Source organism: Mastigoproctus giganteus, chromosome 12 (assembly GCF_048544385.1).
Source record: "Mastigoproctus giganteus isolate SK-2022 chromosome 12, ASM4854438v1, whole genome shotgun sequence".
Classification (NCBI taxonomy): Eukaryota; Metazoa; Arthropoda; class Arachnida; order Uropygi; family Thelyphonidae; genus Mastigoproctus; species Mastigoproctus giganteus.
Window position 1 is genome coordinate 101342413 of NC_143586.1, and position 144179 is coordinate 101486591.

A 144179-nucleotide genomic window follows, 5' to 3' on the forward strand; every position below is an offset into this window, starting at 1 on the left:
GGCCTGCAAACACCGTTTTAGAGCTGTACCCTTGAAATGTAAGGAATATTGGATCTCGCCACGACGTTCATCATAACCTCAAAAGTCATCAATCATACTGCATGATGGAAGAGATAGGGAAGGGTTGACCGGAACTTAGCTCTAGAGACTAAACATGGGTTCCACCACTTCAAGCCTCCAATAAGCAAAGTGGTGGTATTTCACCGGTCGATGAGAGTCATCTACCACCTAGTACTGCCTGGTAACATAGAGGGGCGGCGTTTCTCCATGTGGTGTGGACGCCACACCCTGACCCCTGCTTATGTTGGTTCACACCTGGTCACCCACTATGTACTTGTGCATGGAGGTTATACCCAGGATTACTAACAGTCCCACCATCGTGAAGGTGCAAGCAGAGGATTTGGCTGTCACAGACCGTCCGGACTTCGACGAAATTGGGTCCACTTGACTTGAGTGTCACCCGAATATCAGTTCCATCAGCGTTTTAGACTCCCAGGTAGCAAGTACAGCTTTGTCTGGCATATCTGAGAGAATGTCTGTGACAACCTCAAGGACCAATTGTGCAGAATGTAGGGGATTAAAAATTTCATGGTATCAACCATATCAATCGACAGTTTACCATCTTTTCAATAATTTTGCAAAGGCAATGACTATAGCATGATGCCATTGTTTAGGGAATGTATCTTCTAAATAAAGATCAAGAAGTGACTGCAAGAGTAGAATTCAAGGCAGAACTAGACTCATGGGATCTTGCCATACAGGGAAAAGAAGGTGATTATCACTTTGTATAAGGCAATGGTCAGGCCACACCTTGAGTACTGCATACAGGTCTGGAGGCCTCATTTTAGGAAGGATGTAGAGCTGCTGGAACGAGTATAGAGACGGGCAACAAGATTGACGAGTGGAACAAAGGGCTGCTCTTACCAAGCCTTTCTTGGTAAGAGCAGCCCTTTGTTCTACACATTTCAGCATCTGGAGACTAGGCCCCTGCGAGGTGATCTCATTGAGGTGTATAAGGACTTGAATGGTTTGAGCAGGCTCATTGCTGATGGGATAATTCCCCCTTCTCAGATTACGAACCTGAGGGGGCATAAACTCAAATTGAGGAAAGACAGTTGTAGAATAGACGAGCGGAAATTTTCCTTTAGCCAGTGAGTGATTGATTGCTGGAACAAACTTCCATCTGTTGTTGTGGAAGTTGAAAGTTTTTAAATAAATTCAAGGAAGAACTAGACAAACTTTTGGAGTGAATGGATGGGTGTGAAGTTGTAAGGGTGTGTGTGTTTTTTGTTTTTTTTTTTTGGCTGATGCTGCATAAGCTTGCTTTCTTGCACCATATGCCTCTTCTAATGCTAATGATTCAGCACTGCATCTAGATGTTGACAGAGCTCTACACAGTTCATGGATAGTAAATGGGAAGTTGTATTGTTTATCTCCTTTGAAGAAGAAGAGTTTAACTTTTATTTTCCTGAATTTGCTTTGAATCTTCTGAAGGTTAGGGTGTAGCTTTCTGTTGCTGATGTTTTGGTGAAAGTTTGCCTCGTGATATTGGCAATCTGAGCATAGTCATACTAGTTGAGATGCCGTACAGGGTTCACAATTGTGTTCTACTGACCCACATTCTGCACAAGTAGGGGTTCCCGGCAAGCTGTCTGAGATTGTCTGTACTTCTGTTTGTTGGAAACACCATAGTGGGTTTGGATATATGGTCTGACATTGCATACCAGATATCCAGCCTTAATGGATGATGGACAATGCAGTGTTAAAGGTCAAGAAAAGATAGTGTGTAGGGTCATAATGCCATCTTTTCTGGTGTAGGATCGTCTTGACTTGAATAATTCCTTGTTCTTTATATATAAGTTCTTCTAGCATCTCTTCAGATACATCCAATAAATCCCAGTCTGAGATCACTCCTTTAGAGGTGTTCAGTGATCTGTGAGGGAGGGGGCTTAGTTATTAGTAGTCCTACAAAGAGATTAATGCACAAAAGTTGCTCTGAGTGTTTCAACTCTATGCATTTGAATAGATGATCAAGAAAGTTGGAATTGAGTAGGTTTCTGGCTCAGTTTGGCAGTTCCTACAGTGGAACTTTCTTTTTAGATGGGTGGAGTGCATCTGGCAGCCCAAATAAATCACAGCTTGAATTACTAATGATTTGGTCCTGGGAGATTGTCTTTTTCTCCCAGGTTACCAGCCCTACCACGTGGAGGCAAGTGCAGTTTCACGTAGTGACCCAAGAGAAGAGATGTTAGTATAAACTAAAAATAAAAGAGGAATTGAAGAAAGGTGGCTTTCTTTTCTAGATTATAGTATTTGAATAGATGTATTTAATTCTAATACTCAAGAGTTAATAGACTTGTGAAACTCAGGAAAAACAAATATTTACAGTTAAGCATACCATATAATCACTATGAAAAGACACTGGTCACTAATATCGCTTGGCACTTGGGGCCATGTTATACAGATAAAGTCTGCAGCTGTTATCCTGTTATATCCATCACGATGTGCTGTGCCCTCACTCTGCCATTAGTCCACCAACCAGGGCTTTTGCTTAACAAATTCACTGAACATTAGCCACTTGCAATTGCTTGGACCATCCCCAGCTAACAGAACTGACCTGTACTTAAATCTTTGGTATCAATTGGTGGTAGCTGAAGTTGTTTTATGGAACACAGCTAAACATATCCTCTCATAGCCTTCCAAACTTTTCCCAATAGGACTTAAATAACTGAAAGGCCCTTTACTATTAGTAAGGCTGAATGACACAAGGAAACACACATTTCCTGGATCGTCCAAAAATAAGCAAACAATTTTTAAATGAAACAATAATAATAATGTCAATGTCGGCTCTTCCTATCATTGCAAAGCAGAATTCGCCAGCGTTGATTGTTCACCCACTAATAGGGAATGTGAGCTGGGGGGGAAACATTTTAGTTATTGCACAACAGGCCGGACATAACCCTTGCCGACAAGAAGGAAAAGGCTACCTATCTGATTGACATAGCGGTTCCCAACACTGGAAACTTCCAGAAAATGCATGAGAAAAAAAATCAGGAAGTACACTAACCTAAGACAGGAGATCAAAGAGATGTGGCATATGCAACAAGTAAGGACCATCCCGATCATGTTAACAACTGGTATTGTGTCAAAGACCCTACATAACAGCCTAGTAGCAATAGGTCTTCTTTTGAGAACACCTACAAGGAACTCCAGAAAGTCACAATCCTGAACGCCTGTAGGAGAGTTCAACCAACAGTAACAACAGATGTAACAACCACCCTTTGTACTTGGTAGCAATAACTCTCATGGGGGTGGAACCCCTGGTCAGGGAGAAATAATATAAGAGCAACAGTATTAATAAGCAGAATATTCATATTATATTCCTATTCCCGCAAAGTAATCATCCAATTTTAGCATTAGCAGAGGGATTTGATGCAAGAAAGCAAGCTTATGTAGCATCAGCCAAAAAAAAAAAATAAATTAATAAATAAATAAAAAATAACCACTTCCACTTCACCCCTCTGTTCGTTCGAAATACCTGTCCAGCTGAGCCTTAAACTTATTTAGGCTATCAACTTCCATGACAAGGGATGGAAGTCTGTTCCACCAACCAACAAACCACCCGCTGGCTAAAGGCAAATTTCGGCACATCTATCCTACATCTTGTCTTTCCTCAATTTGAATTTATGCCCTCTCAGGTGATTATTCTGAGCAAGAGAAAGAATCCCATCAGCATTGAGCATGCTCAAACCAGTCAAGGCTTTATACACCTCTGTCAGATTGTCAGATCACCTTGCCGGTGCCTAGTCTCCAGACACTGTAATTTGCAAAACTTAAGCCTTTCTTCATAAGAGCACCCCTTTGTTCCAATCACTAATCTTGTTGCGCTTCTCTGTACTTGTTCCAGCAGCTCTACATCCTTCTTGAAATGAGGCCTCCAGGCCTGTATACAGTACTCTAGGTGTGGCCTGACCATTGCCTTATACAAGGGAATAATCACCTCCTTATCCCTGCTAGAAAAATTCCTATATATCATTGACAATACACCATGAGCTACTCTTGCAGCCCGTCTGCACCCCTCAGAGAACTTCATATCTGCCTGTACAACCACCCCCAGGTCCCTTTCATTCTCTACCACTGTCAGTGTAGTACCACAGAGTTGACGTTGCTCTGGGGTTGCTGTTTCCCATATGTAGTACATTACATTTGTCAATGTTAAACTTCATTCCATCTGCTCAACCTTTCCAGATCCTGTTGGAGCAGCATAGTGTCAGTAGTGTCCTTGACAACCCTGCCAATCTTCATATCGTCTGCAAACCTGGACATTAAGCTTGATATACCATCATCAATGTCATTTATAAATACAGAAAACAATAATGGACCCAATACTGAACCCCGAGGGACTCCACTAATAACATTAGTCCACGATGAGCAGTGTCCATTGATTACCACTCTCTGTCTTCTCCCCCTCAACCACCCCTTTATCCATAGCAGCAATTTGCCTCCAGTGCCATACTGCTACAATTTGTGCAGCAGTCTTCCATGTGCAACAGTATCAAAAGCCTTTCTAAGATCCAAGTATATAATATCAAAGTTATTCCCTGCATCCAGTTCTTTTGTGACTGCATCATAGTATCCAATCAAATTGGTCAGGCAAGACTTCCCCTTAACAAAACCATGCTGTGTCTGAGCTATAACTGAAGTCTTGTCTAGATGATCCTGCAGTGCTTCTTTAACCAGTGCCTCCATTAATTTTCCGGGAACAGAAGTTAAACTCGCAGGTCTATAATTACTTATGTCAGCCTTTGATCCTCCTTTGTGAATTGGGGTCACATTTGCACTTCTCCAGTCCATGGATACCTCCCCTGAGTCCAAGGAAGCTCTCATAATTATGGCTAAGGGTTTGCTTACTTCCTTTGCTGCCTCCTTTAATATAACTAGATAGATCCCATTCACCCCAGGTGCCTTTCTTGTGTTTATCTTCAACAATTTCTCCTCCACTTTACTCAGTTATTACAAGATTCTCTAGCTTACTGCTAGAGTTGAATACACCTCTGGCATTCCCCTCACTGAATAACTCCTCATGTGTGAATGTCGATGCAAAATATTCATTTAGTTTGTTAGCTACCCGAGCAGGATCATCAACAGTTGACCCATCGATATCAAATGGACCAATCTGATTCATCCCCTTCCTTCTAGAGTTTACATAAGTAAAGAACTCTTTGCTGTTTTTCTTTGCATCCCTTGCCAAGGATTTCTCGTAATCTGCCTTAGCCTGCCTGACCTCCTTTATAACTTGGTTAAAGATCAACTTGTATCTACCATAGGCTTCTGTGTCACGTGTTAATTTGTATGTATCCCATGCATTTTTCTTCTCTGCCATATGTCTCATTAGTTCATCTGACATCCATTAAAGCCTATATTTAATAATATTTCTTAGTTGGTATGTAAAGCCTAGTAGCTTCCAAGATAAGTTCTTTGAATGCTTCCCATTTTGAGTCTGCTGTTGGTAACATCATCAGTTGGTCCCACTGTATAGAATTTAGATACTGTCTCAGTCCATCGTAGTTGCCTTTACGAAAGCAATAACCCTTCCCTTTACCCTAATGGTAGTTACCTCTTTGAGTAAATCTCACTTCAGCACACTGTGATCACTGCCACCTAGTGGTTCATTTATCTGCAGATTCTTAATGCATGAAGAATCGCTACTGACAATCAAATCAAGAGTATTACTCCCTCTAGTTGCCTCCCGAACGTGCTGATGTAGAAAACAATCATCCAATTAATCCACAAAAGCCTTGCTGATGTGTGAGTGACCAGCCCCCAAATTCCAGTCAATATCTGGGAAATTAAAATCCCCCATTATAAGACTCTCTGATTTACTGGCCCACTCTATTTCCCTGTACAGTTTCTTATTATACTCATCAGAGTCATTCGGCCAAAGCACACTCCTACTCTCAATTTTGATCTCCCAATGCTTATGTCACACCAAACTGACTCGACACTGCACTGTCCAGCGATGTCAACTGGCTTCACTTCCTTGGATTTTATGTATTTCTTAACTAATATCATAACCCCTCCTCCATTCCTATCCTGTCTATCCTTTCTGTAGACATTGTACTCTCCAAATTCCAGTTCTGCATTCCTTATATCTGTGTGACACCACGTCTCTGAAATCCCAACAATATCTGCCTTTGATGTTTTGAGCAATACCTCAAATTCATCAAATTTATTTACTAAACTCCTAGCATTGGTGTACACGCAAGTATACATGCACCTGTTCTTTTTCTTAGCTACCCTAACACAATCCATGTGTTTACTTGTACCCCAATGATTCCCAGCAGTCTCTGAAATATCCAGCATCTTATTTTCCAGGCTGCTGCTCATTCCAATAGAAACAGTGCAAGAATCACTTTCACCTCTGCCAGTGGCTACTGTTAATCTATTAGTCCTTGTATTCCCCCAATCTAGCAGTTTTCCGACCCACCTAACACTGTCTCGATAGCATCAGCAAACATTCTTGCACCCTTTCTATTTAAGTGTATCCCATCCCTGTAGAAGCAGTCTCTTCTGTTAAGAAGTACAGACCAGGCTGAAAAAGATTCTACCCCTTGAGCCTTGCACAATCTTTCCAGGGCCGAATTGATCGACAGGGCTCTCATCATATACTCCCTCCTATCGTGTCTGGGCAGAATTGCAGACACTTTCAAATTCAACCCTAATTCACGGCTTTTTTTCAACAGTGACCTGTACTTGTTAAGTAATTCCGCCGGTCTCCTACTCTTAATATCATTAGTGCCAATGTGTACAACTATATCACCTTTTGTGCCCTTAAAAGATGATATCCGCTCTACAATGTCATCAACCTTTGCCCCTGACAGACATACCCTGGTCCTGTTCCACCTATCCTTTTTACAAAGCATGTTTCCCGTTTCCCTGACAATAGAGTCACGAACAACTACTAGTTCCTTTGGGACCAGCGCATTCTGACTTGGGGGCTGCCGCTGTGTTGCGTGATGACCAAGTGCAAGCTCTGGCATTGGTGTGGGCAGCTGAGAGCTTGATGGGCCCCTCACTTTTAATGCTTCGAGGGCATCCACCCTGTCCTTCAAGCTCTCATATAAGCCCATAACAATGCTGAGTTGTCGCCTGATTTCCTTACACTCCTTGCATCGTGCACACACAAAGACATCCCCCATGGCAGTATCATGTCCCGTACCCGACTGCTCCACAAACATCAAGCAAGTAGTGCATTTTAAAAGTCTGTGATTCAGAGGGCAACTGCCCCCCCTCAGTTCTCCCCTGAGCCACAGCACTCCCATTAGCTTGAGCCTTTTGCTTTGCTGCTCTGGTCTGAGTCATGATTTCGATTTAATTTCAGTACAAAATTAAAACTCTAAACTTGTATCCCAACACAGTTATAATGCTATATTTATGTTTCAGTATCGAGTGTTATCTACGGAATCCCTTTATATAACTTCCGTATCAAGTTAAGTATTAATTATTTATTTTTACTAATTAATTATGTTACGTAACCTAAGTCGTTATATGTATAGTTAAAAGTATAAATTAATTGACAATGAAGTTCAACAATATTAATAGATTTTACTGATTAATTGACAATATTATGTACTATACTATACTATATTAAGTTTATGCTATCTAGTTCGAGATATTTTGTATCGCGTAATAATGGCAGCAATTTACGAACGGTAAACACGTGGATTTGATACCCTTACCGATACTAAGGAATACCCACAAAATCTCTCTCTAAGTTACTTTAAACTAAGTATCGTAAATAGGAATATAAAGCTACTCTAGAAAATAAGTTAATATGCCAATTTAAGCTAATAAAACAGAAAATAAATCAGAAAAAACTTCTCTGTTCCAGGAGCGGCAAAAAGCTACGTCCGCACAGGCTACTCTCGTTCTCAAACTCGATCCAATTTTGCTTTAAACTTGATCAGCTTCACTGCCTTTGCCATGATGGGTGGCAACTTATTCCAATATTTGACAACCCATTGTCCTTAGGTGAACTTCACAAGATCCAATCTTCTGTTATTCTTTGAGATTTTATGCGTGTCGTCTGGTTTGCGTTATTACTATTAGCCATATGGTGCAAGGAAGCCTAAGGCTTTTGCTGCACTAGCAAAAAAAAAAAAAAAAAAAAAAAAAAAATTCTGTATTTGAGAACGAGTTCGTTCTCAAACTCGATCCAATTTTGCTTTAAACTTGATCAGATTCACAGCCTTTACCATGATGGGTGGCAACTTATTCCAATATTTGACAACCCATTGTCCTTAGGTGAACTTCACAAGATCCAATCTTCTGTTATTCTTTGAGATTTTATGCGTGTCGTCTGGTTTGCGTTATTACTATTAGCCATATGGTGCAAGGAAGCCTAAGGCTTTTGCTGCACCAGCAAAAAAAAAAAAAAAAATTCTGTATTACCCTGAGAGAGAGAGAGAGAGAGAAGAACGATGATAACCAGCTCAGGACCCTGGGTTTGCCAAGGACCATCCTGAGCCCCTGTTTCATCAACAAGGGAGAACAGACATTCCTCTTTCATTTTAATCGATCCCTTCCTTCTCAATCAATCCGTTATACAGCTTAATTAGATCTCCCCTTACATGTCTAGTTGCCAACCTTCTCAGTCCACATCTTCTAAGCTATTCTTCGTATATGCATCACTTTGCAGCCCAATGTAGGCTAAGTGGTAAGATGGTTGATCAGGAGTTACACAAGATATGCATATAGTATACCTAATGATAGTATGAGCTGTTGGATTTTAACTTGTTATAATCTATCAATACTTTGAACCAAATTTTGTACTTCATATTGTATTTGAAGTGAGTCGTAAAACTGACTTTTCATTTATGAAAAAATAAAATCTATGAAAAAAAAAAAAATCTGGTATTGCAAAACAATCAAAACAGGACAAAAAACATGTAATCCTCAACCAAGACAGAATAAATGGCTTTGGTTATATGGCAGGAAAAAAAAAAAAAAAAAAAAAGTTCCCCATCTTGAAGGGAATTGAACTCAGACTTTTCCACACGGTGTCGAGTTCTACCTATGATAAATGTGTAAATTAAAAAAAAAAGAAGGCTTTGCAGCTGAAGTCTATTGCTAAATATATGATATCTTCTAATACACTTTAAAAAATGGAAATATTATGATTACACACAGTGGTTAAAATGCACAATGATGTGTTACAGAAAAAGAAAACAAAATAACTTTAGCAGAAATTAGGGTGTTTATTAAGATAAATGACCAAATGTAGTCTACAAAACTTCATTCTCTCTTTCTTCTTACCCAACAGTGCATGCACACCCACACTTTTACTTGTACACAATCAGAATCTTGTTTACATTACACAAAAAAAGACTATAAGAAAAATAACTAATCATATTTATACAAATGTAAGTAAAAATATTTATACCTAAAAATGTAAGCACTCAAATATTCTGATCAGAACTTGTAGAGAAAATGATTCTTAAAAAAAAAAAAAAAAAAAAAAAAGTGGTAGTATATTATAAAAATTTTTTGTCTTGCCATACCTAGTTAATTGCAGCAAAATTGAGTACATTCAAAATTTAATAAACCATGCTGCATTTTCGATTTGTCATTTCTATGAACAGAATACGCATGTGCAAACAGTCTATAGAAGGCCCCTCTGCAATGCACAGGAGAAAGCTTCACAATAAGTAGAAGCCATCTCTCCTTCACAAATCAGTTGTAAACTGGAACTATTATTGTTGTTTACATTCTGGAGGAGGTGGTGGTGGTGGTATCTTCTTTCCCCCTTTGCCACTCTGAAAAAAATTGCAAATCATTACAATATACTTTTTAAAATCAATAAAATTATAATTTCATTTAATTTGCACTGAAAAATAATACCTCCTTAGTTTATAAACTCAGTTTCAGGTGGCACAGACAATTCTGACTAGGTTCTTCATGTAGCTAATAATTTCAAGTCAATACATATGCAGTAGTGTTGTTCATTCAAAAGCTGTACTATTTTAAATGGAAGTATCTTTGAATACATGGCTCAAACAACATGAAGTGATTGAGTGTCTGACTGCTGCAAATGTTAAACTGAGTTTATGGAAAAGGGCCCGCAATTATTCAGTCTAGTACGTTAAGAAATTAGCATTAGCATTAGTAGAGGCATATGATGCAAGAAAGCAAGCTTATTCAGCATCAGTCAAAAAAAAAAAAAAAAAAAAACACCACTCCCATTTCACCCCTCCGTTTGCTCGAAATACCTGTCCAGTTGAGCCTTAAATTTGTTTAGGCTATCAACTTCAACAACAAATGATGGAAGTCGGTTCCACCATCCAACCACCCGCTGGCCAAAGGCAAATTTCGGCACATCTATCCGACATCCGTCCTTCCTCAATTTGAATTTATGCCCTCTGAGGTGATTATTCTGAGCAAGATGAAGAATCCCATTGGCATTGAGCATGCTCAAACCATTCAAAGCCTTATACACCTCTAATTGGGCAAGTTCAAAACAAGAAAGGCCTGGCACTGTGGCAGTTCTGCTTCCAGGGCGATTCAAATGTGCAAACTGTGTGATAAAATGCAGGGGCAAGCCTCAAGGCCAACAAAATTTACTTTTGCAATAATAAACTTTCAGAAATAAAAGGATGCACTTTTAAATTTGGTGCTTTACATGAAGGCGTGTAAATTTAAGAATGATCTTAGGAATAGTTCTGGTTGCTTCAACATGACAATGCAGGACTCACTGGCAAAAATATCATAGTTAGAACTTAGAGTTGTTCCACATCCTACATATGGTGCAGATTTAATCTCCAAGCAATTTTCCTCCCAAAAGTTCAAATAACATATAAGGGAATAACTATGATTTTAATGAAGAAGTGAAAGCAGCCATTAAGAGATAGCTAGCCTCTCAGCTGAAATAATTTTCTTGAACATTATCATTACAAAAACTTGTTAAGCAGTGGACAAAATGCATTGAGTTAGGTGAGACATACGTAGAAAGATGATACATCAAATTAAAGGCAACTCTTTTTTTTTTTTTTTTTGCTTATCCCCATTTCTTCAAAAGTTATGCAGTGAGAGGCATTACTTTCCAGCCCACTCATACAGTGATATATTACTCTAATTTTTACATAACAAAATTAGAAAAAAAAAGAAAAGGGTTGAAGGAAGTTTTGTTAGAGAAAAGGCCTTGGACATCAGGATTATTAATAATATGCAGCTTCCACTGACTTGACAGTTTATTAAAACAAAAGACTAATTACATGGATGTTAAAATACCTACAATTAAGAACATAAAATAGCTATGATTAAGATGTACAATAAAATATACCTTAAAAACTGAAAATACATGCAATTAAAAGCAATAAATATAAGATAACATAAAGTAAACTATGTGACACTAAGCTTTCAAGGCGATGAGCCTCTTTTTCAACTTAGAGAAAATCAATGACAGTGAACATAATATACTACAGAGAAAAAACCCATGCATGCATAAATAACTATCTGTGAATCATTTGCGGCATATGATCGGGGTGTGGAGGGAAGGATAATGAGAAATTCATTCATCAGGACTCTGGGAGTATTTTGTTAAATCATATAATTTTGTTGTCATAATCTGCTTTAAATAATTAAAACAACATAAGTGAAATATATTGTGATGTACTGTAAAAAAAAAAAAAAAAGAAACGTACATAAAGAACATTGAATCTATTTGTACCTGTTTCAGTTTGAACACTACTTCAAATATTTAAAGATATGAGATTTGTAATTACAATTAATGAGACCCAAATGGTCTCATTAATTGTAATTAATGAGATTGCATTTATCATGGGAAATTAAAAATTACTGTATAGTTTGAGTAGCTTATGGTTAAAACCATCTGCATTTTTATTAAAATATAAATATGGATATAAAAATTTTGATTTGATATAAATCTTTATGGCAAATGAGAGACTTAGACTAATGTGCCAAGTACATGGATATATGAAGATAGAGAGTATATAATTAAGAAATAAATCAGTCAACTACTGAGTGGCAGGCACTCAGAATGAAAGGTCTGTGGTCATGAATGGTCATCAGTGTAGTATCTCAAATAGAGAGCTTTATGCTAACTGAAAAAGTTTCTAGTACCCTGGCTTGGCCTAAAACTGAGAAACTAACGAAAACGTCTATTTGAGTCTTTCCAGTTGTTGTGAATGACAAGGGTGGGAGAAGCGACTTCTTCCTGGAGAAGCAATTAAATTCTTGTGGGAGAAGCGACTGGCAGGTGAGGGCTGTGCAAGACTCCGTGCAGGTGCCTCCCCACCACTGGCTCTCTGAATACCTCCTTGCCGGGACAACTTCAGCTTTGAAAATTGTTAAAAATTACTTCTCTTCGCAAAATTTATAAATAGAATTATTATAAATATTTATATATTATTAACTAATTATTTAGCAACCTTTTTGTCACCAAAAGGAGAGTTACTTGGTACAAAGAAGTGCATTTTCGAGTGCAATAAAAAACTGTTTTTTTAATTTTAACACAAAGCAAATGATAGATTTCAATCAGAATAATTTTCCCTTGATAAGCATCAAATAACACATAGCTAATGTGATTTTTAAATTTTTAGCTCCATTAGCAATGGAAATAGAGGAGAAGACACAAAAATTACTCAAATTTACCTTTCTGGCATTGGCATTTTTAATTTTAAAAATTATATTTGAAACCTACTTGAGCTCTTTCCAACGGTGTATAATAAGCTATAGATTGTCAACAATATTTTTGTCCCCCCCATTTCCCTGACAAATTTTTGTCAACAACGTTCAATATGCTGTTATGTTGGCCCACATGATGTACAAACCCATGCAAATTAAGTCAACAGGTTGAGTGGTTCCAGAGATACAATGCTGTGACAGATGGATGGACAAACAGACAACTGAGTGACATTATATGGGTCCTTCGTTAAACTACGGACCCTAAAAATGGTGTATTTCGAGCCTGAAACTGGGGTTAGTAATTCGGAGGGGGGAGATATGGGTGGATGCAGCACAACTGTCACTGATGATGGTGGTGGTGCAGTGTATCTGAGTTCAACACTGTTAATGTTTTGTTTATGACAGGAGAAAGAAGCTATTTTTACAGGTGCAGCATGTGTTTATATTTGAATATTCTCCAACTCATTCAAATATACACGTGGCCAAACAGTTTAACAACCGTTCTGTCCACCCCCACTTCTTTTTACAATTATATTCTTTGATATGATTACCACTAATCTAATTTAGTCAGTAAATTTATTTGTATTTTAAGTTTTTTATGTGTTTAGTTATCAAATTAATCTCATTTTTGTAGTTAATTTGCAGTTTTATTGTTTAATTTTGATTAACAGATTTTATGTTGCATATTTGTATTTTGGTTTGGTTTGGCTTGTCAATTTACATTTGTCTTTCAGTTTGAGAGTTATTTCCTAGTTCTTGGGATAACCATATTCAAGGCCTATTCTGTTGTGTCTGACTTGATTGCACACACTGGAGCATATGTGGTTCTTTTGCTATTAGATGCCATGACAGAAATGCAAGTGTCTGGGAATTTCCACAAAGCTGATGCCTCTTGAAGAAGGTCACACTATAATTCTTCTAAACTTTCATCCTTTTTTAGGTTTTTCTTCTTTAACGGATATCTACACTCACTCATTAGGTTAAGTGGGGTGGGGTTTTCCTTGCTTGGTCCAGCAACAGTTTTTACCATACTTTAGGCAGGAGACCATGAATTATGCTTCCACTGGGTGGATGAAAGGTATCTACATATTTATTTTTGAAAGGGTGATCAAAAGATGTTTTCTGATGTGCAGCATGTGTTTATAATTTAACAGTATTTTGTGTGGTTCATTCATATGCACAGGTGGCCAAACAGTTTAAGAGCCTTTCTATCCATAATTATTTTCTAAATTTTATTTTGAATAAAGTAAATGTATTGTCCGTCCGGAAAACAGTAACAAAGGTTTATTGAAAACTAAAATATAATGAACACAGAAACTTTCGAGACTATGGGTCTCTTCCTCAGCTGTAAAACACATAAAAACTTTACAATGGAATGAAGAATTTGTTTGTCGTGCCAGACAAACAAAGAATGTGCACGTAATGCTAGGAACATTCACTGGGCAGAACCAGGTAATTGTTGCTGCGAATGTAGAATGCACGTATGAGGTGTATGCCAACACTTTTCACATTATAAGACAACTGCCTCCATGATTGGGTATATGTGCACACCTCTGTTGCGATTGAGGACACTTTGGCAACCGGATATATGAAGTGACTCCAGCCACAACCATTGATGGTAGCAACATGAGTGGTCAGTGACTTCAGTATCATGCCGCAGATTTTGATCATGCTGCATGGACCAATAGTGTTTTGAGTCCGCAGTCTGGATGGCCCTCTCATATTCTGAGATGCAATCCTAGAGTCTCCTGGCAGTTTCTTCCACATAGCAGCTGCCATAATTGTGGTACGTGATGCTGTATATCGAGCCTGTAAAAAGGAGGGGATGGGGGTTTCAACCTCGAGATGAGATCATAATTTTCTACAGGGTAGCTGCAAGCACTATCCTGTACCCACGTAACATCTTAGAAAGGCATACTGAAATGCCTGGTATTGGGTAATACAAAAACCCTCGTGCACTGGCCAGTTTACTAACCACAGGTCAGCATATGCCCCGAGCCATTTACTGAGTACCGTACATGCACTACTCATCCGTGCTTGGACCCATTCCAGCTCCATGAATGACAGACGTGAAGTTTTAAAAATAAAGGTCGACCTCACGAACTGTGGCTATCTTGCTTACGCCCTAGACAAATGCGATCTGCAGGCAGGTGAGCTTGTTCAGCAGTGCAGGTTTTGAGGACAAGTGGAGAAATACCCTCAGGATCTGGAGCTTTCTTAGCATCAAGATTCATCAAAATCCTTCTGACATCGTTTTGACGAAAGACCACAGGAGGCATTGAATGCAGCATGTTGGGAATGGTGGGAGGTGTTTTACCAAGATCATTAATACATAAGTTGAAAGAAAAATGGGATGCTAGCAGGTTAGCTTCATCCTTGGCTGAAGTAACAACAGAACCATCTGGTTTTGACAAAGGTTGGAGCAGAGATGGGCAAAAGTTGCAGCCGATAGCTTTGGCAAGAGACCAGAATGCTCGGCTACCATTAGGGCAAGAAGCAAGTTTTCTACTCTCAGCCAGTTCAAAATCTATTTTGGACTGATTAATAACTGCTTCACAATTGTTGTGAGCTTTGGTGTAGACAGAAAATGAAACTGAAGGATTCGAAACAAGCCAATTACGATATGCAATATTCTTCTCTTGTACAGCCTTGGCACATATATTGGAAAACCAAGGTTTAGATACAGGACGAGATTTTAAAGTGGAGTGTGGAATAAAGGAGGCGAAAGGAATCATACAGCGAATAATTTGGGCAACTGAGATGAGCAGTAGTTGAATCAACAGATAACTGAGATTCTGTCAGGAAAAAGTATATGGGGTTTGGCAGACTGTAAGTTGAAATGGACATCGTTGAGACCACGTATATTTGTGAAATGAACTAGGAAGTGTTTGGGAGGTTTAGATCTTTTTTGCAGATAAGCTTACTCTATTAGTTTGACAATTCATGGTGTATTCAATAGTAAGAAAAAGTGGGAGGGACATGCTGTGTGAAGTAATGAAATTTTTGGATATGGCATATACATGGTAAGAATATACCCAGATCCTTGACATAACGTGGCCTCGACAATGCCCCCTGCACACACACACACACACACACACTACTCGGATTTCCTCCAGTCACTATCTGGCAAAGTAGAGGTAGGAAGATTATACACTAGCTCAGTGATCTCAAACTGGCGGCCCACGGGCCGCATCCGGCCCCCCAAACAATTTTACACGGCCCGCAAATACATTTCAATTATGTATTTGTTGTAAATACGGTGCTTATATTCACTCTCATTTTGTTAAAAAAAAAATTCCGGCCCATCAGCTGCCTTCAGGTCGTGCATTTGGCCCGCATGCAATTTGAGTTTGAGACCACTGCACTAGCTGATCTAAAAGCCTCCTAAAGAGTTACCAATAGGTTCTATCCTGTGTACTAACTAGAAAGTGTGTACACCGGACCGTGTTTAGTCTCCAGAACTTAGCTCTGGAGACTAAACACGGCTTCGACAATGCCCCCCCCCACACAACACTACTCAGACTCCCTCCAGTCACTATATTGGCAGAGTAGAATTAGGAAGATTACACACTAGCTGATCCAGAAGCTTCCTAAAGAGTTACCAATAGGTTCGGTCTGGTGTACTAACTAGTGGCCGGCCTGCGAACACTGTTTTAGAACTGTACCCTCGAAATGTAAGGAAGATTAGATCTCGCCATTATGTCCATCATTACCTCAAAGTCATCAGTCATACTGCATGATGGAAGAGATGGGGAAGGGTTGACTGGATCTTCGCTCTGGAGACTAAACATGGGTTCCACCACTTTGAGCCTCCAATATGCAAAGTGGTGGTACTGCACCAGTTGATGAGAGTCATCTACAACGTTGCTACCATCAATGGTTGTGGCTCGAGTCACTTCATATATCCGGTTGCCATAGTTTCCTCAATCGCAAGAGAGGCATGTGCATGCACCCAATCACGGAGGCAGTTGTCTTACAATGTGACAAGCATTGGCATACACCTCATTCGTGCACCCTACATTCGCAGCAACAGTTACCTGGTTCTGCCCAGTGAATGTGCCTAGCATTACGTGCACCAACCTCGTGCATACTCTGTTTGGAATGACCATGCCTGGCAGATCATTCTTCATTGCATTGTAACGTTTTTGTGTATTTTTATGTGTTTTACAGCTGAGAAAGAGAGCTATAGTCTCGAAAGTGTCTGTGCTCATTTTATTTTGTTTTATTGTATTTTGCCTGTATTGGATATCAAGAAAATGGAACATCATACTGTTCTATCTGGCACCTCCGTAGCCAGGTGGGAAGGAGCAGCAGTGCATAGCACACGCTTCTTGTTCAGACCGGGGTTCGAGCCCGTCACCACCAAATACGGAGGATGCGGAAAGGTCAGGGAATGACCACTGCATATCCCGGAGCAATATGGCCTTAGTTGCTAATGCTCCTAAAAACCAAATAACTAACTAACTGTTCTATCAAGGAACATTCATCAATGCACAATGTACATTAATCAATGATGATGAATGTTCATTTCATATCAATATTCTATTTTTTAAGAAAATTTGTTGAAAATAGAATCAATATTCTATTTTCAACTTTATCAATCAATATTCTATTTTCAAGAGAGTAATACTCTTGATCTGGTTATCAGCAGTGATCATTCATGTATTAAGAATTTGCAGATAAAGGAACCACTAGGTGGTAGTGATCACAGTGTACTGATGTGGGATTTTCTTAAAGATATAATTACCATCAGGGGTAAAGGAAAGGGTTTTTGCTTCGAACGGGCTCGAACCCCGGTCTAATCAAGAAGCGTGTGCTACGCACTGCTGCTCCTGCCCACCTGGCTACGGAGGCACCAAATCTGATTGGATACTATGATGCAGTAACAAAGGAAATGAATGCAAAAAATAATTTTGATATCATATACCGGGTGGTTATAAAATAAGTTTCCCTATTCAGGAGACCACAGTGTCAAAACGGTTAGAGTTAGCACTGTGAAAATTGGTGGATATGTCATTTAGAGTATGGGGATGCGATTTGTAGAGAAAAAAATTAGTTCAAATTTCTGCCACCAGAATAAAAACGGGGCTGCACATATGTAAAACTTGTCATTTACTTCAAGACATGCTGCTTATGCAAATGACATCCTGTTAGATAAAAACAGAAATGCCACTGTCAATAACCATTATGGCTCTTACAAAAAAAGGAACGTGCTCTTTTAGTAAAACTGTACTATCAGAATAATAGTAACACTAATGCAGCACAACGTGAATATCGGAAACTTAAAGGCTTGCTTAAAGGACCGTTGATGTCAGTTGGGCTTCAAAAACTAATAAAGAAATTTTAAGCGACTGGGGAGTTAAGTGCAATTCCAGGCAGGTGACGACCACGTATCAGAAAGGAGGTAGTGGATGAAGTGGCAGCTGCAATGGTCAGAATGCAAAACACTACCAGTCAGTAGTGTCTGCCAGAGGTGTGTCAAGAGACTTGAACCTTTGTCTACTATACATAAAGTGCTTAGAATAATATTACCCTGGTTCCCATACAAGGTTCACGTAGTGCTAGAACTAAAGTCTTGCAATCAGCAACAACGAATAGACTTTGCTCTACGATTTCTGGCTCGTATACATGAGCTCAAATGACCTTGTGGTCTGACGAGGCACATTTCACTCTTCATTGGGCTGTAAATGCAAAAAACTTCCAAAATTCTCATCCATCTGCTGTTCATGAAAGACCATTACAAAGTCCATATGTTACAGTATGGTGTGGATTCACAGCAGAGTTTATAACTGGACCATTTTTCTTTGAAGAGTCTACACCTCATTGCCCCGTAAGGTGTACGGTAACTAGTGCATGGTACTGTGCTCTTCTAAGAGATCACACTATTCCTGCTCTGCAAGAAAGGCAATGCTTGGAGACAATAGTGTTCAAGATGGCACCCCTCCCCACGATGGTCGACAAGTGAAGGAACTGCTCCATTCAACATTCGGAAATGATCGCATAATTTCTAGAGATTTTCCACAGTTCTGGCCAGCCCAATCACAGATCTCAATCCGTGTGATTTCTGGCTATGGGGATACCTGAAAGACAGAGTTTACCATGGTGGCATGCAGACACTTGTTGATTTGAAAGCAAGCATTAAACAGCATGTAGCCAACATCCCCAATGAGATGCTATGCAAAACTGTGTAGCATGCAGTCCGTTTTCAGAATGTCATCTCAAGTGAAGGAAAGCACATAAAACAATATCTGTAGATTTCTAAGTTTTGATATTAAAATTTAATCCTAAGTTAAGTATTCCATCTCCTGTTTACAGTGCCAATTTCTCCCCTGGTAGCGGAAATTTGAACTATTTTCCCCCCTTCTACAAATCGCTTCCCCATATCCTAAATGACATACCCACCGATTTTCGCAGTGCTATCTCTAACCGTTTTGATACTAGGGTCTCCTGAACAGGGAAACTTATTTTATAACCACCTGGTACTTGGATTTCAGGAAAGTTTTAATACTTTTGCACATAAAAGAATGATGTACAAAGTGGAGCAGTGTGGCATTAAGGAAGTCACTGCTATGGATGAAGGGATTGTTGAGTAGGAGAAGACAGAGTGGCTATTACTGGACAATGCTTTTCATGGACTAATGTTATTAGTGGAGTTCTAGGTGTTTGGCGGTGGGCCCATTATTGTTTTTTATATTTATTAATAATACTGATGAGGTATATCAGGCTCAATGTCTAAGTTTTCACATGATACAAAGATTAGCAAAGTGGTTAATAAGCATAATCATGATATGATTCTGCAATAAGGGCCAGGAAAATTAGACGGATGAAATGAATAATGGCAGGTGAAATTTAACATTGACAAATGCAGGGCAAACAAACAAGAGAAACTGCATATGCGCACCAGTAATTGCAGTTAACATATCAACCTGTGTGGTACTACACTTAGGGTAGTGGAAAATAAAAAAGATCTGTAGGTAACTGTGCAGTCAGATAAAAAGTTCTCTAAAAATGCAGACAGCTAATGAGATGTTGTCTTGTCAATGATATACAAGAAATTTTCTAGCAAGGATAAGGAGGTGATTATCCCATTGTACAAAGCAGTGGTTAGGTCACATCTTGAGTACTGCATACAGGGAGATCTCATTTTAAGAAGGACGTTGGTCTGCTGGAATAGGTGTAGATAAAGGCAATGAGATTGGTTAAGGGAATGAAGCACCAAGAAAGGCTTCAGTTCTGCAAATTGCAGCATCTACATATAAGGATCTGTGAGGTGATCTTATTGAGCAAATTCATTGCTGATGGCATTCTTCCTCTTGCTCAGACTACACACATGAAGGGGCATAAATTCAGGATAGATGTATGGAATTTGCCTTCAGCCAGCAGGTGGTTGACTGTTGGAACAAAGTTCCATCTACTGTTGTGGAAGAGGGTAGTTTGAATAAATCCAAGGAAGAACTAGAAAAATTATTGGAGGGGGGTGTACATGTGACACAGAAAGGGTGGATTTTTTTTTTTTTTTTTTTTGGCCGATGCTTTATAAGCCTGCTTTCTTGCATAATTTGCCACTACTATTGCTAATATCGTCATTTAGCCAATTCATTGAATATCAGTGTTTGCAAAGCATATTTCTTAATTCCTGACAAGGAAAACTTCTAAAACGTTTGTTCGTAATGGGTTTCAAAGTTAAGGAATAAACAACAGAGAGAGAAATTTGAATACTTTCAAGTAGAGGATAATGAAAATTTCTATATCATATTGTTACTTGAAAAGAAAATTGGATTCATCATTATGCCTGAAAAAACAATCAATGGATCAGACATGCACATACACAATTACACACCTTAAGAAAGTCTGAACTTAGCAATCTATGGATAAAGTTCAAAGTTTCTGAGCTGCCAGGCCAGCTCATGGAGTTTTTTCAATGATATACAAGGATTCTGCAAGTAGGGATAAAGAGGTGATTATCCCATCACATAAGGCAATGGTCAGACCACACCTTGAGTACTGCATACAGGTCTGGGGGCCTTCACAGCCATGAAGGGAAAGTTGTAATACTTAACCTCGTAACCAGTTACAACCAAATGTTGCTATAAATATTCTCTCTCTCATTTTAGGAAGTATGTAGAGCTGTTGGAAAAAGTACAGAAAAGGGCAATGAGATTTGTGAGGGGAACAAAGGGTTGCTCTTACCAAGAAAGACTTAAGTCCTGCAAATTGCAGCTTCTGGAGACTAGGCACCTGTGAGGTGGTCTGCTTGAGGTGTTTTAAGGATATGAATGGATGAGCAAGCTCAATGCTGATTGGATTCTTTCTCTTGCTCAGGCTACACATGAGGGAACACAAATTCAAATTGAGGAAGGATGGTTGCAGAATAGATGTGTGGAAGTTTGCTTCAACCAGCAGGTGGTTGATTGCTGGAACAAACTTCTATCTGTTGTTGTGGAAGTTGATAGCTTAAATAAATTCAAGGAAGAACAGACTGAACTATTGGAAGGGATTTTTTCTTTTTTCAGCTGATGCTGTATATGCTTGCTTTCTTAAATCATTTACGTCTACTAGAACTATTGCTACAAAGTTTCATTCAGATTTTTTTTTTTTTTTTTTTTTATTCTGATCTTTTAATGATTGATTTAAAAATAAAATTTTTATTGCAATCTTCTTGAAAATGAACTTACTATCAGAACAAAAAAACATGGATTTCTGTGTTTATTGCAGTATGATAGGTTTTGTGCTCTCTAAAACCATGGACCCCTAAAAATGTTTGATTTTTAAAGTCTAAATATATTTCCCTACAGTTGATATGCCCCTTCAGAATTTTGGCTTTCCGGACACTTAAGAAGGAAAGAATTTAAAAGGATATCAATTTCATGACAATAACCAAATGATAGAAATGCAAACCTGGTCTGACATGCACAAGAACTGTAAAGTTCTGTATAGAATAAAAATTCTTGTACATGGGTGAGAAATGATGTATTGAAAAGAATAAATATTATGTTGCAAATTAATTTGAAAAAAAAAAAAAAAAAAAAAACTTATTTTAATGTATTTTTAGTTTTTGAATATTAACTAAAAAAATTTTTTTCCACAGTTCAATGTATTTTTATAGTAAAATTACTTTGTTTTTCAATCACTTTTATATTAAGATTTGCTATCCTACCTCTGGATTGTTGCTATTTTCATCGTCTCCTGTTGCTTGCCTTTCTTCTCCTCCTTCCTCCTCTTCTTCCTCCTCCTCTTCATCATACTGATAAAAAAATAATTGGATGAATCAAATAAACCTAGGAATTTATTTTTCATCATATTTTATCCTAGAAAGTTATATCTGTGAATAGCATATCATTTTGGAGTATATATTCTGTAAAAGAACTTAACGCAAAAAAAAAAAAAAAAAATATGGAAAAGGGAGAAAGATAAAATAGCATAAAAAAAAAAAAAATTATTATATCTAAAATTTTATATTTCTCAGCATACAGCATTTTCTGGAATTCAAACCATATATACTGTACTTATAAAATATATACAGTAAAATTTCATTAAAATTTCACTATAATAAATATGTCCGTATTCTCAAGAATACCGGACAATCCTAATCATACAGCCAACACGCTTGGCTGTATGATTAAATCAGAATGTCTTTTTCGCACAAACAACCGTTCTCAGCACATGGTCGAAGTGAGAGGGCCTTTAGGCACTTCAGATCACAACTTCGTGATTGTCTCTTCTCTAATGGAGCCTTTATCTCATGGCTATTCCCAACCTTGTGTTTGGCATTACAAGAATGCAAAATGGGATGACCTGCAAGATTTCTTTTCTTTGGTCAGATTACTGTTTCAAAACTTCTGATGTCAACGTTTGCTCAGATCGTGTCAGTGAAATTATTCTTGCAGGAATGGAATCCTTTATTCCACACTCCACTTTAAAATCTCGTCATTTTTATAAACCTTGGTTTTCCAATAAATGTGCTAAGGCTGTTCAAGAGAAAAACGTTGCATATCATAATTGGCTTGTTTCTATTTCTTCAGTTTCATTTTCTGCCTACGCCAAAGCTCGCAACAATTGTAAAGCAGTTATTAATCAGTCCAAACCAGAGTTTGAACAGGCTAAGAGTAGAAAACTTGCTTCTTGCCCTAATGGTAGCTGAGCATTCGGGTCTCTATTGGCCGCAACTTTTGCCCGTCTCTGCTCCCACCTCTGCCCAAACCAGATGGTTCTGTTGTCACTTCAGCCAAGGATAAAGCCGACCTGCTAGCATCACGTTTTTCTTCCAACTCATGTATTAATGCTCTTGGTAAAATACCACCCACCATTCCCAACACGCTACATTCAATGCCTCCTGTGGTCTTCCGTCAAAAGGATGTCAGAAGTATTTTGACGAATCTTGAAGCTAAGCAAGCTCCAGGTCCCGATGGTATTTCTCCATTTGTTCTCAAAACGTATTCTTTGCCGTTTTTTTTTCACTTTCTTATTCCAAAGGTGTTTTTCCTTCTGCTTGGAAATTTGCTCATATCCAGCCAGTTCTTAAAAAGGGTGACAAATCCCTCCCATCCAATTATCGTCCCATTGCAATTAAATAAATAAATAAATTTTCTGTTTATACTCAGGCACGACAACCAAGTCAGTAGAGTTTACAATAAATCGTCAATACAAATATTTATCGTATTTAGTAGTCACGGACTTGAACCCCGGTTCACTCAAGGAACGCATGCTACGCACTCTCGCTCCTGACCACTGGGCTACGTCAGGCCGTTACTTCTACTCTTTCTAAAGTAATGGAGAAATCAATTAACTGCCAACTCGTAAACTACCTAGAAACCTTCCGTCTGATCAACGATCGCCAGTATGGATTCAGTCAGTGTCAATCCACTGGTGATATTCTGGCTTATGTGACCCATTTATGGATAAATTCAATGGAAAGGTTCAGTGAAACACAAGTAGTTGCTCTTGACATCTCAAAGGCTTTCGATCGTGTTTGGCATAAAGGTCTTCTAAACAAGCTTCTATCTTATGGTTTGCCAACTGTTTTTAGTAATTAGTTATCCAGTTTTCTCTCTGATCGCTCACTGAGGGTGATGGTAGATGGCTCACTGTCTTAACTTCTCCACTAATGCCGGTGTCTCCCAAGGTTCAGTTCTTTTCCTCTTGTATATTAATGACCTTCTTCCATTGACTGGAAATCCTATCCATAGTTTTGCCGATGATAGCACATTGCATTCTACTTTCCATTTTGAGAAACCTTGCCCTGCTCAATCAGCTTCAACTTCTCGAAAATCTGCTACCAATTCCTTAAATGCCGATCTTCAGATAATTTTCCAGTGGGGCAAAGACATCTTAGTTGATTTCAAACCTTCTAAAACTCAGTCTTGTCTTATATCTCGCAAAAAGGATTCTTCTGCTCCTATGCTTATCTTTGGTGACACTCCGATTTCTAGGCAAAGTGATATATCTCTTTTGGGGATTACGTTGACTTCTACTCTCTCTTGGCACAAGCACATTACAAATATTGCTTCCTCTGCATCTAAAAAACTTGGTTTTCTCTTTTGCTCCCAGCATTACTTTTCTTACAAACAGCTGCTCACTCTGTATAAATTGCAAATCCGCCCTGCCATGGAATATTGTTCCCACATCTGGGGTGGTGCCCCCAAAACCTCTCTCAGGCTTCTTGATTCCATTCAGAAGAGGGCAGTTAGGTTAATTAATGATTCATCTCTAACAGAGTCTCTCCACTCGCTGTCTCATAGACATACTGTTTCTGCTGCATGCCTCTTCTACAGATACTTCCATGGGCACTGTTTTTCTGAATTGGCTTCTATAATTCCCACTCTCTCTTTCAAAACAGTCCGAACACGTGCCGCCACCAGCTAACATCCATTTACTGTCCAACTTCAAACTCACAGAACCAAATTTTCATCTTCCTTGTTTATTTATTCAACTGCTGTTTTCCTCCTTCCTTCATACATATTTCCTGAAAATTACTGTCTACAGAAGTTCAAGTCCAATGTCAACAAATATCTTCTTTCATCTTCTCAACCTCCAACCCAAGCATGGCACTAAGTACCTCTCGTGTTTGGGCTTTACATTTAAAAAAAAAAAAAAAAAATCTATTATATCCTCTTGTTCTTTCTGCCATATATTCAGCCTTTAACTTTTCAGTCTGTGTTACAAGTTGCATACATCTGGCCCGCTGAAGGCTCCTCCTTAATGAGATGGCTCTGGGTCTCTTACTTGTCAATTCCTTATTCCAACTGCGTGCTAAAATCTTTTCTTCTTCCTTAGAGCCACTGGAAGCTTTTAACAACATTTCACCCAAAATTGTAGCCTTCCTCTGCCTGGCTACCATTCCAAGTTCCCTCTTTCTCTGTAGTCATTTCTTGCTTAATTATTTTAAGAAATCTTTCCTTTTTCAATGTCTACAAATCTTACTATGTTATATGCCACATTACCTTGCCTGTCTTCCCACTATGTGATAGTGATGCAGCGATGATCACTTGTGGTCCAAACATCTTGGACCAGGCCAATTCTTAAGTTTCCTCATAATATGCTGTGTAACCCTTGTTTTTTTTTTTTTATGAAAACCCCAAACACGAAAGGTATCAAAACCTATAGTACTTAGTACCGTGCATGGGTTGAAGGAGAAGTATGGGAGGAGGGGGGATGCCGGAAACTTTGCTCTAGAGACTAAACATGGGTTTCACCACTTCAATCCTCCAATAAGCAAAGTGGTGGTATTTCACCGGTTGACGAAAGTCATCTACCATCTATAAATCACTGTGCTGTTGTAGTTGAAAACATGACCACCTTCATTAAGTACAATAAGTCTGTTTTCAGCTAATACTTCCTCAAATTGCATACCTCTTCCATCTGTATGGGAACTACCACATATCACTGAACTGGCATTTGCGTAAATCGCTAATATTATCACCTCAGACCCTATGACAGATCAGACTCGTAAATAAGGGCTTAACTCCTCACTAAACTGGCATTGTACTTATTACATAAACTCTTCCCACTTACAGACTTAATTTCTGTGCGCGTGCGCGCACACACACACACACACACACACACACACACACACACACACACACACACACACACACACACGGCAAGTGTGTTCTACAGAGATTGGAACCCTGTGTTATAGTCAATTCCTGATTTCTCACAATAATGTCAGCCTTGGTGCCAGGTCCAGCTGATGCCACTTAAACTGAGAGGAAAGCCATTGACCCTGGCTTTGCCAACATATGTTCCATGCAACAAGAGGATGTCCAGACTTCTTCCATAATTCTGACCAGTTACAATGCCACATTGTATGCAAAAATATTTGCTGATGCTATCGAGGCTACCATAGGCTCCTGTGTTGCCTGATAACTTGCAAGGACCGGTATGAAAGTAATGCTTTCTTAATTTGAAAGTAATGCTTTCTTAATTCTTAATTTTTTGCTTTAAAATGTGGTGGCAGAGATCATTTCGCATGTCACTAAGTGGTTACTAGAGGTCTCTAGTTTCACCTTGCTGTGCTGCTGCTGCTGTGATAGGTCTTGTGAGTGCAGCACTTGGATATTTCGAAATTGTGGACGTTACTGATATACGCATCATGCGAGGAGTGGTGATTGAATTTCTTATCAAGGAAGCAATGCCTATCAAAATCCATACAAGTCTCAAAAATGTTTATGGCGACAATACTTAAGACACTTTAAGAGTGTGGAAAGTGACATTGTTGACAATCCCCAAGGCAACAGCCAGTAATGTTAGTGACAACAGAAGAGAACTGGATCAACGCACTGATCAAAGAGGACTGCCGCATCACAACACATGAATTGTGTGATGCAGGGTAACCTGCTGTGATAACCATCATAAAGGAACTAGACTACAACAAGGTTTGCACTGGTGAGTCCTGAAAATACTGATATGAGCACAAACAATCCCGGAAAGTCAGGACTTCTCCAGCACTACAATAGTGAAGGAGAGGTTTTCCGTTCATACATAGTGCCAGGTGACAAAAACCTGGGTCCATCACACCTAGGAGCATCACCATCAAAATTCACCGTGCAAAAAGAAGTACAAAAGACAGCCTTCTGTCCATAAAGTCATGACTACAGTGTTTTGGGACAAAGATAGGGGTCTCGCTTGTGGCCTTCTTGGAGCATGGCACCACAATCAACTCATAACAATACGTGGAAATGTTGAAAAAGTTGAAAGCCTGTGTCCATAGAGTTTGACCATACTAAAACCGTTGTGCACAGTTCTAACTCACCCCCTCTCATAGCGCAGATCCTGAACCTTCTGACTATCACCTAAATTTGAAAGTGTCTGCAATTCTGCCCAGACATGATAGGAGGGAATACATGATCAGAGCCTTGTCAATCAATTCGGCCCTGGAAAGATTGTGCAAGGCTCAAAGGGTAGAATTTTTTTCAGCGTGGTCTGTGCTTGTTAACAGGAGAGACTGCTTCTACAGAGGATACACTTAAATAGAAAGGGCGCAAGAATATTTTCTGATGCTATCGAGGCAGCGTTAGGTGGGTCGGAAAACTGCTAGCTTGGGGGAATTCATAGACTAAAAGGTTAAAAGTAGCCGCAGGCAGAGGTGAAGGTGATTCTTGCACAACTTCTATTAGAATAAGTAGCGACCTGGAGCGAGGGGTGCTGGGGGTTTCAGGGACTGATGGCAGTCATCGTGAAACAGGAGGGTATATGGGATGTGTTAGGGTAACTAAGAATAAGAATATGTGCATGTATACCAATGCTAGAAGTATAGTAAATAAATTTGATGAATTTGAAGTGCTGGTCAAGACATCAAAGGCGAATATTGTTGGGATAGCAATATCCGCCTTTGCTTATATCTGTAGTGTCACACAGATATAAGGAATGCAGAACTGGAATTTGGGGAGTACAATGTGTACAGAAAGGAGAGGAAGGGAGGAGGTGTTATGTTGTTAATTAAGAAAAACATAAAATCAAAAGAAGTGCATCCAGTGGATATAGATGAACAGTGCATCGTTCAGTCAGTTTGGTGTGACATAAGGACTGTGACAGCAAAAATAAGAGTAGGAGTGTGTTATAGGCCTAACGACTCGAATAAGTACAATGAACAATTGTACAGAGAAATGTTGTTGTTGTTTGGTTTTTAGGAGCATTAGCAGCTAAGGCCATATTGCTCCGGGATATGTGGTGGTCATTCCCTGACCTTTCCACATCCTTTGAATTTGGTGGTGACGGGCTCGAACCCTGGTCTAATCAAGAAACGTGTGCTATGCGCTGCTGCTCCTTCCCACCTGGCTACGGAGGCACCCCGTACAGAGAAATAGAGCGGGCTAGTAAATCAGAATGTCTTATAATGGAGAATTTTAACTTCCCAGATATTGACTGGAACTTGTGTGTTGGTCACTTACACACTAGTAAGACTTTTTTGGATGATTGTTTGCTGCAGCAGCATGTTCGAGAGGCATGCTGCTTGATCTGGTTATCTTGATCTTGATCACTCTTGATCTGGTTATCAGCAGTGATCATTCGTGTATTAAGAATTTGCAGATAAAGGAACCACTAGGTGGCAGTGATCACAGTGTACTGATGTGAGTTTTACTTAAAGATATAATTACCATCAGGGGTAAAGGAAAGGGTTTTTGCTTCCGTAAAGGTGAGTACAGTGGTCTCAGACAGTGTTTAAATTCTGTACAGTGGGATCAACTGACGATGTTACCAACAGTAAATTCTAAGTGGGAAGCATTCAAGGAATTAATCGTGGATGTTACTAAACGTTTCATACCTATTAAGAAATATTGTTCAAGGTTTAGGCCTAAATGGTAATCAAATGAACTAATGAGACTGGAAAAGCACCTGGGGTGGATGGGATGTATCCAGTTATATTAAAGGAGGCGGCAAAGCAACTAAGCAAACCCTTAGCCATAATTATGAGAGCATCCTTGGACTCAGGGGAGGTCCCCACGGACTGGAGATGTGCAAATGTATCCCCAATTCACAAAGGGGGATCAAAGGGTGACACGAGTAATTACAGACCAGTTAGTTTAACTTCTGTTCCGGTAAAATAATTGAGTCACTGGTTAAAGATGCATTGCAGGATCATCTAGACAAGACTGCAGCAATAATTCAGACACAGCATGGGTTTGTTAAGGGAAAGCCTTGTCTGACAAATTTGATAGGATATTATGATGTGGTTACAAAGGAACTGGATGCAAAAAATAATTTTGATATCATATATTTGGATTTCAGGAAAGCTTTTGACACTGTTGTGCATGGAAGACTACTGTACAAATTGGAGCAGAATGGTATTAAGGGTAAGTTGCTACAATAGATAAAAGGATCGTTGAGTGGGAGAAGACAGAGGGTGGTAATTAATGGGTGCTGCTCTTCGTGGACTAATGTTATTAGTGGAGTCCCACAGGGTTCGGTGTTGGGTCCTCTGTTGTTTTGTATATTTATCAATGATATTGATAAAGGTATATCAAGCTTAGTGTCGAAGTTTTCAGATGATACAAAGGTTGGCAGGGTTGTTAATGAGAGTGTGCTACTGTAACAGGATCTAGATAATTTGGGCAGATGGGCTAAGAAGTGGCAACTGAAGTTTAACCTTGACTAATGTAAAGTACTGCATATGGGTAAAAGTAACCCCAGAGAAACGTACCAACTGTGTGGTACTACACTTAAGGTGGTAGAAAATGAAAAAGACCTGGGAGTAATTGTGCAGTCAGGGCAGGTCATGGGGTTTTGTTAATGATATATAGGAATTTTGCTAGCAGGGAAAAGGAGGTGATTGTCCCTCTGTATAAGGGAATGGTTGGGCCATGCCTTGAGGTACAGGTTTGGAGGCCTCATTTTAGGTAGGATGTAGATTTGCTTGAGCGTGTACAGAGAAGGGTAACAAGATTGGTGAGGGGAATGAAGGGATCCTCTTACCAAGAGAGGCTTAAGTTCTGCAAATTGCAGTGGCTGGAGACTAGGCACCTGTGAGGTGATCTGATCTGATTGAGGTGTATAAGGCCTTGAATGGGTTGAACACGCTGAATTCTGATGGGATCCTTCCACTTGTTTAGATTACGAACATAAGGAGGCATAAATTCAAATTAAGAAAAGACAGATGTAGAATAGATGTGCGGAAATTTGCCTTTAGCCAGTGGGTGGTGAATTGCTGGAACAAACTTCCATCTGTCGTGGAACTTGATAGGTTATTTTTTTTTTTATTTTTTTTTTTTCTGATGCTGCATAAGCTCATACACTTGCTTTCTTGCATCACATGCCACTACTACTACTACCTCTTCAGCCCACTCAATGATGCACTGCATGGAACCCATTTTAGGGTAAATGACTAGCTCAGGCACAGTGTTCGAGAAGCCCTCCAGAGTAAGAGTTAGGACTTTTACAAGATCGGAATAAAGCATCTTACTCAGAGATGGTGGAAGTGCATAGAAAATGATGGTAACTTGATAAAGGTATATCAAGCTTAGTGTCGAAGTTTTCAGATGATACAAAGGTTGGCAGGGTTGTTAATGAGAGTGTGCTACTGTAACAGGATCTAGGTAATTTGGGCAGATGGGCTAAGAAGTGGCAACTTCATACATGAGACGTTATTCAAGAGAGTAATGCCAGAAGCTTATCAAACTAACACGGAGCTAAGTGATTTTGTAATAACTGGAAGTAAAGTGAGGAAGAAATTGTTGAAGTTAAATATAAGGAAGGCACCTGGGGTGGATTGGATCTATCCAGTTATATTAAAGGAGGCAGCAAAGGAAGTAAGCAAATCATTAGCCACAATTATGAGCGCTTCCTTAGACTCAGGAGAAGTTCCCATGGACTGGAGATGTGCAAGTGTATCCCCAGTTCACAAAGGGAGTTCAAAGGATGATGCAAATAATTATAGATCTGTCAGTTTAACTTGTTCCGTGGAAAAAAATGGAGTCGCTGGTTAAAAAAAAAAGTAATGCAGGATCACCTAGACAAGACTGCAGTAATAATATTAGCATTACTTGAGGAATATGATGCAAGAAAGCAAGGTTATATACAGCATCAGCAAAAAAAAATTTTTTTTTTCTTCCCCTTTTCACTCATCCGGTCACTCCAAATATTTGTCTAGTTCAGCCTTAAATATATTTAAGCTATTAACTTCCACAACAACAGATGGAAGTCTGTTCCAGCAATCAGCTACCCACTGGCTAAAGGCAAACTTCTGCACATTGATTCTACAACTGTCTTTCCTCAATTTGAATCTGTGCTCCGCAGGTTCTTAATCTCAGCAAGCGGAAGAATTCCATCAGCATTGAGCCTGCTCTAACCATTCAAGGCCTTATGCACCTCAATCAGATCACCTCGCAGGTGACTAGTCTCCAGATGCTGCAACTTGCAGGCTTTAAGCCCTTCCTTCATAAGTGCATCCATTTATTCCTCTCAATCTTGTTCTCCTTCTCTGTACTCGTTCTAGCAACTGTACATCCTTCCTAAAATGAGGCCTCAAGACCTGCATGCATTATGCAGGGTGTGGCCTGAACATTGCCTTATACAAAGGGATGATCACTCCTTGTCTCTGCTAGAAAAATTCCTATATATCATTGGCAAAAATGCATGACCTGCTCTGGCAGCCCGTCTGCACTGCTTACAGAACTTCATATCTGACTGCTCAATTACCCCCAGGTCTTTTTCATTCTCCACCTAGTACCACACAGTTGGTAAGTTTCTCTTTGATTATTGCTTCCCATATGCAGTACTTTGTATTTGTCAATGTTAAACTTCAGTTACCGCTTCTCCGCCCATCTGCCTAACTTTTCTAGATCCTGTTGCAGTAGCATACTATCTTCAGTGTCATTATCAACCGTGTCAACCTTTGCATCATCTGCAAACTTGGACATTAAGCCTGATATACCTTCATTGATATCACTGATAAATACACAAAACAACAATGGGTGCAGCACCGAAACCTGGGGAACTCCACTAATAACATTAGTCCATGTAGAGCAGTGTCCATTTATTACCACTCTCTATCATCTCCCACTCAACCATTCCTTTATCCATTGCAGCAACTTGCCCTTAATGCCATACTGCTCCAATTTGTATAGCAGTCTTCCACGTGCAACAGTATCAAAAGCTTTCCTGAAATCAGAGTATATGATATCAAAATTATTTTTTGCATCCAGTTCCTTTGTGACTACATCATAGTATCTAATCAAATTGGTCAGACAAGACTTTCCCTTAACAAACATATGCAGTGTCTGAACTATTACTACAGTCTCGTATAGGTGATCCCATATCATCTCTTTAACCAGTGACTCCGTTATTTTCCCCAGAACAGAAGTTAAACTAACAGGTCAAGGGGTGACACTAATAATTATATTTGTGTCACCCTTTGAATCCCCATTTGTGAATTGGGGATACATTTGCACCTCTCCAGTCTATGGGGACGTTCCCTGAATCTAAGAACGTTCTCATAATTATGGCTAAGGGTTTGCTAACTTCTATTTCTGCCTCCTTCCATACAACTGGATAGATTCCATCCAACCCAGGTCCCTTTTTTATGTTTAACTTCAACCATTTCTTCTTCCACTTTGCACTCTATTATTACAAAATCACTTATCTCCCTGTTAGAGTTTGATAAACTTCTGGCATTCCCCTCCTTGAATAACTCCTCATGTGTGAATGTAGATGCAAAATACTCATTCAGTTTATCAGCTGCTTGAGCAGGATCATCAATAGTCCTACCATCTATGTTAATTGGACCAATCTGATACATCCCCTTAATTCTAGAGTTTACATAAGTAAAGAACTCTTTACTGCTTTTCTTTGCATCTTTTGCCAGGGATTTCTCGTAATCTGCCTTTGCCTGCCTAACCTCCTTTGTGACTTGATTACAGACTAGCTTATATCTGCTGGAGGCTTCTGTGTTGATAGGAGGGAGTATATGATGAGAGCCTTGTCGATCAATTTAGCCGTGGAAAGATTGTGCAAGGCTCAAGGCGTAGATTTGGTAGGGATGGTTCAGGGGGAGAAGACAGAGAGTGGTAATCAATGGACACTGCTCATCGTGGACTAATGTTATTAGTGGAGTTCCTCAGGGTTCAGTGTTGGGTCCGTTGTTGTTTTCTGTATTTATAAATGATATTGATGATGGTATATCAAGCTTAATGTCCAAGTTGGCAGACGATACAAAGGTTGGCAGGGTTGTCAAGGACACTACTGACGCTATGCTGCTGCAACTGTATCTGGAAAGGTTGAGCAGATGGGCTGAGAGGTGGCAAATGAAGTTTAACATTGACAAATGTAAAGTACTACATATGGGAAACAGCAACCCCAGAGCAACGTATCAACTCTGTGGTACTACACTGACAGTGGTAGAGATTGAAAAGGACCTGGGGGTAATTGTGCAGGCAGATATGAAGTTCTCTGAGAAGTGCAGATGGGCTGCAATAGTAGCTCTTAGTGTTTTGTCAATGATATTCAAGAATTTTTCTAGCAGGGATAAGGAGGTGATTATTACCTTGTATAAGGCAAAGGTCAGGCCACACCTTGAGTACTGTATACAGGTCTGGAGGCCTCATTTCAAGAAGGATGTAGAGCTGCTGGAACGAGTACAGAGAAGGGCAACAATATTAGTGTATGGAACAAAAGGTTGCTCTTATGAAGAAAGGCTTAAGTTTTGCAAATTACAGTGTCTGGAGACTAGGCACCGGCAAGGTGATCTGACAATCTGACAGAGGTGTATAAAGCCTTGACTGGTTTGAGCATGCTCAATGCTGATGGGATTCTTCCTCTTGCTCAGAATAATCACCTGATAGGACATAAATTCAAATTGAGGAAAGACAGATGTAGGATAGATGTGCAGAAATTTGCCTTTAGTCAGCGGGTAGTTGATTGGTGGAACAGACTTCCATCCCTTGTTGTGTAGTTGATAGCCTAAATAAATTTAAGGCTCAGCTGGACAGGCAGGTATTTCGAACGAACGGAAGGGTGAAATGGGAGTGGGGTGTTTTTTTTTTTTTTTTTTGGCTGATGCTGCATAAGCTTGCTTTCTTGTATCATATGCCTCTACTGATGTTAATGCTAATAATTTTATGCATTTTTCTTCTCTGCCCCAAGCCTCATTAATTCATCTGACATGCATTTAGGCATGAACCTTGAACAGTATTTCTTAGTTAGTATTAAATCCTAGTAACCTCCAAGATTAAGTCCCGTAAGACTTCCCATTTAGAATTCACCGTTGATAACATCATTAGTTGATACCACTGTATAGATTTTAAAAACTGTCTGAGACCACTGTAGTCACCTAATGACTTCAGTGGTTAAGCTCTATAGTCATTAGGTGACTACTAATGCCCATGGGAATAAGTATAACGTTTCTTTACACTGTGTATTCTAAAATCCTTTATAATAATATTTTACACATATTCCTTACCACTTGGCAGATATACAAATTGAAACTTCCATGAATAAACAGACAGGAGCATTAACTTGACTACTACACTAATTTTACAAAACAAATGAAGGCTTACATCAGTCAAAGCTTCTCCTGTGAAAAAGAGGACGGCTCGAGGAACAATTCTTTCTCTTATAAAATGACCTATTTCAAAATCTGCTGCTAACAGGGCTTGGGTCTCTTCATCCTATAAGTAAACAAGTTAGTTAATGTATGCATTGTATTACATTTCGTGCACTTTAGCAAACAGTAAGAATTCATGATTTTTAATTAAATAAGGCAACAATATTCAAGTGCTTCAGTAATAATATGAATACGTACTTGTATACAGTACATGGATAGCCAATGTGTTAATAAAAATAATAATTGCTGGATTTTTATTGGTCGGTCCAGTTTTAATGAAATTTGGGAAGACTTGAAAAATCTTCCCAAATTTCATTTGGGAAGATTTTTCACTAACCAAAAATAAAATTTAATGAAAATCCATCCACTGAGAGTTAAGTAATTACTGGATTTCTATTGGTGTGATTTTGGTGCAGTTTTGGGATGGCTCAACTAAACTTTTTACAAAAGCCAAATATAAAATTTTATGATATCCATTCACTAGGTGTTATTACATGCAGTTGGATGGACATGGTGTAGGTGTTTTATGCATATATACTAATGCACCTTAAAAGGACTGTTACTTATTTATAGTAAAATTAGAAGTTTATCAAAATATATAAGAAATTTGATACGTTGCGACAACCCATTCCACAGAATATACCCATCATCTGATGAATGTTCCTTTCCATAACTAGCTATCATCTTGTAATTTTCAGCTATCTTGCTTTTGAAAAACAAGATCATGATAGGAAATGTGATATTATCCACATTTCCCTTTATGATGACGCCCTGAATTTAAAGACAAACTAGTGACTGTATCCAATAACTCTGACAGATTTAGACTGAAAACGATACTGCAATGAAGAAAACTTTCACCACTAGTACATCATCATGAGCTCAGGTGCCAAAGTGGTGTTTATTTATTGATCCTCAGTCATTTATCTCTTCTCCTTTCATGCTGCTGAGCTGAGGGCCCTAGTGCAATTGCACCACTCGCAGCACAGAACAAAACACGAATGCACAACACTCACAAGAGCAAAATTTCTCATCTCATCTTTGAGTTTCACTCATACACCTGGGCACTTTCCTAGATTATATAAAATTCAGCATGCTTATGGGTTTTTTGTAACAGCAGGAACTGCAAACATAAGTTTGGCATAATATTTCAGTATTTTTTTATATGATTATCTGATACTATATTGATCATCATGAAACTGACCATCATCAGTTAAAATGTTTTAAATGATGGTAAATATCATCAGTCATGTCACAGAGTTCTGTGAACAGAAACCCTGGTTCAGTTGATACTGTCCATTGTTCTTGAATTATAATCTCTCGACACTCAATCTTGGATGAATGTATTATTATATGAGCCCACCCCACATACTTAGTCTTAAATAAATCAAATTAAAAATAGCTACTAATTAAAATCATCATGCATTCAATTCTCATATTACACCAAGTGCATCGAGAAGAACCATGGACAGTCGGCGGCCACTAACCCCCCAAAAAACCAACCAATATTGCATCATGCTACCATGAGAATTGAAAAACAATTGTTGCAAAAAATCTTAAAACCACAAAACAAATATTCATCAAATAACAAACAATTTAAACTTTAAAAACTGTTTACAACTTCTTTTAAGTGATCAACTTATTCAGATTTTCCGTATTTACAAGAAGTACAAAGCCATGATGGCTTTGTACTTCATACATTTGTTCTCCTACTTATGAATTAACCAAGATTATTGTGAGTATCAGGTCCCAGTAGCCATATTAGCAAGAGCACAAGACTGTACTTCAGAGTGGAGTGGGGGGGGTTTCAAGACCAGCTGTCGGTAGTCGTGGATTTCCTCCACAGTATCTTGAGTTAATCAGTCTCAATGCCTGGTGCTATTATCAAGTCAAATCCATGGATCCTGACTAGAAAAGCATTCAAAATAAATAAATTGCAAGTATCATTAGCCCTTTAGTGGGTAACACTGAAAAGAGTGGATTTTAAGGTGGAATTTGAACAAGCAGGCTCTATCTTTCAAAAACATCTTCAGATTTTTGGTTTCTAAAAGTTGGTAAGTGCTATAATTATCATGCTCTCAGTGGTACACACAATCAAGTTGATGAAGAAATTTATCGCATCACGTTCTAAATCAGTATCAGATTTAAAACTTCTGAGGCCTAAGCAAGAATATTTTAGGAAGCCAATGCTCTAACAGTATCTGTACATACATCACAGAATTTGACATCCCAAATGCTTCCCAAAGTGGCATGTTTCCCTACACAATTACTGAACTGATGGTACACAGTGAAGCAGATGACTTGCAGAATACATATTAAAATCTGTGGAGCAGTGACCACACTAACTAAATTATGTTATTTGTATTATGTACTCATAAAATAGAGTATAATAAAATAGTTCTAGCTGGTATCCCAAAATCCTTAGCATTGACACACTTCTCTTTTACATTCCTTTCTATATTTAATGTGTTGTCAACTCCTTTCACTGACGTTTTTAATGGTAATAAAAAAAGAATAGGTAATGTATATGGTGCATTACATTTCAGGCACACTTGATTTCCCCCCCCACACCTTTTTCTGTGATTAAAAAGAATGAAATGTAAATACAGTCGGTCCTCATATAGCACGATAGTTGTGTTCCTAGAAACCCCCGTGCAATGCAAAATCGTGCAATATAAATAACAAGCCCTATGGGAAAAATAGGATTAGGTGCTAACCACCCAAGATTGAACACACAATTTTAACCAAAACATTACCAAACATAATAAATAATTGTAATAAAATACGTAAGTATTTTATTACGACTATTATGTAATAAAATATTGCTAATGCTTTTGCTTCTATCGTAAACAAACTTGTTCTTTGTTTGATTTTCTATCCAAACAGATGACAGCGGTTCCATCTCTTCCAATTCTTTGTGTCTTGATCTAATGTATTTTATTATACTTTGCGTTGTTCCTGCTATGAAAGTTTTTATTTTCTCTGCATTCTTTATAATTCTCGGCGCTGCCTCATTTAGGCCTGTAGCACGTGCAATATCACATGGTCTTTCATTTCACTCAAAGTGTTTCACAATTTCATATTTTTTCTCTGTCGACAGCAGAGGCGGACTGGCCATAAGCCTTAAGGGAAACCCTGGTGGGCCGGAGGCCAGTGTGATTTTGGCTATTAACACTGATATGAGGCCGCTACAAATTTTCCAGAGTAAGAATTTTTGATCCAGTCTGCCTCTGTCTATCGATATTGCTTTTTTCTCTCTGAATCTGTAGTGTCTTCACCAGGACGCTTCCTTTTCACACCTTTTAAGTATTTTACTCGTTTTTAGGGAATAAAGCACAATTACAAAATGAGGAGGCACGCTTGATACACATAAACAAAGCTGTGTGTGTATGTGTAGCAACTGAATAAACAACACCGTAAAGGCAGAGACACTTCATTAGCTCACATTTCTGGGGATTACTACCATAAAACAATAAAAACAATTTCCAGTTGCATTCCTGCTAGTGGAATCTGTTATAAACGGGTAGTAAACTCGATCTAATTGCATTTGCGATAATACCGATAGCTGGAATTGTGTGGGTTTTTACATTATTATGGTAAAATGTGTTTCCCCTTCACTGATATAAAAAACAAATATATTTTCAGAATCTTCTCTTCATTCCTATCGTGTTGTGTTCAGTTGGGGTGATTCTGCATTCAACTGCTATTTCTTGTAAACACAGGTGAATCGTGCATAAGCGAATTCGGTTTGTGTTTTTCACGATATCGTTCCTCTATTTATAAATCGTGTATGATCGAATTCGTGTAGTGTAAACACGTGTTATAGTTATTTGATACTATTTACGTGATGTGGAATTCTCTAGTGAATTTGAGAGAGCCCATGTGGTGGGGGGAAAGAAGTACAGTCAGTTCTGCTATAACACGAATTTGCTCCAATGCAATTGATATATTATGGAACAATGCGACTATAACGCGATTTTCGCATTGGCTCATGTGCAATTTCATCTGCGAGTAACACCAGGTGAACGTAAAACCTGGCACCAAGCTGAAAGTAGCGACCTGCACATTAATACATGCAAGTTTACTAAGCTTGAAAAATGTCAAATGTGTGAGAGTTATATTTCCCATTTACTGTATTGGTCGGAGACACCGTTGTCATTCGCTGTATTTGCAAGATTTTTTGTTTGGGCAGAAATTTCGTGAGACAGGATAGCATGAGCAGAGGAGTCCATTTCTGGAGGTCACTAACATAAAACAATAAAAACAATTTGCAGTTCCTGGTTTATTGGGCTTTTCCGTTAGTACAATCTATTATAAACGGGTAGTAAACTCAATCTTACTGCATTTGCAATAATAGCAATATTTGAATTCTGTGGGTTTCCATTATGGTGAGATGTGTTTCCCCTTCCTCTCCAATCATATAAAAACATTAATAAATTTTCAGAATCTTCTCTTTTGTGAGTGCCATGTTCGTCGTTATTGATTGCTTATCTTTTTTACTGTTTTAAATTTTACAATAAAAAAAAAAGTCTGTAAACAGAAATATCAATTAGTATGTATACGTTACAGTAATAATTAAGCTATGTACGTAAGCGTACGCCATCCCCGACCAATACAGCTAAATGGGAAATATAGCCCTCACACGCGTTCACATGTGAGCTCAATGTATGAGGTGATAATAGTGTTTCTGCCTTAAAGGCAGAAACACACTACATATTCTCACATTACACACACACCTCATGTATCTCTTACCTCAGTTCATCTGCATGTAGTATCCTATAAGTGCATGTCTTGGACTGTTCTCCCTAATTTGTTAACTTTTCTTTATAAAAAGTATACTCATACAGCATCCTAGACATGGGTAAGCATCCTGGTTCCAAGAAATGAGTGCAAAAGGAAAGCATTAAGTATAGAAGAGAAACTTTAAATAATAAAATGTTTTGAAAGAAATCAGAGAACACGTGACATCTCTAGAGCAACAGGCTTAAGTGAATCTGCATTGTGCACCATCAGAGACAATGCCGCAAAAATAAAAGCTACATGTATAGCTGGAACAACTTCAGTGCTGCAAGGTCAGTTAGAAAAAGACCTAAAGAAATAGAAAGGCTACTAAGCATAAGGATTGAAGACCAAACCAAAAAAAAAAAAAAAAAGAAAAATCGGGAGCAAGCTTTCTCACAGCGGAACTCTCTTTCGAGAGTTCCGCTGTGAGACTTCTTTCTCCTCTAGTTGGCAAGACCACCTACACAGTCTCCAACAGTGTTGAGTTCATAGAAAGGATCCGCACTATATCCATCTCGCAAGATCAAGTCATGACATCGTTCGATGTCATATCACTCTTTACCTCCATCCCAGTGGAACTTGCCATCTCTTGTGCAAAACAACTCTTGGACAATGATGGAACCCTTAGCGACAGAACTAGACTGACACCTGATGACATTTCCGCCGCCCTCAGACTGTGCTTAACAGGGGGTGCAATCATGTTTAATGACTCAATCTACCAGCATATACATGGCACAGCCATGGGTTCCCCTGTCAGCTCAGTCACAGCAAACATCGTGATGGAGGAGTTAGAAGGACGTGCGTTTACACACGCACCAGATCACATCGCCTTTTGGTGTCACTATGTAGACGATGTGTTCGTAGTCATCCCTAGAGACTCAGGTCAGCGACTCCTAACCCACCTCAACTCACTGTCGCCCTTCATAAAATTCACGATTGATCTGGAGTCGAACAACTCTATACCATACCTAGATACACTTGTCCGGCGCGAAGACACATGCTTGAAGACGACAGTTTATCGTAAGCCTATGTGTGCTGGCCAATTTACCAACTTCCGGTCAGCACACGTGCGGGGCCACCTCCTCTCCACTGCCCGAACCTTGCTAACTCGCGCCTGGACACACTCCAGCTCCGCAGATGAAAGACGCAAAGAGATCACCAGGGTCAAAGTAGACCTTACAAGGTGTGGCTACCCCATCGACGTCCTTGACAGGTGTGATCTACAGGCACGCGACAACGTGACGACCAACAGCAACGCCAACAGTGACGAGTCATCCACGAGGGCATTTATCCCATACACCCCAACCTGTCACAACAGATCGGTAGAATCCTAAAATCACATGGGATAAATTGCATCCAACTCCCAGGCAAGAAACTGCGTTCTCTCATTTCCAACGTAAAAACACCCGTCCCCACCCTTCTACAGAGCGGTTTGGTCTATCGCATCTCTTGCCATGACTGCACGAGCTGCTACTTTGGAGAGACTGGACGTCGACTCGAGAAACGTCTCTTAGAACATAAAAGGGCGATCCGTTTGGCAGATGTAGAACACTCAGCTATCGCCGATGTCTGGACAACCCACCACGACATCGACCCACCATTACCTAAGGCGTACCTGGTTGGAATCGTTAAATATAAAATGCTCGGATACCTCTTTGAACAGGAACAGTGGTTTTCAAGTTAACCCCATCACAGAGTCAGTAGTTCTATCGTTAGACAAATGCTGGCAACGTCACCACCATACGTCACAGCCACAAACATCAACAAACAATTAACCACGCGCCTCACGCACCATCCTGGCAGTGCACATCTCTATTCCAACTGCCATTCAAGTATTCAATCTGAGGAAGGCTGCCACCCAGACGAAAACTTATTTATTGTAGTTTTATTAATGCTCTGTGTAACAGAAATAAAATTTTCCCATTATGAATCCAGAGCACGTAGGCCTCTTTTATTATATATATGAAGACCTTAAAAAGATATCACCAAATCCTGCAGAAGTGGCTCCTTTTAATGCTAGTAGTGGCTGGGTCAGTGGTTTCAAACACCGCTATTCTTTTCAGAATATTAAGCTGTCTGACGAAGCCACAAGTGGAAATGAGGAAGCTCCAAAGGCATTTCCACCTGTGGTATAGAAAATAATTGAAGTCGGCGGCTACACATTGGATCAGATTTTCAACCTGGATGAAACTATATTGGAAATGTATGCCTTCAAGGACCTACATCTCTAAGGCAGAAGCACATGCCTCAGGATATAAGTCCTCAAAAGATCACTTAACTGTGATGTTTGCTGCCAATGCCAGCGGAGACTTGAAGTTAAAACCAGTAGTGGTTTATCACTCTGCCAATCCGCGAGCTTTAAAAGGAATTGTGAAATCCGGCCTTGGTGTTCACTATAGGTCTAGCAAGTTGGATGACTGGGCAAATATTCACTGATCTTTTAGTTGAAGCTTACCATGACACTTTCAAGAAATATTGCAAGAAGTAGTACTTAGATTTTTAAATTCTAATACTTCTTGATAACGCACCATGCCATCTTCAGACGGTTGCTGAACTCTCTCCGAATATCAAATTCACCTTTTTATCTACAAACACAACCTCTCTACTACAGCCCCTTGACCACGGTGTGATAGCAGCATTTAAGGCTTACTATTTAAGGCAAACATTCAAGATGTTAATTGCTGCTACTGAAGGTGACAAGGCAAAAACTGTTATAAAATTTTGGAAGAGATGACATCCAAGTTGCCATTGATATGATTGTAGAAGCCTGGAATGATGTTACAAAAGACTGCTTGAATTGTGTGTGGTGGAAACTTATCCCTCATTTAATTTGCGATTTTGAAGGCTTTGAACCTTCAGAGCAACTAAAACAAATCAAAGCAGATTGTGTTGCTCTTGCAAAAGAAGTTAGTTTTGAGGAAGTAGAAAATGAAGATGTAGAAGAGCTTCTAGAGTCTCACAATGACTTGCAACAACTTGCTGCAGCCAGTCAAGTGGAAAGTCAAGATGAGGATTACAACGAAGTCCAGCAGGTTGCCCCACAAGAACTTAAAACAGCAGAGCTATCAGCTGCTTTAAGTGGAATTGAAAGGCACTTGCAGTGCATTGAAGATAATGATTGTAATGCTGAACATAGTAGGATAGTGCTTGGTGGCATTCGGACCCATACAGACAGCTCCTGTATGAAAGGAGGCAGGAAAAGCAACAAAAGCTAGATAACTACTTTAAACCAGCGCAGAAGAAAGAGAAGCAGGACAGCGAATCACACCCTTCCACATCGGGTATAACAACATTTCGTCCTAAGAATGATAACCCTCCTTCTACCGCTTCGCTATAACTCACCAGGTACAGCCTTTCACAGCACACCCACTTCAAACAAACAAACTTCATATCTTGTCAAGGTAAAGTGCTATATTTACTGTAATATTTATCTTATATTATAAGAGGAAACCTCATACTTTTTTAATATATTGTTTTAAATATTTTGTAATATTTATTTATTAGAAATTTAAGATGTTTAAACCTGTGTTAGCAATTTTACTGGGTTTATCTTTTTTTTTTTAGTGTTTTACTTACCAGACTGAACATTTTTTTTTTTTTGAGTGCTCTGCCCCTATCCCTGTTGTTTTTAATGCACAAAATACCATAACGCAGAGATTTTTAGGAACAGACAGTGGTGAGTTATAGTGGGCTCGCGAGAGCCCATTTTTATTTTTTTTGAAAATTTGCGAGCCCATTGTTGAGATCATTTATTTTACAAATGAAATCTTAAATGCACAATTATTGAGTATCCAGAGCCGAAACTACAGTGGGGGTGAACGGGGCCCCATTCCCAGCATTTTAATGGCACAATCGATCGGTTATGTATTTTAAAATTGCTTCATTTTTGATTTAATTACAGTCGGACCTCTGTTTAACCAACTTCTTTATACCGAATTTTTTAAAATTCCCCTTGGTAATTACATTTAAAATACAGTAGTTTCCATAGAACGAAAATTATTTCCATGTAATGAACAGATTAGGAGAGACAACTTTGTATGCATTGTTCTCACCTCTGGCCTTTAGGTAATTAGAAAGCGTGAATTAAGGGTGAAAGGGATTACCGTTCCACAACGTTAGTGGTGTCCGTAGAACTTATGCAGCCACATGCCGAGATGTCGCGCTAGTCAATATGCTTTCCATAGCCAGTCAGAGGATTAAGAAGATACCCGACATGGATAATAGCCTCTGGTCAACCTGTGTTGTGGTTCCCCTTTATTCCGACAAATGGGCGTATGTTTTTCGGAGAAGTGAGTGATCCATGCCTTCCAGTAAATTTCTCCTGTCTAATGTTTACATGTTGATGTAAACATAGACAGGAGCTTTGATGTTTTGAGGTATTGCTCAAAACATCAAAGGCATATATTGTGGGGATTTCAGAAATGTGGTGTCACACAGATATAAGGAATGCAGAACTGGAATTTGGGGAGTACAATGTCTACAGAAGGGATAGACAGGATAGGAAGGGAGGAGGGGTTATGCTATTAGTTAAGAAATACATAAAATCCAAGGAAGTGAAGCCAGTCGACATTGCTGGATAGAGCAGTGTCGAGTCAGTTTGGTGTGATATAAGCATTGGGAGATCAAAATTGAGAGTAGGAGTGTGCTATAGGCCTAATGACTCTGATGAGTATAATAAGAAATTGTACAGGGAAATAGAGCGGGCCAGTAAATCAGAGAGTCTTATAATGGGGGATTTTAATTTCCCAGATATTGACTGGAATTTGGGGGCTGGTCACTCACACACTAGCAAGGCTTTTGTGGATTTATTGGATGATTGTTTTCTATATCAGCATGTTCGGGAGGCAACTAGAGGGAGTAATACTCTTGATTTGATTATCAGTAGTGATTCTTCATGCATTAAAAATCTGCAGGTAAATAAACTACTAGGTGGCAGTGATCACAGTGTGCTGAAGTGGGATTTACTCAAAGAGGTAACTACCATTAGGGGTAAAGGGAAGGGTTATTGCTTTCGTAAAGGCGACTACGATGGACTGAGACAGTATTTAAATTCTATACAGTGGGACCAACTGATGATGTTACCAACAGCAAATTCAAAATGGGAAGCATTCAAAGAACTTATCTTGGAAGTTACTGGGCTTTACATGCCAACTAAGAAATATTGTTCAACGTTTAGGCCTAAGTGGATGTCAGATGAACTAATGAGACATATGGCAGAGAAGAAAAATGCATGGGATACATACAAATTAACACGTGACACAGAAGCCTATGACAGATACAAGTTGATCTGTAACCAAGTTACAAAGGAGGTTAGGCAGGCGAAGGCAGACTACGAGAAATCTTTGGCAAGGGATGCAAAGAAAAACAGCAAAGAGTTCTTTACTTATGTAAACTCTAGAAGGAAGGGGATGAATCAGATTGGTCCACTTGATATCGATTGGTGAACTGTTGATGATCCTGCTCAGGTAGCTAACAAACTAAATGAATATTTTGCATCGACATTCACACACGAGGAGTTATTCAGAGAGGGGAATGCTAGAGGTGTATTCAACTCTGGCAGTAAGCTAGAGAATATTGTAATAACTAAGAGTAAAGTGGAGGAGAAATTGTTGAAGATAAATACAAGAAAGGCACCTGGGGTGGATGGGAGCTATCCAGTTATATTAAAGGAGGCAGCAAAGGAAGTAAGCAAACCCTTAGCTATAATTATGAGAGCTTCCTTGGACTCAGGGGAAGTACCCATGGACTGGAGATGTGCAAATGTGACCCCAATTCACAAAGGAGGATCAAAGGGTGACACAAGTAATTATAGACCTGTGAGTTTAACTTCTGTTCCTGGAAAATTAATGGAGGCACTAGTTAAAGAAGCACTGCAGGATCATTTGGACAAGACTTCAGTTATAGCTCAGACACAGCATGGTTTTGTTAAGGGGAAGTCTTGCCTGACCAATTTGATTGGACACTATGATGCAGTCACAAAAGAACTGGATGCAGGGAATAACTTTGATATTATATACTTGGATCATAGAAAGGCTTTTGATACTGTTGCACATGGAAGACTGCTGCACAAATTGGAGCAGTGTGGCATTGGAGGCAAATTGCTGCTATGGATAAAGGGGTGGTTGAGGGGGGAGAAGGCAGAGAGTGGTAATCAATGGACACTGCTCATCGTGGACTAATGTTATTAGTGGAGTCCCTCAGGGTTCAGTATTGGGTCCATTATTGTTTTCTGTATTTATAAATGATATTGATGATGGTATATCAAGCTTAATGTCCAAGTTTGCAGACGATACGAAGGTTGGCAGGGTTGTCAAGGACACTACTGACACTATGCTGCTGCAACAGGATCTGGAAAGGTTGAGCAGATGGGCTGAGAGGTGGCAAATGAAGTGTAACATTGACAAATGTAAAGTACTACATATGGGAAACAGCAACCCCAGAGCAACGTATCAACTCTGTGGTACTAAACTGACAGTGGTAGAGAATGTAAGGGACCTGGGGGTGGTTGTGCAGGCAGATATGAAGTTCTCTGAGCAGTGCAGACGGGCTGCAAGAGTAGCTCATGGTGTCTTGTCAATGATATACAGGAATTTTTCCAGCAGGGATAAGGAGGTGATTTTCTTCTTGTATAAGGCAATGGTCAGGCCACATCTTGAGTACTGTATACAGTTCTGAAGGCCTCATTTTAAGCAGGATGTAGAGCTGTTGGAATGAGTACAGAGAAGGGCAACAAGATTTGTGAATGGAGCAAAGGGTTGCTCTTATGAAGAAAGGCCTAAGTTTTGCAAATTACAGTGTGTGGAGACTAGGCACCAGCGAGGTGAACTGATAGAGGTGTATAAAGGTTTGAATGGTTTGAGCATGCTCAATGCTGATGGGATTCTTCCTCTTGCTCAGAATAATCACCTGAGAGGGCATAAATTTAAATTGAGGAAAGACAGATGTAGGATAGACGTGAGGAAATTTGCCTTTAGCCAGCGGGTGGTTGGTTGGTGGAACAGACTTCCATCCCTTGTCGTGGAGGTTGATAGCCTGAATAAGTTTAAGGCTCAGCTGGACAGGTATTTCGAACGAACAGAGGGGTGAAGTGGAAGTGGTTATTTTTTATTTATTTATTTTATTTATTTTTTTTTTTGGCTGATGCTGCATAAGCTTGCTTTCTTGCATCAAATGCCTCTACTAATGCTAATGTTCACAGTAGCTGAATACTTGAGTGATTCCGATATTTTGCACAGTATTCAAAGAACTAGCGACAGTAGCAACATAAGAGGAGATTGAGGAAACTAAGATATTATATAAACTTTAAGATGAAATGTTGGCAGATTTTGAAACTTTGTCGAGCCTTTCACTGCGTAGAAAATGTTCTAAAATATAATGGCATACAGGCAATAATTAAAAAAAAACTGTATTACCAATCTCCAAAAAACTAGCGTGAATTAAGGATGATTGAGAAAGAACTTTATGTGGAAACTACAAGGGTTGGTCATGTGTTCGGGCTACAAAGAGCAGCTTGTAGCTTGCGAATGGTAATTGCGGGTTAAGGGAATTATCCTGCATTGTGCAAACAGTTTGGATCAGATGCCACCGTAGCCCAGTCATGAGGCGCGTTAGTGCATTGACTCAGGTTCAAGCACCCTGACTGCTGAATACGGTGCAGTTTCTTGTATTCTCTCTACCTTGTGAACTCCTCTGACTGTATGGTCGCCATGGAGTATAAACAGGATATTTATTTTTATTTGGGATTGTTAAAGCGACTTTTAAATCTGGAATTTCTTAACCATTTAGCACTAATGATCGACATTCTGCAGGAGCTCTCTTAGATTTCAGAAGCTTTACAGATTCACTCCCATGGCAAAAGCAGATAAATTAATTATTCGAACTATCAATGCTATTGCTAATTTGAAAAATTCTGAAGAAAAATATGAAGCTAAAATTGAGAGCATGTTGAAGTGGAAAGAATTTGAAGGAATCAAAATCGAAAGTAAGAACAGTAAAATTACCTCGTGACAAGTTATTAAATGCATTGTTTTTTCCTTAAAGGATAAGTTATTAATGCAACAGGATGATTTTAAATTAAACAAAGAAAATAATCATACCATTGAAAGAAATTTTAAACATATTCTACCGGAAATCGTGGAATTTAAAATAACTTTCATCTCGGTGGCAAGACTGTGAAAACCGAATAAGAAATTTGTTTTTTTGATAAAATATGAAATAAAAATTAATGATTTTAGTGATTTTGTCGAAGACAGTTTATCTTTAAAATCGAGTGCCCCGAGTGAAATTCCCTTTACAATTAAGAAAGCCAGAAATATCTTTGAAACCATTGCGATTAGCAGTGCTGAAACTGCGCAAGCTTTCAGCGTAATGAATAATATTGTTTGAATATTATGAAGGAATGAATAATGTTGAAAATTAAACATGTTGCAGATTATGATGACCATGCATCTAAATGGAAAACAACTGCTTCAATTTGATCTGGATTGTTATGTCAATATTAATAAAGAAGTAAATTTCATATGGCAATTTTTAAAAGAAAAGTTTCTTGAATATTTGTGCAATATTTTTTTGAAAGGTGTGATTTTTGTGTACCTTTTCTAGAACAGTTTGTTTTTTATGTAATATTTGGTTTTATATTCTAGAATGTTTTGTGATAATTCGTTATTTGTAATATGGGAAATATTTTTGTTATTTTTTATTCGCAATATTAAAATTTTATCATGAAAAAAATGTATCCATTATATTTCCATAGTTGTAAAAAAAAAAAAAGAATAAAAAAGTTGCACGTCTGCCGAGCACGAGTGGTAGATGGTTTTATGTGAAACAGCCTTTGCGTCACTATATGATGTCACATGGTTGTGACGTCATACTATTCAAAAATTCCAAAGAGTTAGAACTCGAGATATCGTACTGGTCGTGAAAAATGCGTCATGCACTCTAATCTAATCATACTACTAGTGAGTGTTCCACACAGACTAGTTGTCTGAGCGTGGGAAGCACCTCTGGCAAATGCCATGGGTGACATCACTTCCGTGACCGATCAGATTTACTCGATAACTCGATAGGTACCCCCCCCCACCTCCAAAAGGATGTTTCACATCAAGAAGTCGGCAAAAGTGCAAGCCCATTGTTAAAATATTCACAGCTCACCACTGGGAACACATGTACCGCATTATAGCAGAACTGACTGTATATGGATGGGATAAAAGATAGTCTGATTACTGGGATTTGTTAATTTTGTGATGCCATTATTAAGTTTATTCTGGCATTAATACTGTAGGAATCCAAACACAAAAAATATGAAAAGAAACTTAAAATAAGAGAGTTGTATTTTACTTAACTCTGAGGCTTACCAAATTAGGATCTCTAATCATTTATTAAAAGTATTTTGGTATTAGATACACCAAGGGCATATGTGCACTCCCCATGCTGAGGGGAAAAACTCTGAAACATTTGCAAAAGTCCTGATTTTCATTTGTATGAGGTGTGGCTATTACATAATGAGACTGCCATACACCAAGTGCCACCTGTGAAACAAAGGCACAGCAGTTGACCTTTCCCCAGTAGTCTGCCAAGTAACACTGCAACACACTCATTTGCTTTACAGTGAGACAAGTTTTCATTACCTTGTGTTTTTGCAGTTTGCCAAAAAAATAACAAAAAAAAACGAAAAAATGAATCAATCAAATAATGACTCACCCTCATATTTTAACAAAACTAAAGAAAACACCAACCAAAAGTTAGCAGCAGTTACATCAAGCTTATGGGAAAGATACTATGTCAAGAGCTTGAATGTCATAAAAGATTTTTTTAGAAGGAAGAGAGAATGTGGAAGTTGACTTATCCATGAAATGTATCCAGGTATCCATGAAAACTGAAGAAAATGTGGAGCATGTAAGGGCAAAGATTAGAAGTAACCATCATTTAAGCATTAGAATGGTTCATCGGAACTCAATATGGACAAAGAAACAGACAAATTTTAACTGAAAATTTAGTCATGAGAAGTGTGTGTAAAGACAGTGGCAAAAATTTTGAATGACAATCCAAGAATGAGACGACTCCAAGTATGTAAAAAAAACAAGATGTGCTGAAAAAACTAGAGAATCCAGACTTTCTGGTGTTGTAATTACTTGTGATGAAAGTTGGCTGTTCCAGTACAACCCTGAAACTAAAGGGTAGTCAATACAATGGAAGACAAAATAAATCCCCAGACCAAAAAGATAAGAATGTCAAAATCAAAAAGAAAAACAAAGCTTCTTGTTTTCAATATTAAAGGAATTATTATAAATGAATATGTCCTACCAAATCACCCAAAATAAAACATACTACACTGAGGTTATGGCAAGGCTGTGTGAAAAATATTTGAGGGAAGAGACCTGAATTGTGGAAGGAGAGGTGGATGCTCCAAACAACATGCTCTCTGTTCACCAGACTTAGCTCCTTTGTCACTTTTTTCTCTTCCCTGAACTAAAAAGTGTACTTAATGGAACCCATTTTCAGTCCATTGAAAACATTCAGAAAAAAATGACCAAAGTGTTAAAAGGGCTTACAGAAGATGACTTCCAAAAAAATATTCTATGCTTGGAAGAAAGGTATGAAACAGTGTGTACAAGCCCAAGGCAATTATTTTTAAGAGGATAATATATAAGGTATGAAATATTTCATTATATTTATTTTATTGCAAGTCTCATTATTTAATAGCCACACCTTGTATTATCAAAGATATACACTGAAAAAGCTTTGCATTAGCAACACCTACCTAATACCTCATGAGGCCACCTGTTACCCATAATACAGCCCATACACATCTTAGCATGGACTCCACTAGGTATTGCAGGAAGTCCTGTGGTAATGCTATCCATGCGTTGCACAGTATGTCCAGTAATACCTGCACTGGTTGGATGGACATAGCATCGAATCCTTTTACAGTAGGTCCCAAACATGCTCAACTCGGTTGAGATTGGGTAAGCTGGGTAGCCATGGGAGGATGGAGAATTCATTGCCATGTTCCTGAAACCAGTTAGCAAGCTGCCAGGCCTTGTGGCGTGCTGCATTATCTTGTTGATAGAAGCCAGAGTTGTCTGGATGCACTTTCATCATAAGGGTCTCTACCTCTCTATCCTTGTTGACCATGTACATGGTCAGCAAGGATAGAGAGGTAGGCATTCCCATCAAACTATTAACTAATGGTGTTCAGATGATCCAAACCATACCACTCCCAGCCTGCCAAACACCAATCATGCATCCAGGTGTCATGGCCCAGTTGCTTTCTCCAAATGTGAATGTGCCCATCAACATGACAGAGGTGGAAACACAATTCAACAAACGAAGCAACAGATTTACACATGTCAGTGGTCCAGTGTTGGTGACACAAGTAACTCTACCATGCAAGACAAAGTTTTTTGTGTCTCAGTGAGTATGGGTATCTGTGACAGCTCTCAACTGCCATAGCCCCTACGGACTAATATGTGGTGCACGGTCCATATGAATATCGGTCTTATTGATATTCCTACACTGCATTAGAGGGATAGCTGGGCCACTGTGCTGAGTCACTACTGTGTTACGAGATGAGACACATGATGCTTAACACAAACACAAGAATTGACCACACGTGGCTGTCCCACATGTGACCTTTGGCTGGTTGTTTGACTGCTGTCGAACAAATCATGGTAGATTTGTGACACCACGGAACAGGAGCACTTAACTATGCTGGTTATTGTTGAGATACTGGTACCTGCATATCTTGCCCAAATAATCATTCCACGTTGGAAGTTGGAAAGATCTTCACACCGGCCCAGTATTCCTCACAGACTCTCAAAAACTGGAACTATAATCTTATATCAGCCATTAGAGACTTTGAGCTGTCACTAGTGACCTATAATCCATTCCTACACTTGGGGGGGGGGACGGCTAATGCAATGCCAACTTGTGTATATTACCAAGTAAATAATACAAATCCAACCAAATAAGGAATAGATATATATTCTTTCTTTCTTGGATTATCCATGAATTCAAATTATCCAAATTTGAATTAAATTAAATAAGTCTTAATTGTAGTGTAACTACTGCATTAACTGCAGTACATAAGCTTCGGGAAAATTCAGGAAATATTAATCAAAAGAGAGATCAAAAAGTGACACGAATAATTACAGACCTGTTATTTTAACTTCTGTTCCAGGGAAAATAATGGAGTCCTGGTTAAAGAAGCATTGCAGGATCATCTAGACAAAACTGCAGTATTGTTTGGCATAAAGGTCTTCTAAACAAGCTTCCATCTTATGGTTTGCCAACTGTTTTTAGTAACTGGTTATCCAGTTTTCTCTCTGATTGCTCACTGAGGGTGATGGTAGATGGCTCTCTGTCTTCTAACTTCTCCACTAATGCCAGTGTCCCCCAAGGGTCAGTTCTTTCCCCCACTCTTTTCCTCTTGTATATTAATGACCTTCTTCCATTGACTGGAAATCCTATCCATAGTTTTGCCAATGATAGCACATTGCATTCCACTTTCCATTTTGTCCTGCTCAATCAGCTTCAACTTCTCGAAAATCTGCTACCAGTTCCTTAAATGCCGATCTTCAGGTAATTCTCCAGTGGGGCAAAGACAACTTAGTTGAGTTCAACCCTTCTAAAACTCAGTCTTTTCTTATATCTCGCAAAAAGGATTCTTCTGCTCCTATGCTTATCTTTGGTGACACTCCGATTTCTAGGCAAAATGATATATCTCTTTTGGGGATTACCCTGACTTCTTATCTCTCTCTCTCTTGGCACATGCACATTACAAATATTGCTTCATCTGCATCTAAAAAACTTGGTTTTCTCTTTCGCTCTCGGTGTTACTTTTCTTCCAAACAGCTGCTCACTCTGTATAAATCGCAAATCCACCCTGCCATGAAATATTGTTCCCACATCTGGGGTGGTGCCCCCAAAACCTCTCTCAGGCTTCTTGATTCCATTCAGAAGAGGGCAGTTAGGTTAATTAATGATTCATCTCTAACAGAGTCTCTCCACTCGCTGTCTCATAGACGTACTGTTTCTGCTGCATGCCTCTTCTACAGATACATACTTTTTTTTTTTGGTAGTTGTTGGCGCATAGGCTTCTGTGGCCATAATGCACCTCCCAAGGTTTTTGCAGTACTTTGATCCAAGCCCGAGGCGGGAATCGAACCCGCGACCTTTGGGTTGCTAGGCAGGCACTTTACCCACCCGGCTAGCCCGGTCGGCACAGATACTTCCATGGGCACTGTTCTTCTGAATTGGTTTCTATAATTCCCGCTCTCTCTTTCAAAACAGTCCAAACACGTGCCGCCACCAGCCAACATCCATTTACTGTCCAACTTCAAACTCACAGAACCAACTTTTCATCTTCCTCATTTATTCATTCAACTGCCGTTTTCTGGAACAACCTTCCTTCATACGTATTTCCTGAAAATTAAAGTCTACAGAAGTTCAAGTCCAATGTCAACAAATAAATAAATAAATCTTTATTGTGAAGTAGACGACAAGTGCCAGGGGTTCACATATAGCAGTTAGGGTAAAGATAAGTATGGCGTACAAATACAAAAGGCTACAAAAATACGGCGTACAAATACAAAAGGCTACAAAAATACAGCGAACAAATACAAAAGGCTACAGAATGCCGATCACAAAATCAAAAGAAATACACATAAAGCATAAAAACGCAGAGCTAGACATAAATACAGAAATACATACAAGTTGGCCATATATCAGGGTTCGAGGGTTTGATAAAGTTGTGTCTGTCCTTCTTGTTACTTATTATGCTGTCGATGTCGGCATCCACATGGTTGAGGGTAGCGAGCATCTGCTTGGGAAGAAATCTCTCAGTGAGTACAAGCCTGTTGTGGTGAGCCACGAGTGCTGGTGCCGACCTTAGGCTTGGCTGTGGAATCCTCCAAGAGCAAGCATTCCAAATGTTTGGAGATGATATCTGGCCCGTGATGAGTTTGGCTGTGAAGACCAGCCTCTTTTGCACGATCAGGAACTTCATCCTCGGGATGTCGAGTGCTTGTGCCATCATGGTGGTTGTGGTAGCGGGAGGTAGCCGAAGCTTGTTATTGGCCCATTTCTGTAACCAGTATTCAGCGGTGTACACCCGCTTGAGGTTTGTAGGTGCAGCAGAGGCCCATATTTCTGCACCATAGAGAATGGCGAGGTAGACGGTGGAGGTGATAAACCTTTTAACAGTGACAGGATGTCGGACGTGTAGCAGCTGCTGCTTTGAGATCCACCGTAGACGAGAGAATTTGGTACTGATTTTGTTGATCTGGTTGACAAAGGGCATCTTTTGGTCAAACAGAACACCAAGGTCTGTGTGCGAGGGTACATTTGGTATTCGTACCCCTGCGAGTGAAACGTTGAGTACTGTCGGCATGGATTTAAGGGAGAATATAATCTGAGCAGACTTCAGTGGGTTGATTTTTAGATTGAAGTTTGCCAGGTACAACTCTAGATCCTTAAGTTGGGAATTGATCTTGTTGCTGAGCTGAACGGGATTGTTGGCAGGGTTAATTTGAGTCAGCAGTTTAAGGTCATCGGCATAGCATAGGAGACCATTCGTTGAGGCAATAATGGGCACAAGGATAGCTGTGAACAGGACACCAGATAGGACACCCCCCCCCCCCCTGCTGTACTCCAGCAGTAATGTCGCAGGATAGGGTGTGTTGTTGCCGATGAAGAATAAGTATTCTGTGACAGAGAAGAGATTCCAAAAAGCACAGCATATCACCTCGAATGTGAAATTTCTCCTTAAGTAGGAGAAGCAAGGCCGGGATCGACATGGCATCAAAGGCTGCGCTTATGTCGAGATATGTGCTTGCTAGCTCAGCTCTTTGTTCGAATGCGGAGAGGATGCGTTCTGTGGTAGCTGCAAAGTTAGTGATTGATGATTTTCCTGCAAAATCTTCTTCTTTCGTCTTCTCAACCTCCAACCCAAGCATGGTACTAAGTACTATAGGTTCTAATACCTCTCGTGTTTGGGGTTTACATAAAAACAAAAAAAAAAAGTAATCAGTCAGACACAGCATGGGTTTGTTAAGGGAAAGTCATGTCTGACAAATCTGATTGGATACTATGATGTGGTCACAAAGAAAAGGAACTGCAAAAAACTATTTTGATATCATATACAGTACTTGGTTTCAGGAAAGCTTTTGCTACTGTTGCACATGTATGACTACTGTACAAATTGGAGCAGTATAGTATTGGCATTAGCATCAGTAGAAGCATATGATGCAAGAAAGCAAGCTTATGCAGCATCAGCCAAAAAAAAAAAAAAAAAAAAAAAAAATTCTTCCACTTCACCCCTCTGTTCGTTCGAAATACCTGTCCAGCTGAGCCTTAAATAAATTTATTTAGGCTATCAACTTCCACAAGGGATGGAAGTCTACCCACTGGCTAAAGGCAAATTTCCGCACATCTATCCTACATCTGTCTTTCCTCAATTTGAATTTATGCCCTCTCAGGTGATTATTCTGAGCAAAAGGCAGTATCCCATCAGCATTGAGCATGCTCAAACAATTCAAGGCTTTGTACACCTCTATCAGATCACCTCGCTGGTGCCTAGTCTCCAGACACTGTAATTTGCAAAACTTAAGCCTTTCTCCGTAAGAGCACCCCTTTGTTCCATTCACTAATCTTGTTGCCCTTCTCTGTACTCGTTCCAGCAGCTCTACATCCTTCTTGAAATGAGGCCTCCAGACCAGTATACAGTACCCAAGGTGTGGCCTGACCATTGCCTCATACAAGGGAATAATCACCTCCATATCCCTGCTAGAAAAATTCCTGTATATCACTGATAAGACACCATGAGCTACTCTGGCAGCCCGTCTGCACTGCTCAGAGAACTTCATGTCTGCCTGCACAACCACTCCCAGGTCCTTTTCATTCTCTACCACTGTCAGTGTAGTACCACAGAGTTCATATGTTGATCTGGGGTTGCTGTTTCCCATATGTAGTACTTTACATTTGTCAATGTTAAACTTCATTTGCCACCCCTCAGCCCATCTGCTCAACCTTTCCAGATCCTGTTGCAGCAGCATAGCGTCAGTAACATCCTTAACAACCCTGCCTACCTTTGTATCGTCTGAAAACTTGGACATTAAGCTTGAAATACCATCATCAATAATATTTATAAATACAGAAAACAACAATGGACCGAACACTGAACTCAGAGGGACTCCACTAATAACATTAGTCCCCAATGAGCAGTGTCCATTAATTACAACTCTCTGTCTTCTGCCATCAACCATCCCTTTATCCATAGCAACAATTTGCCACCAATGCCACACTGCTCCATTTTGTGCAGAAGTCTTCCATGTGCAACAGTATCAAAAGCCTTTCTAAGATCCAAATATAGAATATCAAAGTTATTCCCTGCGTCCAATTCTTTAGTGACTACATCATAGTATCCAATCAAATTGGTCAGGCAAGACCTTCCCTTAACAAAACCATGCTGTGTCTGAGCTATAACTGAATTCTTGTCAAGATGATCCTGCAGTGCTTCTTTAACCAGTGCTTCCATTAATTTTCCTGAAACAGAAGTTAAACTCACAGGTCTATAATTACTTGTGTCAGCCTTTGATCCTCCTTTGTGAATTGGGGTTACATTTGCACATCTCCAGTCTGTGGGTACCTCCGCTGAGTCCAAGGAAGCTCTCATAATTATGGCTAACAGATTGCTTACTTCCTTTGCTGCCTCCTTTAATATAACTGGATAGATCCCATCCACCCCAGGTGCCTTTGTTGTATTTATCTTCAAAAATTTCTCCTCCACTTGACTCTCAATTATTACAAGATCATCTAGCTCACTGCCAGTGTTTACTTCATCTACGGCATTGCCCTTCCTGAATAACTCCTCATGTGTGAATGTAGATGCAAAATATTGATTTAGTTTGTTAGCTGCCTGAGCAGGATCATCAACAGTTTAACCATCGATATCAAGTGGACCAATCTGATTCATCCCCTTCCTTCTAGAGTTTACATAAGTAAAGAACTCCTTACTGTTTTTCTTTGCATCCCTTGCCAAAGATTTCTTGTAATCTGCCTTCGCCTGCCTAACCTCCTTTTGTAACTTGGTTACAGATCAACTTATATCTATCATAGGCTTCTGTGTCACATGTTAATTTATGTGTATCCCATGCATTTTTCTTCTTTGCCATATGTCTCATTAGTTCATCTGACATCCATTTAGGCCTGAACCTTGAACAATATTTCTTAGTTGGTATGTAAAGCCTAATAGCTTCCAAAATAAGTTCTTTGAATGCTTCCCATTTTGAATTTACTGTTGGTAACATCATCAGTTGGTCCCACTGTATAGAATTTAAATACTGTCTCAGACCACCGCAGTCGCCTTTACGAAAGCAAAAACCCTTCCCTTTACCCCTGATGGTAGTTACCTCTTTGAGTAAATCACACTTCAGCACACTGTGATCACTGCCACCTAGTGGTTCCTTTATCTGCAGATTCTTAATGCAAGAAGAATCACTACTGATAATCAAATCAAGAGTATTGCTCCCTATAGTTGCCTCCCGAACATGCTGATTTAGAAAACAATCATCCAATAAGTCCACAAAAGCCTTGCTAGTGTGTGAGTGACCAACCCACAAATTCCAGTCATTATCTGGGAAATTAAAATCCCCCATTATAAGACTCTCTGATTTACTGGCCCACTCTTATTTCCCTGTAAAGTTTCTTATTATACTCATCAGAGTCATTAGGCCTATAGCACACTCCTACTCTCAATTTTGATCTCCCAATACTTATGTCCACCAAACTGACTCGACACTGCACTGTCCAGTGATGTCAACTGGCTTCACTTCCTTGGATTTCATGTGTTTCTTAACTAATAGCATAACCACTCCTCCCTTTCTATCCTGTCTATCCTTTCTGTAGACGTTATACTCCCCAAATTCCAGTTCTGCATTACTTATATCTGTGTGACACCACGTCTCTGATATCCCAACAATATCCGCCTTTGATGCTTTGAGCAATACCTCAAATTCATCAAATTTATTTACCAAACTCCTAGCATTGGTGACACGCAAGTATACATGCACCTGTTCTTTTTTCTTAGCTACCCTAACACAACCCATGTGTTTACTTGTACCCCAATGACTCCCAGCAGTCTCTGAAATATCCTGCATCTTATTTTCCAGGCTGCTGCTCATTCCAATAGAAACAGTGCAAGAATCACTTTCCCCTCTGCAGTGGCTACTGTTAATCTATTAGTCCTTGTATCCACCCAATCTAGCAGTTTTCTGACCCACCTAACACTGCCTCGATAGCATCAGCAAACATTCTTGCACCCTTTCTATTTAAGTGTATTCCATCCCTGTAGAAGCAGTCTCTCCTGTTAACAAGCACAGACCAGGCTGAAAAAAATTCTATCCCTTGAGCCTTGCACAATCTTTCCAGGGCCGAATTGATCGACAGGGCTCTCATCATATTCTGCCTGCTATCGTGTCTGGGCAGAATTGCAGACACTCTCAAATTCAAACCTAATTCCCGGCTTTTTTCAACAGTGACCTGTACTTGTTAAGTAATTCTGCCGGTCTCCTACTCTTAATATCATTAGTGCCTACGTGTACAACTATATCACCTTTTGTGCCCTTAAAAGATGATATCCGCTCTACAACGTCATCAACCTTTGCTCCTGGCAGACATACCCTGGTCCTGTTCCACCTATACTTTTTACAAAGCATGTTTCCCATTTCCCTGACAATAGAGTCACCAACAACTACTAGTTCCTTTGGGACCAGCGCATTCTGCCTTGGGAGTTGCCGCTGTGTTGCGCGATGCCCAAGTGCAAGCTCTGGTGTTGGTGTGGGCAGCTGAGAGCTTGATGGGCCCCTCACTTTTAATCCTTCAAGGGCATCCACCCTGTCCTTCAAGCTCTCATATAGGCCCATAACAATGCTGAGTTGTCGCCTGATTTCCTTACACTCTTTGCATTGTGCACATACAAAGACATCCCCCATGGCAGTATCATGTCCCGTACCTGACTGCTCCACAAACATCAAGCAAATAGTGCATTTTAAAAGGCTGTGATTCAGAGGGCAACTGCCCCCCCTCAGTTCTCCCCTGAGCCACAGCACTTCCATTAGCTTGAGCCTTTTGTTTTGCCGTTCTGGTCTGAGTTATGATTTCGATTTAATTTCAATAAAATTTCAATTTCAGTACAAAATTAAAACCCTAAACTTGTATAACACAGTTATAACGCTATATTTATGTTTCAGTATCGAGTGTTATCTACGAAATCCCTTTATATAACTTCCGTATCAAGTTAAGTATTAATTATTTATTTTTGCTAATTATTTATGTTATGTAATCTAAGTCGTTATATGTATATAGTTAAAAGTACAATTTAATTGACAATGAAGTTCAACAAGACCAATAGATTTACTGATTAACTGACAATATTATATTATGTACTATACTATACTAGGCTTATGCTATCTAGTTCGAGATATTTTGTATCGCGTAACAACGGTATGTCTACGGACACTTAAGTATCGATTAACTTCCAAATCTCGCTGTCTCAATTCAGAATAAACTAAGGATCCTGACTAGCTACTTACAGAAAATAATTTGGTATAACAAGTGGTTAATAAATTGGCTAAATATGGTTAAAAAAAAAAACCTCTCGTTCAACAGAGCTGTAACTTGTAACACATGGATTTGATACCCTTACCGATACTAAGTAATACCTACAAAATCTCTATCTAAGTTAAACTTTAACTACGTATCGTAACTTGAATATAAAGCTACTCTAGAAAATAAATTAATATGTCAATTTAAGCTAATAAAACAGAAAATAAATCAGAAAAAACTTCTCTGTTCCAGGAGCGGCAATAAGCTACGGCCACACAGGCTACTCTCGTCCTCTCTACCATTCTCTCTACGTATTAATGGCAAGTTTCTACAATGGATAAAAGATAGTTGAGTGGGAGAAGACAGAGAGTGGTAATCAATGGAAGCTGTTCTTCGTGGAAAAATATTATTAGTGAAGTCCTCCAGGGTTCGGTGTTGGGCCACTGTTGTTTTGTATATTTATCAATGATATTATTGAAGGTATATCAGGCTTAATGTCCTGATATACCTTCAATTAAAACATAGATTTTACAAACTATGTTTTAATTTTTTTCGATAAATCAATCATTGTTTAAACAAATTATCTAACTAATTTCACTGTTGAGAACGTGACCCCCTACTTTTAACCTTATTTCTATGTGAAATAAATTCCAGGTTTACAAGCACACGCTAGGAACAAATTAACTTGTAAAATCGAGAACTACCCGTAACTGATTTGAAATATCAGAAATTATTGGTAGATATCTGCCTTTGATTTGCGTATATGACTGAAAGGATTTTTGTATAAATTTAAGTTTCCTGAGCTAGAGATGCATGTTGCACTAACACATACCATCTTAGCACCTTTAGCCATTTGACATACAGTAAATAAAAACCTTGCTCAGCCTTGCTTCTGTCACAGTGAACTTTCCAAAGTATAAGGAAGGGGAGAATGGCTATTTATAACCTTTAATTTTAATTAAAATTACTAATTAATAATTACTATTTATAACATTTAAAGATAAATTGTATGCAGATTAAATTTCACTTTTACTATCAGAAATTACAACCCACGGTTCACCACGACAGAAACCTATAGTTCTCTCTTTCTTGACTGCTTGTTAGTATTGGTAGGTAGGTGGGGGGACACTAGCGAGCACCACATGACATCAATTCTCTAGGATGGACTCTGTTTGCTAACCTATATTAGCATTACCAACGGCACATAATGCAAGAAAGCAAGCTTATATAGCATCAGCCAAAAAAAAAAAACACCCTTATTTCACCCATCCACTCGATCCAAATGTTTCTCAAGTTCTGCCTTGAATCTATTTAAGCTATCAACTTCTACAATGACATGGAAGTTTGTTCCACCAATTGCCACCCACTGACTAAATGCAAACATTCGCACATCTATCCTACAACCGTCTTTCCTCAATTTGAATTTATGCCCTCTCAGGCGATTATTCTGAGCAAGATCCGCATAAAAGCATGCTCAAACCATTCAAGGCTTTATACACCTCAATCAGATCACCTCGCAGGTGCCTAGTCTCCACACACTGTAATTTGCAAAACTTAGGACTTTCTTCATAAGAGCAACCCTTTGCTCCATTCACTAACCTTGTTGCCCTTCTCTGTACTCATTCCAACAGCTCTACATCCTGCTTAAAATGAGGCCTTCAGACCTGTATACAGTACTCAAGATGTGGCCTGACCATTGCCTTATACAAGAATAAAATCAACTCCTTATCCCTGCTAAAGAAATTCCTGTATATCATTGACAAGACACCATGAGCTACTCTTGCAGACCGTCTGCACTGCTCAGAAAACTTCATATCTGCCTGCACAATTACCCCCAGGTCCTGTTCATTCTCTACCACTGTCAGTGTGGTACCACAGAGTTGATATGTTACTCTGGGATTACTGTTTCCCATATGTAGTACTTTACATTTGTCAATGTTAAACTTCATTTGCCACCTCTCAGTGTACTGTCATTAGTGTTGCAGCAGTGTCCTGTCATTATTGTCATTAACAACCTTGCCAACCTTCGTATCGTCTGCAAACTTGGACATTAAGCCTGATGTACGATCATCAATATCATTTATAAATACAGAAAACAACAATGGACCCAACACTGAACCCTGAGGGACTCCACTAATAACATTAGTCCATGAAGAGCAGTGTCCACTGATTACCATTCTCTGTCTTCTCCCACTCAACCATCCCTTTATCCATAGCAGCAATTTGCCTCCAATACCACACTACTCCAATTTATGCAGCAGTCTTCCATGTGCAACAGTATCGAAGGACTTTCTAAGATCCAAATATATGATATCAAACTTATTCTTTGCATCCAGTTCCTTTGTGAGTACATCATAGTATCCAATCAAATTAGTCAGACAAGACTTCCCCTTAACAAACCCATGCTGTGTCCGAGCTATAACTGAAGTCTTGTCTAGATGGTACTGCAATGCTTCTTTAACCAGTGCCTCCATTAATTTCCCTGGAACAGAATTTACACTAAAGGGTCTGTAATTACCTGTGTCTTCCTTTGATCCTCCTTTGTAGATTGGGGTCACATTTGCACATCTCCAGTCCATGGGTACCTCCCCTGAGTCCAGGGAAGTTCTCATAATTATGGTAAGGGTTTGCTTACTTCTTTGCCGCCTCCTTTAATATAACTGGATAGATTCCATCCATTCCAGGAGCCTTCCTTGCATTTATCCTTAACAATTTCTCCTCCACTTTACTCTCAGTTATTACAAGATTATGTAGCTTACTGCCAGAGTTGAATACACCTCTGGCATTCCGCTCCCTGAATAACTCCTCATGTGTGAATGTCGATGCAAAATATTCATTTAGTTTGTTAGCTACCTGAGCAGGATCATCAACAGTTGAACCATCGATATCAAGTGGACCAATCTGATTCATCCCCTTCCTTCTAGAGTTTACATAAGTAAAGAACTCTTTGCTGTTTTTCTTTGCATCCTTTGCCAAAGATTTCTCGTAATCTGGCTTCGCCTGCCTAACCTCCTTTGTAACTTGGTTACAGACCACTTATATCTATCATAGACTACTGTGTCACATGTTAATTTATATGTATCCCATGCATTTTTCTTCTCTGTGACATGGCTAATTAGTTCATCTGACATCCATTTAGGCCTAAATCTTGAACAATATTTCTTTGTTGGTATGAAAAGCCTAGTAGCTTCCAAGATTAATTCTTTGAATGCTTCCCATTTTGAATTTGCTGTTGGTAACATCAATTGGTTCCACCATATAGAATTTAAATACTGTCTCAGGCCACTGTAGTCACCTTTACGAAAGCAAAACCCTTTCCCTTTACCCTTGATGGTAGTTACCTCTTTGAGTAAATCCCACTTCAGCACACTGTGATCACTGCCACCTAGTGGTTCCTTTACCTGAAGATTCTTGATGTATGAAGAATCACTACTGATAATCAGATGAAGAATATTACTCCCTCTAGTTGCCTCCCGAACATGCCGCTGTAGAAAACAATCATCCAATAAATCCACAAAAGCCTTGCTAGTGTGTGAGTGACCAATCTACAAATTCCAGTCAATATCTGGGAAATTAAAATGCCCCATTATAAGACACTCTAATTTACTGCCCACTCTATTTCCCTGCACAATTGCTCATTATACCCATCAGATTCATTAGGCCTATAACACACACCTACTCTCATTTTTCCGTTCCCAGTGCTTATGTCACACCAAACAGACTCAACATTGCATTGTCCACCCACATCAATTGGATGCACTTAGATTTTATGTGTTTCTTAACTAACAGCATAACCCTTCCTGTCCTGTCTATTCTTTCTGTACACATTGTACTCCCCAAATTCCAGTTCTGCACTGCTTATGTCTGTGTGACACCATATCTCTGATATCCCAACAATATCTGTCTGTGATGTCTTGACTAACACTTCAAGCTAATCGAATTTATTAACTATACTCCTAGCATTGGTGTACATGCAAGTATACATGCACCTGTTTCTACTCTTAGTTACCCTAACACAGCCCATGTATTTACTTGTTCTACTATGACTCCCAGCAGTCCTGGAAATTTCCACTGCCTTGCTTTCCAGGCTGCTGCTCAATTGCATTTCAATAGAAGCAAGAATCACTTTTGCCTCTGCTAGCCGCTACTGTTAATCTATTAGTCCGTGCATCCCCCGAAGCTAGCAGTTTTCTGACCCACCTAACTCTGCCTTGATAGCATCAGCAAATATTCTTGCACCCTTTCTATTTAAGTGTATCCCATCCCTGTAGAAGCAGTCTCTCCTGTTAACAAGCACAGACCTGGCTGACAAAAATTCTACCCCTTGAGCCTTGCACAGTCTCTCCAGGGCAGAATTGATCGACAAGGCTCTCATCATATACTCCCTCCTATCGTGTCTGGACAGAATTGCAGACACTTTCCAATTCAACCATAACTCACGGCTTTTTTTTACAGCATTGTCTTGTACTTGTTAAGTAATTCTACCAGTCTCCTTCTCTTAATATCATTAGTGCCAATGTGTAAAACAATATCACCCTTTGTGCCCTTAAAGGATGATATCTGCCCTACATCATCAACCTTTGCCCCTGGCAGACATACATTGGTCCTGTTCCATCTATCCTTTTTGCTCAATATATTCCCCGTTTCCCTGACAATAGAGTCACCTACAACAACTAGTTCCTTTGGGACCAGCACATTCTGCCTTTGGGGTTGCTGCTGTGTTTTGTGATGTTCAAGTGCAAGCTCTGGCATTGATGTGGGCAGCTGAGAGCTTGATGGGCCCTCAATTTAAATCCTTCGAGGGCATCCACCCTGTCCTTCAAGCTCTCATATAAGCCCATAAAAATGCCAAGTTGGTGCCTGATTTCCTTGCACTCTTTACATCGCGCAGACACAAAGACATTCCCCTTGGCTTGTCCCATTCCTGATTGCTCCACAAACATCGAAAAAGCAGTGCATTTCAATAGACTGTCATTCAGGGGAAAACTGCCTGCCTCAATTCTCCCCTGAGCCACAGCACTTCCGCTAGTTTGAGCCTTTTGCTTTGCTGCTCTGGTCTGAGTCATGATTTCTATTCAAATTCAATAAAATTCCAATACAAAATATAACCCTAAACCTATATCCCAATGCAGTTAAAACACTATATATTTCGGTATCGAATATTATCTCTGAGTTATGTTATATGACTTTCTTATCCCCTGTCAACTTATATGTATTAATTTATGATGTTATGTTTGTAATAACTAGGTCGCTATATTTATTTAGTTAAAAAAGTACAATTTAATTGACAATGAAATTTAATAAGATTAATAAATTTTACTGATTAATTGATACTACTATACTCACTATCTAGTTTTCCATTAAACCTTATGCTATCTAGTTTTCCCTTAGACCTTACGCTATCTAGTTCGGTGCACACGTATCGTATAACAATAGTGGCAAGTTACAAATGATTAATCTACAGAAACGAGGTATTATTTACTTTCCAAATCACGCTATCTAAATTCAAAATAAACCACGGAGCTTGACTAGGTCTATAAGCTACTTATATAAAATAATTTAATCTAACAATTAAGTCAATAAAGCGGCTAAGTATAATTAAAAATTTTTCGTTTGCGGGAGCTGCAAAACCTGTCCACAAGTGGATTTGATGCCCTTACCGATACTAAGTAATAACCTAAAAAATCTCTATCTAAATTCAATTTAAACTAAAGTTTGTTACTAGGAATATAAAGCAACTCTAAAAAATAAATTAATATGCCAATTTAAGTCAATAAACAAAAAGCAAAACTTCTCTATTTGCTGGAGCCGTAAAAACTTCACCTGTTTGCATGTACTCTCGCACCCACTCTTTAGTATATTTAAAGATACAGTAATACCCCGAAGTTACGCGATAGGTGGGTCCGACGAAAATCGCCTAAGTCGAATTCGCGTAAGCCGGGGTACAACTTTGCATATAAATACATATAAATTTTGCTTAATTGGGACCAAGGACTAACAAAAACACTAGTTTAGAAGAAAAATATTAATAAAATTGCAGTTCTTTATACATATTAATACAAAATATGTATTAAAAAAACAAATGACTTACGTAAAAAAGTTATTTCGATGTCGATGGCTTCATAAAATCTAACAAATTCGTCTGACAACACAGCGCCTTCTTTTTTTCACGCAGAATTTCTTCGTAGCAAGCTAATAATTTTTTTATTCCTTGCTTTGTAGCTATAACGCGTTCTTCGTTGGAGTCTATGTTTTCTAAAATTTTTAAGCCCTTTACAATTGAGCCCTTTTCAATTTTCAACCTGTCAAGTTTGCAATTGTCATGTGCTTTTCGCCGTTGCTTCATTTAGGCCTGTAGCACGTGCAATATCACATGGTCTTTCATTTCGCTCAAAGCGTTTCACAATTTCATATTATTTCTCTGTCGACAGAGGCGGACTGGCCATAAGCCTTACCGGGGAAACCCCGGTGGGCCAATGTGATTTTGGCCATAAACCATAGTATGAGGCCACTATAAATTTTCCCGGGTAAGAATTTTTGACCAAGTCCGCCTCTGTTTATCGATAATTGCTTTTCTTTTTCTCTCTGAATTTGCAGTGTCTTCACCAGGACGCTTCCTTTTCACACCTTTTAATTATTTTACTCATTTTTAGGGAATAAAGCACAATTACAAAACGAGGAGGCACGCTTGATACACATAAACAAAGCTGCGCGCATGTAGTTGCGCGCATGTGTTGTTTATCAACTGAATAAACAACACCATAAAGGCAGAGATACACTATTAACACCTCACATTTCTAGGAGTTACTACCATAAAACAATAAAAATCCAGTTGCGTTTCTGCTAGTGAAATCTATTATAAACTGGTAGTAAACTCGATCTAATTGCATTTGCGATTATACCGATAGCTGGAATTGTGTTGGTTTTTACGTTATTATGGTGAAATGTGTTTCCCCTTCACTGATATAAAAGCAGCAAAGTTGAATTTTGTTCATCTTTCGCTCTCATTCTCCGCCGTCGCACCGTATATCGATAACATATGAAAAACGACCTTGAAGATAGTGGGCGGCAGCGTTGCCAAACAAAAAAATCAAGAACCGCGTAACTCCGAGTTCGCGTAAGTCGGGGTATTACTGTATACTAAAACCTATATTTATTTTATAAACATCTTCAATTCTTTATTATTTCAAACATAAAATTATTTAATAACTAACTACATAAACACATAAAATCTGTTTATGTAGTCAGTGGCACTAGGTAATGATAAGTGTAGGTAATAATCACTGATTACCTTTAAGACCCTGACTTTAAAATATTTCTAAGGAATTTTTCATATTTTTGTAGCAAAGTGGTAACTAAAAGGCTGCAATGAGATAATGGCTAAATGACTAACTTAAGCAATGTAATGACATTATCAAAAGATTAATTTGCCAATTGCAGCACTCTCAAACAACTTGTTTAAAAGTATGCAATAGAAGGGTAAGTTATCGTGAAGGAAAATTTTGCTCTGTTGCAAGCATCAAGCCCTCATTAATAAAGCAGTTTAAGAAGCTTAACAGTTCATCATCTTGAAATTCTGGCACTGAGAGCAAACTGCTTTTGATTTCACATTTTTTTCCTTTTTTTTTTTTTTAAATCAAGCAAGATCACCACAATGGATACAGCTTCACATCACTTTGATTACTGCCACTTGTAGAATTCAAAAATGACACATTTTTCCATAACCATAGTTTTTTCACTTTTCACTAACAGGGAATGTATTTCTGAACAACATACTCATGATTAGCACAAGATAAATATGTAAATAAATATTCAGCTCACATGACAATAAATGTTTGCTGACAAATGTTACAACTATTTTCGCATTTCTTTCTATGCAGTGCATGCTGTACGATGTTCAATTGTTTCCAACTGTGTGATATTAGCATTAGTAGAGGCATATGATGCAAGAAACCAAGGTTATACAGCATCAGCCAAAAAAAAACTTCCCATTTCACACATCCATTTGCACCAAAAGTTTGTCCACCTCTTCCTTGAATTTACTTAAGCTATCAACTTCCAAAATGACAGATGGAAGTTTGTTCCAGCAATCAACTACCTGCTGCCTAAAGGCAAATTTTTGCACATCTATTTGACAACTGTCTTTCCTCAATATCAGTTTATGACCCCCCCCCCATCAGGTTTATAATCTGAGCAAGAGAAAGAATCCCATCAGCATTAAGCCTGCTCAAACCATTCAAGGCCTTATACACCTCAATCAGATCACCTCACAAGTGCCTAGTCTCCAAACACTGCAATTTGCAGAACTTAAGCCTTTCTTCATAAGAGCACCCCACTGATCCCCTGACCAATCTTTTTGCAATTCTCTGTACTATTCTAGCAACTCCACATCCTTCCTCAGTTGTAACCTCCAGACAGGCCATAGCAGCCACCTGTCTGCACTGCTCAGAAAACTTCATATCTAACTGCATAATTACCCCCAGGTCTCTTTCATTCTCCACTAAACTGAGTGTAACAACACACAGTTGGTACATTTCTCTAGGGTTACTGCTACCCATATACAGTACCTTACATTTGTCAAAGTTAAACTTCAGTTGCTACTTCAGTTGCCACTGCTCAGAGTTGCTACTCTGAGCAGTGCAGACGAGCTGCAAGAGTAGCTCATGGTGTATTGTCAATGATATATAGGAATTTTTCTAGCAGGGATAAGGAGGTGATTATTCCCTTGTATAAGGCAATGGTCAGGCCACACCTAGAGTACTGTATACAGGCCTGGAGGCCTCATTTCAGGAAGGATGTAGAGCTGCTGGAACGAGTACAGAGAAGGGCAACTAGATTGGTGAATGGGACAAAGGGGTTCTCTTACGAAGAAAGGCTTAAGTTTTGCAAATTACAGTGTCTGGAAACTAGGCACCAGCGGGGTGATCTGATAGAGGTGTACAAAGCCTTGAATGGTTTGAGCATGCTCAATGCTGATGGGATTCTTCCTCTAGCTCAGAAAAATCACCTGAGAGGGCATAAATTCAAATTGAGGAAAGACAGATGTAGGATAGATGTGCGGAAATTTGCCTTTAGCCAGCGGGTGGTTGGTGGGTGGAACAGACTTCCATCCCTTGTCGTGGAAGTGGATAGCCTAAATAAGTTTAAGGCTCAGCTGGACAGGTATTTCGAACGAACAGAGGGGTGAAGTGGAAGTGGTTATTTTTATTTATTTATGTTACTTTTTTTTTTTTTTTTTTTTTTTTTTTTTTTTTTTGGCTGATGCTGCATAAGCTTGCTTTCTTGCATCAAATGCCTCTACTAATGCTAATGCTAATGCTACTTCTCAGCCCATCTGCCCAACTTTTCTAGATCCTGTTGCAGTAGCATACTGTCATTAACAACCCTGCCAACCTTTGTATCATCTGCAAATTTCGACGTTAAGTCTGATATACCTTCATCAACATCATTGATAAATATACAAAACAACAATAGGCCCAATCCCGAACCCTGGGGTTTCCATGAAGAGCAGTGTCCATTGATTACCACTCTCTGTCTTCTCCCACTCAACTATCTTTGTATCCATTGTAGCAACTTGCCCTTAATGCCAAACTGCTCCAATTTGTACAGTAGTCTTCCATGTGGAACAGTATCAAAAGCTTTCCTAAAATCCAAGTATATAATATCAAAATTATTTTCTGCATCCAGTTCCTTTGTGACTACATCATTGTAACCAATCAAATTGGTCACACAAGACTTCCTGTTAAGAAATCCATGCTGTGTCTGAATTATTACTACAGTTTTGTCTAGATGACCTTACAATGCTTCTTTAACCAGTGACTCCATTACTTTCCCAGAAACAGAAGTTAAACTAACAGGTCTGTAATTATTCGTGTCACCCTTTGATTCATCTTTGTGAATTGGAGATACATTTTCACATCTCCAGTCTGTGGGGACCTTTCCTGAGGCCAATGATGCTCTCACAATTATGACTAAGGGTTTGCTTACTTCCTTTGCAGCCTCCTTTAATATAACTGGATATATCCTATCCACCCCAGGTGCCTTTCATATATTTAACTTCGACAATTTCCCATCCCCTTTGCTCTCAGTTATTACAAAATTATATAGCTCCCTGTTAGAGTTTAATAAGCTTCTGTTCTCTACTTCCCTACAGAATTCCTCATGTGTGAATGTATATGCAAAATACTCTGAGTTTGGCAGCTATCTGAGCAGGATCATCTACAGTCAAACCATCGATATCAAGCAGACCAATCTGATTCCTCCCCTTCCTTTTGGAGTTTATATAACTAAAGAAGTCTTTGCTGTTTTTTTTCTTTGGATCATTTGCGAAATATTTCTCGTAATCTGCCTTCGCTTGCCTTCCTTTGTGACTTGATTACAGACTAGCTGATATCTACCATATGCTTCTCTTTTGCCTGATAATTTATATGTATCCCATATATCTTTATTATGGGATACATAATAAAAATATGGGATACATTTTATTATGGGATACGAGTCTCATTAGTTCATCTGACATCCATTTGGGCCTAAACCTTGAGCAGTATTTCTTAGTTGGTATGAATAGCCTTGTAGCTTCCAAGATTAATTCCTTGAATGCTTCCCATTTAGATTTTGCTGATGGTAACACCTTCAGTTGGTCCCACTGTATAGAATTTAAAAATCTCTGAAACCACTGTAGTCACCTTTATAAAAGCAAAAACCCTTCCCTTTACCCCTGATTGCAGTAAATCTTGAAGTAAATCCCATATCACTACACTGTGATCACTGCCACTACTGGTTCCTTCATCTGTAAATTCTTAATGCATGAATAATCACTGCTGATAATCAGATCAAGAGTATTATTCCCTCTGGTTGCCTCTTGAACATGCTGTTGTAGAAAACAATCATCCAATAAATTCACAAAAGCCTTGCTAATGTGTGAGTGACCAACCCACAAGTTCCAGTCAATATCTGGGAAGTTAAAATTTCCCATTACAAGAAATTCTGATTTACACTATTTCTCTGCATTGATAAATATGACAAACTTTTACCCTCATTTTTGCTTTCCCAGTACTTAAGTCACATCAAACTGACTCAATATTGTACTGTCCATCTATGTCAAGTGGATGCACTTCCTCCCTATCCTGTGTATTCTTTCTGTACATGTTGTATTCTCCAAATTTCAATTCTGCATTCCTTATACTGTATCTGTGTGACACTAAGTTTCTGATATACCAACAATATCAGACTTTGATATCTTGACCAACACTTCAAATTCATCAAATTTATTTACTATACTCCTAGCATTGGTGCACATGCAAGTATACATTCACCTGTTCTTGCTCTTAGTTACCCTCAGTTACCTAATGTATTTACTTGTTCCATGATGACTCCCAGCAGTCCTAGGAATCCCCAGCAACTGCTTTCCGGACTGCTGCTCATTCCAATACAAGCAGTGCAAGAACTACTTCTACCTCTGCCTACAGCTACTGTTAATCTATTAGTTTGTGAATCCCCCTAAGCTAGCAGTTTGTTGTGGATTCACATGTTGTAAAAAAATGTGTTTACTTTTTTGCAACATGTTCTTTGATACTGAAAAATCACATTTTTAACTACTAAATACAATACATGGAAAAATCTTATAAGCGTGTCTTATGAAGTTCTATGTCATAATCCTTGGCACCTTAGGAAGGTCATCATCACAATGTACAAGACATTTGTATGACTGTACTTGGAACACTGCATTCAAGTATGGACAATGCACCTAAATAAAGATACAATACTGGTATGCATATAACAAACTAACATATACTACACGCTTTATGTATGAGTACATATCACTGTATCAAAATTTAAAGGGTATTAATACATATGCATTGCATATTTTAACTTGGAATCAAGTGACATAGGGTAGATGACCAGAGGTGTATTGCTAAAAAAAATAGTACCAGAATTCTCGTCGATTAACTACAAATAGTTACCTATGCTGTTTTCATTTGCAAAAATAAATAAGTCAAAGATTAGAATATTTATTCAGTATTTATTTTTTAACTATTAAATAAAAATTTCAAAAGTAAAAAACAATGACAAAAAATTTTAAAAATCAGAAAAGAAAAAAAAAAGAAAAAAACTCCAAAATAATATAACAAATACTGTTCAGAAGAATCATAGAAATTCCCACACAGGATCGATTACATATTCATGTGTGACTGCCCTTTTTGTTTGTTGGTCAACAGCAGAATGCTGAGACTGCAACCAAGTTCGGACATAAAAATTTGGATTCCATAATTCTAATGGTGGACCGTGTAGTTTAATAAACAACAAACTTGCCACGTGTTCGACAAGAATACGGGATCTTTTCTCAGTTAATATTAAATTCATACTGCTGAAGCCACGCTCACGTTCAGAAGAACTGCAAGCTATAATTTTGGAATAAGTTTTTAAATGTTCCAATTGTGTGGGCATGCTACGACCATCATTAGCTAAATAATCCCTGTAGGCATCCAAACGTGTTGTGAAAGATAAATTAAAACGTTTACAGAGAGATTCTATTTCATTTTCTCCAAATCCAAGATCAATTTCAGATGGCCATTCGCTTGGTTCAAGAATTCACAACTCTTTTATAATGTCTGTAGTTGAAATTCATTCAGTAAATTCAACAGAATCTGTACTAACGCTAAGCCTATGCTTCATATTATTAATAATACTGTTTAGAAATTGATTTCTATGAATTAATGTTACTTTGTTGTTGTCTGTTAATGTTACTGAAAATAATTGAATTTTTTCAATAGCATCTGAGGCTTCTAACAACTTTTTTCCTTTTTGAGGATCTTTTAAAAATTCCAAGTAACAAATTGTACGACGAATCAATTTGTCTGCATATACTATTGTTGTATCTCTTTTTTGGAATGACTCTGAAAGAATCGATAGCTCAAACAATACATCGTACATCAGGGCTAAATTTAGAACAAACTGGATGAAATTCATTGATATAATCCGTTGAATATGGATTGTTCAGATTTGTTTCGGTTGTTATCTTTACTGGCATTTTCAAAATGATGGCATAAAAAATGCAAAATTTAGCCAAACTGCTGATACAGTCCTAAAGGAGCTGGCCACCCACCTTACATTAAATATCCATCCAATCCTTTTAATTTCTTCGCCGATGCTGGTAGCGCATGCTTCTAATTTCTCTGTGATTTTTTGGAGATTGACTGTACAAAGTGTACAATTTGTCCATAAATATTTGAAAATGGTTAATTCCATGAACTTCTGATATTGTGTCTCCAACTGATAACTCAAGCCGATGGTTTAAACAATGCCATATGATCAAATTTGGATATTTTTCCAATAATTTATTTCCAACTCCAGATTTTCTGCCTAACATAACACTTGCCCCTTCGCTCATAAAAGAAATTAAATAGTGTTTTAAATAATTGTCGTCAAAGCCGTATTTTTCAAGACAATTTTAAGAGACACTGTTATTGTGAAAGCTGTTTGATCTCGAAATTCGATTAAATCAAGAAACAAGTAATGTGGATCTTTCATTTTATTGGTTTCACATTTTAAATAAATAATCAGAGTAGATTTCTTGCTTAGAGTGGTAGACTCATCAATGAGAATTGATAAGTTTCCACGTATTTCCACAATTTGTTGGCACAATTTTAATTTCATTTCCTTGCAACATGCTCTATTATATTAATAGCACTTAATCTTGAACGCAAACCGTGAGCAATAACAGTGCCATTCAATTCTTGAAGTAGTAACAACTCAAAATGGTCAGAATATGGTCGATCATGTTTCGCAATATAACATGCAGTTCTAAAAACCTTACAGGTGCTAGAAATTTTGAAGTCATTCATTTGATCAATTACCACTTCTAAATGTTGTTTGTTTGCAGCTTGCAAAATTTTTTCAGCCTGTATATGTGAAGTACTTTTTGAATGTTCATAAGTTTTCTTACGCAAAGATTTCAATTGTGCACTTCTATCTTTGCCATAAGACGATACCATTACCACCAAACTACATTCCTTTGAAATGATAACTCCCTGCATTTTAGACGGCCGTAATTTTTTTACAGCAGCACAAGTCAAATATAATTTTCCAGCATCGCACATAAGCCAAGGATATTTCTTCTTCTTAGTCCACATATCAGCATTCCAAACATGGGGCCAATTAAATTTTAGTTCTGTGTCACTGTTTCTCTCATCTTTACACCTTGATGGAAAAGAAGAGATCATGTCATTATCATTTACACATGTTTGTACATTTTCTTGCACAGTTTTCAGTTTTTTATCAAGAAATCTATTTAATGTTGTTTGCTTGCATTTTTCACTCATTTTCTATTTAATGAAAATTTCTTCTTTTAATTTTTAAATACTGAAATTACGTAAATTTAAATTTATATATTTAATCCTGTAAAAATTAATTTTACCTTAGAAGAAACAGTAATAAATAAATTAATTAATCTAAATAGTAGAGATCAGTCACAAACTCACATGTACAAATTATATATACACTAGTGTGCAAACCTTAAGGACCTACACTATTTCTAAAGGTATTCTTTACTGATGAGAGTAGATTCAGTCTCAGCAGCCTCTAATCTGGCGAGAGGCTGGCACATGGTATCCCCCGCAAACATCAGTGAAAGGGATCGATATGGCGGTTGAGATGTTCTTGTCTGGGGGAGGCGTTATCTTGGATGGATGTACACAACTCCAGATACTGGAAAGCAGTACTGTAACTGGTGCACGCTACTGTACTGAGTTAATCCTTCCCTATGTGCATCTGTTCCAAGGTGCCATTGGTCCCAAGTTCGAGTTTATGGATGATAATGCCACACCCCATCACACTGCAGCTGCTGATATGCTTTTGGAAAGTGAGGGCACTGTTCGTATCAATTAGCCTGCCCATTCCGCCAATCTAAATCCCATCGAACACATATAGGACGCTCTGGGGAGATGCCTAGTGACACACCCACCAGAAAATGGCACTGACAGAGAAATAGACAATGTTACTGCAAGAACTTATCAACAACACTGGTCTAAGTATGAACAGGTAGTGCAAAGCCTGCATCGACATTAGGGGTGGCCATATCTCCTACTGAGGACCACCTCTTCCCTTTGTTCCATCTTTGGCAGTGATGCATCTGTATCATGGCAGCCAGTGCTATGTTGCCATTTTGGAATAAAGTGCCTCTATACCATTTTGTTTCCGTTGTTGTGTCGGTGTTGTTTCCTTCATCATTCTGTACCTCATGAGGTTCCTTTGGTATGTTTTTCCCATATCCAAGGCCACTCCTATGAGAAGCTACAGGTGAAAACCTGACTGGTCCTTAAATTTTGCATACCAGTATATAATACATATATGAATGACAAAAAAAAAAAAAAAAAAAAATCCTGTACATCATTCTCCAGAAGACTATATGATCATGCCACTTCGACTTTACAGTAACTGAATCAGACTTCAGATTCATGGTTCATAGAACAGCCAGTTCTAGCATTCAGCTCATGGCGAATCAAAATGCAGCATTTGCACGCATCACAGTATATCTCATTCGTTGGATCTCTTATCTAACACATTGTACTTTAGTAAGAAATGTTCAAGTTTCATTGCGAAATTTATATTTTTGTTTTTAAATAAATTTTTAAAGAAATCTATGAATTTTAAAGATTACTATTAATATATATTTTTAATAGCATGGGTAAAATAGATAAAATTGCTCCCTCCCCTTTGATTATGCCATTGTTTCATAATATTAGGTTTATAAATTTAATGGTTTTCTATTATGACATTTAGAAAACATGTACTGGAATGTTGTTCCCGCCCGAATACACCACTGTAGATGACCCCATGTGACTAACAGCATTCTGTGCCTCATTTACTCCATCCACACAGCTGAAACTCCTAATACCTGTTATTGAAAATGGATTCTTTGAACTGTTTCGCAGAAAATTCTAGAAATCTATTAATTATCACACAGTTATAAAAATTCATGATTGAGTTAAAACTAATTATATGTACGTGTTGATTGGCATGTGTCATGAAGATATATTGATGGTAATTTCGCTTAACTGCCATGTGTCTTCCTCCAATCAGTAACATTCTCTGGCTTTCTGACAAGCACTGCTGTTAATGGCAGGCTCTCCTTGAGTCAAAGCACATAGGTTGAATGGCAAGGATTTAAATTTACATTTACTCTCCAACAGGTCTAAAGTGAGTTTTAGTTTTCAAAAATCAATTAGAAATATATTTTTAATACAGATCATGGATTAATCACAGTTCTATTCAGAAAAGATTTAAATTATAGGTGGCTTCAAAAAAATGAACAATTTTGAATTATTTTTTGCTGATTTTTCAAATTTTCACAGGCACAGAGTAATTTCCCACTTTCCCTTGACTAATACAGGGTTAATATTTTTTGAGGTCTGTGGCTTCTGCCTCTAATATAACACTGGTCAACACGTAAAATTTTACAAAAACAAAAATACCCAATTTTGACTAATTTTACGCTGCTGAACATAAAAATCACATTAAAATTTGTCAATTGGCTCTTGTTTTTGAATTACATTTGGGGTCTCATATCTACATTATCAACTATGGCAAAATGCATGACCACAGTTTCAGTACCACCATGCTTTTATCACACGATAAGCAACTGTCGTCTCGCTCTGCACCACACGTGATAAGTGATTGTCACCTCAAATACATCTTCAACTCTGTTGCAATAATCCTTGAATATGTCTAGGTACTTCTGATACGTCTGAGATGCGCAGACTCAAATACTGAGCAAAATATGCTGCGCAATAATACACACTGCAATTGTATTAATAGTCCAGATGACTTCTGTTACGTATGTGGAGAAGTTATGTAAGCTTCAAGAAAGCATCTCTTAACTCCAGCTTTAAAAAATGGCTACTTGTACTTTGGGTGTAAAGTAGGCAACCAGGATAAGAACTGGGCTCCACACATATGCTGCACTACCTGTTCACCAAAACTCAATGTGTGGGTGAATCAAATGGGATGATTTATGCCTTTCACAGTGCCGATGATATGGAGGGAGCCAACAAATTACATCACATATTATTATTAACCATATGGTGCAAGGAAGCCTGAGGCTTTTGTTGTGCCAGCCAAAAAAAAAAAAAAAAATCCTGAGTTACCCTGAGGGGGGGGAGGGAGAGAGAGAGAAAACAAGAGTCAGAAGTAGAAGGGAATCACCAAGAAAGAGAAAAAGAATGATGATATTCAGCTCAGGACCCTGGGTGTGCCAAGCCCAGATGCGAGCTCCTGATGTTACTTCTGTATGATGCCTCCTATTAGAAAAGAGATGACAACGAAGAAAAGGTGGCCAGTGATATATCCAAATATACCATTTGCAATTAGTCACATTCCTCATGGTAAAGTACTACCTATTCCTAAACCACCTTACCGTTTTGCTGTGCACTCTGCTGAAAATGAAGACACTGATGAACATCAATTTGATATACACAAAGAAGTACACCAGCCATCTATGTCAAGAGATCCATCATTTTATCCGAACCTTCTGAACCACATAAGATACATCAAGTGAGCTTAACGACCTCATCAGGGACCTTGAACTGCCGAAGAATAAAGTAGAACTTTTGGCCTCGAGATTACAACAATGGAATCTTCTAGAATCTAGATCATTCTGTGAAAGTGACAACATTTCATACTTGAAATAAAGATTATGATAAATTCTATCAAACAGAAGGTGAACTCACTGTTTGTAAGGATGTTGATGGTCTAATGGCAGCAATGAGGAATGTTCCCGAAGAATGACAACAATTTACAGATGCTTCTAAGGTTAGCCTTAAGGCTGTATTATTACACAATAGAAATATGCTGCCTTCAATGCCTCTTGCATATTCCATCCACAAAAAAGAAACATACTCAAACATGGAGAACATCCTCTTAGGCATACACTATCAGAAGTATGAGTGGCAGATATGTGGTGATTTAAAGATAATCACCATTTTATAGTACTACAAAAGAGTTACACTAAATAAAGTAATGTTTCTTTCTCTGCAAGTGGGTTAGTCGTGCCAAGGATGCACTATGAGAAGAGGAGTTGGCCTGAACGAAAATCATTAACATTTGGAATGAAGAATCTAGCATTTGAATCTCTGGTAGATCCAAATAAAGTTTTGCTTCCACCACTCCACATCAAACTGGGGCTCATGAAGGCTTTGGAAGTGAATGGTCCTGCATTCACATACTTAGATACACTACAGAGAAGATTAAGGCAGGCGTTTTCATTGGTCCACAAATAAGGCAACTTTTCAAAGATGAACAATTTGAATGTGCTGTTAGTGATAGCGAGAAATAATCATGGAAAACTTTTTGAAATGTTTTGACCGGTTTTCTGGGAAATATCAAAGCCAGCAACTAGGGCAGCTTGTGGAAGACTTCATTACTTCTTATGAAAAACTGGGGTGCAACATATCATGAAAGATGCCTTTCTTGCACTCACACCTGTATTTCTTCCTGCCAAACTGTGGTGCAGTTAGCGATGAACGTGAGAAGTGCTTCCATCAAGACATCAAAGTGATGGAACAAAGATACAAAAGCAAATAGAGTGCTGCCGCGTTAGCCGATTATTGTTGGATGGTGAAAAGGGATGCTCCTGAAGCTGAATACAAGCGAAAGACAAAAAGGTCCCATGTTTAATACAAGTACGTACATAGCTACATCTTACTGCCATATAAATAAAAAATACCTTGTATAAATGTAAAAAACTACTTTTCTTTGAAAACAAGAGCAATCTGCTATTTTAAGCACTGTTTTCATGTCTAGCATCCCAAAATCTATAAAGTAAACACTTTCATGCCCGTAACAAGATATGACCCAAAATTTGTTGTTCCGTGTAATAGTTGCCTGTATCTGAAAAAAGGCTGAGAGCCACTGAGCCAGACACCTTTTAATAACAATACCCAGCTATCAGGATGTTTTGTTATGGTTATTTATTAATACAACATCAAAATCTGTTAACAAAATATTCAAAAAGTAAATAGCCTCAGTACAGAAATATTTCAAACAAAATAGTAATGATGGAATTAGATGCAAGTTCAAATGATGATTCACTGTTGGAAATGATAATTCAATTAATTATTGTGTCATTATAATGACACAATGTAATGACTATTATTATTCAAAGAATGGCTAAAAATATGACTGGATAGTGCATCCATAAGGAATGCAGCTTTAAAGAAAAATATGAAAACTGTTCTTGATCTTAACACACCAAGAAGTTTAGTTTATTCTGTAATTTGAATCCTCAGGTAATTCAAATTAGGCTTATACAACTATAAACTGTAACCGAAAACTTTTCATTTTTTATTTTTTTTATTTTTCTGTCCAAAGTATAGCCCATTTTAGTATTTGATTATTTCTTAAATGTCAAATTAAAAATTCCTCCCCCCTACACATTGAGTATGCATTTTGTTATTTATTTTTCAAATTACATAAATTATTTATCATACGTTACATAATTAGCTAAATATAATTAATGAGCATCTTACTCTTTATGCTATGACATTCTCTCCATTCATATGGGGTCAGTCCATGTCAAGTGGCCTAGGGGTCCCTGCTCGATCATCTTCAATTTTGTTGAAACTCTGTGTGGATGTTTAAACAGGTTTCAAATGAAGCTGTGCAAAAATTCAGTTCAAAATATAGTATGCTTGATGCACCAGCACCTTTTTTGTGGAGGTCACTTGTGTTATGCAGAATAAATCACAAAAATTTTCAAAGTTTTAAGTGTTACTGTTGCACAACAGTGAGAGGTAGTGCTCTGAAACTTGTTATACCTAGTTAACATTTGGTGTCCAGGCTCAAAAACCTTCACATTTTTTACAATGCGGTCTAAAACTGGCATCAAAAATTTGTAGCGACAAATTTAAGCAAGACTTGAAAGTCATAACTCTGAAATAAAAATCTTTGGTACTTTCTTCTTTGGACATTCCACTTACCAACTGCATGAGTTCAGCCTAACTAAATATCAACTCTTATACTTGTTTTCTGGCTGAGATATTTTTCTTCAAAGATTGACTCAAAATTTGAAAGTCAAATTTGACTTTCAAAATTTTTCAAAGGCAAATATCTTATTGTGGGACACCTTCAATTCTCTTGTTTTTTTCACCACTAGAAAGAGCAGAGTTTCAGCTACAAGGATCATGTTTATCTGTTTTGTGTCTCTGCACTTAAGGCCTTAGAATTAAGTCTAAACATCAAGTAGTTTTATGTGCCATATTGTTATTTTGTGAGATCTTTTTTTTGCAGAACACTTCCTTAATCCTGCCTAATGTTTAGAATAATCTAGAAATAGAACATATTCTAGAATTCTGGAATATTCTAGAATTCCGGAACATTCTCGAATATTCTTGAATCCCCCCCCCAAAAAAAAAAAAAAAAAAAAAAAAGAAATTTGACTTTCAAAATTTTTCAAAGGCAAATATCTTATTGTGGGACACCTTAATTCTCTTGTTTTTTCCACCACTAGAAAGAGCAGAGTTTCAGCTACAAGGATCATGGTTTATCTGTTTTGTGTCTTTGCACTTAAGGCCTTAGAATTAAGTCTAAACATCAAGTAGATTTATGTGCCATATTGTTATTTTGTGAGATCTTTTTTTTTGCAGAACACTTCCTTAATCCTGCCTAATGTTTAGAATAATCTAGAAATAGAACATATTCTAGAATTCTGGAATATTCTAAAAGAATACCCAAGAATTATAGAATATTCTAGAATTCCAGAACATTCTCGAATATTCTTGAATCCCCCAAAAAAAAAAAAAAAAAACTCTGATGCACATTCTATCAAAAAAAGTATCATAAAAATCATAAAAAAAAGTAAAAGGCCATATGGTCTTTTAATTTTTTTAATATGGTTCCATATCAGATAAAACATTCATTATAGTTCATTTATGAATGAAAGAAAATGAATTTTTTTATTAGTGTCAGAACTTCTTTATTTTCAAAAGTAAAAAAAAAAGTAAAGTGCAGCCATTATCAACCCACTGCAGGATGGAAGCCTCCTCAACAATTCATGTTGAGGGAAATGGACCGTAATCTACCACGCTGGTCCAGTGCGGGTTGGCAGATCGACCATATTCAGCAGTCAGGGGCTTGAACCCCAGTCTACTCAAAGAGCGTGTGCTACTGCACTCCTGCTCCTGCCCACTCCAGCTACGGAGGCCATCCTCATTTTCAAAATTGAGCGAGTAAATAAGAAACTTCCTTAGGTGATGCATTCTCCCCCACTTACTCTATATACACATTAATATACATTCTAAGCAGAATGTATATTAAAGTACATATGCAGAATGCTGGATTTTTGTACACTTAACTTTATAAACTTGAAAATGGAAGAAACTAATAATTTCATGTTTATATTTTATGTTAAAAATTTTTTTTTTTCTTTTCAGCAGAATTCAAGTTTTGTGTTGTTAATTCTTATAATTTTTCATTAAAAAATAAAAATATATATTTAATAAATATTGCAACCCATTAATAAAAGGTCAAGCATTGGTATACTCCAAACAGAATACAAAAAACCAGAAACTTTTCTCAGAAATACAAAAAGAAACTTTTGGTCCTGTCAGACCCATGTTACCATTACTGTTGCAACTAATGTTGTCACCCCTGACAAATTAAACACATAATAAAGGTGTACACAATTAAACCCATTATTGTATAAAGTTTATACAAAAGTGGGCTGCATCAGCCCTACACAGCAAAATAATAAGGATTGTGGGGCTATATTTCGATGGACAATGATACAATTTGTAAATGGTATACATCCGTGTTCAATTTTTGTTTTGGGGACAATCTGCTAACAGAAGTTTGATGAGAGACTAGTAAATCTTAAAATATCTGTCACAATGGTACTTTGAATTTTAAGTAAATAATAGATTCATGTTTTAGCATTAGTAGAGGCATACAATGCAAGAAAGCAAGCTTATGCAGCATCACAAAAAAAAAAAAAAAAAAAAACCGCCCATTTCACCCCTCCATTCGTTCCAAATGCCTGACAGCTCAGCCTTAAATTTATTTAGGCTATTAGCTTCCACAACAAAAGATGGAAGCCTGTTCCACCAATCAAATACCCACTGGCTAAAGGCAAATTTCAGCACATCTATTCTACAACTATCTTTCCTCAATTTGAAACTGTGCCCCCTCAGGTTCTTAGTCTGAGCAAGAGGAAGAATCCCATCAGCATTCAGCTTGCTCAACCCATTCAAGGCCTTATACACCTCAATCAGATCACTTTGCAGGTGCCTACTCTCCAGGTGCTGCAATTTGCAGAACTTAGGCCTTTCTTGGTAAGAGCACCCCTTTGTTCCTCTCACCAATCTTGTTGCCCTTCTTTGTACTCGTTCTAGCAACTCTACATCCTTCCTAAAATGAGGCCTCCAGACCTGTACACAGTACTCTAGGTGTGGCCTGACCATTGCCTTGTATAACGGGTTAATCACCTCCCTGTCCCTGCTAGCAAAATTCCTATATATCATTGACAAGACTCTATGACTTACCCTGGCAGCCAATCTGCACTGCTCAGCGAACTTCATATTTGACTGCACAATTACCCCCAGGTCTTTTTCACTTCCCTGAGTGTAATACCACACAGTTAGTATCTGTTGTTTCGTTGATCTGTTTTTAGTGATACCATTTACATTAAAATGATGTTAGCAATTTAGGTAAATTTGTGGATAATGGTTTCATCTCTAATGTGATATAAGCCCAAACCTTGAAAGTCAAAAGCTGTCCCTCTCACTGTAAGGACCAAAGTTTCGCAAAAACAGAAAGTGGATATTAAAATGAATATAATTTTCAAAGTATTTTAATGCCTGCACTGAAATATAACTCCATAACCTTTACTACACTTTGAATAATCTGCTAGTTGTTACAGAATAACTAGCAGATTTATAATTTAATTCTTTTATCAGAATTTAATTTTATTCTTTACACCCCCTGCAATGCACTTGGTTACTAAAATCCTGTTTATGATTAAAATAATAACTGTAACAGTAAAAAAAAAAAAAAAAAAAAAAATGAAAGTTTTACTATATTTTTCTTTCATATAATTATGCTCTTTGAAAACCAGAGCAGAAGATGGTGATATTTCATGTTATCTATTGTTATTTCATGGAAAAAGCACATTCCCTTTTATTTACAGTATAATGTGTTCAGTGATTATTATAAACAATATATACAGTCAAGATTAAGCTATTTATCTTCCAACTGTTGCAATTTAGATCTGTGTATATTTTGAACTACAAATTAAATTAAAACAGTAATATACATCAATATCATTAAAAGATAATGTCTGTGAACTTTTGGTCTTTTGCTGACTGATGTGCTTAACACTGGTATAGTATACTTTCATCCATCTTTTATAGTATGCTTTGTTATAATATAGATAACATAAAACATGGGTTATTATTATCTACACTCACCTTACTTTGAAGTTTCATTGCAAAATAAATATGCAAAAAATATGCAAAATATGAATTAAATTTTATGAAATTATTTTTATATTTGCAATATCTTAAAACAATGGACACAGAAAATTCATTATTTGGCAAGGATACATTTGTCTTTTACTAATATTTTGAAAATGCTGACTTAGACAATAAATGAAAGTCCAATCACTGGAGACCACTGCAGACCCTTTAAAATCTTGCCATGCCAATTACAGGCACAACACATGGGTAAAGACTTGCTAGGGCCGACCGGGCTAGCCGAGTGGGTCAAGTACCTGCCTGGCAACCCAAAGGTCGCGGGTTCGATTCCCGCCTCGGGCTTGGATCAAAGTACTAAAAAAAACCTTGGGAGGTGCAATATGGCCACAGAAGCCGATGCGCGAACAATTACCAAATCAAATCAAAAAAAAAAAGGCTTGCTAGTTTGTATGAGGGTTGACTGAAATGTAATGCCTGTGGTTACATAATTTTGAAGGAATGGAGATAAATTAAAAAGTAAATAAACAGAATTGAGGATAAAAAAAGTTATCTTTAATTGAATATATCATTTTACTACATGTGCTCCACCTAACTTGATATATTTTATTCAGTGCTTAACAAATTTTTGCATCCTATTCAAGCAAAATTTAATCAGCTAAAAGGTTAATGATCTCTTCATAGTTAGCATTAGTAAAGGCATATGATGCAAGCAAAGCAAGCTTAAACAGCATCAGCCAAAAAAAATTTCCCCTTTCACACAACCATCTGCTCTAAAAGTTTGTCCACTTCATCCTTGAATTTATTTAAGCTATCAACTTCCAAAGTACCAGATGGAAGTTTGTTTCAGCAATCAACCACCCACTGGCTAAAGTCAAATTTCTGCACATTGATTCTACAACCATATTTCCTAAATTTGAATTTATGTCTCCTCAAGCGATTAATCTGGGTAAGAGGAAGAATCTGATCGGTATCAAAGTTGCTCAAACCATTCAAGGACTTACACACCTCAGTCAGGTCACCTCGCAGGTACCTAGTCTCCAGACACTGCAATTTGCAGAGCTTAAGCCTTTCTTTGTAAGAACAACCCTTTGTTCCATTCACCAATCTCATTGCACTTCTCTATACTCGTTCTAGCAGCTCTACATACTTCCTAATAAGATGCCTCCAGACCTGTATACAGTACTCAACATGTGGCCTGACCATTGCCTCATACAAGGGGATAATCACCTCCTTATCCCTGCTAAAAAAAATTCCTGTATATCATTGACAACACACCATGAGATACTCTTGAAGACTGTCTGCACTGCTCAGAAAATCTCATATCTGACTGCGTAATTACCCCCAAATCTTTTTCATTCTCTACTACACTGAGTGTAGAACCACACAGTTGATATGTCACTGTGGGGTTACTGCTACAGTACTTCACATTTGTCAATGTCAAAATTCAGTTGCCACCTCTCAGCCCATCTGCTCAATTTTTCTAGATCCTGTTGCAGTAGCATACTGTCATTAACAATTCTGCCACCCTTTGTATTGTCTGCAAACCTGGACTTTACACCTGATATACCTTCACCAATATCATTAATAAGTACAGAAAACAACAGTGGGCTCAACACTAAACCCCAGTGGACTCCACTAATAATATTAGTCCACGAAGAACAGTGTCCATTGATTACCACTCGCCATCTTCTCCCACTCAACCATCCCTTTATCCATAGCAGCAATTTGCCCTTAATGTGTCCTCCCCTTAATGCCATACTGCTCCAATTTGTACAGTAATCTTTCATGTGCAGCAGTATCAAAACCTTTCTTAAAATCCAAGTATATGATATCAAAATTATTTTTGCATCCATTCCTTTGTGACTGCATCATAGTATCCAATCAAATTGGTCCTACAAGACTTTCTCTTAACAAATCCTGGCTGTGTCTGAACTATAACTGCAGTCTTGTCTAGATGGTCCTGCATTAATTCTTTAACCAGAGACTTCATTCATTTCCCTGAAACAGAAGTTAAACTAACAGGTCTGTAATTACTTATGTCACCATTTGATTCCCCCTTGTGAACTGAGGACACATCTCCTGTCCATGGAGATGTGTCCTCCCCTGAGTCGAAAGAAGCTCTCATAATTATGGCTAAGGGTTTGATTACTTCCTTTGCCACCTCCTTTAATGTAATTTGAAAGATCCCATTGACCCGAAGTGTTTTTTCTTATGTTTAACTTCAACAATTTCTCCTCCAGTTTGCTCTCAGTTATTACAAAATAATTTAACTCCCTGCCAGAGTTTGATAAACTTCTGGTATTCTCCTCCCTGAATATCTCCTCATGTGTGAGGAGATATTCAGGGAGGAGAATATAGATGCAATGTGTGAATATAGATGCGAAATACTCATTCATTTTGTCTGCTACCTGAGCAGGATTATCAACATCGAACCATTGCTATCAAGTGGACCAATCTGATTCATCTCCTTCCTTCTAGAGTTTACATAAGTAAAGAACTCTTTGCTGCTTTTCTTTGCATCTTTTGCCAAGGATTTCGTAATCCACATTTGCCTGTCTAACCTCCTTTGTGACTTGATTGCAGACCAGCTTATATCGACCATAAGCTTCTGTGTTGCTTGTTAGTTTATATGCATCCCATGCATATTTCTTCTCTGTCACGAGTCTCATTAGTTCATCTGACATCCGTTTAGGCCTAAACTCTGAACAATCTTTCTTAGTTGGAACAAAAAGCCTAGTAGCTTCCAAGATTACATCCTTGAATGCTTCCCATTTAAAATTTGCTGTTGGTAACATCATCAGTTGGTCCCACTGTATAGAATTTAAAAACTGTCTGAGACCACTGGAGTCACCCTTATGAAAGCAAAAACCCTTCCCTTTACCCCGACGGTAGTTACATGTTTGAGTAAATACCACATCAGCACACTGTGATCACTGCCACCTAGTGGTTCCTTTATCTGAGGGTTCTTAATGCACAAATAATAACTGCTAATAATCAGATCAAGAGTATTACTCCCTCTGGTTGCCTCTCAAATGTGCTGCTGTAGAAAACAATCATCCAATAAATCCACAAAAGCCTTGCTAGTGTGCAAATGAACAACTCAGAAGTTCCAGTCAATATCTGGAAAGTTAAAATCCCCCATTATAAGCACTCTGATTTACTGGTCACTATTTTTCTGTACAGGTGTTTATTGTACTCATCAGAGTCATTATGTCTATAACACACTCCTACTCTCAATTTTGCTTTCTGAGTGCTTATGTCACACTAAACTGAGTCAACATTGCACTGTCCACCTATGTCAACTAGATACACTTCCTTAGATTCTGTGTTTCTTAACTAAGAGCATAATCCCGCCTCCCTTCCCATCCTGTCTGTCTTTTCTGTACACATTGTACTCTCCAAATTCCAATTCCTTAAATCTGTGTGACACCATGTCTCTGATATCCCAACAATATCTGCCTTTGATGTTTTGTGAGCACTTGAAATTCATCAAATTTTTTTACTATACTCCTAGCATTGGTGTACATGCAAGGATACATGCACCTATTCTTACCCTTAGTTATCCCATGTATTTACTTGTTCCGTGATGACTCCCACCAGACCTTGGAATCCCCAGCACCTTGTTTTGCATACTGCTGCTCATTCCAATAGAAGCAGTTTTTTTTTTTTGGTAGTTGTTGGCGCATAGGCTTCTGCGGCCATAATGCATCTCCCAAGGTTTTTGCAGTACTTTGATCTGGCGGGAATCGAACCCGTGACCTTTGGGTTGCCAGGCAGACACTTTACCCACCCAGCTAGCCCAGTTGGCAATAATAAATAATAGAAGCAGTGCAAGAATCACTTTCACCTCTGCCAGCAGCTACTGTTAATCTATTAGTCTGTGTATCCCTCCAAGCGAGCAGTTTTCCGACCTACCTAACACTGCCTCGATTGCATCAACAAATATTCTTGTGCCCTTTATATTTAAGTGTATCCCATCCCCTAGTTACTTTAACTTCTCCATGAGAGTCATACCTGTTGTCTACATATGGTCTCAAGTGACTTTTGTCACTTGAGACCATATATAAGCTACTGGGAGATGTGGAACAACATCAAATCCTAGCGAGGAAATCTTTCTCTGTTGCACTGCTACAATGAAATTACACATTGAAATACTATTATATTGCTAGGCATTACTCATTTGAATCATTTTTTTGAGCTTATCCAATGTCTCCATGTACCAGAATGAACCGTTATGGTTTCTTTCCTCAAAAATTCCAGTGTGGATAACACCCATAAATTTAAAAAAAAAATCAAAGTCTCTTCGCTGGCTGATGGTTGGACTTTTGGAAATATGTAAATGTAGAGATATTTTATGGCAAAATTCCTTGGGCTGTCTCTTGTTTTCCAAATCACAGTGCTGAATTCATCTTCAGTCACAACAGGTCTAACAGTCAAAAATTTACTAACTGCACATTTTTTGAATCACAAGTTTAAAAATGCTTCTATTTAAAGTGTAACTTGTATACAAACAATCACAAAAATTACTGCCCGTGTACTAACTAGAAACTATTAGCTACATGGAGAACCTACTTGGAACTTGTTATGTAACCCAATTCTTAGATTAGGTTGCATCAACCCATGGCTTAGTGCCGTGAAGGGTTTGTAAAGGTAGGGTACCTGTGTGTACTTAGGAACCTTACAATAAAGATCATATTTATTTATTTATTTATTATGAACCAAGACATTACTATTTAGCCCTCATAGCATCCGATAAGTAACATCAGTCTTAAATGCAAATTTTTTAATTTTACACGACTGTCAAATATTCAAAGTGCTTACCCAGTCTTCTTCATTTTCAGGTACTGTGGAGAGAAAAAAAAAAAGAAGCAAATCTAAACTATATATGCTATTTTTAATTGCAACTTTTCATAGTAAATAATTATTCAATTCAATCTTTTTATTTTTACAAAAATATAAACTAGTGTTTTTAAGTGACTTAAAAAAAAAAAAAAAAAAACTTCTTCTGATATCGAGAAATATACTACTCTAGTACTTTATATACTATGATAAATAATTTTAATAAATAAGCATCAATTACAAACCCATTACCAGGTTTTATTCACATACGCAATGAGTAAAAACAAGGATTTCGAACTGCTGATATAGTTTCCTTATGTCTCTCTCCTTATTTCTGTTTAAAGCAACCTGGCTAAATTTCTAAATGTAAAAAGCTTCTTTTATTGTTCCTTTTTTTTTTTTTTTTTTTCCCTCAGTCTCCTTCCCAATTATTCTAAAGTTCCTACCATGATATGCCTGAGTGCACTCAAGCATGTGTTCCTCCACTTCAGATTCTGTGGTGTTCTCTTTAGCCACATGTTTGTTCTGCTCATCTATGCATGTTTCAAATCTTCTCCCCCATCTCACCTATGCTAATGTGACCAAATTTACACTTATTTTTGTATATTAGTTTTTCCATTTTAATCCGGTGTGATCGTTGAACAAACTCCCTATCTTATTAATCAGCTTAAAGATCACATGAAGACCAAGAAGATTCTTTTTTGTTTTTAAACCAATGTTTCAATTTGGAAATATAATTTTATTCTTATAAGCTATATATCTTATATTATAATATAATTAATCTTAAAATTAATTAAATAAATTCATAATTTAATTTATTTAATAATAATTATTATTATTTAATTCTGCACACAGAAGTACAGAATGATTTACATTTCCATATTATGTTGAGGCCATTTTGTCCCTGGATAGGAAGGGAAAAATTTGGTAACCCGAACTACAGTTAGGATAAGATGAGGTTCCTCACCACTGTTTGGGATTGGCCATACTTTTTGCATTTATAAACATGACTGGAGAGCAGTGCACAATCATGAATGATTGAGCATTCCAAATCCAGTCAGATTTGGAGAAATAAATATAGAGTTTGTGTAGTCTTCCCAAAGGGGGGGGGGGGGAACCACAAAGCAAGGAGTTTAAGTATCCTGCTTTTTATGTACCTCATAAAATGTGGTGCATCAAATGCATTTATAATGTTGCAAGTCAGGATAAGAGTTTTATCTTTTTAATTGTGTGTTAGGATAGTAAAGTACACTTAGTCTTAACTGAGTCTACAGTAATGTCAGGAGTGTTGTCAATAAAATGCCTGAATTTCAGCTCCTGGTTAGGACAAATAATGCTGACATAATAGGAGAAATGTGGTGCCATCCAGAAATTGGGATGATGAGTTCCACTATAGTATTTAATGAAAGTGGGAGTAATCTACAGACCAGAAGACTGTGAAGAGTATGACAAGTCTTTACATGCAGATGGAATGGGAAAGCAAGTGTGAATGTCTTATTATGGGTGACTTCAATCTGCCTCTAACTGATTAGAATAAGTTGAAGGGAAACTTAAGGTGGGGAACAAAATTTTTAAATAAACTAGATGATTATTATTTGTACCAGAATGTTAGAGAAAATACTAGTGGGTAAGAACATTCCTGACCTAATCATTACTCACAAATCAGATTACATCACTGGGCATAAAATACAGAAACCACTGGCAAGTAGCAATCAAAGCAATTACACAGTCATCATTTGGAAGATGAAGAAAGATGTTGCAGTACATAAAGATACAGGCACGGTTTTAATTTCAGGGGGACTTTGATGATTTAAGGCATTATATGGCATCTATTAATTGGGCGGACTGCAGAGTGAGAGCAAATACACTTGAATTAAGTGTATTTGCTTTTTACACAATACCTTGTGTAAAAAGGATAGATGGAATAGGACCAGGGTATGTCTGCCAGGGGCAAAAGTTGATGATGTTGTGAAACATTTATCATCTTTTAAGGGCACATAGGGTGATATTGTTGTACACGTTGGCACCAATGACATTAAGAGTAGGAGATCTGCAGATTTATTTGACAAGTACAAGTCAATGTTGCAAAAAAGTCATGAGGTAGGGTTGAATTTGAAAGTGTCTGCAATTCTGCCCAGACACGATAGGAGAGAGTATATGACAAGAGCCTTGCCAATCAATTCAGCCCTGGAGGGAATGTTCAAGGCTCATGGGGTAGAATTCTTTTTAGCATGGTCTGTGCTTGTTAACAGGAGAGACTGCTTCTACAGGGATGGGATACACTTAAATAGAAAGGGTGCAAGAATATTTGCTGATGTTATTGAGGCGGTGTTAGGTGGGTCGGAAAACTGCTAGCTTGGGGGGGAATCGCCCAAGCTAGCAGTTTAAAAGTAGCCACAGGCAGAGGTGAAGATGATTCTTGCACTATTTCTATTAGAATAAGCAGCGGCCTGGAGGGAGGGGTGCTGGGGTTTCAGTTTGATGGCAGTCATTGTGAAACAGGTGATTATATGGGATGTGTTAGAGTAACTAAGAATAAGAATAGGTGTATGTATACTTGCATGTATACGAATGCTACAAGTATAGTAAATAAATTGGATGAATTTGAAGTGTTGGTCAAGACATCAAAGGCAGATATTGTTGGGATATCAAAGATGTGGTGTCACACAGATATTAGGAATGCAGAATTGGAATTTGGGGAGTACAATGTGTACAGAAAGGATAGACAGGATAGGAAGAGAGGATGGGTTATGCTGTTAATTAAGAAAAACAAAATCAAAAGAAGTGCATCCAGTTGACATAGATGGACAGTGCACTGTTGAGTCTGTTTGGTGTGACATAAGCACTGCGAAAGCAAAAATAAGAGTAGAAGTGTGTTATAGGCCTAATGACTCGAAAGAGTACAATGAACAATTGTACAGAGAAATAGTGGGCTAGTAAATCAGAATGTCTTCTAATGGGGAATTTTAACTTCTCAGTTATTGACTGGAACTTGTGGATTGGTCACTCGCACACTAGTAAGACTTTTAGGGATTTATTGGATGATTGTTTTCTGCAGAAACATGTTCAAGAGGCAACCAGAGAGAGGGTAATACTCTTGATCTGGTTATCAGCAGTGATCATTTGTGAATTAAGAATTTGAAGATAAAGGAAAGACTAGGTGGCAGTGATCACAGTGTACTGATGTGAGATTTACTTAAAGATATAATTACCATCAGGGGTAAAGGAAAGGGTTTTTGCTTCCGTAAAGGTGACTACAGTGGTCTCAGACCGTATTTAAATTCTGTACAATGGGACCAATCGATGATGTTACTAACAGCAAATTCTAAGTGGGAAGCATTCAAGGAATTAATCGTGGCAGCTACTAAACGTTTCATACCTATTAAGAAATATTGTTAAAGGTTTAGGCCTAAATGGTCGTCAAATGAACTAATGAGACGTGGCAGAGAAGAAAAATGCATGGGATGCATATAAATAACAATCTAACAATCTAAATGAGTATTTTGCATCTACATTCACACATGAGTTATTCAGGAAGGAGAATGATGTAGGTAAAGTAAACATTGGCAGTGAGCTGGATGATTTTGTAATAACTGAGAGGAAAGTGGAGGAGAGATTGTTGAGGATAAACATAAAAAAGGCACCTGGGGTGGATGGGATCTATCCAGTTATATTAAAGGAGGCAGCAAAGGAAGTAAGCAAACCCCTAGCCATAATTATGAGAGCTTCTTTGGACTCAGGGGAGGTACCCATAGACTGGAGATGTGCAAATGTAACCCCAATTCACAAAGGAGGATCAAAGGCTGACACAAGTAATTATAGACCTGTTAGCTTAACTTCTGTTCCAGGTAAATTAATGGAGGCACTGGTTAAAGAAGCACTGCAGGATCATCTAGACAAGAATTCAGTTATAGCTGAGATGCAGCATGGTTTTGTTAAGGGCAGGTCTTGCCTGACCAATTTGATTGGATACTATGATGTAGTCACAAAAGAACTGGATGCAGGGAATAACTTTGATATTATATATTTGGATCTTAGAAAGGCTTTTGATACTGTTACACATGGAAGACTGCTGCACAAATTGGAGCAGTGTGGCATTGGAGGCAAATTGCTGCTATGGATAAGGGGATGGTTGAGTGGCAGAAGACAGAGAGTGGTAATCAATGGACACTGCTCAACGTGGACTAATGTTATTAGTGGAGTTCCTCAGGGTTCAGTGTTGGGTCCGTTGTTGTTTTCGGTGTTGATGAATGATATTGATGATGGGATATCAAGTTTAATGTCCAAGTTTGCAGATGATACAAAGGTTGGCAGGGTTGTTAAGGGAACTACTGACGCTATGCTGCTGCAACAGGATCTGGAAAGGTTGAACAGATGGGCTGAGAGGTGGCAAATGAAGTTCAACATTGACAAATGTAAAGTACTACATATGGGAAACAGTAACCCCAGAGCAATGTATCAACTGTGCGGTACTACACTGACAGTGGTGGAGAATGAAAAGGACCTGGGGGTAATTGTGCAGGCAGATATGAAGTTCTCTGAGCAGTGCAGACGAGCTGCAAGAGTAGCTCATGGTGTCTTGTCAATGATATACAGGAATTTTTCTAGCAGGGACAGGGATGTGATTATTTCCTTGTATAAGGCATTGGTCAGGCCACACCTTGAGTACTGTATACAGGTCTGGAGGCCTCATTTCAAGAAGGATGTAGAGCTGCTGGAACGAGTACAGAGAAGGGCAACAAGATTAGTGAATGGAACAAAGGGTTGCTCTTACGAAGAAAGGCTTAAGTTTTGCAAATTACAGAGTCTGGAGACTAGGCACCGGCGAGGTGATCTGATAGAGGTGTATAAGGCTTTGAATGGTTTGAGCATGCTCAATGCCAATGGGATTCTTCATCTTGCTCAGAATAATCACCTCAGAGGGCATAAATTCAAATTGAGGAAGGACGGATGTCGGATAGATGTGCGTAAATTTGCCCTTGGCCAGCGGGTGGTTGGTTGGTGGAACCGGCTTCCATCATTTGTTGTTGAAGTTGATAGCCTAAACAAATTTAAGGCTCAACTGGATAGGTATTTCGAGCGAACGGAGGGGTGAAATGGGAGTGGTGTGTTTTTTTTTTGGCTGATGCTGAATAAGCTTGCTTTCTTGCATCATATGCCGCTACTAATGCTAATGCTAAATTATCAGGCAACACAGAAGCCTATGGCAAATATCAGCTAGTCTATAATCAAGTCACAAAGGAGGTTAGGCAAGCAAAGGCAGATTACGAGAAATCTTCGGCAAAGGATGCTAAGAAAAACAGCAAGGATTTCTTTACTTATATAAACTCTAAAAGGAAAGGGATGAATCAGATTGGTCCACTTGATATCGATGGTTCGACTGTTGATGATCCTGCTCAGATAGCAAACAAATTGAATGAGTATTTTGCATCTACAAAGGGTACTAGGAAAGTTTTGCAACACAGCTTTGTTTATTTAATTTTTTCAAAGTAATTTCCTCTACATTCAATACACCTGTCCATCCTCCGAAACCAATCTTTAAACCAGTTCTGCCAAGTTTCACTAGGGAGTAAAGCACACTCGTTGTCCCAAGCCCGTAGAAGGTCCTCATCACTGGAAAATCGCCTCCCTTTTAGCTTCATTTTCACATGCGGGAACAGTGCAAAGTCGCAGGGAGCAAGGTCTGGACTGTAGGGAGGGTGCTCGAGAAGTTTCAGTCCTGTCGTGGTCAAATATTCGGTGCAGGCTTTGGCGCGGTGAGCTGCAGCATTATCGTGATGGAGGTACCAGGTGTCCATTCTTGACTTTGGCCGCAGGTTCTTCATAGATCCAATGACTTTAGGCAGGCATTGTTCAGTATACCACTTAGCTGTGACTGTCTTCTGCGTGTCCAAAACGACACGTTCCACAATTCCACTCGATTTGAAAAATACAGCTATCATTTTCTTCTTTACAGATCGGGATTTTCTGACAATTACGGGTGTGTCGTCATCATCAAAGACCCAAACTTTGTTTTGAGCCTTGGTCGGCAGATCGTAATAGTACAGCCAAGTCTCGTCACCTGTCACGATGTTGTTCACATACTGAGATTGTCCCTTATCAAACTTTTTTAACATCTCCCGGCACCAAGTCACACGTCGTGTCATCTGCTCTTCAGTCAGTTGATGCGGCACCCAGAGAGAACAAAGTTTCTTCACGTGCAAATGATCTTGCAGACTCGAACGAATTGCTGGTGCATTTAGGCCCAAAGTATCCTCTATCTGTTGGTAGGTCACTCACCTGTTTTCGTCAAGCATTTTCCTCACAGCAGTAACGTTTTCCTCCGTAACTGACGTTCGTGGCCTTCCCGGCCTCTCAGAATCCTCCAGAGTGAAATTTCCCCTTTGGAATTCTCTATACCACCTGAATATCGTTGTACAATGTGGACAATCATCATCTACTGCAAGAGTCATTTCTTCTAAGCACTGGTCTATGGTTAAACCAAGCACGAAATTATACCGCAAAACTGTCCTTATCTCATTTCGTGACCACGATGCCATCGCAAGCACTTTACACTCTCACTACTAATGAATAACTGAGCCCATCGACTTGGCGCGGCGGCTACTATGCACGTATGAACATGTTTCAACATGCAACAACAAGCAGCTTCCTGGGATTCATTGTTGCGTCATATTGCAAAACTTTCCTAGTACCCTTTGTACATTCACACATGAGGAGTTATTAAGGATTGAAAATGCCAAAAGGTTATCAAATTGTAGCAGGGTGCTTAATGATTTTGTAATAACTGAGAGCAAAGTGGAGGAGAAATTGTTGAAGTTAAACATACGAAAAAACACCTCTGGTCAATGGGATCTATCCAGTTATATTATAGGAGAACGTTGTTGTTTGGTTTTTAGGAGCATTAGCAACTAAGGCCATATTGCTCCGGGATATGCGGTGGTCATTCCCTGACCTTTCCGAATCCTCCGTATTTGGTGGTGACGGGCTCGAACCCCGGTCTAATCAAGAAGCGTGTGCTACGCACTGCTGCTCCTTCCCACCTGGCTACGGAGGCGCCTTATATATATATTATAGGAGGCGGCAAAGGAACTAAGCAAACCCTTAGCCATAATTATGAGAGCATCCTTGGACTCAGGGGAGGTCCCCATGGACTGGATGTGTACAAATAAATCCCCCAATCCACAAAGGGGGATCGAAGGGTGACACGAGTAATTACAGACCAGTTAGTTTAACTTCTGTTCTGGGTAAAATAATGGAGTGACTGGTTAAAGATGCATTGCAGGATCATCTAGACAAGACTGCAGCGATAATTCAGACACAGCATGGGTTTGTTAAGGGAATGTCTTGTCTGACAAATTTGATTGGATATTATGATGTGGTTACAAAGGAACTGGATGGAAAAAAATAATTTTGATATTAATATACTTGGATTTCAGAAAAGCTTTTGAAAATGTTTCCCATGGAAGACTACTGTAAAAATTGGAGCAGAATGGTATTAAGGGTAAGTTGCTACAATGGATACAAAGATAGTTGAGTGGGAGAAGACAGAAGGGGGTGATCAATGGGTGCTGCTCTTCATGGACTAATGTTATTAATGGAGTCCCACAGGGTTCGGTGTTGGATCTACTGTTGTTTTCTATATATTTATTAATGATATTGATGAAGGTATATCAGGCTTGGTGTCGAAGTTTGCAGATGATACAAAGATTGGCAGGGTTGTTAATGATAGTAATTGCAGTGTGCTACTGTAACAGGACTCTAAAGCCAACCGGGCTAGCCGGGTGGGTAATAAAATGCCTGCCTGGCAACCCAAAGGTCGCGGGTTTGAATCCCGCCTCGGGCTTGGATCAAAGTACCGTAAAAACCTTGGGAGGTGCATTATGGCCACAGAAGCCGATGCGCCAACAACTACCAAAAAAAAAAGACCCCAAAGACTTGAAAAAGTGGAGTCATATACTTATCTGGGACAAGTTATTAGCTGTAATAATGATAAATGGCTGAAAGGCAAGAGAAGAATAAATTTTGGATGGATAGCTTCAGGAAATATAATCACATACTGAAGAGCAATATCCCAGTTTGTCTGAAAATTAAAATAATGAACCTATGTATACTCCCCACCATGACTTATGGAAGTGAAACTTGGGCATTCACAAAAAGAATGGAAGAGAGGCTGAGAACTACACAGGGAAGAATGGAATGAATTATATTGGGAATTAGATAAGAAGAGAAATTGGATTAGGCAGCAAACTCAAGTAAAGGACATTCTTATCAAAACTAAAGAACTAAAATGGTCTTGGGCAGGACACAGCTTGAAGACATGATGACAGATGCACTAAGAAAATAACAGAATGGTACCCAAGAGGAGCTAGTAGAAAACCTGGAAGACAACGGTGCAGATGGATAGATGAAATTCATGAGTTTGTGGGTAGTAAATGGATGGCCATTGCACAAAACAGAAGGAACTGGAAAGTTGCTGGAGAGGCCTTCATCCTGCAGTGGATTGAAAATGGCTGATGATGATGACTGCAACAGGATCTAGAAAATTTGGGAAGATGGGCTGAGAAGTGGCAACTGAAGTTTAACATTGACAAATGCAAAGTAATGCATTTGGAGTAACCCCAGAGGAACGTACCAACATATGGTACTACACTTAGGGTGGTAGAAAATGAAAAAGACGTGGGAGTAATTGTGCAGTCAGATATGAAGTTTTCTGAACAATGCAAACAGGCTGCCAGGGCAGGTCATGGGGTTGTGTCAATGATATACAGGAATTTTGCTAGCAGGGAAAAGGAGGTGATTGTCCCTCTGTATAAGGCAATGGTCAGGCCACTCCTTGAGTACTGCATACAGGTCTGGAGGCCTCATTTTAGGAAGGATGTAGATTTGCTTGAGCATGTACAGAGAAGGGCAACAAGATTGGTGAGGGGAACGAAGGGATCCTCTTATCGAGAGGTTTAAGCTCTGCAAATTGCAGCGGGTGGAGACCAGGCACCTACGAGGTGATCTGACTGAGGAGTATAAGGCCTTGAATGGGTTGAGCACGCTGAATTCTGATGGGATTCTTCCACTTGTTCAGATTACGAACCTAAGGTGGCATAAATTCAAATTGAGGAAAGACAGCTGTAGAATAGATGTGCAGAAATTTGCCTTTAGCCAGCGGGTGGTTAATTGTTGGAACAAACTTCCATCTGTCGTGGAAGTTGATAGGTTAAATAAATTTAAGGAGGAACTGGACAAACATTTAGAGGGAGTGGTTGTGTTAATTTTTTTTTTATTATTATTTTTTTTTTGGTTGATGCTACATAAGCTCATACGCTTGTTTTCTTGCATCACATGCCACGATTACTACTACTACTACTACTTTTAAAGCAAAAATCACATAAGCCACAAATGCATACATACCATTAAGAAAATATTGCAGGAGGAAGATGACAAAATGGATGAATGTGGAGCTGGCTGGTGAAAGAAAGCAGAAAAAGATAGCATGGGATATCTAGAGCTATGAATAGTAATGAAGTCAACAACAGCTCAAGCTGATTTGTAATAGTACCACAGATAAGGTTAGAGAGGTCAAGGCTGCATATGAGAAAGCACTGGCTAAGAGAGCAAAATATGGGGACAAGGAATATTTTCATGTATGTGAACAGAAGGAGGAAAACAGTGAATCACATCGGACCCTTGTGCAATGTATGTAGAAGTCTTAGGTAACCCTGTTGGTGTTGCAGATGAATTGAACAGGTACTTTGCATCACCCTTTAATGAAGAAAGAAACTATGCTGAGAGGAGGCTGTGCAAGTGAGGCTGAGTCATATGAAATTAATGATTAAAAATTACTGATGACTGTTTATTAGAAAAAACGGAGTACAGAGGAAAGTAAGGCTTCCTGAGTGGATGGCATATACCCAGTAATTTTGAGGAATGCCACCAGGGAGTGTATTCCAGTGGTCTCCAAAGCTGGGTGCACAAGATAATCTGCAATAAATCAATATTGATCAATTATGAAAACTTAGTTTTTCGAAATGTAATTGAAAATGAAAATTATGTTTTTTTAATACTTCAATATGCGCCTTGTTTGATCACACAGCTTTATTTGATCATGCTGTTGGTTTTGCCCATGTCTGAAATGAAGCAGCCACGTGCTAGCTCCGGGCTCTGAGTATGTCTTCCATCCATGTTTAACTTACTGAATAAATGTAGATCAAAAAAGGATGGATTGTGCTTGCAGCTATCACTGAGCTGTACCACTGCCACGAGCATCGTAGCTGTATTTGTCCGTAGGCTGTCGTTACTTGCAGAACTGTGTTTATATTTTAAAAACCAACCACGGTAAGAATCTTCAAGTGTATTTATCACTAGAGCTGGGAAACATTTAAATAATATTAAATACTTTTTATTCTTAGTGTCTTGTATTTAAAATGAGATAATTTTGAAAAATATTTGGTATCTTTTAGAAAAAAAGTATTTTATACATAAGTATTTTAAATACTTATGTATTTTAAGTACTTTGAAAAGTATTTAAATATATTTGAAAAGTATCTTGTATTTAAAAATACTTTTAATAAGTATCTCTCTCAGTTCTGCTTATAATACGTTAATTCACTAATTAAATTTATTTCTCATTAGACACCACCACAAAATGTACAGCTGGCTTATTAAAATAGGTGCAATGAAACCTCTAATTGATACTTCTGCAAACAACCAACAACATATCGAGACTGATATTTCTCCTAATATGAGCACATCATCAACCACATTGCGAACTAAGAACAATGCAGACTTAATTTTGAATATGAACTTTTCTAAGAAAATTCGAAATTATCAAGAAGACTTTTTAAAATTTGGTTTTACATTTATCATCATCAATGATGAACCACATAACATGAAATCATCATGGTTGACAAGACATTTAAAAACTAAGCATCCAGAGCATGAAGAGAAACCTGTGCGATTTTTTCGACAATATTTAAAGTCATGCAATAATCAAGACCACCATTTTGCAAAACTTTACAAAAATTAATGACAAATGTTTGCAAGGGTCTCTTGAGATTTCCTGCCCTATTGCAAAAGAGAAGCCGCACACCACTGGTGAAACCCTAGTTCTGCCTGCTGCAATAAGATTGATGGAAATCATACACGGTAAAGAGTATGCTGACAAACTTAAGTCAATTCTGTTGTAGGCAAATACCATTGGAAGACGAATAGAAACCACTGCAGAAGATTTAAAGATGCAGACAATAGAACAAATAACTGTGTGGAAAATTTGCTCTGCAATTGGACAAAAGTACAGATGTAGCTAACATGTCTCAGTTTTTGGTATTTGTTAGATTCTATTTTGATAACGAAACACAAGAATTGCTTTTTTGTGAGCCACTCAAATTAAAGTGTACTGGAGAAAATATATTCTCAACAGTGGACGATTTCTTCAAAAAAAAAAAAAAAAAAATTTTGTGAAAAAACTGTTTGAGTATTACTAGTGACGGAGCGGTTGCTTTGACTAGAACAAAAATAGGATTTAAGGGCAAAGTTCTTGAGATAGCACTACACGTGAAATTCATTCATTGTATCATCCATACATAGGCAAGCTATTGCAGCAAAGAAGTTGAAACCCAAAATACATAAAGTGCTGCAGGATGTGATTAACGTGGTTAATTTTATTAAAAAAACTCCTTGGAGTAATAGAGTTTTCAAAATACTTTGTAATGAGATGGGGAGTGACCATGAAATCTTTTACATCACACAGTAAAGTTCTCAAAAGAATTTTTGAACTCAAGATCAGTTAGGAATTTTTCTTTTAGAAAAAGAGAATGGTTGCAAATGGGCAGATTTTTTTTTTTTTTTTTTTGTGACGAGAAGTGGTTGTCAGTAGTGTGTTACCTCGCAGACATTTTCAAAAAAGTGAACACCCTTAATCTATTTCTTATCTCTCCAAGGTAAAGGCGATGTTTTAAGGATGTGCAAGATGGTAACTGCTTTTAGAAAAAAACTCGTGCTCTGGAGAGAGCAGTTTGAAAAAGGATGTTTGGAAATGTTTCCATCGTTAAGTGATTTTTCTGTCGAAAACGATTTGAATATATTACTAATAAAAACAACTATACTTTGGCACTTAAAAAAATTGGAAACAGAATTTTCAAATTTGTTTGGAAATATGTCAAACGAAGAATATCAATGGGTTTTGAGTCCATTTGTTGAAACCATAAAGATTCAACACCTGCTGATCACTGCCCAAGAACAGCTGATTGACATTAGGGAAGGTGGAAATTTACGAATTTCTATCTTCCCTAATTAAATCAAAAAAAACTTAACTTGGAACCAGATCATTGGGTACCTGTATCCAAAAATATGAAACCAAGATATACAGCAATAATGAAAAATATTTAAGCACATTGTTCTCACTAAAAAGTGCTGTTGATTTGATTTATAGCACTTTGTACTTTAATTTCAATTTCATTTTGTTTCGTATTTTTGCATTGAATTAGATTGTGATCTTTTCAAATTATATGTGATTTTATGTAGGTGATTTTAGATATAATGCATACCATGTAAATTATTTATAAATAAAACAAATAGCATTACATTACATTTACTACACTTGTCACATTAATGATTTCATATAATTTTGTACTTGAACTTCAATTTAATTTTGTTTTGTATTTTTTTTATTTGTGATCTTTTAAAATTATATGTGATTTTATAAATGTGATTTTAGATATAATGCCTTCCATGTAACTGATTTATAAATAAATAAAAAATATTAAACTTAATTTTTTATTTTGGGGTGCATGCTAGTATTTTTAAGTAAAATAAGGGTGCGTTACCAAAAACGTTTGGAGACCACTGGTGTACTTAACCACTGAAGTTAATTATAAGTGCATTTTTGGACTCAGGAGAGATTCTTTGGACAGAAATGCCAACATATCAGCAATACATAAAGACAGTTCTAAGAGAGAAGTTGGTAACTACAGACCTGTTAGTATCATTTTAGAGCTGGGGAAAATCTTAGAGCTAATGATTAAGAGTACATCCAGAGGAATTTAGACAGATATGGTGTGCTGAATAACACACAACATGGTTTTGTTCAGGGAAATAAAATAATTCAGATTAATATCTTTTATTTTCTTTGTATTTTAAAGCATATCAAAATAATAAAATGTGTCTAAGTTCTAATTTCTGGCATAAATTTTGTGAAATGTCTGCAACGTTCATGGAACACCAGTTGAAAAACACTGCTCAGCACTGAAGTGACCTTTAATGTATTCAAATGTACTAATAGCATTTTCAAACAATGATGAATGAATAAGGGAAAGGAAAAAGTGTGCTCATTGGGTGATTTGATAGATGATAAGGGAAAATATATAGATACACCTTTTGTTTTCTTTCTTTGGATTCAAACTATGTGGTTAGGGTGATGTTGTTCGGTATTTGATAAGTTAACAGACGTAAGCAATGGAAATACCATGTGATCCACAGCTGCCCCCATTTTGACCCCGACGGTTAACTTTAACTCTCAGGTTTCTGATCAATCATTTGGTGGCAGGAGCAGAGTAGTGCCAACTAGTGAACAAGTAAACAGAACTTTGGAAGTGATAAGGGCTAAAGCTCCCACAATGAATACTAGAAAATTTCACTATTTATCATCATTTATTTGGGGGGGGAACCCATGCCTTTCTCACATGGTGTGTAAAGATGGTGACTGCTGTAACCTGTGCTAGCTGTAAAGGTGATGAGTCTTTCAGCAGCAGTTGCAATTACAAACAGTAACATAACCACTTCTTTCTCACTCTTTCCAATTATACTATTTTCATGCAATATATTATTATTATTAGCTACATGGTGCAAGGAAGCCTGAAGCTTATGCTACACCAGCTAAAAAAAAAAAAATTCCCTGAGTTACCCTGTGTGTGTGTGAGTGTGTGTGTGTGAGAGAGAGAGAGAGAGAGAGAGAGAGAGAGAGAGAGAGAGAGAGAGAGAGAGAGAGAGAGAGAGAGAGAGTCAAAAGTAGAAGGGAATCACCAAGAAAGAGAAGAATAAATAATATCCAGCTCAGGACCCTGGGTGTGCCAAACCCATATGATACCTACTTAATGTATCTGTTCACTCTCAAGGCTAGAACAGCTGACCATCCTTTAGCACCATATGGAAAAGTTTTTTTTTTTTTATGAAAACCCCAAACACGAAAGGTATCGAAACCTATAGTACTTAGTACCGTGCATGGGTTGAAGGAGAAGTATGGGGAGGGGGATGCCGGAAACTTTGCTCTAGAGACTAAACATGGGTTTCGCCACTTCAAGCCTCCAATAAGCAAAGTGGTGGTATTTCACCGATTGATGAAAGTCATCTACCACCTGAATGTGGGTTTGTATTCTATCTAGCCAGGAAGAATATTTTAAGGGCTTTTTCTGCAGTGTGGTCAAATTAGTTGGTCTTATTAATACCTACTTAATACTTTTCAGGAACATTTCTCAGAACATGAGTGCTTGATATTAGGTGAGATAGAATTCTTCCTTTACTTAATTATTTCCACCAATGATGAAATGATTTACAAATAGGATAAAAAATTTAACAGCTCTTGATGTAAGTTCCGCATACTTTTTTTTTTTGGAGGCTACAGCCGCAAGCATAGATTTTTGTTTCCAAAAGTTAATCCCAAAGCATTGTCATAATGCAGCTTGATAAGCTTATCCTGGATGGGTAAGAGAAACAGCTTCTTTTAAAAATATCAATCAAGGTATCCCTTCAGTCATCTTGTTTACAAAAATACATCACATATACGATCTTCTAACATTAACTAAGCCCTTAAGATGATCCAAAACTGACCTTCAGTCTCCACAAGCTTAATGCTGGACCAAAGAAAAATGAGTTGTGTCTTTCTGTTCTTATCCAGAACATTTGCAGAGATATAACATTCTATCATAAGAAATAAATAGTCATTTACCTTTTCCTTCTATTGATGAATGAGTTTATACCAGTATCAAGCCAAAAAATTTCATAAAATAATAAAATAAAGAAATAAAATTAAATTTACCACTCCATTTGTCCATTCTGCACAAATATTTTCTGAATTTATTCACCTATCCACTTCCATAGCACTTGGCAGTTTATTCCAACATTTGCTTGCTCTCTGGCTGAATGAATTTCAGCACATTGCTTTCCACAACAACCATTACTTTTCAATTAAAATTTATCAATTTAAATTGAAAAGTAATTAGTCTGCTTAACCCTTTTAGAGCCTTATACACTACACTATGTGCAAATGGCTAGTTTTCAGAGACTGCAATTTAGAGACCCTCTCTTTCTCCTTTTGTGACCCCCCTCTCCAACTAATCCTGTTACTCTTCTCTGCATCTATTCCAACAGATGTGTCCTCCCTAAAATTGGGGATTTCCAAACCTGTACAATGTACTTCAGATGTGGCCTAAAAATTGCCTTATACAATATGATAATCACCTCTGTTTCTGTAACTAAAGTTCCTGTACATCATTGACAGAATCACATGGTCTGTTTAAGCAGTCTTTTTGAACTGCTCAAAGAATTTCATGTTGGACAGAACAATTAGCATTAGTAGAGGCATATGATGCAGGAAAGCAAGCTTACGGAGCATCAGCCAAAAAAAAAAAAAAAAAATTCCACTTCACCCCTCCGTTCGTTCGAAATACCTGTCCAGCTGAGCCTTAAATTTATTTAGGCTATTTAAATTTATTCCTCCACAACAAGGGATGGAAATCTGTTCCACCAACCAACTACCCGCTGGCTAAAGACAAATTTCCGCACATCTATCCTACATCTGTCTTTCGTCAATTTGAATTTATGCCCTCTCAGGTGATTATTCTGAGCAAGAGGAAGAATCCCATCAGCATTGAGCATGCTCAAACCATTCAAGGCTTTATACACCTCTATCAGATCACCTCGCCGGTGCCTAGTCTCCAGATACTGTAATTTGCAAAACTTAAGCCTTTCTTCGTAAGAGCAACACTTTGTTCCATTCACTAATCTTGTTGCCCTTCTCTGTACTCGTAGGCCTCCAGACCTGTATACAGTACTCAAGGTGTGGCCTGACCATTGCCTTATACAAGGGAATAATCACCGCCTTATCTCCCTGCTAGAAAAATTCCTGTATATCATTGACAAGACACCATGAGCTACTCTTGCAGCCAGATATGAAGTTCTCTTGCTCAGAGAACTTCATATCTGCCTGCACAATTACCCCCAGGTCCTTTTCAATCTCTACCACTGTCAGTGTAGTACCACAGAGTTGATACGTTGCTCTGGGGTTGCTGTTTCCCATATGTAGTACTTTACATTTGTCAATGTTAAACTTCATTTGCCACCTCTCAGCCCATCTGCTCAACCTTTCCAGATCCTGTTGCAACAGCATAGCGTCAGTAGTGTCCTTAACAACCCTGCCAACCTTTGTATCGTCTGCAAACTTGGACATTAAGCTTGATATACCATCATCAATATTATTTATAAATACAGAAAACAATAATGGACCCAACACTGAACCCTGAGGGACTCCACTAATAACATTAGTCCACGATGAGCAGTGTCCATTGATTACCACTCTCTGTCTTCTCCCCCTCAACCACCCCTTTATCCATAGCAGCAATTTGCCTCTAATGCCACACTGCTCCAATTTGTGCAGCAGTCTTCCATGTGCAACAGTATCAAAAGCCTTTCTAAGATCCAAGTATATAATATCAAAGTTATTCCCTGCATACAGCTCTTTTGTGACTGCATCATAGTATCCAATCAAATTGGTCAGGCAAGACTTCCCCTTAACAAAACCATGCTGTGTCCGAGCTATAACTGAAGTCTTGTCTAGATGATCCTGCAGTGCATCTTTAACCAGTGCCTCTATTAATTTTCCTGGAACAGAAGTTAAACTCACAGGTCTATAATTACTTGTGTCAGCTTTTGATCCTCCTTTGTGATTTGGGGTCACATTTCACATCTCCAGTCTATGGGTACCTCCCCAGAGTCTTTTTCTCCTAGGTCTTTTTCCTTATTGACTACCTTCAGTTTGGTACTACTCAAATGCAGTATTTTGAATTTATTTAGATTTGCTGGATCCATCTTTGGACTTCTGAAGGGCTTTAGAGTTTATCCTTTTTGGAGAAGTATGAACACTGGTATCCATCTCTTTCTCTGCAAAAAATTCCAAGACTGAATCTTCTGTTGCCTCACCCCACCCCATTTTTTTCTTTCATGGAATTCAGATGGGGCAGTTTTGGTGGCTTTTCCTTACCACTCACTTTTGGTTGAGGTGATGCAGGAGGAGGTATTGATACAGGCATGGCAGATGATTGACACTTATGTGCCGGTTGTGACATACTCTGTTGTAGGCAGAGTTGATGGTAGTGTGGTTCTTTCTGTTTGTGTACCAATGGTACATTTCTCACACACCCTTTGGTCATATGAGAGCTTGCTATTATTTGCTTGTTGAACGTTTCTTGGCCTCTTGATAGGAAATGTTCAGTTCCATTTTTTGTTTTTGAATTTTTTCTCTTCTCACCAATGATATGGTGATAAATACCCAGTGCTTTCCTCGGCAATTGGTATGGATTGGGTTTGGAACTGAACATGACTAGCTCTTTTGGTATTGGGCAGTGCAGTGGGCAAGGCAGAAGTACAACAGACTCTCTGAGAATGGCCATACTTTTGATGTTTAAAACACCTCAGTAGACTGGGAATATAGATCCTTACTGGCCAGTTTAAGCAGCCTTGATGGAACTTGGATGATGTGGGGTACTGAAGGTTAGGATGAGAGCTCAAGAAGGAACTTCTTGAGCTCTCATCCTGAACGAGGAATAAGGCTTTTGGGTGTTCTGTCAACCCTACCTGCCTTCCGATCCTTCTTCTGAACCCCAGAAGGAGGATTTAAATTTCTGATATAATAAAGAAGAAGTTTCATTGCCCTGAGTAACTTACCCACCATTGAACCCTACAACGGATGCTTTGAACCAGCATGTACTTCTTGTGCAAATGGGACAAAAAGTTTATTAGAGAATCATACCCGCATTTCCAATATATATTTGCTCTGTCCCAGGACTAAAGGGAAGGGGACATATTGGAATACAGTTGACCATAGCAGGAAGAACCACCTGCCGAATGATCACGGCAGGTAGTTTGGGATTTTCTGTACTGTCGAAACAGAAGCGATGTATTAGAACTGGGCCCCCTCACCCACCAGATCCCCAAGTTCCAATGGGTCATGACACGTAGTTGCATGCTCTGGATTCCAGTAATGTAACCCTGAAACCTAAGTATGCGATGCTCATCAGGAGGACCAGCCACATCACTGGGAGGTCCCCTAACCATTCACAGGTGCCCACATCAAGAGCCCTTTGTGACAGCATCACAAGAGTTAATTAGATTGGTCAGGCATGATCCACCTTTAACCAATCTATGCTGTGATTTCTTTATGTCTCCAGTCCTATCAAAGTGATTTTGCATTTCTTTTTTAATTATGAACATACTTTCCTTAGTGCAGAATTGAAATTTACAGTTCTGTAGTTACTCACTTCACCCTTTAAACCATGCTTTGAATATTAAATACAGTTGCACATCTCCAAACTGTAGAGACTTCTAAATATGCACTCTTTATAACGGAAAAAGGTTTAACTACCTCTGTTGCAGCTTATTTTAATTTAATTGGATAGAGCCATAGGTGCTTTGTTCACTTTAAGCTCAGAAGTTTCTTTTTACATCTTCCTTTCTGTTAATTATAAAATCATTTAATTCCCAATTCACAATAGACAAACATCTCTAAAAACTTAGATAGATGTGAAATATTTATTCAGTTTGTCAGCAATCTGTATAAGGTCATGAACATTTATATCTAATGGACCACTGTGATTCATTTCTTTCCTTCTAGTTTTAACATACCCAAATAATTCTTGCTACCTTTCCTGGATTCTTAGCCAAGGAATTTTCATAATCTGACTTAGCTGGCCTAATTCTCCAATTAACTTGATTGTAGGCTTGTTTATACTTACCATAAGGTTCTATAACCCCCCCCCCCCGATAATTCATAATCAACCCACACATTTTTCTTCTCTACTGTGAAGGCTCACCAGTTTATTTGACATCTATTTTGGTGTAAAATTTGAACATCTCTTATTTGGTAAATAAATTCATCAACTACTGAGTGCCAGGCATTCAGGATGAAGGGTCCGTAGTCACGAATGGTCGTTAGTGTAGTATCTGAAATAGAGAGCTTTATGCTAACTGAAAAAAAGTTTCCAGTACCCCGGCTTGGCCTAAAACTGAGGAACTAACAAAAACGTTGTCTATTTGAGTCTTTCCAGTTGTTGTGAATGACAAGGGTGGGAGAAACAACTCCGACTTCTTCCTGGAGAAGGGATTAAAGTCTTGGGGAGAAGTGACTGGCAGGTGAGGGCCATGCAAGACCCCACACTTGTTATTGTTATTTATTTGGTTTTTTAGGAGCATTAGCAACTAAGGCCATATTGCTCCGGGATATGCGGTGGTCATTCCCTGACCTTTCCACATCCTCCTTATTTGGTGGTGACGGGCTCGAACCCAGGTCTAATCAAGAAGCATGTGCTACGCACTGTTGCTCCTTCCCACCTGGCTACAGAGGCGCCTAAGACTGCGCAGGTGCCTTCCCACCACTGGCTCCCTGAGTACCTCCTTGCTGGGACAACTCCAGCTTTGAAAATTGTTAAAAAATACTTCTTGTCACAAAATTTATAAATGACCTTTATAGAATTATTAACTAACTATTTAGCAACCTTTTTGTCACCAAAAGGAGAGTTACTTAGTACAACAAAGCATCCTATCAAAGTGCAATAAAAAAAAATTTTTTTTTTTTAAATTTTAACACAAAAAGTAAATGATAGATTTCAATTGGAATAGTTTTCCCTTAATAAGCATCAAATAACGCATAGCTAATGCGATTTTTAAATTTTTAGCTCCATCAGCTAAAACAGAAATAGAGGGGGGAAGACGCAAAAATTACTCACATTTTTCTGTCTGGTGCTGCCATTTTTAATTTTAAAATTATATTTTAAGCCTATACTTGTTGAGCTCTTTCCAACAGTGTATAATAAGCTATAGGTTGTTGACATTTTTATCCCCCCCTCCCCCCATTTCTCAGACAAATTTTTGTCAACAACGATTAATATGGTGTTATGTTGGCCTACATGATGTACAAACCCAGGCAAAATTTCAAGTTAATAGGTTGAGTGGTTCCAGAGATACAATGCTGTGACAGACGGACGGACAAACAGACAACCGAGTGACATTATAAGGGCCCTTCGTTAGACTACGGACCATAAAACACTTAATGGCATCTATGATTACCTGAATCCTCTGAACAATTTCCATTTGGAATTTATTTTCTGTCAACATTTGATGGTCCCACTGAAAAGAGTTTAAAAAAAATGTCTCAGCTGATTATATTCACCTTTGTAAAAACAAAATCCCTTCCCTTATCCCTTAACAATATTTATTCCTCTGAAGAAATTCCAAACAAATACACTATAACAACTGCCTCTAAAGATTCGCTGAATTGATGATTCTTAATACATGATGAATTACTAACAACCACCAGATCAGAGTACCAATTGTTGTCTTTCATTGAATAAGTCATTCAAACAGAAAATGTTCTGCCACTGAGTGAGCTGCCAACTCATGAGCTCCAAATCAATATATGGAAAGTTAATATTCCCCCATGGCAAGACATTCTGATTTGCTGGCCCAGTCTATTATACTACTCAGCATGTCATTATACTCATTAAGATGCAGCATGTCAATTGCCTTATCTAACAGGATAATCACCTCCTTGTGGTACAGCTTATGGGGTTTTCTTAATGTCATATAAGAATTTTGCCAGTGAAATTTTTCAACTTCACGACAGACTGTACAATTATCCCTAGGAATTTACAAGATTCTTCGCACCAAAGTAATTCACACTGATTTGTAACTGTTATATATTCCCAACCTGATAAATGCAAAAGATTTGGTGTGATTAGTTTTTCCTCAGTTTGGCAATTGGCACAAATTTTAATGTATTCAACTTTCTGCTTGATATATGAGTAGTTTCTAATTCTGTAATAAACTATTTGAGTGCCTACATATGTAGACATGAATAGTATCTTATGTACAGCAGCACCAGAATGTTAATTTGATTATACCACATTGTAATGAATGCAGAACTCTGTAAAAGGCCAGAAGTGTGTGTGTGTTATTTCTGGCCACTTTGTCACAAGGAAAGCAATCACCGGGAAAGCCTGCCCAGTGCCTGTCTACACCACGAGGAGGTGGGCCACAATTAAGTGTGAATCATAGTGAACCTTAGGCACTATTACAAAGGTCACAAAGGAGGTTAGGCAGGCGAAGGCAAATTACGAGAAATCTTTGGCAAAAGATGCTAAGAAAAACAGCAAGGATTTCTTTACTTATATAAACTCTAAAAGGAAGGGGTTGAATCTGATTGGTCCACTTGACATCGATGGTTCGACTGTTGATGATCCTGCTCAGATAGCAAACAAACTGAATGAGTATTTTGCATCTACATTCACACGTGAGGAATTATTAAGGTTTGAAAATGGCAGAAGGTTATCAAATTGTAGCAGGATACTTAATGATTTTGTAATAGCTGAAAGCAAAGTGGAGGAGAAATTGTTGAAGTTAAACATAAGAAAAGCACCTGGGGTGGATGGGATCTATCCAGTTATATTAAAGGAGGCAGCAAAGGAACTAAGCAAACCCTTAGCCATAATTATGAGAGCATCCTTGGACTCAGGGGAGGTCCCCACGGACTGGATGTGTGCAAATGTATCCCCAGTTCACAAAGGGGGATCGATGGGTGACACGAGTAATTACAGACCAGTTAGTTTAACTTCTGTTCCGGGTAAAATAATGATAATGGAGTCACTGGTTAAAGATGCATTGCAGGATCATCTAGACAAGACTGCAGCAATAATTCAGACACAGCATGGGTTTGTTAAGGGAAAGTCTTGTCTGACAAATTTGATAGGATATTATGATGTGGTTACAAGGGAACTGGATGCAAAAAATAATTTTGATATCATATATTTGGATTTCAGGAAAGCTTTTGACACTGTTGCACATGGAAGACTATTATACAAATTGGAGCAGAATGGTATTCAGGGTAAGTTGCTACAATGGATAAAAGGATGGTTGAGTGGGAGAAGACAGAGGGTGGTAATCAATGGGTGCTGCTCTTCGTGGACTAATGTTATTAGTGGAGTCCCGCAGGGTTCGGTGTTGGGTCCTCTGTTGTTTTGTATATTTATCAATGATATTTATGAAGGTATATCAGGCTTAGTGTCGAAGTTTGCAGATGTTCAAAGTTCAAGATGTTCAAGGTTGGCAGGGTTGTTTATGACAGAATGGCAGTGTGCTACTGCAACAGGATCTAGATAATTTGGCCAGATGGGCTAAGAAGTGGAAACCGAAGTTTAACCTTGACAAATGCAAAGTACTGCATATGGGTAGAAGTAACCCTAGAGAAATGTATCAACCAACTATGTGGTACTACACTTAAGGTGGTAGAAAATGAAAAAGACCAGGGAGTAATTGTGCAGTCAGATATGAAGTTTTCTGAGCAATGCAGACAGGCTGCCAGGACAGGTCATGAGTTTTTGTCAATGATATATATGAATTTTGCTAGCAGGGAAAAGGGGGTGATTGTCCCTCTGTATAAGGCCACGCCATGAGTACTGCGTACAGGTCTGGAGGCCTCATTTTAGGAAGGATGTAGATTTGCTTGAGCGTGTACAGAGAAGGGCAACAAGATTGGTGAGGGGAATGAAGGGATCCTCTTACCAAGAGAGGCTTAAGTTCTGCAAATTGCAGTGGCTGGAGACTAGGCACCTGCGCGGTGATCTGATTGAGGTGTATAAGGCCTTGAACGTGTTGAGCACGCTGAATTCTGATGGAATCCTTCCACTTGTTCAGATTACGAACCTAAGGGGGCATAAATTCAAATTAAGAAAAGACAGATGTAGAATAGATGTGCGGAAATTTGCCTTTAGCCAGCGGGCGGTTAATTACTGGAACAAACTTCCATCTGGCGTTGTGGAAGTTGATAGGTTAAATAAATTTAAGGAGGAACTGGACAGGCGGGAATGGTGTGATTTTTTTTTTTTTTTTTGGCTGATGCTGCATAAGCTCATACACTTGCTTTCTTGCATCACATGCCACTACTACTACTGATGATTCATTGAGGATAAAATTGGGCAATAAATAAATATCCCAATAACGCTGATAGTTAATATTTTATTGGAAATAAACAAAAAAATATCAAATTTGGAATTGTGTAGTAAGGAATATAAATATAGTTAACTAATGAACAGACATCAAATAAAACTTCATTGACTTTAGATTTTTTTACCGTGACTACACTTACCAACACTATGGCAACTAAACATAATAGCATGTAACCAGGAAAAAGGGATTGTCTTGTGATTTGGTTAATGAAATGATTGTTAGTAAAAAATTTGGGATTTAACCCTCATTTTTGCTATGAATGAATATGATTTTTTCACCCCTGAATGTGAGATGTGTACACCCAAAATTCAACTGTCACCCCACAGTTTGAGAAATGCTGCCAAACCCTCAATTGCCCAAATTAAGGGTACCAGCCAAATAAAAAATATATTAATAAAAAAGATAAAAATTATATTAATAATAAAATAAAAAATTAAAAAATAATAATAAATAAATAAATAAAACTGGAAAAACAGTATAAGCTAAGGCAATATATATGCACAACCTGGAAATATATTAACTTTACATTTCTGTGATATCTTTCACAATAGATTCATACGACATTATATGAATAAGTATATTCATGTACATTATAAAGTCAGTGAGTCAAAGTCAAAAACAAAATGTTTAAGAGTATGTAGGTTTCGACTAAAAATAGTTCAAAGGTCAGAAGTCCAAAAACTTACAGGTGTCGACTTACAGAAGTTTTTTATACAAGTTTAGTATGGTATTTATTATTCAAGGGAAGTCAAGAAGTAAGAGAAACAGATGACGTTTACATTATAATAAGCTTAATAACTAGAAAGTGTGCTTTAAGCTTCAAAAAGCTATGAAAGTACATGAATAGTCATAAAATAAAAAAAAAACATCACAAAAGAGGCACTAATATAGATTTAAAAATTGCTGATTAAAATTAAAACAAGAAATATACCACCCAAAAGTTTAATTATCAGGATTTCTAGTTAAATTGCAATCAGCATCTAATCTTTTCCTATATTCAAATACTGCTTTAGCATAATTTTGAAGCACCTGAAAGTTGATGGCATTTTCTAAAATTTGGTTTCCTAAGCAATTTGGATAATTCCTGTTATATGAAAAAGCTGAGTTCTAAAATTTTCAAGAAATATACAACAATATAATATGTGTCGCCAGTCTCCCAGTTGCTAATTCAGTAATTGAAAGGATAGGCACAAATCAGAGGGTAAAAATTTAAAATAAGCTAACTTAAAGGACCAGTTTCCTGTTAAAATATAATTTGCGTATAAACTGGGCATGAGCCATTTCACAGTGTTCTTACTTAAAAATATAACTGAAGGTACAAATTTCTTCGTAACTGCAACTTTCGCAGAGGTGTGCTACCTTTCCTGTCACATATCTTTCCGGATCCAAAAGCATCTTAGTTTTCTCTTTTAGGAGATATATTAATAATTATTCTATCAAAATTAATTAGCATTAGCATTAATAGAGGCATACAGAGCAAGAAAGCAAGCTTATATAGCATCAACCAAAAAAAAAAAAAAAAAAAAACCTTCCCGTTTCACCCATCCATTCACTCAAAAAGTTTGTCTTTTTTTTTTTTTTTTTTTTATGAAAACCCCAAACACGAAAGGTATCAAAACCTATAGTACTTAGTACCGTGCATGGGTTGAAGGAGAAGTATGGGGGGAGGGGGATGCCGGAAACTTTGCTCTAGAGACTAAACATGGGTTTCACCACTTCAAGCCTCCAATAAGCAAAGTGGTGGTATTTCACCGGTTGATGAAAGTCATCTACCACCTGCTCTAGTTCAGTCTTGAATTTATTAAAGCTGTCAACTTCCAAGACGGATGGAAGTGTGTTCCAGCAATCAAACACCCTCTGGCAAAAGACAAAAAATTCGACAACTGTCTTTCCTCAATTTCAATTCATGCCCCCTCAGGTTTGTAATCTGAGCAAAAGAAAGAATCCCACCAGCATCAAACCTGCTCAACCCATTCAAGACTTACACTAATACATACACCAATCAGATTATCTCTCAGGTGCCTAATCTCCAGACCCTGCAATTTGCAGAACTTTAGCCGTTCTTTGTAACAGCACCCCTTTGTTCCCCTCACCAGTCTTATTACCCTTCTCTGGCAACTCGACATCCTTCCTAAAATGAGACCTACAGACCTGTATGCAGTACTCAAGGCGTGGCCTGACCATTTTCTTATACAAGTGGATAATCATCTCCTTATTCCTGCTAGCAAAATTCCAATGACCAGACTGGATGAACTATTCTTGCAGCCTGTCTGCACTGTCAAAAAATCTCATAACTGACTGCATAATTACCCCCAAGTCTTTTTCATTCACCACTACTCGAGTGTAGTACCGCACAGTTGGTATGCAATTCAGGAGTTACTGCTACCCATATACAGTAATAGTGGCATGTGATGCAAGAAAGCAAGTGTATGAGCTTATGTAGCATCAGCCAAAAAAAAAACAAAACTCAACCAATCCCTCTAAATGTTTGTCCAGATCCTCCTTGAATTTATTTAACCTATCAACTTCCACGACAGATGGAAATTTGTTCCAGCAATTAACCACCTGCTGGCTATAGGCAAATTTCGGCACATCTATTCTACAACTGTCTTTCTTCAATTTGAATTTATGCCCCCTTAGGTTCATATTCTGAGCAAGTGGAAGATTCCCATCAGAATTCAGCATTCTCAACCCGTTCAAGGCCTTATACACCTCAAACAGATCACCTTGCAGGTGCCTAGTCTCCAGCCACTGCAATTTGCAGAACTTAAGCCTCTCTTGGTAAGAGGATCCCTTCCTGCTCCCACCAACCTTGTGCCCTTCTCTGAATACGCTCAAGCAAATCTACATCCATCCTAAAATGAGGCCTCCAGACCTGTACATAGTACTCAAGGCATGGCCTGAGCATTGCCTTATACAAAGAGGCAATAACCTCCTTTTCCCTGCTAGCAAAATTCCTGTATATCATTGACAAAACCCCATGACCTGCTCTTGCAGCCTGTCTGCATTGCTCAGAAAACTTCATATCTGACTGTACAATTACTCCCAGGTCTTTTTCATTTTCTACCACCCCTAAGCGTAGTACCACACAGTTGGTACGTTCCTCTGGGGTTACCCATATTCAATGCTTTGCATTTGTCAATGTTAAACTTCAGTTACCAATTCTCAGACCATCTTCCCAAATTTTATAGATTCTGTTGCAGTAGCACACTGTCATTAACAACCCTGCCAACCTTTGTATCATCTGCAAAGTTCGACACTAAGCCACATATACCCTCACCAATATCATTGATAAATATACAAAATAACATTGGACCCAACACCGAATGCTGTGGGACTCCATTAATAACATTAGTCCACGAAGAGCAGCATCCATTGATCACCACCCTCTGTCTTCTCCCACTCAACCATCCTTTTATCCATTGTTGCAACTTACCCTTAATACCATTCTGCTCCAATTTGTACAATAGTCTTCCATGCGCAACAGTGTCAAAAGCTTTCCTGAAATCCAAGTATATGATATCAAAATTACTTTTTTGCATCCAGTTCCTTTGTAACCGGATCATAGTATCCAATCAAATTTGTCAGACAAGACTTTCCCTTAACAAACCCATGCTGTGTCTGAATTATTGCTGCAGCCTTGTTTAGATGATCCTGCAATGAATCTTTAGCCAATGACTCCATTATTTTACCCGGAACAGAAGTTAAACTAACTCATCTGTAATTACTCGTGTCACCCTTCGATCCCCCTTTGTGAATTGGGGATACATTTGCACATCTCCAGTCCTTTTCCCCTGAGTCCAAGGATGTTCTCATAATTATGGCTAAGAGTTTGCTCAATTCCTTTTGCCACCTCCTTTACTATAACTGGATAGATCCCATCCACCTCAGGTGCCTTTCTTATGTTTAACTTCAACAATTTCTCCTCTATTTTGCTCTCAGTTATTACAAAATCTATAAACACCCTTCTACAATTTGATAACCTTTTGTCACTTTCAAACCTTAATAACTCCTCATGTGTGAATGTAGATGCAAAATACTCATTCATTTTGTTTGCTATCTGAGCAGCATCATCAACAGTGGAACCATCGATATCAAGTGGACCAATCAGATTCATCCCCTTCCTTTTAGAGTTTATATAAGTAAAGAAATCCTTGCTGTTTTCCTTAGCATCTTTTGCCAAAGATTTCTCGTAATCTGCCTTCGCCTGCCTAACCTCTTTTGTGACCTGATTACAGCCTATCTTATATCTAGCATAGGCATCTGTCTCCTGATAATTTATATGCAGCCCATGCATTTTTCTTTTCTGCCAAGAGTCTCACTTGTTTAACTGACATCCACTTAGGCTTAAACCTTGAACTTAGTTGGCATAAAAAGTCTAGTAATATCCCTGAATGCTTCCCATTTAGAATTTGCTGTGATAACATCATCAGTTGGTCTCACTATACAGAATTTAAAAACTGTCTGAGACCACTGTACTCACCTTTATGAAAGCAAAAAAACCCTTCCCTTTTCCCCTGATGGTAGTTACATCTCTGAGTAAATCACACATCAGTACACTGTGATCATTGCCACCTAGTGGTTCCTATATCTGTAAATTCTTAATGAATGAAAAATCACTGCTAATAACCAGATCAACAGTATTACTCCCTCTGGTTGCCTCTCAAACATGCTGCAGAAGAAAATAATCATCCAACAAATCCACAAAAGTTTTGCTAGTATCTGAGTGACCAATCCGCAAGTTCCTGTCTATATCTGAGAAGTTAAAATCCCTCATTATAAGACATTCTGATTTACTGGCCCACTCTATTTCTCTGTATAGTTGTTCATTATACTTATCAGAGCCATTATGCTGATAACGTACTCCTATACTCTATTTTGCTTTCCTAGTGCTTATGTCACACCATACTGACTCAACACTTCACTGTCCCACCATGCCATCTGGATGCACTTCCTTAGATTTTATGTATTTTTTAACTAACAGCATGACTCTTCCTTCCTTTTTAACCTGTCTATCCTTTCTGTACACTTTGTACTCCCTAAATTCCAATTCCATGTTCCTTATATCTGTAACACCACTTCTCTGATATCCCAACAATATCTGCCTTTAATTGTCTTGACCAGCACCACAAATTCATCAAATATATTTACTATAGTCCTAAAATTGGTGTACATGCAAGTATACATGCACCTATTCTTACTTTACCCTAAGAGTACACAGCCCATGTATTTACTTGTTCCATGATGACTCCCAGCAGTCCTTAGTCCCAAGCACCTTACTGTCCAGGCTGCTGCTCATTCCAATAGAAGCAGTGGAAGAATCACTTCCACCTCTGCCTATGGCTACTGTTAATCTATTCGTTTGTGAACCCACCCCACTAAACTGGCTGTTTCCCCCCTAACATGCCTCGATAGCATCAGCAAATATTTTTGAACCCTTTCTCTTGAAGTGTAATACCATTCCTGTAGAAACAATCTCTCTCCTGTTAACAAGCAAATTCTACCCATGTGCCTTGCACAATCTCTCCAGAGCCAAATTGATTGACAAGGCTCTCATCATATACTCTCTCCTATCATGTCTGGACAGAATTGCAGACACTTTCAAATTTAGCCCTAACTTGTGACTTTTTTCAACATTGACAAGTACTTGTTAAGTTAGTCCGGAGATATATTCTTAATGTCGTTAGTGCCAACGTATTCAATAATATCACCCTTAAAAGATGATATCTGCTCTACATCATCAACTTCTGCCCCTGGCAGACATACCATGATCCTATTCCACCTATCCTTTTTGCACAATATATTTCCCATCTCCCTGGCAATTGAGTCACCGACAATAACTAGCTCCTGTGGGACCAGCACATTTTGCTGTGAATATTGCCACTGTGTTGCCTGATGACCAAGAGTGAGCTCTGGCATTGAGTTGGGCAGCTGAGAGCTCTCTTCAAACCTCTCATAGACACCCATCAGAACACTGAATTGGCATCTAATTTCTTGACACTCTCTGCACCTGTACATGTTAAGTAAGCCTGGAAATCTCCTACTCTTAATGTCGTTAGTGCCAACATGTATAACAATATCACCCTTTGTGCGCTTAAAGATGATATCTGCTCTATGTCATCAACTTTTGCCCCTAGCAGACGTATCCTGGTCCTTTGTGTGTGTGTGTGCACCACACACACACAAAGACATCCTCCTTGGCTAGATCATGTCCTGTTCCAGATAGATTTGCAAGCATTTCACAAGTTGCACATTTTTTTAGGCTGTGATGCATTGGAGAATCACTCTCTTTAGTTCTCTCCCGAGCCACACTACTTTGTGCACATTGCTTTGCTGCTCTAGTTTGGGACATAATTTCCATTTAAATATGATTTAATTAATTAACAATGAAAATTAATAAGGTTAATAAATTTAATTGATTAATTGACTATACTATACTAGACTACTAAGCTAATGCAGTGATACATATTATGCTATCTAATTTTATCAAGTTCGAGATATATGCTATCAAGTTACATTATACCATAACAATCACAATGTTAAATTAGTTATATCCTTAAGCTAAGTACAAAAAATATGTCCAAAAGGAGATTAAAACCTTCAAACTACTTATTTATTACAATTAAAACCTTTTCTTCTGCACTAATGGTTACGTGCATAAACACCGATACAATAGTGGTATGAGTAGTGAGTTGCAACTTACAAAATAACTAGCTAAATTTAAAAAATAACCTAAAAAATGCTATTATGCCTATTTAATTTATTTGTAAAACATAAATTAATATTTTAATTAATCAAAAATTCAATAAAATTTCTAAGAAAACTTATCAGTTTGCAGGAGCTTAAGAAGTGTACATCTCCACACCTATAGTCTCATTCAACCAATTGTTATACCTTTTCTGATGTAATAAGACAAGTCAGAGTAAACAAATTGCAGATCTAGGTGTAAGAAGCCAGGTAATGCCTGGAGGGCAGGGTTTGAGACAATTCAAGGTCTTCAATAGAACTAAAAGGAAACTGCGTTGAATGCAGTTTAATTTAGGCTGAACTGTAAAGACCCCCCTGCAGCATAAGTTACTATAGGAATTATAACTAGTTCATAGAGAATGCACAGTGTTTGATGTTTTAGACCCCAGTCCATATGAGTGGAAATTTTCTTTCCAAATCATTTAGAAATAGTATTTCTTAACTTTTTCTACTAGTTGAGATGAGGTGAGAAAGTTAGTCTGCTCTCAATAAGAATGCCAACGTATTTCAAAGAGGTAACAAAGGGAACTGAGATTCCATTAATTTTAACTAGTGGCAGACAAGTTTGAGACAAAGTTTCTTTAAAGACTATTAAGTCTTAGATGCAGAGGTGGTAAGTTTATTTTCAACTGACCAGTTATAAAGTTCTTTTAAGATATTATTAGCTGTATGTTCTAATTGGAAGTTAGCATAAAAAAGAAAACTAAGTCATCTGCATAAGCCTAGAGCAAAATAGTTTGAAAAATCCTTGGAGTAACCATTAATTTAAGACAAGACTCCAGATTAAAGGTCCAAGTATAGTTTCCACAAGTTTTCCATGGATGTCCCTTGAGGATATCCATAGAAAACTTGTTATTTTGACAATACAAAAATTAGATGTGACAGTTATAAAACAATCTTAAAAGTAGTGGTGCACGAGCTTAAAGAGATTGTAAGGAAAATTTAGGGACCTTAAGACCTCGAGGGCACTTTCCCATCAGAGGGAATCAAAAGCACCTTCAAAGTCAACAAATACAGCTAATACGTATTAAGTAGAAGTATTTTGTATAAGATTAAAAATATAAATGAGAGCATCTTCAGCACTGTGACCCTGTCAAAATCCAAATTGATTTGATGCATAGACACTGTTTTCTAAAAGCAAGTTATTCTAAAAGACATAAGCCTTTCAAGTACTTTACCAAGATATGCCAATAAAGCTATCGTTCTGTATGAACCTGGGTGGTTGACAGGTTTGATGATAATTTTCAATAGAGAACTTTTCCAAATGGAGGGAAAGATAGAGGAATGAAAACATTTATTGAAAATGTTTAATCAATATATTTGGACATTTAGTGTGCAACTTACTTATGAAAGCTCCCTTGACAAAGTCAGAACCAGGACATTTATTCTAACGGATTCTTGCAATAGTGTTGTTAACTTCCTCAGGAGTAAGAGGGTCATTAAGGGTAGAGTAACAATCCAAGTTTAATTGCCTAATAACCTGATGAATAGGCAAATCAGATTCAGGGTCACCCAGTAAGAATAAGACATTAATTATGGATTCTACAGTAGACTGCCAAGATAGTGATTCAGAGTTATTAGAAACTACAGAATTATAAATAATCTGACAATGTAATTGGTCACGCGCTATTTTAGCATTAGCATTAGTAGAGGCATATGATGCAAGAAAGCAAGCTTATTCAGCATCAGCCAAAAAAAAATACAAAACACACCACTCCCATTTCACCCCTCCGTTCGCTCGAAATACCTGTCCAGCTGAGCCTTAAATTTTTTTAGGCTATCAACTTCAACAACAAGTGATGGAAGTCGGTTCCACCAACCAACCACCCGCTGGCCAAAGGCAAATTTCCGCACATCTATCCGACATCCGTCCTTCCTCAATTTGAATTTATGCCCTCTGAGGTGATTATTCTGAGCAAGATGAAGAATCCCATTGGCATTGAGCATGCTCAAACCATTCAAAGCCTTATAAACCTCTATCAGATCACCTCGCCGGTGCCTAGTCTCCAGACTCTGTAATTTGCAAAACTTAAGCCTTTCTTCGTAAGAGCAACCCTTTGTTCCATTCACTAATCTTGTTGCCCTTCTCTGTACCCGTTCCAGCAGCTCTACATCCTTCTTGAAGTGAGGCCTCCAGACCTGTATACAGTACTCAAGATGTGGCCTAACCATTGCCTTATACAAGGGAATAATCACCTCCTTATCCCTGCTAGAAAAATTCCTGTATATCATTGACAAGACACCATGAGCTACTCTTGCAGCTCGTCTGCACTGCTCAGAAAACTTCATATCTGCCTGCACAATTACCCCCAGGTCCTTTTCATTCTCCACCACTGTCAGTGTAGTACCACAGAGTGGAAACAAAAAACCCCTCAAGGGGTTTTGTTTCCAGCATCAAAGACAAATTTTCTCCATGTTTCAATTTTACATTTTAAAATTAATTTATCACACTGCTTTTTGTTTTGAAGATAAATATTACATAATTGTGCAATGCCAGGTAATGGCCATATTCTACATCTTCATTAATAGAACTTTCTAGCTTTAAAAACAACAGGGATAAATTTAAAATATATCTAATAAAAATAAAATAAATTTAAATTAAAATAGCAGATTGAACAAATAGTGCACACTCCAGAGATGTTAAATTCTTGGAAAAGTGATCAAAATAAGAAAATTGATTTATTTATAGTTTCTAAAAATCTATTCCATTTAATTTCCTGCAAAGAATAACAAGTTAATGTACAGAGTGAATTATAAGACAAATTGTTTGAACTATAATTTTTTAATAAAATGGCTCAACAATCAGAGAATTCCCAGTCAACATAAACCACTTCAAAATTAATAAGCAATGTTGTAAAATAAACTGATCAACTAGATGTCCTCTATTATCAGTAAATGAGCTAAAAAATCAAGAGGATTTTGCGTTTAGGTCACTGCCAATAATAATTTTGGAAGAGTCAAGAAACCGGATAGCATAGTCAAGAAAAGATAAGATTGGATCTATATCTTCAGCGGGAGCACAGTAAACAGAAAAGACAGACATTACCAGAGAAATCAGTGATAAGTATGTATGTAATAAACTGGGAACATAATCCATTTTACCACTAATATCTAATGTACCATTTTAGACTTCATTCTGCAATTGTCCATTCTACAACTGCACAGCGAGGATTTTTTTGTCCATTAATTTGGAGAATCTGAATTTCATTTACACAAGAAGAACATTGAATAAAATTAGTGGCTACAGTGGCGCTGCTTGTAGACTGTGTTTAAATGTGCTCTCAGTTTATTAAACTTTGGTGGTTTGAAGCATAAAAAAACTGAAAATACACCTTACCATAGGGAAAAAAGAGATAGAGGATTCATTAGACATATATTTTTATGTCTGAGTAGTAAATATTTAAGCTCTAAGACTAAAATAAAACTTTAACGGTTAGTGCGTTCGAAGGATAGTGAAGATTATGCAGCGGTTTAACACTAATGAAAGGAATTTAAATTTTGAAATATAGAAGCGAATATTTAAAAATGTATGAAATCAGTGTCACCTTATGAATAAATTCATTCTGCTCTTGACCTGGTCCCAAAAAAGGATGTTCTGATACTCATGGGTGATTTTAATGCAAAAGTAGGCAAAACAGTTTCTTCTAGTCCAGAATCTGGTAGGTTTGGCCTTGGCACTAGAAATGAGTGGGGTGAAAGTTTAATTGAATTTTGTCATCTGAACAGTCTTGTCATATGTAACACCAACTTTCAGCAGCACCCAAGAAGGCTCTATACATGGAAATCTCCTGATCATAAAACAAGGAATCAGATTGATTATATCCTTATGCAGCAAAGGTGGCGCTCCAGTGTAATCACAGCAAAAACACTTCCTTCAGCAGATTGTGGCAGTGATCATCAGCTACTCCACATCGTTCTCAAGCTGAAGCTGAAAAAGATCATGAATAAGGTTTTCCATAGACGATTGGATGTAGAAAATATTCCAAATGATTATATGCTTGAAACAGGCAATCGTTTTCAAGCTCTATTAGAACTAGATGACTATATGTTGCCTGAGGAAATGTGGGAAAATACAAAAAGCATTATTAAAGATTCAGAAAATGACACATTAGAGAAAGGTCAAAAATCAGGAAGCCTTGGCTTACAGAAACCACTTTTAAACTTATTGAACAGAGAAGAACTGCAAGGGCCCAGGGTGTACAAGGAAATGAAGAGTATCAGGAACTAAGCAAAGTCATCAAGTGCTGTTTAAGCCAGGACAAACAGAATTATATCAATCGACAGTGTAAAGAAATTGAATACCACAACAAACGAAACAACACTAAAAAGATGTATGATGTAATTAAGTCCTCAAGACAAAAGTTCCGACCAAAACTTAATGTAATTAAGGACTCCAAAGAGGAAATTTTAAAAGAGGAGAACACAATCAAAGGAAGGTGGAAAGAATACTGTAAGCAGCTCTTCCGAGCACCTGCTGACACTAATGATCTGCCACCCACTTTTCAAGGCTGTGATCATGAACCAGTTCCACTGAAGGAAGAAGTTGAAAAAGTCATCAGAGAACTAATGTGTGGCAAGTCACCTAGAATTGATGAAATCCCAGCGGAAGTGATTAAAGCTACAGGTGTGAAGGGCGCAGAGTTTTTTCATAAAATGATTGTAAAAATTTGGGAAACTGGACGGTGGCCATCAGATTGGAAGAAATAAATTTTCATCCCCTTACCAAAAAAAGGAGATCTGAAAATTTGCTCAAATTACAGGACTATTAGCCTCATTTCTCACTGTAGCAAGATTCTTCTAAAATCATATTGAACAGAATCTCAAGAAAACTTGAAGAAGAAATACCAATTGCAATCAGGTTTCAGAAAGGGTAGAGGAACCAGAGATCAGATCTTAAGCCTACAACTGATTATTGAAAAATGCAAAGAATTCAATGTTCTAGTTGTTTTGTGTTTTATAGATAATGCAAAAGCATTTGATTGTGTTCAACATGAGAAACAATGGAAAACGATGACTATTATGGGTTTCCCAATCCACATAATTCAGCTGATTAAGCTACTGTACCAGGAAGAAACTGTGAGAATGAACATGGGAAACACGGACTTTTTCACAATAGGTAATGGTGTCAGGCAGGGCTGTATTTTGTCACTTCATCTTTTAAATCTTTATGCCAAAGATATCATGCGTGAAGCGTTGGAAGATTTAGAGACTGGCATCAAAATTGGAGGACTGAAGATAAACAACCTTCATTATGCAGATGATACTGTGCTAATTTGTAATTCTAAGGATCATCTTAAAGAAACTCTGAGGAGAGTATGTGAAGCAAGTAAGAAAAAAAGGATTGTTTCTGAATGTGTGTAAAACAAAAATTATGGTGTTTGGTGATAGTCTCGATTCCAGTAAAGTGAAGGTTAATGGGCAAGATATTGAAGAAGTTGATGAATTTGATTACTTAGGGTCAAGAATAAATAAAAATAGCGACTGCTCAAATAATGTAAAGAGACGACAGGCAATTGCTAAAATGTTGATCACTGATCTGACAAAATTATGGAGAGATCAAGATCTGCCCCTAAAGACGAAACTGAGAATCATTGATTCGTTAATTTTTCCAGTTGCCATTTATGGATGTGAAGGATGGAATCTGAAAAGAGCTGACAGGAAGAAAATTGAGGAATTTAAAATGTGGTGTTACAGGAGAATACTGTGTATTTCTTACTTGGATCGAAGAACAAATGAGTGGGTATTGAATAAAACTGGCAGGCCTAAAATTCTTCTTCACTCTTTTTTTTTTTCTGCAAAGCAAGTTCTTTTTCATAGTAATTTACAAAACTATTCATAATAGTTAGTGTTGAATGTGTGTTGTCATCGTCTTTAATTTTCTGAACCGTTTTGGCTAAATTATTTAGCCTTAGTCTTCTTTGGTAAAATGCAGCTGAATTACTATCAGCCTCCCTAATTTTCAGCTGTATTTTTCGCGCCTTTTCTTTCTCTTCTTCCAATATTATACCGTCAATAACCGCTTGTACTTCTGCCGTTGCCCTTTGATCCCCGCACCGTTTGTAAATTATTTTTTCTTGTAAGAGATCTTTCACTTTATTTCTGTGCTGTTCGTTTCTTTCCTTAATTTTTGAGTAATAAAATGATTTTGCACTTTCTTTAATTTTTTCCCTCATTTCCACCTTGTTCTACCATCTTTTTAATAACTGTTGTAAAGTCCCAGTCCTCTCTCTCTCTCTCTCTCTCTCTCTCTCTCTCTCTCTCCAGAACTGCTGGGGTTGAGCTTCCAATAGCCTTTTCCCAGACTAACGTTCGTAAATAAATCTCCCTTCCACATTACTGCCACGTGATCTGAAACGTCTCGACCTCCCGCAAATTTCACGTGCCGTATCATTGTTATCTTATCCTTCAACTGACTCGTTGCATCAGTGCGATCTATTCTAGTTCCTATATTATTGGGTATTCTGGTGGCCGCTGGTTTCCCCCAGATTTTTTTCCCTCCAGACGTCTACCAAGTCCCATTTAGTACACACCTCGATTAATTCACTATTCCCCCTGTACCATGATGCGGGGTACCCCCCAGAATTTTGTCCATGATGTGGTCAGGAACGCAGTTCCAGTCCCCTGGTATTACAACTCACTGCACCCCTCTCATAGAGTTGCCCAGTCCGTGAAACAGTTTTTTTTTTTTTTATTTGGTAGTTGTTGACGCATTGGCTTCTGTGGCCATAATGCACCTCCCAAGGTTTATTGCAGTACTTTGATCCAAGCCCGAGGCGGGATTCGAACCCGCGACCTTTGGGTTGCTAGGCAGGCACTTTGCCCATCCGGTTAGCCCCGTCGGCAAACAGAGTTTTCCTTTCTGAAGTATAATTTGGACTATAAACACAGATTAGTCTAATTGTACGCCCCCCATAACTCCAATCCACTACCACAACCCGACCTTCAGTATCCCTACCCGCCAGTCGTATAGTCCCTAAAATTGGAGGAACCACTACTATTCCCACCCCTGCAGATCGATTTCTCTCAAAGCTCCAAAATCCTAACAACCGGTATCTGTTTTGAAACTCCTGGATGTCTACTAAAGGGAACTGCTCAAGGGCACGCGCCCTTGAGCAGTTCCCTTTTACTTCGTTTCCCGTCGTGGGGGGGGTAGTAAGGAGGAAGTTGTTCTTGTAGAAACCAAATTTTCACCCCTATGTTCTTCATTATTTGCCATATCATCCTTTGTTTGGTAACCGCTCTCAGACCCTGTACATTTAACGACATAAATGTTATTCCCGGCATTATGAGTAGAACTTTTGCTAAGATATTCCTATGTTCAGCATTTAACTTTAATTTGTTATTGGTGAGCAGCACAGTGAGATCTCGTTTCGAAGCTAGTGAGATCTCGTTTCGCAACTGTGATGGCACGTTGCATTACCAGGTATCCTGGTAATGCAACGTGCCATCACAGTTGCGAAGTTATTTTCACAATATGAGAGATGCCAAAGGGTGTTATTAATAATGTATTAGGAAAAATAAATGCACAAGGCATAATTCCTTTTCTCGATACTATTTCAGCGGACGGGATCCCTCCTATGGTCAAACTTCAAACTGAATTCCCTTACCAAACCTCAACTGCCGAGATTCATCAGTTCCACTGTCGGGCTGACGCCGCAGCCAAATCAGCAATTCCCAATAATACCCGCTGCCTGTCAGTCCCCTATACAGACTACAGGCAAACAATACACGAGAAGATACACTCCCAATGGCAGGATTCGTGGAATAGACAGACTGCGAATAAATTATATCATATAAAGCCTGTAATTGAACCGTGGCAGTCTAGTCTGCGCAGGAATCGTAAGGAGGAAGTTGTTCTTGCCCGGACCCGCATAGGACACAGTCATTTAACTCATTCGTTTCTGCTGAAGGCTGATGACCCTCCTATGTGTGTGTCCTGTGGCACAATTTTAACGATCAGACACCTTTTAATTGACTGTCCAGATTTTAGCAGCACCCGTTTTACCGCTTTTAATCATCTGACTGAGCCCTATACACTCCGTCAGATTTTATCCGACAATGACAACGTGTCTGCTGTTTTTAGCTATTTTAAATCAATAAAAGTTTTTAATTGTATTTAAAATTTATGTTATTGTTAACTCTTTATTGATTTATTTTTTATATCTTTGTTATTATATATCTGGACATGGTGGCCTTATTATTAGGTCACCGAGAGTTTAAATTTTTTATAAATGACCTGGTTTTGGCGCATTATAGACTTAGTTGCTAATGCGCCAAAAAAATCCAAACAAACCAAACCAAACCAATCCACTGTCGGGAATGTGGATGAAGCTCCAACCCAACCATGTCTGACACACGACTGGTACGACTGCACTGCTTGGACGGGACCTGCCTGTCCCAGGAACGATACCACTGGGATTGGACATATAGATGTCAAGAAGAGGACACGGTTCCAGGAATGACTACTAACCTAACAAGGCAGCTGCACATATCCCACATTGGCGATCTGGGCACGCGCCCTTGAGCAGTTCCCTTTTACTTCGTTTCCCGTCGTGGGGGGGTGGTGACGGCCCTCCAGTCTTCTCCTCCTCCCTCTTTGCTGGCTTCGCACATGTCCAGTCCTATGGACTGGACATGTGCGAATATATCCCCAGTTTAAGGCGACTTAGTTAATTACACACCAGTTAACTTAACGTCTGTTGCAGGAAAAATAAGGGAATCACTGGTTAAAGTAGTAATGCAGCAAGATTTGGAGAGGCATGCAGTTATATTGCAATCGCAGCATGGATTTGTTAAGGGGCTGTCTTGTCTAACCAATCCGAGGGGTTACTGTAATGCAGTGACCAAGGAACTGGATCCAAAAAATAATTATTTTCACATAATATACTTGGATTTCAGAAGCTTTTGATAATGTTGCACATAAAAGACTGCTGTACAATCTGCAGGTTAATAGGGATGGTTAAGTGGAACAAGACAGAGTGGTTATCAATGGGCACTGCACTTAGTGGATTAATGTTATGATTTGAGTTTCTCAGGGTTCAGTGATGGAGCCGTTGTTGTTTCAATATTTATCAATGATATTGATGAAGGTAAATCAGACTTAATCTCTAAATTTGCGGTGGACACAAAGTTCGGTAGGGTGGTAAACGACAGTCATCAGGACGAGTTACTGCAATAAAATTTAGGAAAGGTCAGTCGACGGCTGAGAAGTGGCAGTTTACGCTTAACATTAAGAAATGAAATGCAAGGTATTGAACACGAGTAGCAGTAACCGAAGAGTAACTTAAGACGTGGGAGGTACAATTCTCAGGGTAGTGGAGAATGAAAAAGACCTGTGGATAATTGTGCAATCAAACATGAAATTCTATGAGCAGTGCAGATATGAGGCCAGGACAGCTCACTAGGTTCTATTAATGATATACAGAAACTTTGCTAGCAGAGATAAGGAGGTAATTATCCCTTTGAACAATGCCGTGGTTAGGCTACATCTTGAGTATTGTATACATGTCTAGAGGCCTCGCTTTAGTAAGGAGGTAGAATTCAACTGCTGGACCGGATGCAGAGAAGGGCAACCAGTTTGGTAAAGGCAACAAAGGGGTGCTCTTACCTAGAGAAGCCCATGCGTGTAGCACAGTGGTACCGTCTCGGTCCTCCATACACACCGAGTGGAAATGACCCTGGATCTAATCTCGGATGACGCAAGAAACTTTTTTTTACGCTCCGTGGCAGTTAGCCGTTATAACGCGTAGATAACAAAATTCCGCCCCTCCAGGAAAACTGGGGGTTTTCGTCCAGCAAAGCAGGCGTATCGACAAGAGAATACAAGGGATTTACAGACATAAACGCATGTGTAGTTGAAGGCACTTTTAAATGTGATCCTAATATGAAAGTTTTAATAATTTTCACCTAGAAAGGTGCAGTTTTGCAAATTGCAGTGTGTGGAGAACAGGCATTTGCGAGGTGCCTGAGTTTATAAACAGCTCATTGAGCTGTTTATAAAGACTTGAATGGATTAAGTATGCTGACTGTTAATGGCATCCTTCCACTTGTTGGGACAGGCTTCCTTCTGTTTTTGTGCTTTGAATAAATTCAGGGGAGATGTTGACAATTTCTTGGTGGGAATTGATGGGTGAACTCTGTAGGATTTCTTTTGGCTGATTCAAAATACTTTTTTACCAATTGAATAAACTGTATACAGTATGAACATATGCCATCAGTACAAAGAGATAGTAACACGTTTACACGTGTGACTTCAAGCATTTAAGAAAGTGAGCGTCAGTAAAAGGAAGTGGTTGGTGAAAAACAACGGATTGGAAGGAATGCGATCAGCAGTTTGAATGCTTTGAACTTTAAACTTGGAATTATTTACATTTTAGCCTAAAATGCGATAAACTTTATACATCAGCTTAATAAAAATTGCTTTTTATCCATAGAGTTTCTGTTGAACAGGAAGAACTGGAACTGGGATTTTAGCCAGACAATGGAGGAACTGGAAGTGGGATTTTAAAAAATGAAGCATATTTCAAGAAGCCTCTTTTCTTTTGTTCAATGAGTGTATTGTAGGTGGAAGTAGACAAAAAAATCTTTAGTAATAAAAATCTCCAGTGCCTTTTTATATCCTTCGTCCAGTTGATCAAAAGTGGGGGACCAATGCTGATTTATGCGAGGAAAGAAATGTAATTAATTCGACTCGAATGTCTTGTGCATAAATTGGGGACACAGTAGGGGATTACGGTGGACGAAGGGGTTAAGTGGAAGAAGACAAAGAGCGATCGCAAAGGCGCATGGTCCCGAAATGCAGTAGTGTTACGAATAGGGTTCCGTTGAGTTCTGCGCTAGGGACCTTGCGATTATTCTTTTATTTTCGATAATGATATTGAGAATGGTATTACAAAGTCCATACCAAAAATTAAAATCCATTTTGTACAATCGCTCTTCGTCTAATGATGTGCTGGAAACCGATATGGGTGAAATACAATGTGCGGCTAAACACGACATTCGTTGCTTACCAGCACCAAGGCCAATCGTGTTGGAAATAGTCCCGTAATTTATTTAGCCCAACAAGCTGGTTATTTCCCTTCGATCTGATTTAGGTTGTCTCTACTTCATTTGCAGTACGGAATACTAGTCTATTGAGCACGCTACTGACAAGTTGTGCTCTCATGGCCTTACATGCCTTGGCATTAACACACACATATTGTATTTTTGCAGCATGTGAGAAAGTTATGGGTGTGCTGATTAAGCCCTTAAGTAAGCCCTTAAGGCCGCAGGGGAATCCTCCATTCGCAGGTATCCCAGAATGGTGTTGCAATTATGCCTGTTGTCATGTTGACTGCTGCTAGGAGGCGTTGGTCGTCGATTAAGGTGGGAAGCCGTGGAATCCCGGGAAAGTCGGCAATCAGACTCTTCAAAAGCAACGGATATATCAGAAATACTGTACAACAATCTTCCTTTTATTCCCCCTCCCCCTTTCAAAAGCAATTTCCAAGCAGTACACTTAACGTCATATTCATCTTAAAAAGCTCCACTGGACTTTTGCTAAAAGTGGAAATTTTAATCCAACTATAAAAACAGTGTTCGCTTCAATGATTATGAAATTAATGGTGGTTTTGATGGGATGCCGAAACACAATTTCATAAACAGATCAACCCAGACGCATTCTGTGGTGAAAAATGGAATAATTAAATCCTTTCTTTAACGCAATTCCACCAACTTCTCATATCCAACTTTTCACTGCTACTTGTTTTTTTTTCCTGTACGCGTCAGTTTTTGTTTCGTTGCAATTTTGACAGAGCCTTTGGACATGAGAAAGGTGCGTGCGCAAATGGTACGCATTGAGAGACTTTTAACGAAAAACAAGATCACAACACTGCAGGACTCGCCTTATTCATCAGATCTGGCACCGTGCGACTTTTTTCTATTCCTGAAAATTAAAATACACCTTAAAAGAAATAATAAATGATTTACAAACATTTCTCGTTTCTGCTTATCGGCATCTTCCAGGTTTTGTTGGTAAGTGTGTTTGCAGGAACTGGTTTCGATGCGAAGAGTCCGAGCGTAATATAATTTGTATTGTCTTCTGATCGTCGTACTTGATTTAACTTAAAATCGTCCTTTTAGACCGACGAGGAAGTAAAAATTTTTTATGCTCACCCATAATTTCAATAGTTTCGCGAATGGGTAATGCAGAGTGTTCCCATTCTTTTGAGAATTTAGTGTATGCAACGTTGTAAAGATCCGTTACCACAGGAGAATTTCATAACAGTGTTCGTTAGAGCCACCATCGATTCCTTCCGAAGAATACTGTGTTATCTGAGACACTTATTATGGGAATTAATTTTACAAAATCCAAGAGATGATTTTGACCACAACTTTAGCTGAAATTCGTGTGTAGAGAGCCCCTTGTTAACCAGTTGGCAGCACACACCCTTGTGTGTAATCTTCAGTCAGTTTTCTGTCTCCTGAACGAAAAACCCGAATTTCCAGATGGTGGTAACGATGCAACTCTCGCCTTAGACCTGTTAATTCGCCCTCGTGGGAGCACAGTTGGTAGAATCGCCGTCCTCCCACACCGGGTGGAAATGACTTCAGTTCGAATCACATCCATGACATGAGCAATTTTTATGGGCCTTTTCCACAACGCGGCTAAGTTAATTGATCTCAGGCGTGGGTAGCGTAGTTTTTCCTCCTGGAATCTCGCATTTTTCGTCCAGAACAAAGAAAATCCACCGCAGAACACGCGCAAATTGTAGACAATATCCACAGAGCAATACGGCCCTAGTTGCTAGCTCCTCTAACCCAACAACAACAACCACCCACTAATTTCATCACATTGTATAAAAGTCGTACAATGTTTCATTAAACTATCTCGTCAACCAATTACAAATATTCTCCATTGGACTCAGATTTGGAACAGCTGTCTTTTGTCTGTTTTCTGGTTCAGGCGGGTGGCCCGGATGGGTCTCCTGTACTTGGTACCTCTACTGCCTCACTCCTCCAGTGATCTTTCCATGCACTTCAGCTGTCCTGGACTCCCTCGACCTGACGGTATACCGTCCTTTTGGCTTCCTTCAATTCCGCTCGGGTTCCCTTGGGCCCTTTCTGTGTGGGAGTTCCATGATTGCCCTGAAAACACTATAGTTTTCTCCGCCTCTCATCCTTTTACTTTGTTTGGAAAAAAAAGTAAAAGGATGTCTATCCCACTCTTCTTCAGGGCTCCCACCTAATTTAGGTTCACTTGCCAGGGTTGTGCCTTCCCTATTCGGATGGAAATGAGTCGTCCTTTCAGTAAATTCAATTTTTCAGTCATTTGCTGCACAAAAAATGTAAATGGCTTCTCGATGAGCGGTTACAGCACCTATGGGAGACATCCCTCAAGAGCGCAGCACATATAGTGATGGAAAGGTAGTGCCTGTCAGTACGATGCCTGCGCAAAGGGGAATGATTTGTGTCGTTAGAAAATAAGAGAACTTTATTTTTTTCCATCTAAGATTTACGATAATTAAAAAAGCACAATAATTTTTATTTCATTTCTATAATTAAACTTCTTACAATATTTTGTAGTTTGTTTTAAAATATTTCCCAAGGAGAAAACAGTAGATTATTTATAAAGATGGCGCACTTAAAAACTGCATACAGATATACCTGCCAAGTGTGTGGCTATCGTTTTCAGAGTCTGTGGGTGCTCTATAACTGCTGTAGCCACACTGAAATTGGATTGGAGTTTTAAAAAAAAAGAAACCGCGCAGTCGCAGTTTCTGCTGCATTGTTGAAGTTGGCTACCATTGTTAGATAAATGGATCCTCAGTGAAACCAGACAATGTCCAACAAGTGTTGAGCAAGGTCGCGTATCTGTTTCTAAAAGGAGTTTCATCAACAATATGTTCACTCCATGTCTTCTCTGATGCCATCAGATTGTGTCTCTTCACTCTGGACTACAGAAAGATGCATTTCGAAGAACAAGCCCACCTTGCACAAGTGAGTACACCCGATTATCTTCATGTATTTTAAGTACTAGTTCCTAGGTGAGATCTCGTTGGAGAATGGAATCCGTACAAAATACAAATGGGCCTATCAGCCAGAGCTGAGATCAGACTTCGATCTCATAAAATACCTGACAAATGTATTTTATAAACGTGTAACTCCCGAAATTTCCTTAAACAGACATGGGTTCGTTTTTTTTTTTTTTTTTTATTTGTTTCCAACAAGAGTTTCTCTTAAACTATACAAATACTAAATAACAAAAGACATTAAACATAGAGAAAGTCATTAAAGCATGAAACTTTAATTTGAATCACCCTGTACAAACTTCACGGATATGTCGTGCAACAATTGAAGGTAATCATTAATATATTGTTGATTTTTTTTACATGGCAATAAGCATTCAAGGAATTTATCTTGGAGTCTACTAGGCTTTTCATACCAACTAAGAAATACTGTTCACGCTTAGAGCTAAATGGGTGTCAGATGAACTGATGACACTGTTGGCAGAGAAGAAAAATGCGTGGGATGCATTTCAATTATCAGAGGACACGGAATCCGGTGGTAGATATCAAGTGGTCTGCAATCAAGTGACAAAGGAGGTTAGGCAAGCCAAGACAGATTATGAGAAATCTTTGCAAAGGATGCAAAGAGTTCTTTACTTATGTAAACACTAGACATATCATGGGTTTGTTAAGGGGCAGCTTGTCTGACCAATTTGATTGGATACTACGTCACCATATCGTATATGGTGACAAAAGAACTGGATGCAAAAAATAATTTTGATATCATATACTTGGATTTCAGGAAAGCTTTTGATACTGTTGCTTATGGAAGACTACTGTACAGGTGGAAGCAGTATGGCTGCTAGGGATAAAGGGATGGTTGAGTGGGAGAAGACAGAGTCGTAATCAATGGACACTTCTTTTCGCGGACTAATGTTATTAATGGAGGCCCCAGGATCGGTGTTGAGCCCACTGTTGATGTGTATATTTATCAATAATATTGATGAAGTTATATCGGGCTTAGTGTCGAAGTTTGCAGATGATACAAAGTTGGCAGGGTTGTTAACGACAGTAATGACAGTATGCTACAACAAGAGGATCTAGAAAAGTTAAGTAGATGACCTGAGAAGTGGCAACTGAAGTTTAACATTCACAAATGCAAAGTACTGCGTATGGGTAGCAATAACCGAAGAGAAACGCACCGACTGTGTGGTACTACACTCAGGGAAGTGGAATGTGAAAAAAAACCTGGGGGTAATTGTGCAGTCAAATATGAAGTTCGCTGAGCACTGCAGACGGGCTGCCAGAGCAGGTCATGGAGTCATGTCAATGATATACAGGAATTTTGGTAGCAGGGAAAAGGAGAAAGGAGGTGATTATCCCCTTGTATAAAGCGATGATCAGGCTACACCTTGAGTACTGCGTACAGGTGTGGAGGCCTGATTTTAGATCTTCGGAGGCTTCGGCAATCAAATGTTTCCAACAACCTATACAACAGTTTAAGGTCATATTTAACTGGTAGAAAAGTCCAAGTTACCAACAGATTCCAGACAGTGACTAGGTACATCGATCGACGCTGTCCGCAGGGCTCTGTGTTTGACCCATTCCTCTGGTCTATTGTCCTGGATGAGTTCCTGGGAGGTGTTGGGCCATTGGCCTTCGCGGATGATCTTGTCCTTTTGGTATGTGCGTAACACCAGGGCGACCCTGGGGAAAATGGCAAATGGAGCACTGGTAAAACTCCAGAACTGGGCAGCCCTGCACAAAATTACCATTTCAGGAGAGAAAACAAAATCCATACTCCTTAAAAGGCAGGCTACAAATCACAAGACCACCTACAATAAAATTAAACTTTACACCCATACGGCTGCACACCGAACTCAAGCTCCTAGGTATCTTCTTAGACTCGGGGCTTACCTCCCACCACCACCTAAAGTATCCATCCAACAAAATTCAAAGGTACAGTGCTATAATAAGGCGGGTCAGCAGGGCAGACTTGGGGCTGAAGCACAAAGCTCTTACTCTCCTATACCAAGCGGTATACGTGCCAATTGTGTGTTATGGTGCTTCCATCTGGCACCGAAAAGCCATCCTAGCAAGAAATAAACGTAAGCTGGATTCAATCCAGAGGTTCATGCTCCTTTCAATTTGGAGGGCGTGCCGCAACGTCAGCACCCCTGCTCTGCAAGTGTTAACTGGATGTCAGTCACTATACTTAGAAGTGGTTAAAACAGGGCTTTTTTATCATTTAATGAAGGGAATTCCAACCCAACTGCTTAATTTTCAATTTGACACCACAAACGGCACCAGGCAGGAAAGACAACGGATAACCCAACATCTGCAAGAGATATAGCAACTTGACTGAGAATCCCCAGACAGCGGCTTAAAATTTTTACTTTACTAATATAGAATTTTTAATTATCTATAATTGTTTTTATTTTATTAATCATTTTATTTATTTATTATTTTTATTTTATTTTATTTATTACTATTTTTTTTTCTCATTTTCTCTTCACGCTCATTTTCTCTTCGCACTACCACTTTTTTTTTCTCTCCTCATTCAGCCCCCCCACTCTCCACTAGTGTAGCTTCTCTCTCTCTTTTTTTTATTTCTTTTTTTTCCTTTTTAATTACACCACGGGATTTTTTTTATTTATTATTATTTTTTTTTATTTATTTATTATTTTTATTTATTTCTCTCTTCCTCTGGAATGGGCCCCCAGAGGAACCTGGCCCACCTTTTGACAACATCAGGTGAGTCAGAGTCTCTTTTGAGACGGTACGTGTTTTACTGGGACTGGCCCACCTTCCCGTGGTGTGGACAAGTACCCAGAATCATCTGTCCAGGTGACTGATGCTTCTTGGTAGCCAAGAGGCCAGAACAGAACACACACAGAATACCCATTTGTAGTGATACTGTTCTTCACAGAGATACGAGGCGGAGTTAAACAGACGTTCTAGGAGCCGCCCTTTACAAAAACATGTAAAGGGCTGCTCCTAGAACGCCAGATACCACTGAATCACCGATGCTGCCAACATGTCCACACACACATGTTCATGTTGGCAGAATCGGTGGTTCAGTGGTATCTGTTGGCAGTTTGAGTGAGTGAATAAATTATTTATCCTTATGTATAAGAGAAAGAGAGGATGTGGTTCTTTGTCAACTTAAACAAGATGCACAACGTCAAATTTCCTTATGTTATGCACAGGCATACCCTTGCGCATGCGCTAATAACAAATAACAGCGGATCGTGTTGTTATTTGTTGTTATTTGGTTTTTAGGAGCATTAGCAACTAAGGCCATATTGCTCCGGGATATGCGGTGGTCATTCCCTGACCTTCCACATCCTCCGTATTTGGTGGCTCACAGGCTCGAACCCCGGTCTAATCAAGAAGCGTGTGCTACGCACTGCTGCTCCTGCCCACCGGGCTACGGAGACGCCGCGGATCGTGTGCGGCGAAAGGAAAAAAGAGAAGGAAAAGAAGACGACATTAACAGTTGCACTCTGTGAAAATAGCAGAGGGTGGTGCATGCTGGCCGTATTGTTCACTCGCCATTTCTCTTCATGATGTCGAATGACGGCCTCCATAATGGGATGTATGCGGGTCCCCGCATTTCGGTTAATGTTGGGATTCGTCACAGCTATGTGGAGAGCTTCTTCCAACCATGACAGATGGCTGGCATGATGAGCACAATCCAAAATTTGAACATTGGTTCACCGATTATCAAAAAATGCTGCTCACACCAATAATGCTCTGCATTGGAAGAATTATTGGTGCGATTAATTATTATTGTGTGATTAATATTAATAACAATCCGCTATATAATTTAATGCAATATAAATTATGTGAAATTTATATATTATAAATTTTAAATAATTTATTTATTTTAAATTATATTATTAAATTATGTTAAAATACAAGGTGTCACTAAAAGAAAGGAGAAATATTTTTAAAATCATTTATTATTTTAAATACAATTTCAACGCTTATCCCTTAAAAGTACTGTCCACCTGAGCACCTATGCAGTGCTCTATTTGTTTTCCTTTTACGTGGATTTTTAATTTTCGGGAACGGAAAGGACCATGCGCCAGGTCTAGAGAATAAGGCGGCTGCTCCAATGTTGTGATCAATTAATATCAATACTTCGCTCTAAATTACAATCACTCATTTTTACGCGGAAGGGTTAAAACACTGGCTCACTTAAAGAACGACGGATTGCAACGAAAAAGAGTGATCTGTACAGAAGAAAACAAGCTACAGCACGAAATGAATGTTGTTGACATGCGCAGTAGTAAGGCATTCCTAAATAACGACTCGTTTTATTTTAGTCGCACTTTTGTGATTAATGTTACTTTAATATAACACCTACCTAATACTTTGTGGCTTCCAACGAATTCCTTCATGGATTGCACAGTTGGTATAATCACCCTTCTTCCTACAACGGGTCGGAAAAGTCCAAGTTCGGATCTGTCAATGACGCTAAGACTCTCTGATTTTTTTTTTCCGTTTCACAACGTGGCTGAGTTAGACGGTCTCCAAACTACATTTTTCTAGAATTCTCCAAGTGCTGCAGATCCCCTCGACTATGAGGAGGAGTATTTACGAATCTGAAATATCAGAATGAAAAAACTTTACAGTTTATTTCCAAAATTCGTTTCCCTCTTCTATTGAAGAAACATTCTATTTTGGTTTCTGGAACTGCTTAAAGGAATTTGAGAAGGACCGCGAGACCCAATCTCTGTCTTCCCTCTTCATATCGCTCTTCATGGCTGGAAATTGTTGAATAGTCATTATTTTCGTATATCCTCTCTTTTCTGACATCTAAATAATTTAGGCCCATTTTTTCGTATTACTCTATTCAGGTACGTGTGTGTGTGTGTATACTGGTTCAGGGTGGTTCCCAGGCAAATGCCCATCTCCACCTAAATCATTTAAAACAGAAAATCTGTAAAGTGGACCTGATAAATAAAAAGATAGCTGAGAAATAAGAAGACAAAACATATTTTTGAAAAGAGAAGTAAAGTAAAAAAAAAAAAAAAAAAATTTAAGTTAAGTTCATAATCTAAGCTCAGTTAAGTGTATAAACAAGAAATTTGAATAGGAAAGAATAACAGTAAATATAAGAGAGATGTTTGTGAGTGTAGTATGTTGTTTATGTCAGGTCACTTTGCCATCAGAAAGCAGCTGAACTCTTCAACTGCAATCTGATGCCCGTCCCTATTCAGGTACGGTGGTCACACTATTTGGTACACTTCTTTTTCCATGAACTCAATGGTCTTTCAGAAACGACAACAATTATACGTACCAAGCGGTGCGCAGCCTTTCACCAGGTCTGCGAAAATGTCTTTTTTTTTTTTTTTTTTTTTTTTAATGAAACTCCAAACAAGAGAGGTATTCGAACCTATAGTACTTGGTACCGTGCTTGGGTTGGAGGTTGAGAAGACGAAAGAAGATATTTGTTGACATTGGACTTGAACTTCTGTAGACTGTAATTTTCAGGAAATACGTATGAAGGAAGGTTGCTCCAGAAAACAGCAGTTGAATGAATAAACGACGAAGATGAAAAGTTGGTTCTGTGAGTTTAAAGTTGGACAATAAATGGATATTGGCTTCGGAATGTTTTGAAAGAGAAAGCAGGAATTATAAAAGCCAATTCAGAAGAACAGTGCCCAAGGAAGTATCTGTAGAAAAGGCATGCAGCAGAAACAGTACGTCTATGAGACAGCGAGTGGAGAGACTCTGTTAGAGATGAATCATTAATTAACCTAACTGCCCTCTTCTGAATGGAATCAAGAAGCCTGAGAGAGGTTTTGGGGGCACCACCCCAGATGTGGGAACAATATTCCATGGCAGGGCGGATTTGCGATTTATACAGAGTGGGCAGCTGTTTGGAAGAAAAGTAACGCCGAGAGCAAAAGAGAAAACCATGTTTTTTAGATGCAGAGGAAGCAATATTTGTAATGTGCTTGTGCCAAGAGAGATTAGAAGTCAGGGTAATCCCCAAAAGAGATATATAATTTTGCCTAGAAATCGGAGTGTCACCAAAGATAAGCATAGGAGAAGAAGACTCCTTTTTGGGGGATATAAGACAAGACTGAGTTTTAGAAGGGTTGAAATCAACTAAGTTGTCTTTGCCCCCACCGGAGAATTACCTGGACATCGGCATTTAAGGAATTGGTAGCTGATGTTCGAGAAGTTGAAGCTGATTGAGCAGGGCAAGGTTTCTCAAAATGGAAAGTGGAATGCAATGTGCTATCATCGGCAAAATTATGGATAGGATTTCCAGTCAATGGAAGAAGGTCATTAATATTCAAATGGAAGAGAGTGGGAAAAAGAACTGAACCTTTGGGAACACTAGCATTAGTGGAGAAGTTAAGACCGAGAGCCATCTACGATCACCCTCAGTGAGCGGTCAGAGAGAAAACTGGATAACCAATTACAAAAAACTGTTGGAATCAGATGGAATCTTGTTTAGAAGACCTTTATGCCAAACACAATCGAAAACCTTTGAGATGTCAAGAGCAACTACCTGTGTTTCACCGAACCTTTCCATTGAATTAGTCCATAAATGGGTAACATAAGCCAGAATAACACCAGTGGATCGACACTGACGGAATCCATACTGGTAATCGTTGATCAGACGGAAGGTTTCTAGGTAATTTAAGAGTTGGAGGTTAATTGATTCCTCCATTACTTTAGAAAGAGTAGAAGTAATTGCAATAGGACGATAATTGGATGGGAAGGATTTGTCACCCTTTTTAGAAACTGGCTGGATATGAGCAAATTTCCAAGCAGAAGGAAAAACACCTTTGGAATAAGAAAGTGAAAAAAGGCGGCAAAGAATAGGAGTAAGTTCAGGAGCACAGATTTTGAGAACAAGTGGAGAAATACCATCAGCACCTGGAGCTTTCCTAGCATCAAGATTCATCAAAATCCTCCTGACATCCTTTTGACGGAAGACCACAGGAGGCATTCAGTGGAGCGCGTTGGGAATGGTGGGAGGTGCTATACCAAGATCATTAATACATGAGTTGGAATAAAAATGGGATATAGCAGGTTAGCTTTATCGTTGGCTGAAGTGACAACAGAACCATCTGGTTTGGACAGAGGTGGTAGCAGAGATGGGGCTCGGATGCAAAGTGTTTGCGTGGCCAACCCACAAATTCCAGGCAATATCTGGGAAATTAAAATCCCCCATTATAAGATTTACTGATGATTTACTCTCTGATTTACTGGCCCACTTTTAATTTTTCTGTACAGTTGTTTATTATACTCATCGGAGTCAATTGGCCTATAACACACTCCCACTCTCAACTTTGGTGCTCGGATGCAAACCGGGTTAAGGGATCACGTTGATACTGATGACTCCGTCGAAAAACCTTACTATCTACCCGAGACTGACTAACACAGCCAATGGAGTGAAAAAATCCCATTAAAGTTCCTTGCATCATCGACGGGATTCGAACCCGAGCCTTTTCCACCCGGTGTGAGGAAGACGGTAACTTCAGCCACTGTGCTATCCCTCTAGACTGCGATTGTGGTGTGGAATTAGTGTATAAGGAGTTCGATACCAAACCGCCAACGACTGTTTATCATGACAAGTATTAAAGTTTGCTGTGCAAAAAAAAAAAAAAACTTCCGAGAGAGAGATCTGTCCGGGTTGCTATTGGCTTATTATGCTTTATATACGCGCCACCCCGGTAGCACAGCGGACAGCACTCCGTTTACCTCACTTTGGCCATGTTGCAATGGCACCAATGAGCGTCGCACGGATTAATCTCCTGGAAAATTGGGGTTTTTCATCCAGCAAATGGGAAACCTTATGACGAACATACAATGCCTATCATTAATATCCGCACACCCTTCCGTGGATGGGGAAACAGGTCCTATGCATGATGCTCGTCACTGAACCTGCTATGAATATGCACACTGGGCTTCGAACGGACAATTGCAAAAGTGTACATGCAAGATGACACGTTCAACAGAATTAACAGACTTCCAACGTGGAATGATAGTAGGATACCACATAAGCAAGCATCCTGTACGAGACATCGCAGTCATTCTGGGGATCCCTAGGTCAACGGTTGGTGACGTCATATGCAAATGGGAGAGGAATGGGACTGAATCTGCCAAAAATCGGCCTGGTAATTCGCGAAACCTAACAGAACGGGACAAAAGAATTCTGCGAAGAACTGTGTGCCAAATCGTAATTTGCCAGTCAAAGCCTCTGTGAGAGCATTGGGACTAATGTCAGCACTAGTACAATACGATGGACACGCCATAATATGGGTTACAATGGTCGTGCAGCTGTTCACAACCCAATGATCACCTTAACAAATGCTAGATGCCGATTAACATGGTATAAGGAGCGCGAATCCTGGACTGTAAAGCAGTGGAAAACAGTCCTATGGACAGACGAATCGAGGTTTGCACTCTACTAGTCTGATGTCTGTTCCTGGGTGTGGCTAATGCCAGGGGAACAGTTCCATCCTGATTGTATCCTCCCAACAATGATGTTTGGTGGAGGCAGTGTGTGTGTGTGTGTGTGTGTGTGTGTGTGTGTGTGTGTGTGTGTGTGTGTGTGTGTGTGTGTGTGTGTATATATTGGGAAATCTCCGTGTTAGGTTCTGTGCTGTTGAACTTGCCAGGATATCCAAAAGGTTTAAGTCATCCAAACTTGAAGTTATGTTCCTACCATAACTTCTTTAATTAGATGAAGGCATTATATCTACCTTTGAAAGTCATTACATCAGAAAATCTTTACAATGGATTTTGGAAAACATTGATTCCGAATTGAATTTATTAAAAACTGAAGTGATGGAGGCATGGAAACAATTTTGAATTGTGGACTGAATCGGAATCATAACTTTACTGCTCAAAGAAGTAAAACTGTCAACATTAAATGCGTGTTGGAAAAATGTATCGCCAGAGTCAGTTCATTCAGGAAATGTGGTCGAACAGACAGAAAATGGAATCCCTGCGGTAATAGAACTTGCTAAATCGGTAGGAGAAGGTTATCATGATATCACTACTGAGGCCCCCATGGGTAGCACAGTTGGTAGAATTGCTGTCATCTTACCCAAGTAGAAAAGACCAAAATTCGAATCCCGTCGATGACGGCAGGAATTTTTATGGGTATTTTTCACAAAGTGGCTGAGTTAGTCGGTCTCAGGCGAGGGTAGCATGGGTTTTGCTCCCGGAAATTCGGATTTTTCATCCAGAAAAATAGAAAATCGACCTCAGAACACACACAATTTGAAAAGTTCATTTTAAAAAGTTCAAAAAGGAGCTTTTGAACTTTTGAAAATGCTTTAGTTCCATACCATGAAATTTACAAAGATCTGTCAAGCAAAAGCAAAAACAAACCCAGATTAATGATTTAAAGAGAGCAGAAGATACACGAAATGTAAAATGGTGTATTTTGTTAGCTCTTGGAACGTAACCCCCTTTTTATATTGGTTCTTAGTCCCGTATAGCACGGTTTCGCACTACACGAGATTTTATAGGAACCAAACTGCCGCGTCATACGACAATCACCTGCATTTAAAATTTTTGAACTTTTTCAGATACTATTTAATTGCTTCGCTGTTTTAAATTAAATTAAAAATTCTAAACAAAACAGATGCAAACATATTAAAATTTTACATTGTATTAAAACAATTAGAAATATATACGATAGCAGTTGGTGTAAATTGTGTTCAGTTAGTTGTTCTCAGGCGCCACAGCAAGGTTTTTTATCCCAGAAATTCCGGGATTTTTTTTTTTTTTTTTTTTTTGTCCAGAAGAACAAGCAAATCAACCAGAGAACACATGCAATTTAGACACATAATATACACGCGTGGTTAGATGGATGAGCTGGATATCACCATTCTTCTCTTCCTTGGTACTTGTTTTCTACTTTTGACTCTCTCTCTCTCTCTCTCTCTCTCTCTCTCGCTCTCTCACTCTCTCACTCTCACTCACTCACTCACTCTCAGGGTAACTCGGGAATTTTTTTTTTTTTTTTTAAAAGTCATCTGGTGATCCCTTTTTATATATAGGTATTACCTTAAATGAAAGTAAATTTGTAGGATACCTTCCCGACTCTAACATCCGTGCTATAAGCTCCACCAAGAGAACAGAGAACTGTTCTTTATTTCTCTTCACTTCGGTTACTGTAATACAGTCCAATCCGTAAGATTTCTTGTTCTTTAACTGTTTTATAATCTTAAGAATCTCAGTATGTTGTGGAGTTAAGACTACACAAGAGTTCACTACCTGAGGAAAGACTATCTTGTTGATTAAAGGAATTTTGGCAATAATGAATATAATATCTACTGAGATCTAATACAGCTTTGGCAAATAAATTTGCAGCCTCATATTGTTTGTTTGTACCAGAGATCTGTTCCAATAATGTTTTAATTTGATTTCTCCTTGATAATTTCTTCCTTGTACTTAACAGGTTATTTATAATGCTCCATTTATCCTTTTGAGTTATCTGCTTATCCATAGAAAGTTGATTGTAATAAGTGTTTTTTCGTTTTCTAATCATACCTGTCAATTTATTTCTGAGTGTTTTATAATTGTGATAATGTTCTATCTTTGATGGACAATTTCTATACTGACTGAAGTATTTATCCCTTTGTACCATTAATTCTTCTTTTTCGTTAGTCATCGAAGGTTTCTTAAGCTTATTCCTGCTACTCCTAGAATTTATGTTGCAAGCTGAGTGATTTACTTTTCTCTCTGTATTAAATCTCGAATTGTTTATCATTTCTATTATCTTATTTGATCCCTTTTTACGTTAACCTAAACGAAATAAATTCTTTCATTGCATTTATATATTACAAGAAGTTAAACAAATTTTTTCTTAATGACCGACTATTTAGAGCTACCAGAAAGAACTGATTTTTATCAATTATAAGAGCTTGAATATTCGGATTATTTAAAAAATGTAAAGGTGAATTAAAAACCTGTGATCCCTCAGAAAGCATACCTGATGTCTTAATTTTACCTTAAGTCTAGATTTCAAGAAATTTCAATTATGCGCAATAAAATAGTCTATTTTATATACTGCAGATCCTTTGAACTCAAAATTCTTATCGCTCTTGAAGATTCATTCTTCTTCACATAAATCCTTCCATTTTTTAACCATAAAAATTTGTAACTGTGAGTTTTTACTAATTGTTTTGTTTCCCAAAACAACTGCTTGAGGTGAGTTGTTAAGTGGTCATTTATGAAGATTGGAATATTGCTATTCTTCTGATAGACGTCATTTGACGTCAATCGGATCTCCTTTGCCTAATCCATTTTTCCTTTACCACACGATTTGAAAAATTCACAATTAGTGTAGCCTTGTCATTTTTTTTTCTTATGTTAGGTATGTAATAATGTACTACCTTCTGCTTTATTGTGCTGTAGCTTCAATGCAAGTCCTAGATGCTATATAATAATAATACTACTAATAATAAATCATCGTGTTATTTATCATTTATAAATCATTTATTAATAATAATAATAAATCATTAAATATAATAATAAATCCCGATCATCGTGTCAACCACCGGTATGATACCAAACACTGTACATAACAGCCTACCAGCAATAGGTCTCCCAGAGAACACCTACAAGGAACTACAGAAAGACGCAATCCTTAACACCTGTGGGTTAGTGAGAGATTTCCTCGACCGACAGTAACACCAGACATTACAACCACCCTGTGTGGTTGTAATGTCTGGTGTTACTGTGGTAGCAGTACCCGTCACGGAGTGGAATCCCCCAATCAGGGAGAAATAATATAAGAGCAACAATAATAATAATAATCTCCTGATGACCCGAAAATAAGAGTTTAATTTACTTTTTTTTTAGCCACGCTTGGATCTGAATATAAAAAGGAAACCACACAGTCGCAGTTTCCACTGTGTTGTTAAAGATGGTTTCTATTGTTAGATGAATGAATCCGCAGTTATACCAAACAATGCCCAACTAGTGTTGAGCAAGTCGCATATCTGCTTCAAAATAGACTTTCACCAACAATAAGGTGATTGCATTGTCCTCTCTGATGTCATCAGTTTGGGTCTTTTTTCCATTGCAGACCGAGGAAGATGCATGTCGAAGAACTGGTGGAGTGTTGTTGTTGGGGAATCCTTGCACGAATGAGTCCGATCGTCTATGGGTTTTAATGTCTAGTTTCTTTTACACCATCCATCAAGATTCAGATAGTGTTTGAAGCAGCATTTCCATCAATCTTCGACGTTTAATTCTCACCAAACAGACAAGGACAATCGGAAGATACTGAGAGGATCTTGCGCACAGCAATCGTGTGGTTCTTTACGATGTCAATGGGGAGACAATCTCTGATCATGGAGGGTACTGTGAGTAATGAAAAATTTTCTTTACTTTTTAAGAAAGTATCCGGTGTACATAGAAAGAGAAACCCGAAAATATTAGGATATTCCAAGCGATTGAAATATATTTATTTTATTAAACCCTCTTTAATAAAGAAAATCGTATTTTTCTGCCATCTTTAATCAAAATGGCACCTATTGAAACTGTGAGCATCACCTTATTCGAAGTCAACTGTTCACCGAATTACTCTCACCTCAGTTTAGGAAACACGTTTTAGCGTTTTTAAAATAGGGTGGCCAGAATTTATAAAATAAGGCGCAAAAGTACACCAGATACAAGTGTGTCTGATGCGCATGCAAAATACATCACTCGCTGAAGTTATTTCAGAAACGTAGAGCGACTTTTAGTTAAATGTTTTAACATGAAACGTCATCATTATAAGATGACTTTCTTATAAGATCGAATGTTATCCATAGGAGAGATTGAAGGTGATTTCTTCCAAACAATGTGAGACCGATTATTAAACATAAATTTCAAAAATACGAAAAACATAGGCTTTCTGAACTGTACCTTGTAATAACAGTCCCTTTACAACCTTCGTGGAATTACAACACCCCCTCGGTTTCTTAAATACCAACTTTTGCTTTATTTTAAATCTTTTCTCGTTTTCGCAGAAATGCAAGAAAGTTCAAGTTGCTGAACAAATCCAACTGCGTGGTTTGGAAACAAATGGTAATTTTTATGAGATGCCCAGCAGTGGGAGGGAAATCTTAGTTATGATTAAGAGTGCAATCCAGAGATATTTAGATGGCATTCTGTACGCTGGATGAAGTACGTTCATGAGCTGGACGAAGGTAACAATTTGGACAGAGTTCATTCAGATTTTAATAAGGCATCTGACTCAGTCCCTCATGAAAGGCCACTGTATAAGGTGGATAATTA

The 144179-nt window shown here is 38.4% G+C and overlaps 1 long non-coding RNA gene across 1 annotated transcript; it reads right to left on the reverse strand.

Annotated features, from left to right (window-relative positions):
• Window positions 1-9528: 9528 nt before the first annotated feature.
• LOC150077303 (uncharacterized) lies at window positions 9529-120131 on the reverse strand. The gene is made up of 4 exons (XR_016547691.1): window positions 120043-120131; window positions 34191-34301; window positions 21860-21946; window positions 9529-9815 (listed from the first exon to the last, which is right to left on the reverse strand). It is a non-coding gene; the product is annotated as an uncharacterized LOC150077303 (long non-coding RNA).
• Window positions 120132-144179: the final 24048 nt, after the last annotated feature.